This window comes from Cervus elaphus, chromosome 12, assembly GCF_910594005.1.
Source record: "Cervus elaphus chromosome 12, mCerEla1.1, whole genome shotgun sequence".
NCBI classification, from domain to species: domain Eukaryota; kingdom Metazoa; phylum Chordata; class Mammalia; order Artiodactyla; family Cervidae; genus Cervus; species Cervus elaphus.
Window position 1 is genome coordinate 70,385,011 of NC_057826.1, and position 131,469 is coordinate 70,516,479.

A 131,469-nucleotide genomic window follows, 5' to 3' on the forward strand; every position below is an offset into this window, starting at 1 on the left:
CAACTGAGTGACTGAGCATAAGGAAATTATTGTTTAAAATTGTAAGATAAGTGTAACAATAGGGATATATCAACTTGCGTTGCTAGCACTGAGAAAGAGTCTCTTTCTGGTGGTGGAAGGGGGGCTCTATGAGGTGTGTGTGCATGGATGTATGTTTGTGTATGCAGTTGGTGCATGAGTGTGCCGTATGTTTAAGTATCCACGTTTGTGGTATGGTGGGGGGTGTGTGTGTGAAGGCTTCACTCAAAGGTAACTCCTGAGCTGAGTCTTGAGGAATGAGTGTCCCAGGCGGATAGAAGGGTGAGGACCTTTAAATCAGAATAAACAGCACTGCAGCAGTAGAGAGGCAATGAAGAAACAGAAGCTAGATTCTACTAAAGTGGCGAGTGCAGGCTGGAAGATGAGACGGGATGAGTAGCTACACACCAGCTTACACACGCCTTGTCTGCCCATGTGCTGTGCTTGGTCGCTCAGTCGTGTCCGACTCTTTGCGACCCCGTGGACTGCAGCCCATCAGGCTCCTCTGTCCATGGGGATTCTTCAGGCAAGAATACTGGAGTAAGCTGCCATGCCCTCCGCCAGGGGATCTTCCTGACCCAGGATCGAACCCAGGTCTCCCACATTGCTGGGGGATTCTTTACCATCTGAGCCACCAGGGAAGCCCAAGAATATTGGAGTGGGTAGCCTAACCCTGGTCCAGGGGATCTTCCCCACCCACGAATCAAACCAGGGCCTTCTGAGTTACAGGCGGATTCTTTACCAGCTGTCATATTTGGCCTGAGTGTTAGCTCCGGCCTGAGGAGAGGGCAGCTAGTTTGATCATTGATCAGATAACTATTAAGCTGCCAGCATGGAGCTCACCCTTCTGTGCTGAGGCCTGGCCTCTCTGCTCCTCGGCCATCTCCTCAGGTTCCCTTGTCCTCAGGAGCTAACCTATGCCAATTTGTTTAGACTCACTGGATTCAAACTTTAGTCCACTCCCCGAGTCAGCCTGTTACTGCCTGTGTGGCAGACACTTTAGGCTTTGACTCCAGTTGCCAACTCTGAATCTGTTTCTTTTCAGCTGAAGGGCACATCCACATCCTTCCTTAAAATGGAGGTTCCAGATCATTCCTTTTGTACCTACCTCATTTCTGTACCTTTCATATCCACCTCCTCAGCCAAGTGTTTATTTTGTTTATTTATTTATGGCTGCACCTGAGTCTTTCACTGTTGCGTGCAGGCTTTCTCTAGTTGAGGGGAGGGGGCGCACTCTTCATTGTGGTGCCCAGGCTTCTCATCCCGGTGCTTTCTCTCGTTCAGGAGCATGGGCTCGAGAACTTCTGGACTCCAGTAGCTACAGCATGTGAGCTTAGTTGCCGCATGGTATGTGGGATCTTCCCAGACCAAGGATTGAGCCCATGTTCCCTACATTGGCAGGTGGATTATTAACCACTGGAAGTCCCCAAGTGTTTATTTTGAACATCCTTTTCAGTTCACAGCACAAACTTCAAATATCTCTTCTTACCTATTTGAACAAAAGATTTATTTTGTTTTGTTGTATCTTAAAACACCATTGACTGAAAAACTATATGCCATCCTTCCCCCAACTGTGGCACAATAGAAAATATATTTGGTCTTTGTCCTCAGCAACTTGGGATTTCCTGAGTAATAGGAATGTCTTTTGTCATTCATAAGGAGTGCGTTTTGAGCCTACCTGAGTTTATGTTAATGAAGTAACTTAGTTTTGATTCAAAGGACATGAGTTTGAGCAAACTCCCAGAGATAGTGAAGGACAGGGAAGCCTAGCACACTTCAGTCCACGGGGGTCACAAAGAGTCAGACACGACTGAGCGACTGAACAAGTGGCCCATAGGTAGCCTCAGGATGCTGCTGGTCACCAGAAAGCCTAAGAGATTAGAAAGCTGGAATTTTTAGTCCCACCTACTGACCACTATACCGAGTGGCTGCAGATTAAGTCCTATAAAAACTCTTGAACCACAAGAGCTGATGGGCCTCCTTGCTAGTAAGAGTGGTACACTTCAATTTTGTGAGAACAGAAACTTCTGTGCTCAGGGTGCTTCTGAACCTTACATTATGTACCTCTTTATCTGTAGCTTTTCTAATATACTTTATAATAAACTGATAAAAGTAAGAAAATGTTTGACTTCTGTAAACTGCTCTAGCAAAATGTTTTAATCCAAGGAGGAATCATGGGAACCACTAATTTAGAGCCAGTGGGTCAGAAACATAGGTAACAACTTGCACTTGTAAATGCCATGGGAAGTGGGACAGTCTTGTATGACTGAAGCCTCAACCTGTGGGGTCTGACTCTCTCCTGGTAGATAGTGTCAGAGTTGAGTTATATTTGCAGTACACCCAGTATGACCACTAAGAATTGGAGAATGGCTTGGTGATGTTAGAAAACATACACCAAATCCACTAATCAACCACATTTGGCCATTTAGGCCAAGAGGTCTCATTATCAGTGTTTCCCCCATCCTTCATCAGTCATGGTTTGGCACAATCCTTCTAGAAGATGGAAAAACAAATTTGGAATCTACCAAAGTTCTTCCAGTTCTCATTACTTCATGATTTTATCCCTAGGTTTAATTATTTGCAGCTCATAAACGCAAACAATGAAAGCTAAATAATACTTTTTGTATTATTTCTTTTTCAATTTCTCATTCCTGTATATCACTTTTCTGTGTCAGAGGAAAGCGTGTTGACACTCTGTCTCATAGAAAGAATGAAATGTCCCCAGGAACTCCCCAGTTGCCACTCCTGACGCCAGGATAAAGAATGCTGATACACTCACTAGTATCAAGGCATCATCAGCCTGGACTTTTTGCATGGGCTCCCTCATTCTGGGAGGGAAACATGATAATGTTTAATTAATAATGTTTAAACATATAATGAAAACAGACAGACTTCCTGATTTCAGTAGGCACTTGACATCCAAGAAACTTGATTGTAGCACTGTGAGATGATTTTAGCTCACATTTGATCATATCTCAGCACCTGGCTGAGTCTTGTGATGTCACCACTATCTCTGGAGGTCTGGCACACCTTGGCACCTCATCCAGGTTTCTTCGTAACTCCACATATTTTCAGTTTGCAAAATGATCAGATCTTGTCTTTGTCGTTTGGGCTACTATAACAGGAGTATTAATACCATTGACTGGGGCACCTAAACAACAAATATTTATTTCTCACAGTCTGGAAGCTGAGAAGTCCAAGACCGAGGTGCCAGCAGATTTGGGGTCTGGTGAGTCCTGTTCTGGTTTGTAAATAAATGTCTTACTGCTGTGTTCTCATGTGATGGAGAGCTAGACTGAGAAGAGACAAGAAGTATTGTGGACTAAAGCGCGTCCCCCCGCACCCAAATTCATGTTGAAGCCCTAACCCCAGTACCTCAGAATGTGTTTGGAGATAGGGCCTTTAAACAGTGATTAAGTTGAGGACTTAAGAGTTACCCCTAGTCCAGTCTGATCAATGTCCTTATAAGAAGAGGAGATTAGGATACACAGAGAGACACTATGGATGCACCAGGAATGACCATGTTAGGGCATGGAGAGAAGGTGGCCATCTGCAAACAAACAGGCCTCAGAAGAAACTAATCCTACCAACATCTTGATCTTGGACTTCTAGCCTCCAGAAATGTGAGGAAATTAATTTCTGTCTTTTAAACCACCCAGGCTGTGATATTTTGCTATGGCAGCCTGTGTGGTCAGGCCAGTCAAGATGGCTGTTCTCTTGCTCTTGGTGCATCCCCTTGCTCAACTAGCCCCTTCATTCACATGACTATTCAGTCCTCACTTGACCATCTAATTCTCTTAATTAGAGGGCGGCATCAGTAACTGCCTATGTACTTGCCCCCTGCCCCAGCCACTGGTTTCCCTGGTAACTGATGAGCCTACCTGACATTAATTCCCGCTGTAAACGGGAGCTTCCTTCTCTCCTGAGTAGCGTAGACTGCTGCCCAGGCCTGCCTGCTGTCTGTCCTTCACGGTGGGGTGTTGCTCCCGGACCTTGAGCTTCAGATTTGTAAGATTCCCTAGTCAACGAACCATTGATGTCTCTATTGCTGTCTCTGGGCTCTTTCCTTCATGGCTGGGCAACTGGAAGGCCTGCAAGGTGCAGCGAACACAGCCCTAGCCAATTAATGCATATCCTAACAGACAATTGTTAATAAGCATTTAAACAAATAAAATAAGAAACTTCTTTTTCGGTTATGATGTAAAGCAGAAATAGAATGACCTAGTGATTTTGCAGTCTTATCCTTGTTTGCGGGTGTTTGGAGGAAAGCAGTAGCGCCATAAGCCCACTGAGAACTGAACTGGGCTGATTCTGGGTCTGGATTACTGCTACTACTCAGGTGCCTGTGCGTGCATGCCCATGCTGTCACGTCTGACTCTTTGTGACCCTATGTACTATAGCCCACCAGGCTCCTCCGTCCATGGAATGTCCCAGGCAAGCATATTTGAGAGGGTTGCCATGTCCTCTTGCGGGAGATCTTCCTGACCCAGAGATCGAACCTGTATCTCTCGAGTATCCTGCATCAGCAGGCAGATTCTTTACCGCTGCACCACCTGGAAATCCCTCTTCAAGCACCTAGTGGTGGACTGTGGATCATGTTTTCACCTATTGCAGATCAGTTACTGCCTACTGCTTCTTTATAGGTAAGTTTGGGTAATGGGCTTTTCTACAAGATATCTCTTTTGAGCTGGGATCAGAAAATCAAGCAACAGTTTCCCTGAATGATTTGCTGAAGGAGAAAATGTGCCAAGCGTCAGTGGCAATGTGGCAAGCTCATACCACAAAACAAATGAGCAAGCTAACAAATAAAAAGCAAGGTTTGTTAATGGTACATTGTTATAGGCCTCAGTAACCGCCCTCCGCCCCCCACCCCATTCTTGCCTGGAGAATCCCAGGGACGGGGGAGCCTGGTGGGCTGCCATCTATGGGGTCGCACACAGTCAGACATGACTGAAGTGACTTAGCATCAGGAGCAGCAGAAACCGCCCCCCACCCCGCCATCAGCCTAGAAACCCTCCACCATCCGAGTCCAAGTGCATGCATGGGGTTGCATTTCACCTGACCTCTCTATCTCCATGTTTTTTCAAAGGGTTTCTAGAGGATTTTAGCTTTGATGATTTCTCCCATTAAGCCTGCTTTTTAAAGAAATTCAGGAACGTCCACTGGTGGTCCAGTCTAAGACTCTGCACTCACAGCGGCTCAGGTTTGATCTCTAGTCAGGGAGCTAGATCCCACATGCCACAACTAAGACCTGGCATAGCCAAATAAATAAAAATATCCTTTTTTAAAACTGACATATTTATTTAAAAAAAAAAAGGCATTCAATTTTACTTGCTCCAGATGCATAAATATATGTAGGCCTATGGAGGAAATCCCACAGTATAAAGGATCAGTTTCCCTAGATTTCCTGTCTCTGCGCAGAGAGCGGAAGGATATTTTCCCTTCCTGCAGGTAAATTTGCTTACAGGCAGAATGGATGCAAATAAAATTTTTAAAGAGTAGTTGTAAAGAAAGAAGATCCTAAGTGTTCTCAGTGCATACACACACACACACACAATTGTAATTATGTGAGGTGATGAATGTGTTAATTAACTTTAGTGTGGTAATCATTTCATAATATATACATGTATCAAATCATCCCCTTGTGTATCTTAAATTTACACAATGTTATATGTCAATTATACCTCAATAAAGCTGGAAAAATGAAAGAGCAGCTATAATGAGGAAGATGGCTAGCAAGTAACAGTAGCTTAAGGAAAAATAAAATCTTTATATGAAATAACAGAAAGCTCGGGAAGTGGCCTCCTAGATGTTATTTTTATTTTCAGAGTTTCAGGTTAACACAGATTGAGTTAATGATGTTTTCCTATAGCTCCCAGGCAGCTCAGCAAAGGCAGGGCTCAGACTAGCAGAGATGCACTTCATGCAGATTTGGAAGAGATGAGAAGTCAGGCCTAGGGGGTGTGCTGAGTCTCCAATCTGCAGATATAGAGGAAAGCAGTATTATGTCAGGGATTTCCTACTGCACCCTAGACACATGGCAATTTTCACAGGTCTTCTCATTGTCAGTTTAACCAGTTTGACTCAGCTACCCAATTTCAATGGCTAACAGGCTTTTTTATTAAAGTAACCCCAGAGGTTCAATGATGGAAAATGAGCCGTATTAGAGCAGAGGATCATTTAAGAATCCTGAATTCCATTTCACCCCCGGTGTTTATGTTTTCCAAGGGAGAGATAAAATTGTGTATGTTCAGAAAAAGGAAATTTCTGAAACCCTAATGGGAAAGTTTGAGATGCTTCCTGCTGCAAATGGATTGTTAAAGACTAAAGAATCATCTCAAACTGAGGTCCACTTTTTGGTTGACTGGTGATTGCTACTTAGAGACTTTATGTCAATCTGTTTAAGTCAATGAAGATTGGTTGAGACATTTTGAAGTTCCAGTTCCACTGTCTTTAGAAACATTTTCTCAATATATGCCTTTTATAGAATTATTTTCTCAACATTATTTAATTATTCAAAAACCTGACTCATGAATGCTTCATGAGTTTCAGCAAGTTGTGTATGTGTGTGTGAGTGCACACACATGCTCACATGCATGTGTATATTTTCATGTGTACTCTTCGGACAACTCTGTTAAATTTTCTGGACAATTGTCTGCATTGGGGTCATATTCTTTGAATCATAAGCTCCAATAGGGCTACTCCCAGATCACTGAGTATTGAATTCTATTATTGTGTGATGCTTAAAACATAAGCATAAGAGAGATGGTGTAAGATAGAGGATTTCCCTGAAAAGGGAATTGGAATTTTTTGGATATTCCTATCATATTATAATTCATATTATCAATGTGCATTGTCAAATTATGTTATTAAATTAAAATAGTATAGGTTTTGTATATCCTTTTTTGCCTTCCCTGCCCCCAAAATGCATTTAAGATAAATGAGATAAATCAGCCTGATGTGACCTATAAAAACAGAAGTCATAAATGTTTGGTCTTCCTATCAAACTCTTGGCCTTTAGGCAGCATATTTCATGTCAAATGCACTGTCTATTGTGTTTTTAATGACTTGTTTTATTGTGGCAAAGGCACATAACATAAAATTCACCATGTTAACCATCCTTAAGTATACAGTTTAGTAGGGTTAAGTATACTCTCATTATTGTGCAAAGGATCTACAGAACTTTTTAATCTTGTAGAACCGAAAGTCTATACCCATAAAACAACAACCCCACCTTTCCTCTTTTTCTCAGCCACAAGTAACAACCATTCTACTTTCCATTTCTAAGAATTCAACTACTCTCATGTAAGTGGAATAATAGGGATCTCATGTAAGTGGAATAATACAATATTCATCCTTTTTGTGATTAGCTTATTTCATTTAGCATAATGTTTTCAAAGTTCATCCATGTTGTAGCATCTGACAGGATGTCCTTCATTTTTAAAGGCTGAATAACATTCTATTGCATGTATATGTCACATTTTGTTTATCCATTCATTCATCAATGGGCGTTTGAGCTGCTTCTACCCCTTGGCTATTATAAATAGTGCTGCCATGACCATAGGTATGCAGATCTATTTGAGGTCCTGACATCAATTCTTTTGCTTGCATACCCGGAAGTAGGAATGCTAAATCATACTACAGATGTATTTTGAAATTTTTGAGAAACCACTGTCTGTTTCCATAGTGGTTGAATCTTTTTACAGTCCTACTGATAGTGCACAAGGGTTCTAGTTTCTCCTCATCCTCATCAACACTTGCTATTTTCTGTTTTTCTGATATTAGCCATCCCCCTGGGTGTGAGTCTTACTGACTTTTGATTAACAGGTTCCACAACTTCTCTTAGGTTCTATTTCAGTCTCCTATAATCCTCACTATTGAAATTTCTTGGTTTCTGTTTTTTCACTCAGCCTTTATTTAGCACCAACTTTGTGATAGAGATAAGGGGATACAAAGACTTTTTTAAAAGACACCTCACATGCCATCAGAGAGCTGACAGTCTCATCAGGGACAGACCTATAAATATATAATCATGTATTTACATGTGATAAACATGTTGCATGTACATCACATGAGCAATGTGTTAAGTGTCAAAATACACTCAGATACAGTGTTACATGGTAGTATTAAGAAGGGAGCACTTAACTGCTTGGGGAGAGAACCCCAAGGAAATAGTGGTTGAGCTGATTCTTGAAACATAAGACAGAGAAGGAGAAAGTAAAGGCTTAGGGATTTTGCAAGTGCAGAGGTACAAAAGAATGGAAGAACATTCAAGTTTAGGAAACCACCAGTTGCTTCTTCTGGATATGGTCAGAGCATAGCATATGGAGAGAAGTGTGAAAAGGCGCAAAGGAATGTGACAAACGAATTGGCAGAGTTGATGCTAAAATGTACGCAGGAGTCAGAAATGAAGAGTCTTGTGTGTCATGCTCTGGAAGAGGATGTCACTTTCATGGTTAGGGAAGTGACACGTTTGCAAAGTGTAATGGTGGCTGGAGGAGGATTGGGGAGGACAAGAATGAAGATAAGGAGGACACTTCAGAAATTTCAGTTGTCCTCTACAAGTTAAATTAAATAGAGATGTTGATGTTGGACCAGATTCAAAAGATGCTTAATGGTTGAATACATGGGCTCTGATGAGTCTTTTGAAGTGACACATAATGGAATATGAGGAATCTAGAATGGCTCGGATTTTTTATATTTCTCTTACTTCTGAAGGGCAATGGAATTACCTGAGAAGAGAAAATAGGAAGAAGGACAAGCAAGCTGTTGGTGTTTGTTGGGGTGAGACTCCAGGAAGATGACAAGGAGATAGAGAGGTAAGAAGCACCTGTGAGATATAGGAAGAAAGATGCTTAAAGACATAATTGGAAAAATTAGGCTGGAGTCCCAGAATGAGGTCTGAGCCAGAATAGCATAGATTTGGAAGTCACCATTGGTAAGTTAGTAAAGCCATGGGAGGGGATGACATTATTTAAGCAGACCATGCTGATCAGGAGAAGGTTGATCAAAGCTCCAGGAACCCCAGTATTCACAGGGTGAGGACTTTAGAAGAGCCAGAAGAAAAGGGTTCTCTGGTTAGCCAGAGAAGTGACATAATGACTGAAAATTGTCCGGTGAATTTGGTAACGAGGTTATTGTTACCTTAGCAAGAGCATGTTCACTGGATTAAAGGCTTCAGAACTCAGATTGCAGTGACCTGAAGGAGGTGAGGACTGAAAACCCTAAATGCAGAATACTCTTTCAGGGTTTTTTGTAAAAAAGAAGAGGAGAGGGTAGGAGAAATAGCTGGAGACCAGAAGAAAGTTTTTATTTTTCACGTTTTTTGGTTGTCAGACTTCCTGAGGTGCATATTCACTTCAGTTCAGTCGCTCAGTCATGTCTGACTCTTTGCGACCCCATGAATCACAGCACTCCAGGCCTCCCTGTCCATCACCAACTCCCAGAGTTTGCCCAAACTCATGTCCATCGAGTTGGTGATTCCATCCAGCCATCTCATCCTCTGTCATCCCCTTCTCCTCCTGCCCCCAGTCCCTCCCAGTATCAGGGTCTTTTCCAATGAGTCAACTCTTCACATGAGGTGGCCAAAGTATTGAAGTTTCAGCTTCAGCATCAGTCCTTCCAATGAACACCCAGGACTGATCTCCTTTAGGATGGACTGGTTGGATCTCCTTGCAGTCCAAGGGACTCTCAAGAGTCTTCTCCAACACCACAGTTCAAAAGCATCAATTCTTTGGCACTCAGCTTTCTTCACAGTCGAACTCTCACATCCATACATGACCACTGGAAAAACCATAGCCTTGACTAGATGGACCTTTGTTGGCAAAGTAATGTCTCTGCTTTTTAATATGCTATCTAGGTTGGTCATAACTTTCCTTCCAAGGAGTAAGCGTCTTTTAATTTCATGGCTGCAATCACCATCTGCAGTGATTTTGGAGCCCAAAAATATAAAGTCTGACACTGTTTCCAGTGTTTCCCCATCTATTTCCCATGAAGTGATGGGACCAGATGTCATGATTTTAGTTTTCTGAATGTTGAGCTTTAAGCCAACTTTTTCACTCTCCTCTTTCACTTTCATCAAGAAGCTTTTTAGTTCCTCTGCACTTTCTGCCATAACAGTGGTATCATCTGCATATCTGAGGTTATTGATACTTCTCCTGGCTATCTTGATTCCAGCTTGTGCTTCCTCCAGCCCAGCATTTCTCATGATGTACTCTTCATATAAGTTAAATAAGGAAGGTGACAATATATAGCCTTGACATACTCCTTTTCCTATTTTTAACCAGCCTATTGTTCCATGTCCAGTTCTAACTGTTGCTTCCTGGCCTGCATATAGGTTTCTCAAGAGGCAGGTCAGGTGGTCTCGTATTCCCATCTCCTTCAGAATTTTCCACAGTTTATTGTGATCCACACAGTCAAAGGCTTTGGCATAGTCAATAAAGCAGAAATAGATGTTTTTTTGGAACTCTCTTGTTTTTTCGGTGATCCAGCGAACGTTGGCAATTTGATCTCTGGTTCGTCTGCCTTTTCTAAAACTAGCTTGAACATCTGGAAGTTCACGGTTCACGTATTGCTGAAGCCTGGCTTGGAGAATTTTGAGCATTACTTTACTAGCGTGTGAGACGAGTGCAATTGTGCAGTAGTTTGAGCATTCTTTGGGATTGCCTTTCTTAAGGATTGGAATGAAAACTGACCTTTTCCAGTCCTGTGGCCACTGCTGAGTTTTCCAAATTTACTGGCATATTGAGTGCAGCACTTTCACGGCATCATCTTTCAGGATTTAAAATAGCTCAACTGGAATTCCATCACCTCCACTAGCTTTTAGTGCATATTAGGAACCAGTAAAGAAGAAAAAGTTGGCAATGGAAGAGAAGGGGGAAATGGATAAATTGAAAAATTGGATGGGTTCAAAATAATGAGTAAAGACAGCACAGTTGACCAAAGGTGAGTCGTTTCTTCTTCAAGAAGAGAAAAAAAAAAAAAGATATTCTGGGGTATACATCTGTATATGTAAGTGGTATCATTCCTATTTATAGCAAGTTTCTTAATTCTCAGCGAAGATAGAAAGTGGATCAACATTTTTCTCCATTATTAAAACAACAGAAATACAAATCCTTCTATCTAAATTTCTACTCCTCTTAGAACTCCAATGAAATCTTTTGTAAAAGTCGCCTTTGGTTTGCATGATTCAAAAACAAAAGGTTTCTCCTAGGCATTACTCTTTAGGATTTCCCAGCAAAAGAGGGATCCTGAGTTCATTAATGGTGAGGTTACTAAGCAACCACGGCAGTATCTAACAATGGCCCTTCAAGGCTTGTAAACCAGGTAAGTAACAGTGTGTACAGTATATTCATTAAAGAACAGGGGATGGTATTACTCCTAGATCCTATATAGAAAACTAATGAAATTGATGAGTAGATATATCTTGAAATGAAATCTAAAGTTAACACTTCTCTCACCTACCAGGTTAGAACTCTCTGGTAAGAGCACAAAACTCTGGTTACCACAGTTTAATTGATTAAACAAGGAGGCCATGAGACTGGGGTGGCTTTACTTCCATTGTGGCCCATGTAAGCAAAGCACAATCTCAGCCTATAAATGCCTCCAGGTTACAAAATTGAAGCCTGAGGACAACCAATCACAAACAGCCAACTTGCTTAAACTATACCTGATCAACAATTTCCTTGCTTTGTTCCACCCTTTCTCTAAAAGTCTTTCCCTGAGCTCCTGTTTGGAGAAAGAAATGGCAACCCACTCCAGTATTCTTACCTGGAAAATCCCGTGGACAGAGGAGTGTGGCAGGCTACTGTCCATGCGGTCGCAAAGAGTTGGACACGACTGAGCTACTTCACTTGAGCTCCTGCTAGTGGAGCACTCATCATCATTTCTAGTTTGGCACTATTTCAAATATATTTTTGCTCAGATATGCCTCAGTTTATCTGTTAACATCACTCAATGAAAACTATGGACTGAATGAATGAGGGAAAAATTTGGTGAATAATATCTGGATTTGATTTTGTAATTTGCACTTATTCATGCAAATGGTCTTCTCTTCCCTCTAAGGGCTATCTCACTGCAAAATATACTCTGGTCTGCCTCCTCGGTGAGATGTTCCCTCCCAAGGTAATGGCTTCTATAGCATTGCTATGTCTCTAATGCTTAGCATAGGAATCACTCAATATATATGTCAGGCTTCTGGCAATGATCCCTGCTATCTATTCCCTCTAGAAAGCACTTCAAACATCCTAATCTATAGTTGCCTTCCTTCAAGATCTGGAGAAAGAGATTTTGGAATATTAACTACCATCTACCTAGAAGAAAATAACTGGCTTTTCAAAGGGGTGTGTGTGTATGTGTGTGTTGCACACAATTCTGGTACATTTTGAACAGGCATCAGATTGTGTTACTACATTTGCTCTTCCTATGAATGAAGACTGTAGGTCTGAGATACAATCTGTGAGAGTCAAATTTCCAACCATAAGACAGAGATATCTTGAAAAATGCATTTCACTGAAATTGTATTCTAAATGAATATTCACAACTAGACATGCATGCCGGGAGCCATTATGTGAGATCCCACCCATGACAAGGTCATGAGGAGAAGACCTGAAACGCAAGGCTGTTCAGGCTACAAGGGACCCTCAGGTTGACCCCGGCCTCTACCCCACCCTGTAGCCTCTCCCTCTTGCTGTTGTCCTTGTTCGTCCCGTTGCGGATCTTTGCGTTGCCTGCCGAGAGCTCTTCTGCTCCTCTTTCACTAAATAAAGACCAACTTAGAACCCTAATTAATAAATCTCCTGGACGCTGGTTCCCTATGAAGGGGCCAGGGATGAAGGAAATGTTTCAAGTAAAAACCCTTTTGCTGGCACTCTGGTTTCTTTGGCAAATGCGTACTAATATACCTGACTGCTCACAACACCTTAATCATAAACAGCATAAAAAACCTGATCACAAAAGGCCCTAATGGTCACAGAACCCTTCAAGGGATGAGGAGGCCCTATTAGAGAACACAAAAATATTATTATAAAAGTGGTTATAGTTAAAGATTTATAAGAGTTTAGGATTGTTAATTTTAACCAGGAGTGCTAAACAGAGGCTGCCTCACCAGAGCCGCAGAGTCTTTGTGTGGTAAACTTTTTAGATAAATTTAGCTGAGAACTTTTGCAAAAAGACTGACCTTTGTGTTAACAGGATTGTATTTCTACTATGCTGCAACCTACTCTACCATGAGACTGCAACTTTTCTGTTTTCTGCTAAGCTCAAGGCAAAATAGAACAATAAAGAATAGACTACGAAAAACAGCTTTGCCTTCACCTAGGTCATAAAATGTTAATAGGCCCCAAGGCCAGAAGATAATGTACAAAGATCCACTATGAAAGAAGACTCTCATAAACAAAGAAGTATGCAGAAAACACCCTGGTTTCGTAAAGGACAAACTGACATAATATTAAACTAAACTTTGTATGCTTATCTTTCACCTCCCCTTAGAAATGTACTACTTAGGGTATAAAGGCTATGGTAAAAAATAAAACACTGCCAGACCCTGCTGCACACTCCAGTCTGGTCTCTCTCTCTCTCTCTCTCTCTCTCTCTCTCTCCCCCACACACACACACCGTTCATCCTGAGGGTACCCCTGGATCCTGCTGAGGCTGGACCTCGGCACATGCAAATTAAGAAATTGATTTAAATACAGTAAAATTGATTTCACCCTAGTTCCAAGAAACTTGGAAAATAGAACTTCACACTTGGCAAACATGGCTGTAAAAATGCACTAAGGTATTTCAGTCTTCTCATCAACCATAACTTTTGATCAAAAGTGAATGCCTTACCAGAAAAACAAACAACCCAATCAAAAATGGATAGAAGACCTAAACAGACATTTCTCCAAAGAAGACATACAGATGGCTAATAAACACATGGAAAGATGCTCAACATTACTCTCTTTTAGAAAAATGCAAATTGAAACTATAATTAAGTATCACCTCACACCAATCAGAATGTCCATCATCAAAAAAAATCCACAAACAACAAATGCTGGAGAGGGTATGGAGAAAAGGGAACCCTCCTGCATTGTTAGTGGGAATGTAAATTGATACAGCCACTATAGAGAACAGTAGAGAGATTCCTTTAAAAACTGAGAATAAAACTACCATATGACCCAACAAACCCATTATAGGGCATATACTTTGAGGAAGCCATAATTGAAGAATACTCATGTACCCCAGTGTTCATGGCAGCACTGTTTACAATAGCCAGGACATGGAAGTAACCTAGATGTCCATCTACAGGTGAATGGATAAGGATGCGGTACGTATATATGATGGACTATTACTCAGTCATGAAAAGGAACACATTTGAGTCAGTTCTAATGAGGTGGATGAACCTACAGCCTGTTATACACAGTGAGTTAGGTCAGAAAGAGGGGGAAAATCATATATATATTAACACATATATACAGACTCTAGAACGATGGTACTGATGGATCTATGTGCAGGGCAGCAGTGGAGACACAGACGTGCAGACACAGTGAGGGAAGGAAAGGGTGGAATGAACCGAGCAAGCAGCATTGAAACATATACATTACCACATGTAAAATAAGTAGTGGGAATTTGTTGTATGACATAGGAAGCTCAAACCCGGGGCTCTGTGATGACCTAGAGGGGTGAGGTAAAGTGGGACGTGGGAAGGAGGTTCAGGAGGAAGGGGACATAGGTATGTGTATGGATGATTCATGTTGATGAATGACACAAACTAACATAATATTATAAAGCAATTATCCTCCAATTAAAAATAAATTTTAAAAAGTAAATGCCTTTGTTACCTACAGATTTGTTTGTTTACCTCTGTCAGAGACTAAGCTGTTCATAAAATCTAATGGGTTCACGTGGCTCCATGTTGGCTAATTAAAAAAAAAAAAAAAGCATGGATTTGAGGACTTTTCTGCCCTGTTTATGTACAAAAATCACCCTAAACTGGAAGATGTTTTGTGTTCCTTTACTCCCCTCTGCTGGTAAGTTCTAATATAGTGCTTAACTATTGAAAAGTTGATAGAAAATGTTTGCTGTGTTCTTAAAACCATAAGAGAAAATAATGTTGAAAATCATGGGAAAAAATTTGCAGTTCTTTCAGTTTAATTTATTAAACATTATTTTCTAGAATAAATCATTGGCCTCAGTTCAGTCACTCAGTTGTGTTCAACTCTTTGTGACCACATGAACTGCAGCACGCCAGGCTTCCCTGTCCATCACCAACTTCCGGAGGTAGCTCAAATTTATGTCCATCGAGTTGTTGATGCTAGCCAACCATCTCATCCTCTGTTATCCCCTCTCCTCCTGTCTTCAATCTTTCCCAGCACCAGGGTCTTTTTCAATGAGTCAGTTCTCCTCATCAGGTGGCCAAGTATTGGAGTTTTAGCTTCAACATGAGTCCTTCCAATGAATATTCAGGACTGATTTCCTTTAGGATTGACTGGTTTGATCTCCTTGTATTCCAAGGGACTCCCAAGAGTCTTTTTCAACACAATTAAAAAACATCAATTCTTCAGCACTCATTGGCCTATATAATTTGTTTCTAGAGTCCACATATGGTTTTTCCCCATACTTACATTTAATACATGGTCAAGAGAATGGAGGACTTCCCAGGTGGCTCAGTGGTAAAAAATCTGCCAGCTAGTACAGAAACCACAGGAGAAATGAGCTCAATCCCTGGGTTAGGAAGATCCTCTGGAGTAGGAAACGGCAACCACTCCAGTATTCTTGCCTGGAAAATCCCATGGTCAGAGGAACCAGGATCCAGGATCCATGGGATCACAGCTGGGCATGACTGAGCAACTGTGCACGCATGAACCCAATAGGATAGAGCCACATGGAATAATAGAAAAAGGGCATTTAGCCATAAGACTGAGTGTGCATTTCCAAACTGAAATAGTACCATACCTTGTTCGTATAAGCCACTTAGTTTATAAAACTTCCTCACGTCAGTCTCATTTATTTCTTACAACAGTAGCATTTGATAGATATGCACATTCTAAAATATAGAACTTATTCTTCCTAAAAAGCAAAAAGGATCACTGGGTTGGCTACAGGTAAAATTCTGAAATAAACTCAAGTACTTGGCACCTCCAACTGTTCCTTTTTTTTTTTTTTTGCAATTTTTTCTAGAAAGTCCTCTTTCTCTTCCTCGGGTGACGCATGATCTAATATTATCAAGGTCTTCCTTTAGGAAATAAAGTGTGTCTCTCAGCATAATTTGAGTTTTTAAAAGAAAGTCAGAATGAAAGCTGAAGTGATCAGCCACTAACAGGAAATTACAGAGGATAGGAAGGTTTCTGTTGCTACTCAAATCAAGATACGTGATGGCTTTTGAATCAAAACCAAAATATATAAGCAGCTCATGCCACTCAATACCAGAAAAACAACCAAATCAAAAAATGGGCAGAAGATCTAAACAGACATTTCCTCAAAGAAGACATACAAATGGCTAATAAATACATGAGAAGATGCTCAACTTTGCTCATTACTAGAGAAATGAAAGTCAGAACTACCATAAGATAGCAGAATGACCATCATCAAAAAGACTACAAACAATAAATGCAGGAGAGGGTATGGAGAAAAGGGAATGATCTTGCACTGTTGATGGGAATGTAAATGATACAGCCACTGTGGAAGACAGTATGAAGATTCCTTTAAAAACTAGGAATAAAACCACCATATGACCCAGAAATCCCACTCCTAGGCATATACCCTGAGGAAACCAAAATTGAAAGAGACACATTGTTCTTTGCAGCACTATTTACAATAGCTAGAACATGGAAGCAAACTAGATGTCCATCGACAGATGAATGGATAAAGAAGTTGTGGTACATATACACAATGGAATATTATTCAGCCATAAAAAGGAACACACTTGAGTCAGTTCTGATGAGGTGGATGAACCTAGAATCTATTAGACAGAGTGAAGTGAGTCAGAAAGAGAAAGATAAATATCATATTCTAATGCATATATATGGAATCTAGAAAAATGGTACTGAAAAATTTATTTATAGGGCAGCAATGGAGAAACAGACATAGAGAATGGACTTATGGACATGGGGAGAGGGGAGGAGAGGGTGAGATGTATGGAAAGAGTGACATAGAAACTTACATTACCACATGTAAAATAGATAGCCAATGGGAATTTGCCATGTGGCCCAGGAAACTCAAACAGGGGTTCTGTGTCAGCCTGGAGGGGTGGGATGGGGAGGGAGGTTCAGGAGGGAGCGGATATATTTATACTTATGGCTGATTCATGTTGAGGCTTGAGAGAAAACAACAAAATTCTGTAAATCAATTATCCTTCAATAAAAAATAAATACATTTAAAAAACAAAACAAAATCTGTGAACAATAAAGACTGGAGAGGATGTGAAGAAATGGGAACTCTCCTGCACTGTTGGTGGGAATGTAAATTGAAACAGACACTATGGAGGACAGTATGGAGATTCCTTGAGACACCAGGAATAAAGCTATCATGTGTAAGTTGCTCAGTCGTGTCTGACTCTTTGCAATCCCATGGACTGTAACCTGCCCTGCTCCTCTGTTCATCGAATTTCCCAGGCAAGAATCCTGGAGTGGGTTGCCATTTCCTTCTCCAGGGGATCTTCCTGACCCAGGGATTGAACTCCGGTCTCCTGCATTGCAGGCGGACACTTTACCATCTGAGCCGCCAGGGAAGCCATATGACCCAGCAATTCCACTTCTGGGCATATATCCTGAGAATACCACAATTCAAAAAGACACACGCAGCCCAATGTTCATTGCAACACTATTTACAATAGCCAGGACATGGAGGCAAACTAATTGTCCTTCAACAGAAGAATGGATAAAGAAGTTGTGGTTCATATATACAATGGAATATTGTTGTTGTTCAGTCACTAGGTCGTGTCCGACTCTTTGCAACCTCATGAGCTGCAGCATGTCAGATCTCCCTGTCCTTTACTATCTCCCTGAGTTTGCTCAAATTCATGTCCATTGATTCGCTGATGCTATCTAACCACGGCATTCTCTGCCACCCTCTTTTCCTTTTGCCTTCAATCTTTCCCAGCATCAGGTCTTTTCCAATGAGTCATCTCTTTGCATCAGGTGGCCAAAGTATTGGAGCTTCAACTTCAGCATTGGTCCTTCCAATGAATATTCAGGGTTAGGTATAGTGAGGTGGATGAACCGAGAGCCTGTTGTACACAGTGAAGTAAGTCAGAAAGAGAAGAACAAATATTGTATACAACACAAGTGTGTGTGTCCTTAGCTGCTCAGTTATGTCCGACTTTTTGTGACCCCATGGAATGTAGCCTGCCAGGCTCCTCTGTCCTTGAGGATTCTCCAGGCAAGATCACTGGAGTGGGTTGCCATGCCCTCCTCCAGGGGATCTTTCTAATCCAGGGACTGAACCCAGGTTTCCCACACTTCTGGTGAATTCTGAGCCACCAGGGAATGGAATTTAGAAAAATAGTACAGATGAACCTGTGTGCATGGAAGGAATGGAGATACAGATGTAGAGAACAGACCTATGGACTCAGCAGGGGAAGGAGAGAGTGGGACGAATTGAAAAAGTAGCATCTACATACATATATATACTATCATGTGTAAAACAGATAGCTAGTGGGAAGCTGCTGCGTAAGACAGGGAGCCCAGCCATGTGCTCTGTGAGGACCTTGAGGGATGGATGCGAGAGAGCAGGGAGACTCAAGAGGGAGGGAATATATATATAATTATGGATGATTTGCATTGTTGTATGGCAGAAACCAATACAACATTGTCAAGCAATTATTCTCCAGTTAGAAACAAAATTTCTTTAAAAGTACCCAAAAAAAAGAGGCTGTTCTCAAGTTCACTGGCATTCCCTGCAGAAAAGGTGCTGCAGTCCTGTTGTGTATCTATCAGACCGAGCGTGTATTCTGGAGCCAGGCAGATACAGATTGGAACCTTAGCTCTGCCATCTAACAGTTTAGGACCTTGTACAGTTTTCTTAACCTTTCTAAGCCTCATTTCTCTCATTTGTAAAACAGGAATAGTACCTATTTCTGAGGGCTGCTATGAGGATTAATGCCTGACATGTTGCATACAATAAATACTAGTTCCTTCTGCCTCTCTGCTTGGTGAAACTTCTCAGATGGCAGAGTAATTAAGTTTTGCCAAAGGTTAGACAGGAACACCAATGATCATTTCAGTTATAAGTTTGTGAAGGTCAGTAAGCTCTTTCCGAGGAATTTTTCTTAAGAAACATTTCCTAGAAATATTTACCAACCAGGCCCCACAGCTGCTTCACCCAGAATTTCTGTAGGTATCAAGGATCCTCTTCTGAATGTGAGAGATCCATGGAGCTTCATCTTTGCTTCTGTATACTCTTTCTGGGCTGCAAGGCTACTATCTACATTGAACAACTGCTTTTACTTGTTACAATATTGCTTCCATTTTAAGTTTTTGGTTTTTTGGCCATGAGGCACATGAGATTTTAGCTCCCCGACCAGGGGTCGAACCCACACTCCCTGCATGCCACTTCTGCTTGGAGCAGTGCAGAGCGACAGATCCATGCAGGGCTGACCCTGCTGCATGGATAGTGGATAAAGAGGTCATGAATTTAGGCTGGTCAGCATCATAGACCCAGGAGGTCAGGTGCCCAGTATCCTTGAGAAACCACTAGCACTCCTTTAACCATCATCCTCATCTCAAATGTGTGAAGATGTCTCACCCACTGGTCCTGTGATCTATCACCTACTCTTGTCTCACCTTTCACCTTCAGGGAAAGTTCCAAAGCCATAAGAGTTCCCCATCACATTGAGTTCCATAGGGACAGAATCCTGTGGACACCGAAGGTGGTTCAATGAATTTAAGACTCCTGGCATGGGTTAAGAGAATACACTCATTTTAATTCTGGCCATAAAAATGTACTGAGGTAGTTCATTCTTCTCATCTCCAATAAATTTTGATCAAAAGTCAAGGCATTTGGATTTTAATGCCTCATATATTCTGTGGATTATAGTAATGTACTTTACTGCCATGACCTTTTCAATTTTCTGGAGTTTGCTTGACTCAGTCGGGAGCTCTTCTCTGTTTACAGTATTACTGACCTTTCTGCACGAGGCACACAGAAGACAGATAAACACACTAGATTCTTCGAGGGACACTTGCCATGGGGAAGTCTCACACCAGCTCTGTCAGTCTGACAGTGAAGTGGGGATACTGTCCTTTCCCCCTGTGTTCAACATTTGGGAGCGAACGCCTTTGCTCTAAGGAGTAGGGAGAAAGGATCACATTCAAAAGATCCTGGAGAAGAATTCTACACACAGTACGGCACACAGGATAAAACTTCTCCCATGGTTTGGCATTTCCTCCAGCTGTCAGAATTCCCCGACGGTTGAGACTTCTGAGTTTGTACCTGCTACAAATACCTGTAATACTTATTAACAGTTAACATTTATTGAGGTCTTCAGTGCACTGGGCAAGATACTAATAATTTCATGAGTCACGTAAGTCTTCTAAGAGGTGGATACTCTAATAATTTCCACTATAGGTGAGGAATCTGGGGCTCAGACAAGTTAGGTAACTTTTCCATAATTACATGGTAGAGCTGGAATTCAACCTCTGGTCACCTGACTTCACTGTCTCCGAAGGGTATTCTCAATGGGCTTACATGAACAGGGTGACCACTCCTCAAACACCAACCACCAAGCGCTTGGAAATAATGAGAGAAAAAATAATTTACCAGTCAAATACAGGAAGAGCAGCCCACTCCCTCCTCTTATTGGAAAGTCCCAGTGCACAATGGTGTATTAAAAGCCCTAGAGTCCCTATGGTAAAGAAACTGGTATATTTGTTTGACAGGAGACCTTTTTAACACTCTAAACAACTAGAGATCTGGAGTCTGTGCCCACAGACGTGTTGGCCTATCCTGCCTTCCTCTCCTCCCAAATCCAGAGTCTTTCAGTTTTCATCCTCCAGGAGTTCTGTTGCTTTTGTTTGTCTGATTATCCTATTCTGTAAGAGTGGGAGGGAAAGCTTTTCTTGCTAATAGGAATCCCTTATTTAATAATTCAAAAAGCATTCATTGAGATCTTTAGTCAAAAGTTTAGGGCTACATTTTATGGGATGTGAACATGGACCTGGCCCCTGCTCTCTCAAGGGAACTTAGACCTGGAGGAGTAAAGTGATATGTGCAACTAGCTGCTCCCACCAAGGACTCTAGTATCGCCTCTCTGAACCCTCAGGGAAGGTTTTGTGGGAGAAATCACCTGAAGGAAGATGATCTTCCTTCAGATCAATTACAGCTCCATTTAATTTTCAAAATGGCAATGACTATACTTTTTAATGATTGTCAGGTAACATCTGTATTAATTTCCTAGGGCTATCTTAAAGAAGTAGCACAAACTGGGTATCTTCAAACAACAGAAATTTATTTCCCACAATTCTGGAAACTAGAAGTCAAGGTTGGTGGGGCAGTGCTCCCTCTGAAAACTAGGGGAGAACCCTTCCTTACCTCTTCCTAGCTTCGGTGGGGACCACCAAACTGGTGTTTCTGGGCATGCAGATTCAGCACTTCAATTGCTTTCTCCATCATCACACAGCATTCTTACCTCACATGACTGTACCTCTCCTTTTATTATAAGTATAATAGTTGTATTGGATTAAGGGGCCACCCTACTTTGGTATGACCTTATTTTAACAAATAATGTCACATTTCGAGATGCTGGGGGTTAAGACATCAACATATCTTTTGGAGGGACATAATTCAACCCTCAACAATATACCCATTATAAATATTCAAGTGTACACATTATATCCATTATAAATATTTAAATATTATCACTTCTGTAAAAAGTGGTAATAGCAGAAAAGCACAAAGATGAATGTAAAAGTCACTTGGCTATGTTACCACTCGGATGTAACTACTGTTAACATCATTCCATTTTTCTTTGCATATACACATATAAAGCACAACAATCATACTATTCATATAACTTTGTGACTTGCTTTTTCTCAAATTATATCTTGAACACCCTCCAAATCAATAAATTTATTTCACTCGTGTGTGTATGTGTGTGTTAGTTGCTCAGTTGTGTCCGACTCTTTGCGACCCCATGGACTGTAGCCCACCAGGCTCCTTTGTCCATGGGATTCTCCAGGCAAGAATACTGGAGTGGGTTGCCATTTCCTTCTCCATGTAATGGTGCTCAGAAAACTTATTAAGCCTGTATTGTGGTTGAAGGCACTATTAAACTGTCTACTTTGTAGTTTTGTGAAAGACAGAAAAGTTCTTAAGCTTTTCTGTACTTATAGTTTTATGTAACCATTTTGGCTTCTCTATCATTGTCTTTTTCCATTCCATTTTTCCTACCTTCCCTCACAGCACTGTAAAAAAACCAGCTTGAATTTCTTGCTCTAGAACAGAACAGAAATTTGCAAGTGTCTCTTCCACTCACGAGTCTTGGAAGGCTATTATTCTATGTTTGACACCTTTTGTCTGTCAATTCAGAGTTGTCACAAGTCCTCGACTATTTTTTTGGATATCAGAACACCACAAAGAAACCCTGTGACCTGAGACTAAAAGACCTAAAACTGAGTAGTCAGATAACATTTACTCTCTATTCTATTTGCATGATATAAAATACAACAAAACATTTTGTTGGGTTTTCCCACCTAATAACTCACAGTAAGAAATATTTATGAGTTCAGACCATTGTCCTTTGAGCCTAGTCCAGAGTTTCTTAACCTTTAGTGTACAGATAACTCATCTGGAAATCTTATAAAAAGGCAGATTCTGATTCAGTAGATCTGGAGTGAGGCCTGAGTTACCTCTTTTCTAACTTTTCCACGGTGATAGCAGCGGTGCTGATTCATGGACTGCATTTTGATAGCAAGGCTCTAGCTGAGAGCGCTGATTAGGGAAAGCATCAACCCTATGCCCTAAGTTGGGCTGCCTGAATAACAGGCACTGAGAAGGTTTGTGAGCAGGAGGCTTACTGGGGCAAACTCTTGGAACAGCAAGAGCAAATGAGTTTGGAAAGTAGGACTGGGCAGATGGAAAGGCTGAGTTGTGATACAGTTGCCACATAGGCCTCAGCTCATCCTATAAGACTTTCTAGGGTTGGGAGGCCCTTCAGTTGTCCTGAACTGAGGTAAGGGACAGGTCTATGTCCCCCGACATGGACCAGATATGGCACACAGACTGCCCCCCGGAGGAGGCATCATCTGGGGTGAGGCAGCTCCCTTCTGTGAGAGCAATTCTCCACCCTCAGAGGGACTTGTCTGTGAGCCGTCTGTAGCCAATACTCCTGTAAGCAAAAAAGAGCAAGCACCTCAGCCTTGGAGGATGATGTAGGTGAAGCATCGCTGTGCCATTATTCTGCTGAGAACTCCAGTGACCTGAGAAAATCACTATATTATTTTCTGTTTTTCAAGCTAAATTTTAGACATCTCCCCAAATGTTTTGGTTTTATTAATCAGTGAAATCATGTCTGTGCAATGTGCCAGGCCTTGAAGACAATGATTTCAATGTCAATCACTTTGGCTTTACAGAGAATATCTCTGGATCTGATCTGGAAAGCTACTCAAGTCACCTTCTCCCAAGCAGGGATGCAAGAAGAAAATGTAGGGAAGAACTTTGGGAGATACTTGATTAATTTCATAGAAAAGAGAGCTAAGTGGGATAGCTAAAGAAAAAGATGTGTTCTGCCTGGTGGCGCTAACTAGAAGCAAAGTCTAGGGAATTCCCTTGCCACCTAGTGGTTAGGACTCTAGGGACCTGGGGTTCAATCCCTGTTTGGGGAATTAAGATCCCCACAAACTGCGGGGCACAGACAAAATTAAAAACAAATAGATAAAAATAAAGGTAAAGTCTAATGATCCAGTCAAGGTACTCTATGGGGCATTCAGTAGTAGTGTCTTGCTACTTCTAGAGGTAGGTGTGGGAGTTTGCTGAAGTGAGATAAAATGTCTAGGGCTGAGTAGCCATATAGAAAAAGATAAAGCTTGATCCATCCTTTATTCTCCAATGGATAAATTCCAAATGGATCAGAGATGTAAATTTTTTTAAAATGAAGCCATATTGATATATTTTCAAAAAGAATAAATGAATTCTTGTATAAGTTGGGAGTGGGAAAAACATTCCTACCTATCATTCAGAGTCTCATTAAGGGAAGAGGTTGATTATTTTAACTACAGTTTAAACAGACAACAGATAAGCAAAGCAAATAGTCCAATAAAGGTTAGTTTTTAAAAGTGCAACCCAGGACTTCCCTGGTGGCCTAGTGGTTAAAGATTCACCTGCTGATGCAGAGGACATGGGTTTGATCCCTGGTTGGGGAAGATCCCACATATTGCAGAGCAACTAAGCCCCTGCACCACAACTATGTGCATGCCCTAGAACCATTCTCTGTAACAAGAGAAGCCACCTCAATAAAGGTCTGGCTGAATCAACTATAGTACATTCATAATAACCAAAGAGAAGATGTATATCCAGCTCATTTAAAACACAGTTTTTTTCTGTACATTTCCAGTGGGACACTAATATGGAGGGAAAAAACACACATGCAAATTTAAACTTCATTCAGCAGTCTTATGTTAGCAATACTGCTATTCTTATTCTGTTAATATATATGTATTATTTATACATAAATATTTATGTGTGTATTTATAAATATGAATAAAGCAAGTAAATAATTGTGTCAATACACTAAGAACTAGTATTTTCATCTTAAGAGAAAGGACAAAACATAAAATCAAAGAGCTCAGCTTTAAAGAAAAAGCATTAAGATACAGTTAGAAAAATTAATATTCAAGAGATACAGTGGGTCCTAAAACCCAAAACAAAGGGAAGTTTGGGTAAAGGAGGAGGCTAGAAACCCTGTAAGTAATTTTTTATAGTTATGTCTGAAGCAAGAAAAGAGGAGAAATACGTTTAGTATAGCCTCTGATGTATTGGTCCTGTTAAAATTGATGGCTTTTTCTGTAGTGCTTTTGTCTCCTGAATGCTAGTCCCAGTCCACCATCCCACCTTCACTTTTTATTAAGTTAATTTCTGCTGATTCTTCAGATCAGTTCGTTGTTACATCGCTCCTCCCCCATCAAGGATCTTTCATTGTACCCTATCATAGAATATTCCTTTCCTTAGGGCATGTCTCCTAGTTAATAATTATGTCCCCGTTCATATAATTACTTGGTTGATAGTCTCCCCTGCTCCCTCCCTTGGAGGGCCAAAATCGTGTCTGGTTTCACTCATCCTGTATCAAACTGCTCCTGTATGCTCAGTCGCTTCAGTCCTGACTCTGTGACCCCATGGGCTGCAGCCCGCCGGGCTCTTCTTTCCATGGGATTCTCCAGGCAAGAATACTGCAGGGGGCTGCCATGTCTGTTTCCATTTCAGGGCATCCTCTTAGATGGGAAAGGGTAGACTATCTAAGCACCTGAACTCCAAAAGGAACAAAATGCTTCTAAGAAAAAACTGTTCCCCACTTAAACCCTTTCAAGTCGGGCAAATGACGCATTTGGCCTCTGGCAATAAGCACACAAATGGATAAGGCAGATAAAGTTTTGTTTGTGTGTGTGGTTTTTTTTTTTTTTGCTACTCTTGCCAAGTTTACATGGGAGGGAGGCATGGGTGGTAGTAAGCGTATGCTGTATTGTCTGTAGTATTTGAGTCCAAATCTCCAGCCCTAAGAATATTTAATCCCTGATGGGACTGCTGACGTTTGAGAATGGAAAAGCAGCCCGGGGACGAGGGCTGGGTATGTGCAGTCTTGTCTGTCAACAAGAGAAACCACGCTCTCTGCACCGTGAAGGCCGGGAACCAGTCTCCTTCGCGGTCTAAGTCCAGACCTCACCGAATGAAGCTTTTGCAGCGGCCGCCTCCCCTAGACTTTCCTCCCGCACTCCACTCTCTCTTGACAGGTCTTCTTTGTTGTATTTTAACTACCTAAACGCAAAGATCTGGGCGTCATCATCAGTCCCCTAAGTATGGACCAGTTCCCCAAAGCCGAAGTTTCCACCAAACAGTCCGGCTTAGGGTTACTAAAATCAGCGTTGATGAATCCCGACCAAATGGTCTCCCTTACGGGTCCGTAGAACCAGTTTCTTCGTAAAAGGGCCTTCAGCCTCCGCCGAGATCTTAAAAAAAAAAAAAAAAAAAAATGAGAATGAGGTGTCTACTACATTTCCCCAAATATATTATCTCAGGTTCAGGCCAGGTGTTTTAAAATATACAATAGACAGTATTTCTCTATAAATTATGGCTAAGAAGGAGCAAGTGGAACCCATTTTTCTTTCCGTGTTTCTCAGTTTTGCCCTCCGCACCCTTCGTGCCCCACCCCGCCGCCCGCCCCCGGCCGGTAACCCGGTAACGCCTGGACAGGCAGCTCCTGGCCACCCTCCGGGGTCCTGATTTTGAAAAGAGGAGCGGACCAATCAGAGTGCGGAGCGCTGTTTGGCGCTGCCATTTGAGCCTGGGCTGAAAGCGAGGGTGGGCCGGCCGCGGCGCCTTGGGTGTCTGCAGAGGCGGTGGGGGCGGAGGAATGAGGAGGGTCGCTCGACTTCAGTAAGCGCACCGGGATGTGCTGGCCGGGGCAGCCGGCAGGCTGATGGGGGAGGGAGGGAGCAGCCTGTGAAACGGGGTGACGGCGGCCACCAGCCCGGGCGGGGACCGGGACTGGGAGAGGCCCCTGAGCAGCCGGCTGGTCCGGGGGCTGGGCTAGGGTGGGGGGCGTGGGGTCGCAGGGACAGACGCTCAGCCGAGCCTGCGGGGGTAAGGAGGGCGAAAAGAAGGGTAGGCTTTACTGGTCGGAGAGAGACAGGACAAAGGGAGGTTTGGAAGAGAGTGGCTGGAAGTAGTGAGAAGCTGGTAACAGGCGTGCTGCAAGGATCTGAGAGAAAGAAGGGAAATCTGTGTAAGTAGCTGAAACGATTAAGTGACAAGAAAGAAGGCCAGTGAAAGTGAAGGAAAGGTGAGGGGTGGCAGAGGGCTAAGAGAAGGGTCGGTGAAAGTGTATAGGGGATCGAGGGAAAAGCCGTGGAAGTGGCTGGGGTCCGGGGCCGGAAGAGTACCAGACGTGGCCGGAAGGCAGGGGAGCTGAGCGCAACACTGAGAGTGTTTGGAAACTGGAAGACTTGGTGGCGAAAGAGGATCAGGACTCAGATCGCACCTCGGAGAGTGAGCGACATGTCCGGGATGTGGGATCAGAGGTTGGTGCGTTTGGCGGTTGTGCAGCAGCTTCGGGCTGCCTATGGAATTAAGGTCAAGGGTGGCCGGGCGCAGAGCGATCGCAGGAGACCGGAAACAGCAACCACGGAAATAGTGGTAAGTTCTGGGGAAAGAGGTTTAGATTTTAAAAGGGGGCGGGGGGCGCATTCTGGACCATCGCTTATTACCAGGTCATGCTAAAATGTTCTTTCTGTATGGATCCAAAAGAGTATGTTTAAGTGTATCAACCGCAGCAACATTGACATTTTGAACTAGATAATTCTTTGAGGGGCCTAGGGGTTAGCTGTCGTGTACATCAAAGGATCTTTAGCAGCATTGGCTTCTACACACGAGAGGCCGATAGCGTGTCCCAGTTGTGACAATTAAAAATGTCTCCAGAAACTGGCAACTTAGTATTTTGAACAAGTCGCACGTGGGGAGGGAGACACACTTTCACCACTGTTGAGTAATATTTGGAGAGGGACAAGGGATACCAGTACATTTTCTAAATGAATCAGTAAATGAGGAGATGTGATACCATTAGGAGTAGGCTTTAAATGAGTAAATTGAGAAACCACAGTGGAATAGTTCAGAAGCAGTTGATTTTTGGGTGGTTGAGGTAAGGGGATTTTGAATGAGATTTTAATATTTGTACAGAATCCTCAAGAATTTCATTGTGAAAAATAAGTTGCATATAAGGATTTTGTTTTATATTTATATATAAATATATACCTTATATATATATACACACCTAATTACATGGTACTTTCTTTTAAGATCTCAAATAAAGTAGGTTTGTAAGTGTGTGAAAGAATTTGTGTGCATATTTCTTTTTCTTACCTCTAAGGAAAGCTGGCACTTTGCTTTTAGAGTCAGATAGACTTTGATTTGTGTTTGATTCATGCTCTCCTCCTATTTGGGGTGTGATCTTGGGCTGCTTGTCCTAAGCCTCAGTTTCCTACTCTATAAAATTGGAATGGTATCGCTCCTTGAGTTGTTTGGGGGAGTTAAAAAATAAGATTTGTAGATAAGACTGGCACACAGTGCCTGTCACATGCCACTTATTTATTCATCCAGTTGTTATGATAATCAGAGGTCTACATTCAAATTAGTAGTCATGCTAGAAACCCTAATAAAGTAGAGAAATACAGAAGATCATTGTGTTATGAGATCTAACATGTTAGGTAATTATTTAAATACTAGATTTCTTTAGCTCTTTGGTGTTTATTTTCTAATGAGAGTTTTGAGCTCTTTATGAAAAGTGCTAGGCATCTTTTTAAAGATGATATTGTAAATGGTGTTCTATTAAATTTTAAAAGCATGTTATTAGTTTTATGAGATTAAATTATAGCACTTATTTGTGACGTCAGTTATTGTGTGTAATGAACAAAAAAAAACACCAACTCTGAATTCTAGGTATGTATGACATTTGTAAACTTCAGCTTCGGCATATGATTTATTTTTGCATTTTGTTTAATTGTGTAGTATCAAGAAAATTCTGATTTACCCAAATAAGGGGTTGCCTATACTAACATAATCTTTTTTTTTCCTTAAAATTTTTTTTGGCTGCACCTTGTAGCATGTGGGAAATTAGTCCCTGATCGGGGCCTTTTCCAATGAGTCAGCTCTTCCAAATCAGGTGGCCTAAGTATTGGAGCTTCAGCTTCAGCATCAGTCCTTCCAATGAATATTTAGTGTTGCTTTCCTTTGTGATTGACTGGTTTGATCTCCTTGCAGTCCAAGGGACTCTCAGGGGTCCTCTGTTAGCAGCACAACTTGAAAGCAACAATTCTTTGGCACTCTGCCTTCTTTGTGGATCAACTCTCACATCCGTACATGAATACTGGAAAAACCATAGCTTGACTAAACGGACCTTTGCTGGCAAAGTGATGTTGCTGCTTTTTAATACGTTGTCTGGGTTTGTCATAGCTTTCCTACCAAGGAGCAAGAGTCTTAATTTCATGGCTGCAATCATCATCAGCAGTGATTTTGTAGCCCAAGAAAATAAAATGTTACTGCTTCCCCTTTCCCCTTCCTATTTGTGATAAAGGGATGGGACCGGATGCCATGATCTTTCGGTTTTTAAAAGTTGAGTTTCAGGCCAGCTTTTTCACTCCTCTTTTCACACCCATCAAGAGGCTCTTTAGTTCCTCTTCACTTTGTGCCATCAGAGTGGTTGTTGTTACTGTTTAGTTGCCCACCCCTCTTCCATCTCCTCCATCATCGGCTCCCTTTTTCTTCTATTCCTTAAGTGTGGATCTTCCCCAGGGTTCAGATCTCTGTTCCTCTTTTCTGCTCTGCCCCTTTTGTTGTTGTTCCGTCGCTAAGTCATGTCCAGCTCTTTTTGACTCCATGAACTGCAGCACTCCAGTCCTCCCTGTCCTTGACTATCTCCTGGAATTTGCTCAAACTCATGTCCATTGAATCATTCTCTGTCACCCCCTTCTCCTCCTGCCCTCAGTCTTTCCCAGCATCAGGGTCTTTTCCAGTGAGTCAGGTGTCTAAAGTATTGGAGCTTCTTCAGCTTCAGCGTTAGAGTAGTATCATCTGCATATCTGAGGTTGTTGATATTTCTCCCAGCAATCTTGATTCCAGCTTGTGATTGATTCATCCAGCCTGGGATTTCGCATGATGTACTCTGCATAGAAGTTAAATAAGCAGATGACAAAATACTGCCTTGTCATATTCGTTTCCCAATTTTGAACCAGTTAGTTTTTCCATGTGCTGTTCTAACAGTTGCTTCTTGGCCCGATACAGGTTTCTCAGGAGACGGGTAAGGTGGTATGGTACTTCTAGCTCTTTAAGAATTTTCCATTTTGTTATGATCCACACAGTCAAAGGCTTTAGCATAGTCAATGAAGCAGAAGTAGATGTTTTTCTGGAACTCCGTTGCTCTCTTTTCTATATTCATCAATTAAATTGAACCAGATGCTTGAAAAAGGACTAGTAAGATTTTGTCAGATCATTAATGTGAATGGTTTTGCCATGTAATGCAGCTTGCAGGATCTTAGTTCCACCAGGGATGGAACCCTGACTCAAAGCAGTGAGTCCTAACCACTGGACTGCCAAGAAATTCCCTGAATGATTTATTATTGTTAATAAAAGTTAAATGTTAAAATATGCTTTAAAAATGTTAAGTGCTTCAAGAGCATTCAGGGAGAGCAGATGTATCTAAAATAAATTAACATATGTGATTAGGTGTGCCCACTTAATCTAATTTTATATAAGCAGACATGTACAGGCTTGAATTAAAAATAAATTCAAGTCCAAGGTATTGCTACAGGCTTCTTAAACAGTGACTCATTTTTAAAGTTTGAATATATGCCCAAAGATAGTGGTAGATTCTTTATTCAGAGGTACGCATACTCAATCAACATGTGGATATACTCTTGGGATCTTCAAATGAATTAAAGTTTGAATGTAATACATTCTATTGTGACTTAAAAATGGTTTTCAAAATGTGAAATAAAATTTTAATTGTTTACAAAATCCTTTCCTTCGATATCCAGAGCAGTTTGCTTAGTCCTCTCCGGTAATGTGGAAAGGGTTCCCAGGTGGCACAGTGTAAGGACTCTGCCTGCCAATGCAGGAGACGCCAGAGATGTGGGGGTTCAATCCCTGGGTCGGATCAGTCGATTTGGCCTTCTGTTCAAGTTAGGAAATGTTTATAAGGTGACCAATAGAAAGTTTAAGGTCAGATTTTATATGTAATTACTGAAGGAACTTGTAGTATTTTCCAAAAATGTTAGTATTTTGGGCCAAATTCTGTGTAAGAATTTCCTGACTGAACACTAACATGGATTGATTTTCCATTGTGGGACTGGAAACAGGGAATTTACTTCCTTGCTTAAGCACAAAGTGACTGTTTTTGTACTCCCAGCACCTAGTATCTTAGTATACAGTAGTTACTTTTTAACAAATCTTGATGTAATTGTTTTCTGTGTCTTGACTAATAGTTTATTTCTGCTATCTTGTTTTATTTTTTGAAATTTTTAATTTACCTAATATTTAAGAAAGCTTATATTGAGCCTAATATTTGTGTTAGAGTAACTGAATTTGTCATTCTAGGGTAAAATATTTGGAGTACCATTAAATGCATTGCCCCAGTCCGTTGTACCAGAATATGGACATATTCCAAGGTGAGCAAAGTTTGAAATGACAGTAAATATTTCAAACTACTATTTGAATGTATGAAAATAGTTAATTGAAGCACACAATTAGTTGGAACTAGCAAATGATTTTATTTCTCAACATTTACTCAGATTAAAAGTTGTTTTTTTTTAATTTTTGCATATTTTAACTTTTTAATTTGTATTCATTTTTAGGATTGAATTTTAAGGTTCAGTAATAAATAAATGTTAGAAACAAGAATTTTTGGTTCTCTATCAGTCTTTTCACTGCTGTTCTGATTATACTCAGTGATATACTAAACTATAAATTCTGTTATAATTTTTATTATTTTTTGTTTTAGACATGTTGGATAAAAGAATAAGCTTTTGGGAATATAAATTATGTAACCCTTGAACTTTTTTATGTCACTATTTGTAAATAACGTTTGGACTAACTGCATCAGAAATTACTAGGGAAGTTTACGTCTTAAGAAAATAGTTTAAAAGTGCGTAATATAAACAAACTAACTTAGCTCTTACTAATTCATTTCTCCTTTATCCAAAATAGGGTTTATTCTGGCTACTATTGTCCAATAACCTAAGTTTTTAGTTGATGCATTCTCCAAAAGCTTTTGAACACCTTTTTGCCTTAGGACAATTTTCCCTCACTCACACTGTAGATTCACAGTCTTCATGAGGTAGCCACTTAGTATTTTGCCTTTTAGATGGCCTATGAAAGGCTTTTTTGTGATGATATTTAGCATTTAGAATTGCAGTCATAACCCTAGTGTGTGTGTGCATGCTTAGTCACTTCAGACGTGTCCAACTTTGTGATCCCGTGGACTGTAGCCCGCTAGGCTCCTCTGCCCATGGGATTATACTGGCAGGAATACTGAAGTAGGTGGCCATGCCCTCTAGGGCATCTTCCCAACCCATGGATCAAACCCACCTCTCTTATGTTTCCTGCATTGGCAGGCGGGATCCTTACCACTAGTGCTACCTGTGAAGCCCCATGTCCCTAGTAATAATGACTAAATCTTTGTTGTAATTTGTTTGCCTGCTGTTTTTTTTTTTTTTTCTCATTTATTTTTATTAGTTGGAGGCTAATTACTTTACAGTATTGTAGTGGTTTTTGCCATACATTGACATAAATCAGCCATGGATTTACATATGTTCCCCATCCCCATCCCGCCTCCCTCTCCATCCCATCCCTCTGGGTCTTCCCAGTGCACCAGCCCTGAGCACTTGTCTCAGGCATCCAACCTGGGCTGGTGATCTGTTTCACCCTTGATAGTATACTTGTTTCAGTGCTATTCTCTCATAACATCCCACCCTCGCCTTCTCCCACAGAGTCCAAAAGTCTGTCTTGTATATCTGTGTCTCTTTTTCTGTTTTGCATATAGAGTTATCATTATCATCTTTTAAAATTCCATATATATTGCCTGCTTTTTTAAAAAGAAAACTTTTCTGTCAGTAACTCTCTGCAACATTCAGCCACTCTGCATCAGTAGAATGCCTTTATTTTCTTGCAGCTGACATCCATTCAAATTTGTGTTACCAGCTGTTAACTAAGCATATAAAGCCAATATTGATTGTTAAAAATTATTCAGTATAAAGAAATTGAGCACACACCTCTAAAAACATAAGAAGGGTTGTAAGGACTGGGATCAATTTATCCGACTTCCTGAGAGGTAATATTGATGAGGGGAAAAAAACCTTCCCTTATTTTTGGGCATATGTGCAGATGCTAGGTTTTTTAAGCTATGTGTGTTGTGCAAGATCACTTGTGGAAAGAGAATAGGTAAAGAAAAGAAGGCTTTGGAGCCCTGGGTGATCTTAGGATGGAGAAGTCTGGTAGAAAAAGAAGAACCAGAAAAGAAGTTTGAGAAGGGGCAGTCAGGCAGACAGCAGGAGTAAGTGTAGTGAAAAACAGTATTTTCAAGATCATCAGGAGTGGTCAAGTATTAAGCAAGATAAAGACAGTGACTTGACTCTGGATTTGGCAAGGCAGAGGCCATTAGTGACTTTGATGGAGTAATGGGGATGAGTTTGATTGCAGAGGTTTTGTGCATCTTGCCACCTGAAAAGAGTTCTGTCTTTCAGTTTTCTTGTTGATGCTTGCACGTCTTTAGAAGAGCATGTTCATACAGAAGGGCTTTTTAGGAAATCAGGATCTGTTATTCGTCTAAAAGCACTAAAGGTAAGCATATTCTTGAACTATATTTGTACCCCTCTTTGATTTGGTTTTTAGGATCGAAATATTTAGAATTAGTACATGAATTATTGACAGAAATTGAGTTTGCAAATAGCTTTTTTTCATGACAGAAGAACCTTTTTCCAAAGTGTGTATCGTTTATATAATCCTTTTTTTAAAAAATTGAGGTATAATTGACAAATATATTTAAGGCATACAACCTGATGTTTCGATATACCTATATGTTTTGAAATGATTTTCACAATCAAGCTATTTATATAATGCTTTAAAAATTTTCAGAGTACTTTCAAACTCATGGTCCTTATCCCTGTATACTATAGGAAATGAAAGTTCATTTAAAATTTTGTTTTTAGCCTTCTAAAAAGTAGTGATATATACTAAAACAAGAGTTAAGAGAAATTCATTAAAGAAAGCTCTTTAGAGTATAAGGAAGGATACTTTATTTGCGTTTAACCCTCAAGCCCCAGAGTGCTCAAAATGATTATATTTATTTTAGAATAAACTCGATCATGGTGAAAGATGCCTGTCTTCTGCACCTCCTTGTGATACCGCGGGACTTCTGAAGCAGTTTTTTAGAGAATTGCCAGAGCCCATTCTCCCAGCTGATTTGCATGAAGCACTTTTCAAAGCTCAACAATTAAAAACAGAGGAAAAGAATAAAGCTACGTTGTTGCTCTCCTGTCTTATGGCTGACCACACAATTGATATATTAAGATACTTCTTTAAGTTTCTCAGGAAAGTTTCTCTTAGGTAAGTAGTAAATAAAAGTTTTTGGGAGATGACAGTTTAATTTCTCAACTAGCTAGATTTACCCTTATGATAATAGATTTCATTTGGAATAGAAATTTTTCTTAAAAATATTATATTTTTCCTTACTATAAGAAGTTTATCCTGTACAATGAAAAATATGTAATATTTCCTTGCTGTCTTGGGGTTGCCATTGTGAATGCGTTAATGGCTTATTAGTGTTACAGGATTCTGAGGCCATTAAATGGCTTCTAATGATTACTATGTTTTTAAAATGTTTGTGGTTTGCTTTTCAATTTGTCCCTTCTCCTGGCTGTCATTGAGCCTGTTTGTTCTAGACATACTTACTGCCTTCAGTAACTTTGAATTTTCTGCATGTGAAAATCAAAGAAATGTGTTCAATTTGTGTGGGGAAAAAAAGTGTGGACTCTAGGGGTAGCAGTGTTTTCATGACATATATTTAAGCACACGGAGGCTGTGTATTTCTGATTCTGTCTTATTTAAAGTCAGTCATGTAGATGGGTAGGTGAGGGGTAACTGTATCTTGGTTTGTGTTTAACTGGTAAAGTGAGAGGTCTTCAGAATGTGCTCAGTGTTATTTTAACTCTGTATTTTTATCTTTGACTCCATCTTATAAAACTTTTTTCATTTAAGGTCCAGTGAGAATAAGATGGATAGCAGCAATCTTGCTGTAATATTTGCACCAAATCTTCTTCAGACAAGTGAAGGACATGAAAAGATGACTGCTAACACAGAAAAAAAGCTACGATTACAGGCTGCAGTAGTACAAACTTTTATTGATTATGCATCAGATATTGGTAAGATGTAGTTGCATTCTTAAGTAACAGAATTTGTTTAAATGAGGGAGATCCCAGCTTTTTCTAAGTGAGCCACCAAGACAACTGTTAGGAAGTGGTTATGTACTATTTAAACATTTTGAGGGGTGGGTAGAGGAAAAATCTTGATTGTGAGCATTTTTGTTTAGGGCATGTTCCAGATTTTATCCTAGAAAGGATACCAGCGATGTTGGGTATTGATGGTCTCTGTGCTACTCCATCGCTAGAAGGCTTTGAAGAAGGCGATTACGAAACTCCTGGTGACTGTAAGAGAAAACGAAGACAAAGTGTAGGAGGTAAGTGGTCATGGCAGTCCCATATGTGGAGGCACGGCAATTTGCGTTTGCCTGAAATGTGTTTCAACATAAAAAAAACATAAGCTATTAACTGTCCCATTGCTTTTTTGAATCTTTTGGCTTGTATGGCATTCCCACCTTTTCTTTCTTCTTGCCTTCCTTGTAGATTTTCCTTGTACCTTCTTTGTTCTATAACAAAATACTTATGATCCATCCCATATCAAGGTATTTATCCAAAGAATATGAAAACACTAATTTGAGAAGACATATGCACCCTTATGTTCATCACAGAATTATTTTCAATAACCAAGATAAGGAAATTACCTTAAGTATCCATCAATGGATGAATAATAAAGATGTAGTATGTACATATATAATGAATACCACTATTCTTAATTTTTTTTGAGGAGTCTCCGTAATGTTTTCCATAGTGGCTGCACCAATTTACATTCGCACCAACAGTATATGGGGCTCCTTTTTCTCCACATCCTCTCCAACACTTCTTCTTTCTCGCCTGTTTGATAACAACCATTTTAACAGTTGTAAGGTAGTGTCTCATGGTTTTGATTTGCATTTCCCTAATAGTTAATAATTTTGGACATCTTTTCATGTGCCTGGTGGCCATGTGTGTGTCTTTAGAGAGATGTCTATTGAGTTCCTCTGCCTATTTTTTGACTGGGTTGTTTTTTTTTTTGGTGGTTGTTGTTGAATTATATCAGTTCTTTATATATTTTGGATATTAACCACTTATCAGATATGTGATTTGCAGATATCTTCTCCTATTTAGTAGCTTGTTCTTTGATAAAACTGATGTCACATAGGCTACTGCCAATGTTTTCCTCTAGGAGTTTTATGGTTTCAGATCTTACATTCAGACCTTTAATCCATTTTGATAAGATTTTTGTCTGTAATGTAAGACGGTGGTTTAATTTCCTTCTTTTGCATGTGACTGGTTTTCCCAACACCATTTTTGAGAAGACTTTTCTCTCTCCATTTTATATTCCTTTGTCATAAGTTAATTTTTCATATATGTATATATGGGTTTATTTCTGGACTCCTTCTGGCTTCCCTGCTGGCTCATTGGTAAAGCATCTGCCTGCTAATGTAGGAGGTGTGGGTTTGAAACCTGGATCAGGAAGATTCCCCAGAGAAGGAAATGGCAACCCACTCTAGTATTCTAGTCTGGGAAATAACCATGGACAGAGGAGCCCGGTGGGCTACAGTCCATGGGGTTGCAAAGAGTCGGACACGGCATAGCAACTGAGCACGTACATACACCTCCATTTACCCACATTCTTTTGGCTGCCGTTTCCTTGGAGTATCACCTTCCATCCCTTCACTTTGAGCCTGTATCTATCTTTAGAGCCGGGGTAAGTCTCCTGGAGGCAGAGTTTTGTTTTTTAATCCATTCAGCCACTCTGTATCTTGATCAGTGAATTCAATCCATGTACATTGTGACTCAGATGGTAAAGAATCTGCCTGCAGTGCAAGAGACCTGGGTTTGGTCCCTGGGTCAGGAAGATCCCCTGGAGAAGGAATAGCTGCCCATCCCAGTAGTCTTGGGCTTCCCCGGTGACTCAGATGGTAAAGAATCTGCCTGCAGTGCAGGAGACCTGGGTTTGATCCCTGGGTCAGGAAGAGCCCCTGGAGAAGGGAATGGCAACCCACTCCAGTGTTCTGGCCTGGAGAATCCCAGGGACAGAGGAGCCTGGCGGGCTGCAGTTCATGGGGTAGAAAAGCCAGGCTTGACTGAGTGACTGGCCCTTTCACTTTCACATTTAGGATGATTATTAACAGGTGAAAACTTAGTACTGCCTAAACTAATACTGTTTTCTGGTTGTTCTATTTGTCCATTGTTTCTTTTTCTTTGTGTTTCTGTCTTCCATTTTGTTCTATGGTGTTTTTCTGTTTTCTCTTTCATGTTTTGTGTCTCTGCTCTAGATTTATGTTTTGTGGTTACTGTGAAGTTGGTACCAATTGTCTTGTAGATGAAATAGTCCTTTTTCTGCCAATAGCATCTTATTACCTTCACTTGCTTATATGAGTGTCATCCTCTTCCTCTTTTGTGTTTTTCTTGTCTCAAATTATGTCTTTATGTTGTGTGTTCACTACCAAATTGAAGTAGCTACAGTTTTACTGCTTTTTTCCCTTTAACCTTTAATATAGAATTGTTTGACAGCTTATTCTGATACAGAGTTGCAATTTTCTGATTCCGTTTATCCTCTTACTCAAAGCTTTGTTTACTTTTGCGTTTTGTTTCTGGTAGAAGAGTTCCTTTCAACATTTTTGTAAGGCAGATGTAGCACTGATGAACTCCCTCAGCTTCTGTTTGTCTGGGAAACTATTTCTCCTGCTAATCTGAATAATATAGCTGACAGTTTTTATCTTTCAATATTTTGAGTATGTCATGTCATTCCAATCTGTCCTGGCTTGTTGTCCTGGCTTGTCCTTAGTCATCAAAATTAGAATTCTACGTGTTCTTATCTGCTCTTTTCTCATTCCCATATCCTACTGTCTACCAAGTCTTATCACTCTGATCTCGTAAATACCTTTATTACTGTCTCTGTATCCACAGGACCTACCTCAGTTCAGAGCCTCATCTCTTGCCTGGCTAATTCCCATTTTTCCTTCAGGTCTCACCTGAAATACCACTTCCTCAAGGATACCTCCACGATTTAAATCTGTTGTTAATATTTGTACTTCACACTGTTTACCCATTTTTCGATAGGTATTTATTTGCTTATTATATTTAATGTTTGCTTCCTCCAATAGAAAGTTTCATAAAGGTCACTGTTTCATATTTTGGCTACTGTTGTATCGTCATTGTGTCTGACACATAATAGGTACAAAATATATATTTGTTGAATGACTGAATAAAATAGTTAGAAGAACCTTTAGCTAGTTTGCCTATCTCCAAGGAGGCTTACACACACACCCCCACACCCACACCCCCCACCCCAACACACACACATACACCCTACCCCCAACTAATCTATCATACTGCTGTCAAAGTGCAAAAATGATGGTTTTGTTCCTTTTTCCCTTTGGAGAAGTTCAGATTCTTAAAATTATATACAGCCTTGTTTTCCTTACAAGACTTATCTCTTAACCATATCCACAGTTCACTAGTTGCTCTAGCTGTATCAAACTCCTGGCTTCTAGTATACATAAATTCTGTTTTTTCTTACATGCCTTTGCATATGCTAGTCACCTAGCCTGAATTTTACCTTCTACCTAATCAACACCTACAAGGTTTTATTTCCCTTTCCAAGCTTTCTCTCTTGCTGCCATTTCTTCCCTTCCTCAAAACATAATGATACCCTCTTCTGTACTCTTTTATACATTGTATGCATTTTATACATTTTAGTTACTTGTTTTACAATTCATTCTGTATTTAATGTTTTCCTGTTTATTTATGAATTATTGATGAAAGATAGGTCAATGTTGTTATAATTGATTATATGATTATATATGCCTTGCATTTCAGATTTTGTTAGTGGAGCATTAAATAAATTTAAATCTAACAGGACACCTTCTATTACACCTCAACAGGAAAGAATTGGTAGGTATTATATATTTTTATTTACTTGGACATTTATATGTGTACATTATGGGCTTCCCTGTTGGCTCAGATGGTAAAGAATCTGCCTGTATTGCAGGAGACCCAGGTTCTATCCCTGGGTCTGGTAGACCCCCTGGAAAAGGGAATGGCACCCAACTCCAGTATTCTCGCCTGGAGAATCCCATGGACAAAGGAGCCTGGTGGGCCACAGTCCATGGGGTCACAAAGAGTCAAACATGACTGAATGACTAACAGTTTCACACTTTCATGTATATTATACAGAAATTAATTGTGATAATAATTACCTGATTTATTTTGTTTAACCAATTCCAAGTGTAAATTTTAGTGGAGATTTGTACTATAATACTGTATTATGACATTGGATATATATGTGATTACATGTATAATTACAGTGGATATGTTGAACCTAATATTATAGGTAAGAATTTATTTTAGTCTGTGTTTTTTTTGTTTCTTTTTTTTAAATTTTCTTTTTTTTTTTTTGAACTTTTAATTTGTTTTGGGGTACAGCCAATTAACAGTGTTGTGATAGTTTCAGGTGAACAGCTGAGGGACTCAGTCATACGTATACAATATTTTAGTCTGTTTTATATCTGTGATCTTCTAAGTCATGTTCTTCCATTTGCAAGTTGGATGCTACTGAGCATGTGAGACCGAAAAACTCAATCTCATTTTTATTTCAGAACCAGAAAATTATTACTGTTTGTTCCAGTTTTTTATTTTGATTTGCTTGTGGCTAAAATTATTTAACCTGGTAATAGAAAATTTGATTGTTTCATTTTCCAGATTGAAGACATTAATTGGTTAATAGTTATTATGAAAAGCAAAAATACTTAGATTAGTTTTTGTTTCAGCTGTTACTAAGAATCTTGCCTCTTTACAACTTGACTTTAAGTAATTGCATACTGTTAATTTAGTTATTAATGTATTTGTGATAATGCTAATGTAAACATCCCCCCATTTTTGGTTAGTTTTAAGTAATAGCTTTATAAGAAGAAGTTATATGAAGTGTTTGTATTTTATCAACTCTGGGAGAAAAAACAAATTGTTTTTTTTCAGCCCAGCTATCCATTTCACCAACAATTCTTACACCAAATGCTAAGCGTAAACTGCCGGTAGATTCTCATGGTTTCTCAAGTAAGAAAAGGAAGTCCATCAAGCACAATTTTAACTTTGAGTTGTTGCCAAGTAATCTCTTCAATAGCAGTTCTACACCAGTATCAGGTAACAAATAGAATTTGTATAACTGGATTATAAACATTAACATGGGTGCTTATCCTGGGCAAAGTGCTATTTCATAATAATTCCTTTAGGAGGCAGATTTTATTCTCTTTTTTATCAAATCTCTGGATTTTGTAAAGTCCTCTAACTTTTAAAATAGACAGTATGGTTCAGTATAATTAATGTGTATGTGTATGTGTGTATGTGTTTTACTGCCTTGCCTGTTGAAAGCTATGGGTCACTGTGAATAGGAATAGTACTGGCGCTCAGGTTTTACCTGATTGAATATCCTGAATTCTGCTTTAGTTACTTCTGGATCTATGGCTGTGAGTAGATTACTGCCTTGTGTTGAATTGAGGTCACCAGCATTTGAGTGTCTCCGAATTCAGAGTGGGGGTGTAACCATTAATGTAATCATTGTGGGTTAGTTGGGGACAGGTAGTATTTTTAGTTTTATACTCAAGTAGCTTTTTTAAAAGCCATAAGAGCTTTAACACCATTCCTTATGGCATGATTTCCACGTCCCTTTACCAGCTCTGTCATTTTATTCTGAATGAACTGCAAGCTCCTAATGTGGCCAGCCAGAGCCTCCAGAGAAAAATAAAATCACACTAATTTGAACACCAGGTTTTTGTTAGTGTGATCTTGGATTGGCTTGGCTCCTTTAGCATGTATGTGTAGAATACAAGTTGGCTCGTATTAAACTATGATCAACCCAAAATGAAATGAAGCTCTAAGCCCAGAGTCTTCCATCTCATATTTGTCTCACATTTAATCAAAATGTGAGTGGTCTCAGATTCTTTTAGATTTTCTTTGTTTTCAGACAATGTTAAGAGTTCTACTTTGAATTTGCTAGCTGGATTATGAGGTCTTCTTCCCAAAAGTCTCTGTTTTGTTTGTTATCCAAAAGCTTTACATTTTACTTGTCTGTTTTATTTTAAAAGGTGAACAGAATAGCAACTTGTTCTCTGTAGTCCTTCAGGTTCTCTATGGTTCATTAAAGTGTAATGATAAGAACTCTGAAGCTATGTCTGTAGTTCTTCTGGTATTTACAGGTTGGAGAAAAAAACTTTAACTTAGTATATTTTTAATGTTCAGAGAGTTTTCCACTTTGGAGGACTATTTCCAAATGGCAGATGTGCATTGGAGTTCTTCTTGCCTTTGTTTATTAGTAATACAATATCTTCCCCAGGAAACAAACCTCCTTCTCTCCAAGCTCCTGACCCTAGAATAAAGCTACCTGAGTCACATTTGATATATCATATTGCCTCAAGTTTTTTTTTTTTTTTTAAGGCAAATGCACCCCAAAAGTCATGGTAATGGATAATTCTGGGGACCTGTGTAAATTCTTCATTAATACCAGTGAGAAGTTTAGAGGGTTCATGTTCACTGAGTGTATCCTGGGCAATAGTCAAATACAAGTCAAATGTATATGGAGCCTTTGCACATAACTCATAATACTTTTCCCCTAATTTTTTTCATTATAGTTGGTTTCATGATATAGTGTTAAATAACTTTATCAAAATGAGCTTTTGTAACCTCCAGTTGTTAGCATGGAGCATGGCAGTAACCATGTGGTTAGATGTGTGTTATGGGTCAGTTTTTGTCAAAAATATTGGACAAAAAAAAAATTGGACAAAAATATTGGACAAATTACACTCTGGAGTCAGATAGACAGCAGGTTGGCTAGCAGATGCATACTGCATACTCAGACACTAAATTGCTTTTCAGTAGTTCATTTTTGATAATGGCATTAATTAATCTTATGCACCAGGTTCTGTGCTAGACATCTTATATACATTATAGCAATACTTATATTCACCATAAAAATCCAAATTTAGAGCCTAAAGCCATTTAGTAAGTGGTGGACAAACTCAGTCTGTCTCAAAAACTTATTTCTCTAAACTGCAGTAGTGCCCACCTCTCCGTTGTAAGTAAGTATTGAGTTTAAAGTAAAACTCTAATATAAAAATAATGTTTAATCTGACCTTTAATTGGCAACTAAGAAGAAATTAATGCTTTTTTTTTTTCTTTTTTAGTTAACTTGGGTTATTTGACCCTTGAGGATTCTAACCAGAGATTATGTGATTTGTTGTTGTTTAGCGATGGAAATTAAGACTTTAAATCTAATTGCTGTTAATATTTCATACTTTGAAAAGAAAATAAGTATGTATGGTCTATCACATGTGGTTGTTTTTATAGTTCACTGTGATACAAGCCCGGAAGTGTCGTCTCAGAGTTCATTCTCTCCTGTCGCCATCAGTGGAAACCATTTGATCAGTACAAATGTGCTAAGGCGAAGTAAAAGGCTTGCAAGCAAAAAAGTTTGCAGGTAAGTTATCCAGGTTGGGTAAAAATTTGATATATATACTTTAAAAATATTTTATCTTTCTATTGAGAATCATATTTGAATAATAATTTTTAAAAATCCCCTTTGCCTTTATAGTCTTATTAATCTAGGGCCTATCCTCCCGAGAAAGATTCCTAATTTGAGTCCATTTTGCCTGTTTAAAATCCTATTTTATGTTGATGTGGGTAATTTTTAAATTTCCTGTTAATATAAAAAGCTAGTCTAATGATTCTGGTTTATAAGTGACTCAACTCTTGTGATCAACAGGAAAAATCATTTTTTATGCAGATACAATGTGTTCATGTATGGTATCTTAAACCTAAAAAATTATTACTCTATTCAGTTATTAACAATGTGATTTGCTCTGGGCTTTCAAACTTTATTTTGTAGGAATTCCTCTAGTTCTTATGCTGTAAACTGATGTTTTTAATTTCACTCTTTCTAGGGTGGAATCAGGAAAAGCAGGCTGCTTCTCTCCTAAAATCAGCCGTAAAGATAAGGTTCGAAGATCTCTTCGTTTGAAATTTAATCTAGGGAAAAATAGCAAAGATGGAGTAAGTGTCTTTCACCATTTCACTGCTATTCATATTAGTGTAAAGCTGAAGATTGATGCTAAAAGGCCCTCTCAACCCTGTCTCTCTTCCATCTACTGCCCTGTTCTCAACTCGTCTTTATACCAAGCATTTACACTTGAGTAGTTATCTCCAGTTCCTCCTTTTCTATCCTCCTGAAATCAATTCCAGTGACGCTTTCATCCCCAACTCTCATTGAAATAGATCTCACAAGATTACTCGTGAATTCAGCACTGCTCAAACAGGTGGACAAATATGAGTCCTTATTGGACTCAATCCATCAGCAACATGTAACCCAGCTAATGACTTGCTCTTCTTTGGCATATTTTCTTTCCTTGCTTCAAGTATATTTTAGTCTTCTGATTTTCTTCCTTCTTTGCCAGTTAATTTTCTAATTCCTTTATACTGGAGAACCCAAAGCTTTGCCCTTGGATTTCTTTTCTCACTCCACTCACTCAAGGTGATCATCAGCTCTAACTAAATATCATGTATTTACTTAGGACTTTAAATTTGTATCTCTAGCCCAAATTGCTCTCCTGAACAACTTGACTGCTTAACATTTACCTATTTGACCTCCCAGTTGGGAGGTACTGACATCTTAATAGAGCTCCTGAGATGCGTTTCTTCACTGCTGTTACTTCTCCACTCCTCCCTCTCTCCCCAACCTATACTTCTACCTGTAGTCTTCACCATCTCAGTTATGGCAATTTATTCTTCCAAGCATTTAGGCCAAAAACCATGCAGACATTCTGGACCCCTCACTTTGTCTCACACGTACCATCTAAACCATTAGGGAATCCTATCTAACTTCTGCTTCCAGGGTCTATCCAGACTGACCACTTTTCACAGCACTTTATTTCTAACCTTTTGAGTTATGTCATTTAAAACTTGGATTACTACAGAAAGTTCCTACTACCTGCTCCTACTTTGCTGCAGTACTAGAGCCTAAATTATCCCCTAAAGAGCAGAGTTAAGTCATGTCACCCCTTTTCAGAACCCTCCAGTGGCTCCCCACTTCTCTGTCAGGAAAAAAAAAAGTCAAAGTTCTCACTGATTTGCAGTGCGCCACATGGTCTGTTCCTGGCCTCCCTCTTGGAGCTCTCCTCTACCACCCTCCCCTGCTCATCTGACTTCATTCACTTTTGCCTCTTTGTGATTTCTTGAATGTGCCAAAACTTGCTTCAGCATTAGAGGTTGAGGCATTTTCCTCTCCCTGGAATGTTCATTCCCCTTATACCTTCATGACTCACTCTGTTTTCTTTACTCACAAATCATCTTCAGATCAATGTGTTCAAAATTGTACCTCCCCCCGGCCACAAAAAAATTATACTCCCACCCTTCACCACTCCATATCCTTTTTACCCTGTTTTACTTTTCCTTCTAGCACTTTTCATTTTGTGTATTGTATATTATACATTATAATTTATTGTCTGCCTTACTCTGGTCTAAATCTCCCCATCAGAAATGTGAATTCCATAAGGGTAAGATTTTGGTCTGTTTTTGTTTTCTTTCACTCTGGTAAACAGTCCTGGGCACAGAATCACCACAAAAAAAATTTTTTTTAATTAATGTATGAGGCTGTTTTTATTTTATATAATCCACTAATAGCCAGTCAAATGCTTATAATTTCCATCAGCATGCATGCAAATATATTGTTTGCTATAAAATTATTCCTAAATTATATATATCTACCTTTTAAAATTAGCTATAGATGATTTTGATAACTACAAAACAATAGTTTGTCTTAATATTTTGAATTAACAAGGTTTATTTCTTAACCAAAACATTTTCAATTTTTTCTGTACAGAATGAGTGTTCTGGTGTCAAAAGATCTGAAAATGTTGGTCGACGACTTGCAAATCAACAAAGTTTAAAAACTAGGATTGAATCTGTAAAAACAGGTCTGCTTTTTAGCCCAGATACTGATGAAAGATTAACAAAGAAAGGTATGTTTCCATGATATTGGTAGAGTTTTACCCCAAAAACCTACTTTAAAATTTTTTTTTTTTTTTAGTTTTCTTTCCATTTTACTGAGATAATTGACATATAACCTTTAGTTGCTTTTTTAATGATAAAATGTACTAAGTACTTTACTGTTCTAGAAATTGAAAATTCATGTTTGAATAGTGAAAATATTTGAATTGGGGTGTATTTTTATATGAACAATTGGATCTTTACGATGTAAATACAAAAATGTTTACTATTTATACATTAAAAAATTACTTTTTGTATTGACTTGTCATTTTTTATCCACACTTTAAACTTTTTATTTTGTATTGGAGTTTAGTCAATTAACAATGTTGTGGCAGTTTCAGGTGAGCTGCAAAGGGACTCAGCCATACATATACATATATATCACAAACAATTATTTTTAATACAAATCTAATTTATCGGAATTAAATGCTTAGTATTTATCATGTATTTGATAACATTTCAAAAGTAAGTTAAATATAAGTTTTAAAACACTGAAATGCTTTATTTTAGGTTCGAAAAAGATCAGTAAGTCAGAGGAAAACTTAATAACTCCAGAGCGACTAAATGGAACAAATTACCGGATGTCTTGGATAGGACCTACTAATTCAGATTTTCAAGAAGTAGATGGAAATGAAGCTTCTCCAATAGAGGGAACTCTTGAGGTGGAGAACTCTTCTTCGGAGCCTGATATGATGGTTGAAAAGTCCCCTGTTGGCTCATACGAGCTTACCCCTCCTAATGTACACAGTATGCACAATAACAACCTAACTGGCAGCTCTCTTAGTGGTGATGAAAATAACTTGACCACAGAGACTGTGGTGAAAATTCAGAAAGCATTTTCTGAATCTGGAAGTAATCTTCACGCATTGATAAATCACAAGCAGTCACCATTAACTAATGTGGAGAAAGTAAAATTCAATGAAACATCTTCTACCAAAGGTAGCCCAGAGAAAAATCTCTTGAAAACTAATTTGACTGTGATAGAATCAAATGGACACCGTACCAGTAACGAGGAAAATAGCTTTTCAGAAAGTGACTTCTCACTACATCAGCCTCCAAAATCGGATAGAGAAGCCACTATAAAATGTTACTCAACTCAGATGAAGATACAACTGGAAAACAACATTCATTTGAATATACCAAAAGATTATTTAAGCAAGCAGGAGTTGCCCAGTGATGAACATGTAAGGAAACAAGAGTCCCCAGGGGATACCCTCAATACTAAATTAAAGGATAATGAAAATTTGATTGAAGAGAACTTACTGAAACACACAGCTTCTAGGGAGGTTGTGGCTAGCACCTCTTCCTCGGAACAGAGCATGTGCAGTAGCGCAGACCTGCCAAAACCGAGTCCTGCGGGGATCATTAAACAGCGGTCACTGGTGGAAACACGTGATGAAACGGTTTCTGAATGTTTACAAATGACAGAGCATGGAAGGGTTTCAGACCACATACAGTGGTTTAACAAACTTTCTTTAAATGAACCAAATAGGACAAAAGTTAAGTCACCTCTTAAGTTTCAGCGTACGCCTGTCCGTCAGTCAGTGAGAAGAATCAATTCTTTGTTGGAGTATGGTGGACCTCCTCCAAGGCATAAATTAGCAAGTCTTGGTGATACTGCTTCTCCTCTGGTTAAATCCGTGAGCTGTGAGAGTGCTCTTCCCTCTTGTATAGAAAGTATGACTATGACAAAAGATTCCTCCCTTCCATGTACCAGGTCAGGTCCTAAAGAACAGAAGTCTACATCTTGCAAGCAGTCAAATATTGATATGATTTCAAAAACAAGCATGGAGGTAACTTCTACATCTTTCTTACAAATGAAGAGGCACCCAAACTCTGTGAATGCGTCTCTTGGGTCCACCAGAGTTTGTAAACAAGAAGTGATATCTAATAATCAAATTAAGGTTCCCTTGGATGATCTAACAAACCATGATATAGTAAAATCTGTTGTAAGTAATGATAAGGTCATTCCCCCTAGCGTAAGCAACAGGGTCCTTAGAAAACCATCAGAAAAAGAGAGGATCTGGTATAAAGGTTCTCCAAAAAATCCTATTGGAAAAGTTCAACTACTACCAACAAGTAAACCTGTAGACTTGTAATTGGTAAATGTTGTTCTTGTCATTAATGTATATAAAATTATCAATTGGTGATATGACTTGCAAGGTAATATGATGTGTTTGTAGCTCAGGATGATTGTTATGTGATGAATTTAATTTCATTGCACAAGCAACTTGAATTCTTGTTTTTCTTAATTATGGCAATATTTAAGCTATCTTTAATTTTATTGTGATCTCTTAAAGCAGAGGTTACACTTTACTTTTTTAAAGAAATTGTTGACTGGGTTTATAAGAAGTTAATTTTTGAGAATTGGATGAATTTTATTTTTTAATGTGTGATAGAATGGAATGAGTTGTGCTGATTTCTTGTTACTCCTAAGTCAGATGAAGTTTCTCCAAGAAATCTCAACACACAAAGGGAGAGATAAGCCCTGCAGATCTTATTTCTCAAATTCCATTAATGTTCAGTGTCTTTAAAAATCCCTAGAAATTAATTTGCTTCAATAGCATTTTAATCCTTTGTTCCTTTTGGATGTAATTAGGTTTATATTGCCTATAGATGTGACAGTGTGGTCCCTAGAACTAAGAATAATGGCTGGTGCAGAATGACGATGACTCAAGTGTGCTCACATAGTATGAGGCTGCAGAAATAACAGATGACTTTTAAGCCATACTACATTTTTAAAGTTAATTTGCACAAATACATTTGTATCTGTTTTGTCCAATATAGAATTTAAAATTTTTTAAGAAGGGGTAATTAAGCTTGGAAGATTTTAATCAAAGTGATTGCTTGTATGCAGATGCTTGGTTTTAGACTTTGAAGTAATTGATGCGCCTCTGTACATTTACCTTGGATTCTTTCAAGAACCTGTGATGGTTTTGTCATGTGTGTAAATGTTATTTATTTAGCATAGACATTAAAGATAACTTTCTGGAAAATGACTTGCCTGAGACTCTAATGAAATTCAAAGTACCTTTTAGAATTTGATCCAAATTGTCAAGCTAATCTATCTAAATTGATATTTAAATTATTAGAAATAACAAAGTTTTAAGGACAGAATACTATCACCAGTAGAGTGTATTTAAGTTTTAGAAGAAGGAATATGCATGCAGAATCAATCACTAAAGATGGTTTTGCAGGTCAGGTGTTAGAATGCCACATTCAAAGGTGAGGGCGGAACAGAACCACACTGCACACCGCTCAGAACAACCAGGCAGTATGAATGTGTGGGAGGAATTTAAAGTCATCAGAGGTTTGCTTTACCAAGCCCTCCTTGATAGCAGTACATCTTATTCAAAAGCTATTTCCCATTTCTGTAATCACTACCTAGGAATTGACCCTATCTCAGAATTAGGAAGTATTACTTATTATATAAAGACTAAAGTCTGTAGATAGAAACATCATGTTTATCTGACATCAAAACAGGTTTTTAATACAGGTATGCATTTCTGTTGATGGTATTTCTAATAGTAAGTGGATATAGAAAATATTCTTAAATTCTAAGATGTTTGTTTTTGCAAGCAGTTCTTTTTAACTTTATTTTTTTAATGCATTAATGATTAATTAATGATTAATTAATGATTACTCCTTTGATTTCCATGGGAGTAGGTGAAATGTTGTATTGAAAGCCTAATTCAGTAAGAAGGCAAGAAATTAACTGTACAAATCACCTGAATCAGTGGATTTTCTGAGAGACTAATCATTAATAATAAAAGATATTTATAAAAAAAAAAAAACTACCCACATGTCACACCATTTTTTGTTAGCTGAAAGCTGCAGTACAGAGTAAAGGATTATGAAGGTGCAAAGCTTGGAGATGTAACTGGAGAGTTGGGAAAGTTGAGTTTTAGCCTTGATTTAGTATTCATGTTTTCATTTTTTCTTATACAATAGAATGTTTTTAATCTCATGGGGATATTTAATCAAATGATATACAAACATACATACTTAAAAGTCTGGGCATGTGCGGTAACTCCAAAAACTATTTTCATTTTATTCTTACAAGTAAATGAAACTCTGATATTAATTTGGTTATTATGGCAACAAACAATACAGTTATACATAGAACTTAATAGACCGCTTGACAACATTCTAAAATCACTAAAAATTTTTGATACAAGATTGTGAAAATCATCAAGCTCAGAACATACAAGGTTTTGTTTTTAGAATATAAAATTTCATATGAAGCATGAACAGTGTAGTTTGGTCAGATTTCCATTCAACACAAAGGCAGTCAATTATAGTGGCATTTCTGTTTTTCCAGGCACAAAATGAAGATAATAAACATTAAAATTTAGAATTGGAAAAAACCCTCATTATGTGTGAATAATAAATATTAAACTCCAGCATGGTCTTTAAGCCTAGAACCAATGGGCAATATATTTGTTATTTTGCACTGTTAGCATGCGCTGAAATAAAAAGCTGGAAGCATAAGACCATCCATGGAAGAAAAGGTGCTAGGAAGGAGGCTGGCTTCAAACCAAAAGGTCATGGATGAATTTTGCAGGCCCCCTCTTGATTGCATAAAGTTGCTGTTGATGATAATGGATTTGGGGACAGAACAAGGATACAGAATTCTGGATTCTAACCTCATCAAGGTATTTACTCTGGGATCTCCAAGTACTTAATCTTCAAGTACTTAACATCCCCAGTCTTGATGAAAGAAATTGAAATACTTATTCGTCGTATGGTTTTACATTTCAGTTCTTGTGTTTGAAAAGAATAAAAATGGATATGTTTTCCAGTGTGCAGAGTATGATTTCAGGCAAAAGAAATCTTACTTGATAGCTGGTGTGGAAGTTTAGAAATAACATTCAGAACTAATATTCCTAGAGGTTTTCATGTGGTTTTGGTTTATCACTTTAACAGAAATTTAGAGCATCTTGTATTAAATATCTCCATAATTTTCCTGCTCAATGAAAAGTCTTCTGAAAGCACTCAGTATATCTGATCACTGCCATCATTAAATATTCTTAAGGCCTCAACTTTTGTTTTTCTCTATCAGTGCCCCAGTACCTGTTTCCTCTTAAAGCTAAAAGATGTTTAAAAAGCTGAAAAGTGGCAAAATTAAAGGTGTGCTATTGCAAATGAAAGACAGAAGTGGGGAGGCAATCTAGCCCATTGTGTAGATAATTGCTTGAGAAGAGGTTCATTACTTCCATAGGGGTAGACGGAGGAAGAGGGCCTCGGGGAGATGTGTCTGTGGGATGCGTGGGCGAAAGGCCCCCAGCTTCTGGGTTGGCTTCTGGGGAGTCCTGGCCAGCAGCCTCCACCTGCTGGAGGAGGGACGGGGCGGGGCTAAGATGAGGAGGGAGGTGACGCACGAGAGACCCAGATCGCCCCGCTTCTCGCCCGACCCCCGCCGAGGCCCAGACCTCGGCAGGCTCCTCCGTCTGCAGCTCGGTGAGTCCTCGGCTGATGCCAGCCCAGACCTCGGCCTGACGCCCACCCCCGGCCAACGGGTTCTTCGCGATCGGGAGTGGGGGAGGGCGTCCCGCTGAAAGCCTTGAGCCAGAGGCTGGGGGCAGACAAAGGATGGGTGGGAAAATCGGAGGGTCGGCTCTAAATGAGAGGGAAAGAGTCGGGAGGAAGAAGGTTGGGTAGCTCATCAAATCTGAACGATGTTGGCTGCGGGTGTAAATGAAACAAAGACATCCTGCGTGCAGAGCCGGGGAGGGAAAGACGGAGATGGCCGGAGAGGCGGGTGCCTGCCTCTGGCCTTTTGGTCAGATTGCGGGCTCTGCTCTCTCAGCTCTTTGTAGAACAAGGTTTTCCATCTGAGAGTGGCTTCTTAAAAGCCTTTCCTTTACAGAACTAGAATTTGGGGGTTATGAATATTTCCGTTTCAGGGGAGAAATGCACGCCGCCACCATCTCTGCCGGCTCCCAGAGCAGGGTGGGCAGAAGAGGGTTTGCAGGGCCCCTGCCTGAGGTGTCCGCCCTAAGGTCCAGCAGCTGCAGACGGAATCTGTGTGAATATTTGTTCTCTTGTTCCGCAGGCTTGCGGTTGCATAGACAAAAGCCAACGTTCAGGACAGGTTGACTCCCCCGACTTTCACCTTCTCTTTCACTTGTTCTTTTCTCTCATCACCTTTAGATTCCCCCAATTCCAACCTCCAGAACAGTGCGGTGATATTGCCAACTTAATAACAGCAATCTGGGGGTCTCTGTGCCCGGCACTGTTCTCTGCGCTCTTGCATGTGCTCCCACACTTATCCTCACAGTGACCCTGAAAGACAGATGCTTTTCTTGTCCGTTTTAGCAGAGAAGGAAGCTGCGGCATTTGCCCACGACCCCCTGGTCTCATTTGGTGCAGCAAGCAGCCCTCCTCTTTCTTCCCAGATTGCAGGGCAGGCCTGAGCGGTGTATATCTTCATCCGCACTCAGGATCTCAGGTGTGTTCTGTGTTTGCTCAGCTAAGATGGTCTCTTCTGCCAGCCCCACGCTCTCTGTGCTTCTGTACGGTGTGCGTCTTCCAGCGCCTTCCCATGAGCCTGTTCTTCCCCAGGACGAGGAAAGCCAAGATGTCACTCTCCCTCTCCCTTTCTCAAGATGGAAGCAAAGTTTTGTTGTTTGTTTAAAAGCCGGAGAGAGTGGTGGAGGAGGAATGGTGCAGAACTTCCAGAGAGCTATGAGGACAATAAAAAATGAAAGAACTGCCATTATCGTCTAGTCTTTCCCAGGATGTGAGGACACAGGGAACTGGCCATCTCAAACAATTTTGTTTCTTTAACACCTTCTCACAGCTCATGTCCTGGTTAGTGTGGACACGTGAGGCCTAAGCAAACCCTTAAAAATTTTCATTGCAGTCTCTCCCTGGGCAGCCCTTGCATCACTCCCTGGAGTGATCACATGATCGCATCATCACAGTTGATGATTGTGGCCAGTCGATCTATGTGTGGTCTTTTTTCTGCAGGTTAAAAATGGTCTCCAGGATGGTTTCTACCATGCTGTCTGGCCTGGTGTTATGGCTGACGTTTGGATGGACTCCGACAGCTGCTTATAGCCCAAGAACCCCAGACCGGGTCTCAGAAACAGACATCCAGAGGCTGCTCCATGGCGTGATGGAGCAGCTGGGCATTGCCAGGCCTCGGGTAGAGTACCCAGCTCACCAGGCCATGAACCTTGTGGGCCCGCAGAGTATCGAAGGTATTTACTGTGTCCTGCCGGTTAGCGGTTTCTATCATTGCTGTTGTTCAGGTGCTAAGTTGTGTCTGACTGTTTGCAACTCCATGGGCTGTAGCGCACCAGGCTTCCCTGTCCTTCACTATTAGCAGTTTCTATTAGCAGTAAAATAATTAATACATATGGAAGAAACTCTACTTTCTCCCTGTTTTCCCTTTCTTCTTATACTATACAGCATATACATGCAGACACATAAGAATATAAGTCCTGTGATAACAGCGACCTTATCTAATTCACAGCTGTAGCCCTAGCATCTAACACAAAGTCTGATACGTTAGTATATATCAAGTGAATGAAGAAACATCTAGCGTTGTCACTAAAAAAAGATTAGAACCCGGATCCCACATCTTCTCCCAAACTGATCTTTGGGAAATTGTATCCCCAGCTGCCTACCTCTGAACCACTGCCAGCCAGTATTTAAAAAAGATCTTCAAAATATAGGACCTAAAGGATCTGATTTGATTCTTAAGGAGGACATCAGATAAACCCAGAAGGAGCCAATGACGTACTGGCATTAAGAGTTTAGGTCAAAAACTTAAAAAATATATCTTAAAGTGTAACGAATGTTAATTTAACTGTTTCATGGTGGTAAGACCATTGCCCCCTTGAGTTTCCCTGAGTTTCTGGCAATATAGTTTTAATACTTTTCTTAGAAAGTGGTACTTTTTTGCTTAGCGCTTTATTTATAGAGAATTGGAGTCTAGGTCTTGAGCAGCTCTTAAGAGCAGGTGCCTTATTTCCATGCCTGGCTTTATATCTCTGATTCTGAATGTTCTCTTTCTCCACTGAGGTGGAGCCCTAAAGCCGGAGGATGGTTAATTTTGTTTGAACACAAGAGAGCACTTCAGGTGCTTGGGCACAGGAGTGGGTCTGAAGAAAACATGTGAATTCTTTCTCTGAGTTTTGTCAAAACACACAACCAGCAAATGCTATTTCCCATGCATCAATTTGGTATAATTTTGCCTGAGTCTATAATTTCTTACAACAGCTATCTGCCTTGGGGGTCCAGGGAATGCCATGGATATTGTTGACATATGATTCTCATTTCTGTCGTTTTACCCATAGTTCTAAACCACTGAGTAAAACTAACTCCGTGGGATTGTTGTCTATGTGGCTGACATTTGATTTCAGGAGTGGATTAACGCAGATGACTTGAATCAAAAGCATGCCAGCCTAGCACGGGGCTTGAGGTGGGAACAAATCAGACAGAGCTTCACACCACCCCTTCTGGGGTGAATCTAAATCCTGCCCAGTACCTGCTGCCACCTCTGGCTTCAAACACACCTACCCATTTCAGACCAGCTCTTTCAAGACATGAATATGCCCCTTTAATCATAAGTGCTGTTTAGTCACCCAGCTGTTGTCATGGAGACAGTTTCCCAGGTTTCCGTTAATACTGGAAGCCTGATCATCTGTGCGGAAGAGAAACAGCAAATCCCTGGCCATCCGCAGCCTGTGTTTATCCAGAGCCTCCTTGTCTTTGCTCAGTAGCCAGCTGTTTGGCACCTGCTCTGTGCCAGCCACTGTGCAGGAGGCGCTGAGACCGCTCTGTTCTAGAGGATTCTTGTCTGGGAGTAGGGGCGAGGAGAGGTGATTACTGTGTCAGGGCCAGTGTTCTGACAGATATACAGGCAAGGTGCTACGTGGAAGTGAAGAACAAAGTATAACTTATTCTGCTTGGGGGTAGATGGAGGTGGTGGCTTTAAAGAAATGCTTCTTTGAAGGAGCAATGTTTGAACTGGGTTTTGAAGTTTGAGTAGGAATTCATCAGGGAATGGCAAGTGAAAAGGTATGGAGATACGAAAGCGTGGCTTAGAACAATTCAGAATCAAAAACTGTTTTTATTACCCTTGGGGTAATGTGATGGCATGAGCTTCCCAGGTGGCGCTAGTGGTAAAGACCCCAGCTGGTGCAAGGGATGGAAGAAATGTGGGTTCCATCCCTGGGTTGGGAAGACCCTCTGGAGGAGGGCATGGCAACCCTCTCAGTATTCTTTCCTGGAGAATCCCAAGGACAGAGAAGCCTGGTGGGCTACAGTCCACAGGGTCACACGGCGTCGAACACGAATGAAGCGCCTTAGCACGCGTGCAGTGTGATGTCATAGTCATGTTGGATCTCTTCTAACAGTGTCTGTGGAAGGTATGAATATCAGCTTGTGTTCTAGATTTGTTACTGTGTAAAATTTATCAGACATTCAGCAGCTTAATACAGTACTTACTTGTTACGTCAGAGTTTCCGTTAGTCAGGAGTCGGGCATGGGTTAGGCAGGGCCCTCGGCTCAGAGCCTCATCAGGCTGAAAATCTCAGTGTTGACAGGAGATGCAGTCCTGGCTGGAGCTTGGGGTTCTCTTCCGACGCATCTAGGTTGTTGGCAGAATTCAATTTTTTGCCCTTTTGGGACCAAGGCCCCTTTCTCTGGTTGGCTGTCAGTGGGGTTTGTAAGCCTCTCACAGCTTGGCAGCTTACTTTCTCAAAGCCAGAGGGAGAATGTCCCTTTAGTCTGCTAATCATCATACAGTATCATTGTAGGAGTGATGGTCCCTTTGTCTTCGTCATTTGTCAACGGAGTGATAGTCCACTGCGTTCCCAGGCCCCACCCACGCTCGAAGGCAGAGGATTCATGCAGGGCGTGTGCACCAGTAGGTGGGAATCTTGGGGGGGGGGGTCCTCATAGAATTCTGCCTATTACAGCTTGAATGCAAACTAACAGAGAAAATAGCCCAAAGACTTTGGAGGGAAGAGGAAACAAACTGGGAAGCCTGGCTTTTTTCCTGTTGTGGACTTTGGCATTTAAGTTATCGCATGGTCTAATATTTTCTCATGTGAGTGTATGATTGTTTCAGCTCCCTTGTTCATTTGCATTGTCTCTGCTCAGACAATCATTCCTGCTAATTCCCAGGGGTCTGACAGATGCCTGGGTTATCTTCCATATACCTTCAACATTTATTTTAGTATATTGTTACGAAGGACCAAGTTAGAAAGGCTTTCGAATTTTTATAGGAAGAATACCCAGAATATAAATGCAAAAACCTCAAGATGAGAGCAGGGAGGCTGATGTGGCTGCAGTTTCAAAGTCATCCGCTCAGAGAGGCCTGCCCAACTGCCCGGAGGAGCTCTCCCCATTCTCTGCCATGGTGCCCTTTTGTATTTTTTAAACTCTAGCGTTTAAAAACAATTTTTAATGAATGTCTATTTCCTTGCTTGTTTATTGTCTGTCTTCCCACTGGAATGTCAGTTCCACAAGGCCACATCTTTTGTTTACTGCTTTATACCCAGACACAGTGTAGGCAGTTGGTAAATATTTGAAGAATGAATGTGTATTTGAATAAATATTTTAAAATTAAATATATCTGGCAGTGGGCTGACCAGGTGGCTCAGAGGGTAAAGAATCCACCTACAATGAAAGAGACACGGTTCAGTCCCTGGGTTGGGAAGATCCCCTGGAGAAGGAAATGGCAACCCCCTCCAGTATTCTTGCCTGGAGAATTCCATGGACAGAGGAGCCTGGTGGGCTACAGTCCATGAGGTTGGAAAAGAACTGGATACAACTTTGAACAACAACATATCTGGCATCAGTAAGTATATGAGTATAGAATTTATATTCTATTTGACATCTGGGTCTCTTGAGACTTCTTCCCCTTAAGCTCAAGGAAAATATTCCACTTCTGTTCTCTCTTTTAAAAATCAGGACCTCGGTGATGTGCTTGTCCAAAGGTCTGTTTACTTTGATGACGACTGATCGACTGATCCCCAGGGTGCAAGTTTCCTACCTTCCCTCCAGGGGCGTATTGAGAAATGGGGACTTCTGCAGTTCTGGAACAAAACCAGCAGAGGGCCTACTAGACCTGAAGCATATAGATGTAAAAGGGTTCTTGAAGCCTGCTACCCAGCCTCCTGGTTGTTAAGCCAGCCTCCTTGTTGACCTACTGTAGATGGTCACTGGGGAGAAAGCGTTTACCCAAAGCATCAAGAGGTTGGAGGTTATTTTTCACTTCTCCATAGGTACCTTAATCATGACTTGGTAAGGAATATCTTTCAAATGTGTAAATTCGTAACCCAAAGCAAAACAAAAACAGAGTGAAGACAAACAGGCACCAACGTATTGTTTTATAGAGAAGAAAACATGCTTTAATGGAAACGAAAACCTGGCATGAGTCTTTTTCTTTTTTTTGGATGGTAGTTTATTTTTCCAGATTGAGTCTTAAGCATACTTTTTACAAGCTGTGTGTGATCTCAGTGACTTTCCTGAAACTTGGTTTTCTTATACACAAAGTGGGGCTCCAGCCTACTTACAATTGAAAAGTGGGTGCTGTTAGTAACTGAATCAGGCCAGCCTTTTCTCACTTTGTGGAGTATCAGGAGCATAGCTGCAGTCTTTAATGGCCTTCCCTGATATTATTGTGGGTGATTCACCCAGTTACCAGTACATCTCAGCCATGCTACCACGCACCTTGCATCTCAGCGGTGTCCCCAAGCTCAAATCGGCTCATTAGTCAAAATGACATAGATAACTGCTTACTGTTGTTATATTTTCCCCAGAAACAAGGAAAGTCACCAGCTGTCCAAGAGATTAGTTCAGAGAGCCATTAGCTATGAGGTAGAAATGCTTGGGAGTCAGAAGTGGCTCTGCCAACAGACACTAATGTTAGCTTTTGATGAATCCAATCAGAAAATGTGCTTCTGTTTTCAGGATAGCAGCCTCAGGTAGAAAGGGGTCTGCTCAATGCCACGGGTCCATTTCCCCCTACCCTCCTAGACCACCTGATAACACCAGATATCAAACCACTGAGGGATGTATATATACTGGCACTTAATGGATCCCAAATAAATTTAAACCGATATTGCCAAACATACAAATACCAAAATTCCTTTTTATAACGCTAAATTTGAGGCTTTAAAATTTCTTTTTACTTTAAACAAAAATTATTTACTTAATAAATGTCAGGTGGAGAAAGAATCTGTAAGATAAGGTCTGTTTAAAGGGGTGGATGCTAAGGAGCCTCTATTTCGTCCACCTCTGGCCTCGTAAAGGAACCGCAGTGCCTGCATTTGACCACCAGGGGGCACCAGTTACCTCCTATTTGAAGGTTGGTGGTGGTTTAGATGCTAAAGCATGTCTGACTCCAGACCTCCAGGACTGTAGCCCGCCAGGTTCCTCTGTCTGTGGGATTTCCCAGGCAAGAATACCGGAGTAGGTTGCCATTTCCTTCTCCAGGGGATCTTCCTGACCCAGGGATCAAACCTGAATCTCCTGCATTGCTGTGGTCTCCTGCGTTGTGGGCGGATTCTTTACCGACTGAGCCACTAAAGGTGCCAATTGAAGAGAAGAGTCTTAAACACTGATCAACTGACCTGAGCCTCTCAATTTCAGGCTAGCCTCTGTCTGCAGTTGGAGGAAGGGGTGGGGGCTGAGACAGATATCTTGACTAAAATCTGGTTCTAGGTTATCCTCATCCTGGGAGAGCCAATGAGAGCAATGGGCTGGAAGGGTTGTCTTTGAGTGCAGCAGGGCCTCCCTCCAGTTTGACTCATGTTCTTTGGGGTTCTGTTGAGCTCACCCTGAATTCTGGATGATTTCCAGTTTTTTGTCTTAGGCAATTACACCAATAGTGATAAGAAATTGAAAAGAAATGGGGGGAAATTTGGGTTTTTTTCTGGTGGTAGGGGAATAAGGAGATAAAAATGATGACTTAGTTTACTGTTGCTTAAGGTGTCCTGGGACATCCAGGTGTAGATGTCCGGAAGGCACTTGGATGTATATGACACAGGAGAGCTCTCTGGGTGAAGGAAGGGGTTTGATAGTCATCATCATATTAGTGGTGGCTGATGTCATAGAAATGGATGAAGTTTCCTGGTGAAGTATTAATTAAGAAGAGCAGATACCTGAGAAAAAGCCTGGAAGACTCCATTTATAGGGCCAGGTAAAAGAATCTGCAAAGGAAGCCCAGAAGGATTGGGCATTAAGGAGAAACTGACAGGTTCAGTGTAAACAAAGAATGAGAGTTTCAGGAAGGGGCCGTGGTCACTTTGTCAAAATTAGCAGAGAGTTTATATAAAATCAGGACCATTGGTGCGGAGTGTATGCTAAGTGTAACCTCACTGAAGTTCCTGGGACTTTGGGTAGAACAGGTTCTGCAGAATAGTGGGGTCCAGAAACCACAGTGCAGGAAATAGAAGACAAGATATAGAAGTCTGTTCCAGAATGTCAGGTTGTGGGAGAAGACTGTGAAACGGTTGTGGAAGGATGAGGGGGTTGGTGATGGAGAGATGAGGAAGGTTTTTGTGCAGGTTGTTGTTTTAGAGATTTGAACTTGTCGAAGTGCTAATTGGCAAGAGCTGCTGGATAGAGGGATTTCCCCGGTGGCTCAGACAGTAAAGAATCTGCCTACAATGCAGGAGATGCAGGTTTGATCCCTGAGTTGGGAAGATCCCCTGGAGAAGGAACTGGCAACCCACTCCAGTATTCTTGCCTGGAGAATCCTATGGGCAGAGGAGCCTGGTGGGTTACAGTTCATGAGCTTGCAAAAAAGTCAAACGTGGCTGAGCAACTGAGCATGCATGCATGCACGATGGAGAGAGAGTTAAAGTTATGGGATGAAGGGCAGATGCCTGATGGGTAAATGTTCCTGAGGATATGGGAGGAGATGAAACCAAGAGCTCAGGTGGAGGCTGGGCTTTAAGTCTTTCCTCAACTGGGAAAAAAGGGAAGAGATAGAAGTGTGTCAGGATGCAGTGAAGTTCAGGTTTTGTTGTTCTTATTGTTCAGTCGCCAAGTTGAGTCTGACTTTGCAACCCCATGGACCGCAACTCACCAGGCTTCCCTGCCCCTCACCATCTCCCGGAGTTTGCCCAAGTTCATGTCCGTTGAGTCAGTGATGCCATCCAACCGTCTCATCCTCTGTCTCCCTCTTCTCCTTCTCCCTTCAATCTTTCCCAGCATCAAGGTCTTTTCCAATGAGTCAGCTGTTCCTCCTCACCCCCCACAATCTCTTCCTTGATTCAGTCAAGGAGGGCAGGTATTCTTTGCCACATTGTACAGAGGTGGAAGGAGAAGGTCAGAGAAGTGACTTTTCTAGGGATGCAGTTTGTATTTGAACTTGGTTCAAACACACTAGACTCTGGTGTATCCTTCTTCTATCCTGGTCTGCTGTACACAGCATGCTGCTTCTTAGGCTAGTTGATTAATGGTATGGTAGAGCACAGGCTTGATCTTGGACCAAACTGGGAAACAGATTTATCTTTAGGGATGATCCTTGTTCCTGGGCTCATTGTTGACCTTTCTTTGAATTTGCTGCTCCATATAGACTGCCCATGAAGTGGCACTTATGATAAAGGGCTGTTTCCCTTCCCTGCCAAACTATGAGATCTGCAGGAGCAGACGCAGGGTCTGACCTGCTTTTTCTGTGTGCAGGGCCTAGACAGGGCCAGGCATGTAATGGATGCTCACGAAATGTTTTTTGAAAGACCCTCTCACAGTATGTGTCCTAGAAACACTGACCTCTGAGATGCCAGCAGGTGAAACTGGTGTTATTTTAGTTCAGATCATCCAGCCTGTAAGTTTGAGCATTTAACCCTGATAATCCAATACTCACTGGCTTCCCTCCTACCCTTTGAGGATCCCAGCTCCTCAAAGTGTCTTAAATCCATGCATGATCCAGAACACAGAGGACTGGTCCCTACCCTGGGGCACTTACCCATGTTCCCCTCTTTCCTCTCCTTGTCCCCGTTGCTGGGCACCCCCTCATCCTCCAGACTCCAGCCATGAGCAGTTGCAGCCTCAGGGAGTCTGTCATAAGTGTTGGGTGGCGAGGATAGGGGGGGACCCCTCTGGTACCTTGTGTCCCTAAACCCTAAAGAGGTTTAGGGACACAGAGCTTTCCCTTTTATTTCTCACTGTTCCCAACAACCCGCCGGCCCACCCACACACCATGCTTTCCATAGATTCACAGGAGAGGTTGCACGGGAGACACACCTCACTGGGCATCGGGCACCAAAGGGGTGAAAGTGGGTAAAGAATCCACCTGCAATGCAGGAGACCCCGGCTCAATGCCTGGGTCGGGAAGATCCGCTGGAGAAGGGGTAGCCCCATTTCCCTCCACACCCCCACTGCCCATGAAGGCAGAGCTTGTCCCTGCCTCTGGTTGGCCAGCCAGACTCCTTCTCCCTTTAGTTTGAGCTTCTCCCAAGGAGGTATCTCATTCTTGGTGCATACAGGCTTCTGGTGAGTGTCCTCCCAGACACACTGTCCCGTTTGAAGCCCAGAGCAGGTTCAAGCTGGGACCTCAACCTCGTCCCACATCACCTGAGACTCACCATCTGGAGAGAGGGTGTGACAACGGCAGCCGCTGAGTCACCGCAGAGCGTGATGTCCACAGATAATTGGCAAAGGGGATCACACACGTATGGGAAAATGGTAACCAAATCTTACATAATACTCTATGGTTTGCAAAAAACCCTTTCCTGAGCCCTGTCTTATTTGATCGAACCTTTCTAACCATTAAAAAAAGTGTGATGTTGCCTGCAGTCACATCGCTTGATCTTTTCAATTTAGCTGGCAAACCAGCTGTGTTAGGTTTGACTGCATTTCTCCAGCCAGCTGTCTTCCATCCCCATTGACTTGGCTAATCCTGTGATATTTAGCTGAGAAGCTGTAATGATGCTGGGAGTCGTGGTAAACCACAGGCGAATTGGGGCAGATGGTGATCCCAGGATAGGAAGCCTCAGAAAGCAAAGTGTCTGACAAAATTGCCCTCTTGGAACAAATTGGCACCGTGGTCGTAAAGAAAGCTATGGAAACCGGCTTGGGAAGGTTTAGCAGATCACAGCTTGGCACCACAGTTAAAAGTAAGCATGACTTTCAGCCGTGGCAGGCCGTGGGATTGGAGTAGCAGAAGGGGCATGTGGTGTGGATGGTGGGGGACGTGGTCTCCATGGAGCGGAGCAGGAAGAACGGTGAGTCTCGAAGCCCAGGGGTTTGGGTCCTGGCTCAGACCAGCTGCGTGGCACTCAGTCAGTCCCTTAAACACTATGAAGTTTAGTTTTCCAGTCTGAAGATGGAGGTGAGCTACCGAGACCATCTCTCGGGGTTGATATAGTCGTCATGTTAAATCATGTATGTAAAAGTGTTTGGGGCAATATGAAGTTTTACTCATAATGGGAAGTATCGCTGTCATGGTCATTACTGCTTTCATTCAACCGTATGTATTTCTAGGTTAAAGGTTCCAGGGCTGGAAAATGGTATGTCTGTGGTGGTATCCCAAGTTTCCTGTTCCCCGTGTCCTCCTAGACTTGGCCTGGGGGAAACTGCCTCCAATAGTTGCATGTTAGACTTGGAGGAACCAGTTGACCTCTGGCCTTAGGAATTGCTAAGCTTCCTGTTAGTGTTACCTTAGGAGTTAGGAACTGTGTCTGCACTGAGGATGGATGGTTCCTGAAAACCAGTAAAGAGTAACTTTTCCATACTCAACAGTGCTCTGTTCTACTTCTTTTCTGGGTGGCTGTATAAGTCTTGTGTTTGGCTGTGACATGGGTTATAGAAGCATCTTAAAAGTTAGGACGACTGGCTGTTTAGTCAACTGCCAAGCCAAGAGCTTGCTCATGTGCATGTTGGAGATGCTGGTGTGAGAATAGTGTGCAGATGGGTTGGAAAGCGTGTTCTCAGTGGCTTGAAAGGAGGCTGTCTACATGTCCGTGTTTCCATGGACGTGACTGGCAGGCCCTGATCGGTACACTTCCCCTGAACCATGCATTCTATCAAAATACCATTTAACATATTTCCATTTTTATTAACTTTCTAAGTAATTATTGAGTACCTACACATTTGGGCTTCCCTGGTGGTGCTAGTGATAAAGAACCTGTATGCCAATACAGGAGAGAGAGGAGATGAGGGTTCAATCCCTGGGTCGGGAAGATGCCCTGGAGGAGGGCATGGCAACCCACTACAGTATTCTTGCCAGGAGAATCCCATGGACAGAGGAGCCTGGCGGGCTGCAGTCCATGGGGTTGCAGAGTTGGACACAAGTGAAGTGACTGAGCAAGCATGTTACCACTTGCTAGGAACTGTGGCCTGGACATTTGCAAACCAACCCACATACGTCTAATGTATTTACAAAGGATCTTTGTGAACTAGGTAAGAGTCAGCCATTATCTTCTAACCTGTTAGTAAAGGTTCAACTCTGACCTGAGGCACTGAGGCGTTTTCCCGAGACCCGGGGCTGCAGCAGGCCTGGACGGCCTTTCCCCTCACTTTTGCATCCCTGGATGCGTTTTCCATCGGCGCTTCAGTCTCGAGGCCTCCAGAAGAATGCGTGTGTGCTAAGTCACTTAGTCGTGTATGTCTGCAGGCAAGAAGGCTGAAGTGGGTTGTCATTTCTACTTCAGGGGATCTTCCCGACCCAGGGATAGAACCCATGTCTCTTAGGTATCCTGCATTGGCAGGCAGGTTTAACACTAGCACCACCTAGGAAGCCCTCCTGAAGGATAAGAATCAGAAAACACAGGCAAGATCAGGAATGATGAGCTGTGGTTTCACACACCTGCTAGCTCCAGTGGGGTGGGCTGGCTAAATATAAACTGATCTCCAAGGAGCTGCTGGTTAGTAGCTGGGCCCGTGTTCTCTTATTGTAACCAGAAGCCCTTGTTTAAGCAGCTTGAAGTCTAGGTGAGGAAAAAGGACATAGAAATGGAAATGCACGCTTTCCACAGGCTGGGATAGGAGCTGAGAGTCCAGCATCTTGTTCTCATAGTCACCGTGACAGGAGCTCTGGGGGGAGTAAGGTGTTGTGCCCACAGCCTGCGCCCCACCAGTCGAAAAGATGTAGCAGGTCAGTTGAACTTGAGTTGGGCTTCCTTGAGGAGGGAACATGTGGATCAGGGGGACTCAGGTTCACGAAGGAAGAGATAGGAGGAAATAGACTTTTTTATCTAGAATGTGTTGAGTGCAGGATGGTTGGGGGTGGGGAGGAGGTGGCAGGAAGGCTGGACACTTTTAAGGTTGTCACTGAATTTCTCTCCTTAAGGGGGTCTGGGGGGACTTAACCTGATGGTCCAGTGGTTAAGACTCTCCGCTTCCACTGCAGGGGGCACGAGTTTGAGCCCTGTTTGGGGAACTAAGATCCCACATGCCAAGCAGTACAGCCAAATAAAGAAATAAAAGCTCTTAAAAAAAAAAAAAGAAAAGATTTATACAAAGAATGTTGCAAGCACCTCTGGGGACAGGGGCAGGTGGTCTGTGAGGCTCAGGGCCCTAAACTCCCCCAGGGCAGCACCTGCCTCCCCAGCCCGTCCCCTTGTCTGCAGAGTGTCCAATGAGCTCTCCGTCTGCTGGCAGATAAGGTCACCCAAGCCTGCAGGTGCCCTGGAGGCAGCAGTGGGCTGGTGGTACTGGGTGGGAGGTGGGGTGGGTACTGCGTTGTGTTTTGTCAAATACATGCACACTCAGCGCAGCACCGGTGGGGTCTCAGGGGCTGGAGGTGGGTGTCGCTTCCATCACTCAGCGCATGTGGGTGTCAGAGAATAGAGGGGGCCTGCCTTGCACCTCGCTCAGCACGGGCTGGATGATCTACCTGCACGCCGGCTCATTCCTCTAGCGGCTTAACTGTCCCGGGTTGTTCTTCCCTTGGACACCCTAGATTGTAAGCTCCCAGGGGAGCAGACACTGACCCTTCCCGGCACTTCAGAGGACACTGGTGCCCAGTGGGAGGTAACACTGTGCAGTGGAAAGAGAGCTTTGGCATGGCATCGGGCCTGAGCAAGGCAGAGTGATGCTCCCCCAGGGACCGTAACGACTGTGGTGATGGGCCCGTCGCCCGGGGCTCCCCGGCAGGCTCAGGACACCGCTGGCCCGCTCCCATGGAGGCCTGTCAGAATTTATCTTTGCGCGAGACATTGTGGCCAAGGAGACAGTCAGTCCAGGAGACTGGCTGGCCCTGCAGAGGCCCAGGGGACCTTCCTGGTACCATCCTCCCGCTCCAAGGATTCAGCAGGCCTGTTGTCAACCAGCCCAGCCCGGCTTGGATGAGATGCGGGTGACTAACGTTTTCCCCCCGGGCAGCAGGAGTGGACAGGCCTGCTGGGAGGAGTCCCTTTGCTGTAAAGTACGAGACGCCCGTCTCCCGAGCTGAACCAGCGGGTCTCTTGCTTTCTTCTTCTTTTTTCTTAATCCTTCAGCAGATGATGGGAGGGGTCATCTGTTGAGTTTGTCCAGACTCTGAATAGTCCTTGGTCGCTGGAGTGTGCAAAAATATGGCAACAACGCAGGTGCTCTTGCCTGAAAATGTTGCCAAAAGGATGGGAACAAGAGCGGTCCTTCTGACAGTAAATGATGCATTATGCTAATATCAGAAGGGCTTTTTTTTTTCCCCTCCCCACATGTGTGGTCAGTGAAGAGAATTTTGGCAGTTGGTTCTCATTGAACCGGGTCTGTATACAGCACTCTGGAGCCCGGTCATCGCCTCTGGCTTTTTTAAAGGCAGGGTTGTGGTGCCTAGGGGTCTGGGCTGTGACGGCAGGACGTGCCTGCAGCAGGCAGGGAGTGGTCAGCCCACTCTCAGCTCTCCAGATCCAGGCCTTGAGCAGAGTGAGCAATTGGTACCCACGCAGCCGTCTTCGCAGCCTGCCCGCCCACCCAGGCCTCCCAACCCTCCCGACCCTGCTTCAGGGCATTCCTTTGTGGTTAATGACGAGTCAAATCTCATCCCTTACCCTCAGTTACAGCACCGAGGCGAGCACATGGTGACCATCAGCCTCGCTCCAGTCTAAGCAGACAAGCTGAGAGGCAACTAGCAGCAAACATAATAGTGTTCTTTCTTTAAATGTTTTAGGGGAAGAGAACTAATATTGATTTTGTATCTACTATGTGCCAGACACTATATATATATGTATGTATATGTGGTGATGGTGGTGTGATGGTGGTGATGGTGATGATGGTGTTGCTAAGTTGTGTTCAACTCTTGCGACCCCGTGGACTGTAGCCCACCAGGCTCCTCTGTCCCTAGGATTTCCCTAGGCTAGAATACTGGAATGGGTTGCCATTTCCTTCTCCAGGGGATCTTCCCAACCCAGGGATCAAAACTGGGTCTCCTGCATTGCAGGTGGATATACATGTGTGTGTGTGTGTGTGTGTGTGTGTGTGTGTGTGTGTGTGTGTGTAGTGTATATATATATATGCATATACTTTTGTCCTCAGAATTCCTATGAGATGCTTTCCTCTTGCAAGGACAAGTTGAGGTGTAGAGTTGGTGAGTAATTAATTGGGCAGGACTGACTAGCTAAGGGGGATATGGATCTAGATTCAAATCATGTGAGTTTGACTCTAGAACAGAGTTTTCATCCTCAGGACCTGTGACATTGGCCAGAGACGACTCTTGTGGATGCTGGCAGAACGCCCTCGCTTTTGACAACCAGAAACGTCACCTGTGGATCATTATCGCCCCCTGTGGAGAACCAGTTTTCTACAGGCTCTATTATTCCTGCCACAGCACATTTCAAAAGGATATTTGGGGTACCTTTAAAGACTCTCTTGGGCTTCCCTGGTGCCTCAGAGGTTAAAGCGTCTGCCTGCAGTGCGGGAGACCTGGGTTTGATCCCTGGGTCGGGAAGATCCCCCGGAGAAGGAAATGGCAACCCACTCCAGTACTCTTGCCTGGAGAATCCCATGGACAGAGGAGTCTGGTGGGCTACAGTCCAGGGGGTCGCAAAGAGTCGGACACGACTGAGCGACTTCACTTCACTTAAAGACTCTCTAGATGGTATGGACTAATTATTTACAGTAATTTTTATTATAAAAGTAATAAAAGTCATTATGGATGATTTGGAAAATCGTATATAATTGCATATATTTCTATGAAAAGAAAAATTAGGTCAAACTCCATGCATATTTTTAGGCTCCATTTCCTACATAGTATCAGATTGATTTCTGTAAATGTTCAACTAATAAGGTTGTTCTCTCTGTCTCTCTGTGGGAATCTTATTTCACTTGTTAACTATGAGTATTACCTTACAAATCCTTGAATTTAACAGGCAAAAAAAGATGTCTCTTTGTTTCAGTTTGTATTTACTTGATTACTAACAAACCTGACCATCTTTCTATCTATTGTATAGCTATTTGCTTTTCTTATTCTCTGAAATATTTGTTAACAGGATGTGCTGGTGTTTAGTAGATCTAGTTGTGACTCCCCACTTTCAGATTTTGCCATCTTCAGAGTGCAGGCTCATAAATGAAGTTCCTTATGCTTTTTAGCAGTAATTGAGGGACTGGACTCTGGGAAAGGATTGGGAGAAGAGAGGAAGGGGATGCTTGTGTATAAATACTTGATTACCTAAATTAGAATGAATCGAACCCTGAAGCTGGAAGCAGAAAAGAGGAGAGAATGGCTTATGCCTGAGGTCCCCAGACTGTGAGAGAAGGTAGGGCACAAGGACCTGGGCAGAGATTTCCTGTGATGGCCACCAGGTGGTGCTATCAGCCTGGGACGATTTTGGTGTCTGATGGGGGAGAGAAAGGCAAGTATTAACAAGTGGTCACAGGTGAGTGAGGTGATAAGGAGGCTGAGTGTCCAACACAGAGGCTTGTTGGGTGTTTGGCGTTAACCTGCCAGTGATCACAAGTTGGCCTGGTGCGTGTATGTGTTTTTATATGTGTGTACAGAGGAGGAAGGGAAGGTTAGGACTGGTTATTTACTTATTTATTGATTGAGATATAATTCATATACCATAAAATGCACCCACTTCCAGCATACACTTTGATGGTTTTCAGCATATTCTCATCACCATAATCAACTTTAGAACATTTTTATCACCCCTAGAAGAAACCCCCTTCCTCTTAGCTATCACTCCCCCTCCATCTCTGCCGCCCGCCTCCTCCCTTCACTTCGTATTCCCCTTTCCCAGTCCCTGGCAACCACTAATCTACTTTCTGTCTGTCTGGATTTGTGTGCTCTGGACACCTCATGTAACTGGATAGTACAACGGGTGTTCTCTTGTGAAAGGGCTATTATCTGGTTGTTACTACTTGTCCCAGCTAAGGCTACCCCAGTTGACTTTGTAGCAAGAGGCATCAGAGTAGCTAGATAGACTATTTCAAGTGCTGTGGCATTTCCAGGCCTATTAGGATAGAGAAAGCTACAGAGAGCAGCAAGATTCTCATCTGATAGATAAACAGAATCACCTGGGAAGCTTATGGACTCTCTCTCCAGAGAGCTTCCCACGTGGTGCGGTGGTAAAGAATCCGCCTGCCAATGCAGGAGATGTGGTTCGATCCCTGGATCAGGAAGATCCACTGGAGAAGGAAAATAGCAACCCACTCCAATATGCTTGCCTGGGAAATCCCATGGGGCAGAGGAGCCTGGTGGACTACAGTCCATGGGATCGCAAGAGTTGGACACAACTTAGCAACTAACCAACAACTTCTCCAGGAATTTATATTTGGAAGTTCTAGGGAGTTGAGGCGGCTGAGGATTTTTTTTTTTTTTTTTTTTGGTGCCCCAGGTGATTCCAATGATTGTCTAGCCATAGGCAGTGGGCAGTCAAGTAGTGGAGAGTGGAGAAAAAGAAACCTGGTTGGCATGGAGGCAAGAGAACAAAATTACCTTTCCCTGCAGACTGTCTCAATCAGCTGCAGCTTCAAATCCAGCACCTCTCGTGGGAAGGGAGCTGCACGCTTATGGTCGCCACAACCACATGCTACAAGGCTGGTTCATGTCAGAGCGTCATCTTTGACTCAGCATGACAAGAGTGCATTTTTGAAGGCCATCAAAAACAATGACATCAGCCTTATTTAAATACTGCTAGGCTGGCAAATAGCTTTAATGGGGTATAGCAGAAAGAACACTGAATTAGAAGCTGGAAACTCGCCAGAATTCTCCACTGAATACTCCCTGCAGCTATTGTGAGCATCTGGTGAGAGTGGGTGAGAGGTGTGGCCCGTGGCTTAGGTTAGGGCAGCGCAGGACAAGACGGGTCTTCAGAGAGCATCTGGTCCACCTGTCCTGTTCCATGGAAGAGAGCACTGTGGTCCTGAAGTTCCTTGCTGAAGGTGACGGACGTATCAGCTACCAGCGGCGCAGCCAGGAGCGGAGCTGAGGGCTCACGTCCTTCGCCGCCTCCTCTGCCCCTGCATCTCACTTCTCCACATCTCTCTCTTTTGGGATCTGAGAAATCCTATTGAGTCACCTGTCACTTTCAGAAGTGAGGAAACCCAGGCCTAATTTGTCCAGGGTTCCAGAGCTAAATGATTTATATTTGCCTTTGGATAAGTAGGAGTTAAAATAATGGCAGATGAAAACGCCACAATGGCATTCATGGATGGCTTTTAAGAACAAGCCCAGAACAGATCCAAGCTTTGTGAGGCCTGAAGCTTATGTAATTTGGAAACCCTCTTTAAGACAAATAATACCAAATTACAAAATTAGGTCCAGGGCCTTGGAAGCAGTCTATGCAAACGAGAGACTTTGAATCCTCAGCTTCATTCACTTCACTGTCAGCTCACCTCTAGGAACAGTTATGGCAAGATCCCTGGTCATCTGTGTTCTGCTAGAATTTTTTTTATTTGTGTAAATAACACATATCCTGCTTCGAACCATTTAGTTACACCAGTCTTACCAAATGGAGGCCATTCTGTCAACAAATACGTCTTGAGTAGCTACTGTACATAAGGAATACTGAAGGAGGCAAGTTCCCTGGTGGCCTAGTGGTTGAGATTCTGGGCTTTTACTGCTGTGGTCTAGGTTCAATCCCTGGTCAGGGAACTGAGATCCTACAAGCTGTGTGGCCAAAACGAAAAAAAAAAAAAGAATACTGAAGGGGACAGAGGCGACAGTAAGGAGTAAGTACAATAAGTAAGGAATAAGTACAGTAACTATAGTAAGGAGGCCACAGTCTCAGGATATGCAGCTCCAAAGTATGTAATAATAAATCCCGAGACCATTCTTTCTTCCCACCCATGGGCTGGGCCAGGGGTGGATGCCTAAGGGGTCTCAGCCTCTATTTGTGTCTCCAATTTTGGTCTCAGAGAGCCTTCCTTTCGCAGTCATTCCTCTCCCTCCATCAGACGGGGAACGGACATCAACTTGAGGGAAACTCTTGGGGTTTTTGAATGAAAACCTTTTCATGGTTTAAATGACATCTCTGTGGTTGGGCACCCCTTCCCAACCCACTGCAAAGTCCCTTAAATCTAAAATCATTGCCTTCAAATGAATTAAAAGTACGTTCATCCATCAGGGTCCCTTTTCCCTAAAATGTGCCTGATGCCATTGAGATAGTTAGAATCACATGAGTATCCTGAAAAATCTCTATGAAGATTCTCAGGATATTTATTTCCACTTTGGTAAGAAGTGCATGCATGCTAAGTCACTTCAGTCCTGTCTGACTCTGCGTGATCCTATGGGTGGTAGCATGACAGACTTCTCTGTCCATGGGATTCTTCAGGCAAGAATACTGGAGTGGTTTGTTATGCCCTCCTCCAAGAGAATCTTCCCAATCCAGGGTTCAAACCAGTATCTCTTATGTCTCCTGCATTGGCAGATGGGTTCTTCACCTCTAGTGCCACCTGGGAAGCCCTTTGGTAAGACATCTGTACTCAATTCTGTTAATTGACCATATCAGCATTAACTCCTGTGTTTTTTTAAAGGTGTGGGTTTTGCCACTTTCTGAGAGAAAGAACATGGTGATCGAGATAAATCTGGGTCAAGAGGGGGCCTACGTCAGTGGAGGGTGTTTTGTGATTTTGTTTTATTTCATTTTTTAATTGATACCCTTAGTTTTATTGATTTCCCTGGAGAAATGGGGAGTCTGAGATGTGAGTCCCTTTATAAAATCAAGTACTGTTCATGTCTTACTGAAATTTCCCTTTCCGTTGGTGGGAGGGATGGCTGAGTCCTTGGTGTCATCTAAAGCTCAGTGATTCTTGTGGCAGTTTTATTATTCAAAAATGAGCCTTCTGGAACGTTAAAGCATGAAGGGACATTAAAACTTTGGGAGGGTTTACAACATTGTGAAGTGCAGGGTGGAAGGTTCTGAGCTCCTGGGTTGAGGAATGGCTGGATCCTTCTGGTGTCATAAGCAATCCCATCACTCTTGGGACCCTCCCTGTTTTGAATCATGGATTTCAAACATCCTCAAAAGCTCTTTGGTAATTCCAAAACTCTTAACAAATCAATCCTAAGAAAAAATAAACAAATACTCAGAGGAGCAGAAGGATATTTAGGATATGGTTCTAATTAAAATTTTTAAGTTTTCCTCCTCAAAATCTTGTATAAGCCATTAAATATGAAAAAAAAAAAAACCTCCAGAGTAGGAAAGCAGTCAAAGCCATTACCATTAGAGATTTTGAATTTTATAACACACAAATAGTTTATTTGTTTTTCTTCTTATTAACACCAAGAGAATCAAGTCACGGCTGTAGCTTTAAAACACTGAATGGCCGTCTATTGAATTGGGCATGCATAGGGACGTATCACAGAAGGTGAAACTCCATCTTCCATCAGCATATGAAACAGCGAGCCTGCTTGCTGTCAGATGGTTTCTGGTACAGGCACTACAAAAGAAACATGTCTTGCGGGCCTTCTCAAGCTGCCCGAGGTAGGCTGGAGCCATCTGGATGTTTGCCTGCAGTTCCCTTGTGACGATTGAGTCTGCCAGTTACCCAAGCCTATTTACCTCTGTGGCTGTTCTGTTGGTCTTTTGGCTATTTCTCTGTTTGGTGACACCTGAAGCCAAGGGGAAAGAAACGAACATTTATTAAGTCCTATGTTTGTACCAGTTAATCTTCTTAATGAAGCATTACTGTCACCCCTGTTTTACAGAAAAGGAAAATGAATATTGTAAAAGGTAAAGATATCTTGTCCAGGATCACATAAGTTTTAAAGCATGGAGTGCATGCATTGTAAAATGACAACCACTTAACATTTGCCAGGATCCTGCAAAAACTTTACAAGGTCTATTTTATTTTTATATTTTTTTACTTCATTATTTTATTTTGCTATTTTTAAAAAATATTTTTAATTTTTAAAATTTTTATTATTTTCATTTATTCATTTATATTATTTATGCATTTCATTATTCCATTATCTTATTTTTTTAACTTTTTATTTTGTATTGGGGTGTAGCTGATTGACAATGTTATGATAGTTTTAGGTGCACAGCAAAGAGACTCAGCCACATATACACATGTATCCATTCTCCCCTCGAATCCCCTCCCATCCAGGCTGCCACATAACATTGAGCAGAGTTCCATTCTAAATGTAACGGTGGGTACATATCCATCCCAAACTCCATGACTGTCCCTTCCCCCATCCTTTTTTATTTTATCCTCATACCAACCTCTTAAAATTGACATAATTTATATTTGCATTTTATAGATGAAGTCATACAGTAGTATGATGGAGCCAAGATTCAAACTCAGGTAGGCAGACTGCAGAGCCCCTACTTCTGCACAACATACCTCACCTCCTCTAATTTGAGCTGTCCGCATAGACCCCAGCCATGGGTAGCTACTTGACAGGTGCCTGGTTTGAATTGCAATGTACTCTACATATAAGCCACACACCAGATTTTGAAGGTAATACCATAAATAAATAAACAAAAGAATGCAAAATATCTCATCAGCCCTTCTTATTTATGAAATGATAGCAATTTGCATTTATTGGGATACATTTTTTAAAATTAAACTTCATCTGTTCTTTCTTTTTTTTGAAATAAGGCTACTAGACAATTTAAAATTAACTATGTAGCTTTCATCATATTTCTCTAGGATAGCACTGCTATCTACTGTTGCAAGTAAAGAAGGGGCTGTGAAATTTGTTTCTCATCAGCAGTTCTAGTTAAAATTTTGGTTAGTAGAGTGGGTGGGGAGGTTGAAGCTGTTTCAAAATTTTGTAAAGTATTTTTTAAGGCTATTTTAAACTGTAAGCCTGGATTTATGAATGAATTTGAATTATGCTTTCTTCACTCGATACCATGTGTGGGTAAGAAAGACTGCCATTTCTAAGGTTCAGAAGGAACTTGTGATTTATGATTTCAGTGTTGCGTGGCTGATGTCTTTCTTCTATCCTCTGTGGTGGGAGCTGCTTCCATTTCCACACACTTTGTGACAGCCAGCTTCGTGTCTCCTCCAGCATGCCAGGGGGCCCTAGCTCTGGGTATGGCACTTGGCACTTAGTTTATACTAAGTAATGAAGATAGAATAAGTAGTTAAGCACTTTTTATTGGTTTTGATGTTGTCGTAATATTTTTTAAATTGACACTTAGTTTAAATTTCTATTTTTTAGCTATTATGGTTTAACGTCTCTCTAAACATTGAGTACAGGTTTTTGTGGGGGGATATCTTTTCATTTCTCTTGGGTATATATCAATACCTAGACCTGGAACGGTTGGGTCGTAGGATAGCTCTGTGGAACTGAAGCTCTGTGAAGCTGCCAGATTGTTTCCCAAAGCAGCCACCTCCTGGTATTGATACATTCCCATCTGCAGTGTGTGAGGATGTGGTTTTCTTCTTAACTATTGCCAGGCAGAGATTACATGGATACAAAAGGAAGAAGTTGGGAATATTTATGTGAGATAGGCAGACTACAGACCAGAAACACTATATACCAAATGTTTGCAGGAGATTTAGTCCAAGTGCCCCTCCTTCCTCCAACACACATACCATCTGCCCTCTCCTCCTGAGGCTAGAATTCAGAAACAATAAAAAGAAAGAAAAAAGGTAATAGCTGCTTAGAAACTCAGAAAAGAATGTCCTGCAAAGAGATCACTGTTTGTCCAAAACAAATGCTTATGCTGCTGCTGCTAAGCTGCTAAGGCACTTCAGTCGTGTCCGACTCTGTGCGACCCCATAGACGGCAGCCCACCAGGCTCCCCCGTCCCTGGGATTCTCCAGGCAAGAATACTGGAGTGGGTTGCCATTTCCTTCTCCAATGCATGAAAGTGAAAAATGAAAGTGAAGTCATTCAGTCGTGTCCGACTCTTAGCGACCCCATGGACTGCAGCCTACCAGGCTCCTCCATCCATGGGATTTTCCAGGCAAGAGTGGGAGTGGGGTTCCTTCTCCGATGCTTATGCTAGCTCTTTGTAAAAGATGCTTAGCTACTTATGGCAGCTTTGGATGGAGAAAGGGAAATAGGGACTATATCATGCAGGTACCGATTAGTAAGACCAAGTGGGAGTGTTCTTTGTCATGGCCCAAAGGCCTTCTCTGACCCCAATTCAGTTCCTTTGTCTTAATCTACTGACAAGGGGGCTGACATATGAAATGATTGGATTTGAGAGCCAGGTTGCTGCTCCTCTGGCCAGTGCAGAACCTCAGAGAGGAGATGACTCCAAGCAAGTGGAGTGCCAAGCCCTATCACCTCTCCCATCTCCATCCCATTCAGAATGGACCCATTGTGGTCTCTGCTGCCCCTTATTCACACCTCCTTGTCAGTGTGTTCCCAGTGGCCTGCTTCCTCTGTAACACTCAAGCTTTACCAAAGAGCTTAAAGTCTGGTGCAGAGGACCACCTCCATGATCATAAGGACTTGCTGTTGATTTCACCTATTGGCTCATCCATTCAGTGCTTCCCTATTTTTTGCTTCTGCAGACATCCTTCCCTGGTGGCTCAGGCGGTAAAGAATTTGCCTTCAATCTAGGAGACCCAGGTTCGATCCCTGGGTGGGAAAGATTCCCTGGAGAAGGAAATGGCAACTCACTCCAGTATTCTTGCCTGGAGAATTCCATGGACAGAGGAGCCTGGTGGGCTACAGTTCATGGGGTTGCAAAGAGTTGGACATGACTGAATGAATAACACTTTCACTTCACTTTCAGACATCCCTTATTTTCTTATGTGTTGGAAGCTGTTTCCTTGGATGCTCGGTCTCTAACTGTGAATGTTGTAGCCATTTCCTTGGCTCTGGTTTGGCCTCTGAGGTCCTCCTCACGTTGATTTTTGCCTGCCAACCTGGATCATCACTGCCATTGCCCTTTCTCCTGACCTGAGAACCGGATGTAGCCTGCTTATTTCTTTGGCTGGTACACCAGGGGGCCAGGAACTCCTGTTAGTGAAGTCATGAACTTAAGTTAAAATAATTATCCCAGGAATTCTATAATGTGCAAAGATATTATACAGGAGCAGAGTAACATGTGTTAATTCATACTCAGAGACCCTCTCCCACAGGAATGACACCCAGGACTTGTCACATCATTGAGAACAAAGATGTGGAGTCTGGATTTTGGACAGAGGATGTCTTCAGTAAGTGATGTTTCAAAAAGGAAGATGTAGTTGGAAGCTTTGAGTAATTGGAGACAGCAGGACTCTAGATGGAACCAGGTTCTGGAGGCTCCAAATGCATAGTTTGCCTTTTTTTTTTTAAAGCAATATCCTCACCTAATACCCATCCCTACCACAAATTTGTGTTGTTGTTTTTCAGTTGCTAAGTCATGTCCAACTCTTTGCAACCCCATGGACTGCAGCACCCCAGGCTTCCCTGTTCTTCACTATTTCCCAGAGTTTGCTCAAACTCATGTCCATTGTGTCGATGATGTCATCCAGCCATCTCCTCCTCTTTCACCCCCTTCTTCTCCTGGCCTCAATCTTTCCCAGCGTCAGGGTCTTTTCCAATGCGTCAGCTCTTTGCATCAGGTGGCCAAAGTATTGTAGCGTCAGCTTCAGCATCAGTTTTTCCCAGTGAATATTCAGGGTTGATTTCCTTTAGGATTGTCTGGTTTGATCTCTTTGCAGTCCAAGGGACTCTTCGAGAGTCTTCAAGAGAACTATTTGAAAGCATCACTCAGCCTTCTTTATGGTCCAACTCTCACATCTGTACATAATTCCTGGAAAAATCATAGCTTTGCCTGTGTGGACCTTTGTCGGCAAAGTGACGTCTCTGCTTTGTAATACACTGTCTAGGTTTGTCATAGCTTTTCTTCCAAGGAGCAAGTATCTTAATTTCGTGGCCGCAGTCACCACCTGCTGTGATTTTGAATCCCGAGAAAATAAAATCTGTCACTATTTTGACTTTTTCTCCATCTATTTGCCATGAAGTGATGGGAGCAGCTTTGTTTATATGTCCCATTATTTTTTCAACATTAGTTGATACCTTAATTTGAGCTCCACTACCTCCTAGTCAAATCACATAATTTCAGCAAGAATCACAGACTACAGGTTTTAAATGACCCGAAATTGGCTCTGACCTCAGTACAAAAACATACCTGGTCTCCAAACCAATTGCCAAATAGAGACTTCATTTCAGGCAGCAAATAAATTTACATGAAGGGCCTGGAAATGCTACAATGTAAATTACCTGTTAAAACAATTTTTTCAAAACCCACAAAATTCACAGCTATCCTGAAAATGCCTCATTTTCAAATTAATGCATTTTACTTTAACTTGGGGTTTGGGGTGTACGTGTTGGGGAGGGGCGGGGCTTGTGGCGGCTGCAGGCAAATGAGTTAAATTCACAGAATAGAATTTGAACTTTTGCAAATGAGTAAACAGCCAAAACAAACACCGCTTTGGAAAAAAATACACATTTTCTCCTTTTGAAAAGCAAGCAATGCCTAAGCAAAATACCTTAAAAGTGAACTAAAAAGCTTTTCTAAAATAAACAACTCTGCTTGTGATCCTAAATTGGGACCATATGGACATGCGAAAGCTACAAACGCACTACATTTCGACTCCTAGTTTCTGCCTTCACTGTTTGCGTGCCTCCAAGTAGATGCTGATAAAGTTGCCTTTGGTCCCAAAGGAACCTGAGATTCTTAGATCCTAGGATGAGGGAGCAAGCAAAAGAAGAAAGAAAAGGAATGAAAACAAATGCCTTTCAAGACAAAATATCTGAACAGTGAGTTTTATTTTTGCTTCCTTGCCAGCAGGCACGACTCAATTTGAATCTCTCTGGCACATATAGGATGATGCCAGCGAAATGGAGTGCATTTACCAGGGATGCTAGCTATGTGGGGAAGTCCCTGTTGAGGAACCAGGCTCACACTCAGAGCATTAGGATAGCTTTAGCAAGCCGCCTGGACTAGCCCCCTGCCCTGGGGCAAATCAATGAATAAGCCAATTCAGCATAGATAGAATCATTCCTTTGTTTTTCTCAATTACCAAATGTTGTGTGCTTTGGGGTCACTTGTCATGAGTTTAGAGAATGTGAATATTGCAACATAAGTCCTCACCATTCTAAACAGCTTAAACTGAATTCCATTTCTAGGGAGGAGGAGAGCTGAAGACACAGCATCCATCGCTAATTGTATATAATTAGAGGCTATTTTCTCATCCTAGGGTACGTCTTTCTTTTCTCCCACAGTGCTCATGGTCTGTTCCATGAAACCGGCACTTATATCAGGTGTGAATTTATGTGGATATATTCTGTTTCCTATAACTGGATAGCAAATCCTTGAGAAAGAGATGATGCCACCTGGTTGGGGAGGGGGTGGTGTGCTTACCTTGAAAACAATGAGTGAAATGAGTTCAAGCATTAATTTTTTAGTTTTAAGTGAATGAGGATACACTGCTGTTAATGAAGAGTTCAGCTGTTTTTGAGCCCTTGTAGCTAACTGCCCCAGATACAGAACTGTGGGCATCAGAATGAAAAATATGTAGGATCATGAATCTGGGCTCTGTTAATTGTGCTATGAGGAAATATTGATTGGATAATGGAAGGAGTTTACATTTCTTGAGTGCTTATTACATTCCAGGCACTTAGTTATGCATTTAGCATCTTATGCCTAAGTTAAAAAGGGTTTGGGATATCCTCAGATGCCTGACAACATGTGGATTTGAACCTGAACAAAGGGAAGCTATCAAGTTTCTTCATATAAAAGGTGCTCTTTCTGTGTGCGTGTGTGCCTCATCGCTCAATCGTGTCCAACTCTTTGCGACCGCATGGACTGTAACCCACCAGTCCCCTCTGATTATGGGATCTTTCAGGCAAGAATACTGGATGGGGTTGTCATTTCCTTCTCCAGGGGATCTTTCCCACCCAGGGACTGAACCTGCATCTCCTCTGTCTCCTGCATTGCATGCATATTCTTTACCCAGGCTTGTCTGTGGATCCACAGTAAATGAAAATTAGTTGCTTTTCACAACTACATTTGACCTTTAGGACTCTCATGTCTCACCAGGAATCAAGGCAAAAAAGGCTCTAATGCACAGAGTTAATTTGGAGAGTGGATATATACAGAAACTACTTTTTAAAAAATTTATTGAAGTATAAATAAATACAGTAAATATTATAAATCAATACTGTATTAATTTTTGAACAGCAAAGTGATTCAGTTATACATATAAATATATTTTCTCTTCCATTTTGGTTTTGTCATAGGATGTTGAGTGTAGTTCCCTGTGGTGTACAGTAGGACCTTGTTGTTTATCCTTCCCATATATAATAGCTTGCATCTGCTAATCCCAGACTCCCAGTTCTTCGCTCCCCTACTGCTCTCCCCACTGGCAACCACAAGTCTCTTCTCTGTGTCTCTGTGTGAGTCTGCAGAAACTACTCTTAACTCTTTTCATTTCTCCCTTTGAGCCCACTGAAATTACTGGGTTTGAAGGAAGAAGAAACAAAGGTTAGACATTAAAAATTTTAAAAATCCCACCCCTTAAGTTGACCATTTCTTTCAGGTGTTTCTCCCTCATCAATAAGGCCCAAGTTGTTTCTTTCCAGCCCTTTCTCCTTGTTTCTACTCTCTGCTCCAGTGCAGACAATCATGTGCATTGAAACTGCCTGAATGCTATGCTGAGAAACCCAGGCATGATTGTATCGGAGGTGACAGATTACAGGCGTTCTCATTTTATTGCGCTGCACAAATGATGCAGGGTTTTGTTTCGCTTTTTTTTTTTTTTTTTAAACAAATCGAAGGTTTGTAGCAACCCTGCATTGAACAAGTCGATCAGCACCATTTTCCCAACAGCGTTTGCTCTTCTTGTCTCTGTCACATTTTGGTGACTCTCACACTGAAAGGGAAAGTGAAAGTCACTCAGTTGTGTCCGACTCTATAGTCCCTGGAATTCTCCAGGCCAGAATACTGGAGTGGGTAGCCTTTCCCTCCTCCAGGGGATCTTCCCAACCCAGGGATCGAACCCAGGTCTCCTGCATTGCAGGCTGATTCTTTACCAGCTGAGCCACAAGGAAAACCCAAGAATACTGGATTCACACTCCTGGAAGCTTTTTCATTATCATATTTGTTACAGTGATCTGTGATCAGTGATCTTTGTGACCACTACGACTTGCTGAAGGCTCTGGTGATGGTTGGCATTTTCTAATGTCTTTTTTTTTTTTTTTTCAAATATGCCCTGATATTAGTTTTATTTTTTTCTTTTTTTAAAAAAATTTTAATTTTGTGTTGGAGTATAGCTGGCTAACAATGTTGTGATAGTTTCAGGTACACAGCCGAGCAGCTCCGTGATACACAGTAAGAATATATGTATCTTCTTAATGAAGGTATGTACATTGTTTTCTTAGACATAATGCTCTGCACACCTAATAGACTACAGCACAGTGTGAACATCACTTTTATATGCGCTGGGAAACCAAAACATTGGTGTGACTGGCTTCATTGTGATATTTACTCATGGCAGTGGTCTGGAACCAAGCCCGCCACATCCCCAGGGCCTGCCTAGCGTCCTCCGAGTTGAGAAGTGATGGCTCTTGTTTTGTAAAAGTGTGTGTGTGTTTACAGGTTGTGAGGAAAAACACACAGCCCTTCAGGGCCAGCCAGCTGTCCCTCATGAAGGCCCCCTGGTCCCCCACGTCCAGCCGGTGCTGCCCCATCACAGGATCCACACCTGCTCTGTGGCCTCGGAAACCACTCTCAGGCGCCCTGCCTGCCTCACTTTACCTCCCTCCTCAACCCCTGGGGGAGAACGCCCAGGTGGTGCGGTGGTAAGGGGTCCACCTGCCACTGCAGGAGAGGTGGGTTCCATCCCTGGGAGGATCCCCTGGAGGAGAAAGTGGCAACCCACCTCAGTATTCCTGTCTGGGAAGTCCCGTGGACGGAGGGGCCTGGCGGGCTGCAGTCCATAGGGTTGCAGAGAGTCAGACACGACTGAGCATGCACACCGCAAAAATGTCAGCCCCAGCGGGGGCCTTTGCTGTCTCTCCACCTTCTTTCCTCTTGGCCTGCTGCCCTCTTTGCACCTTTGAAGGGAGAAACACAGCGGGGCTCCATTCATTGGCATCACCTATCTGACTGCTTCAGTCTCCCAGACTGTGAACAAAAGGAAAGCTGGTCATCGCTTTATAAATGATGTATGGAGACACGCGGAGGAATGAAGGCCCAGACCGCAGTGTATTTTTAGCGTCGGCTGTTTGTGGTAACATAAGTGAAAACTGCTGGATGCCTTCCCTTCAGCTGAATGGCTGGCATTCAGGCGAGTGTGCCCGCTGCCTGCCAGACTCTCCTCACGGAACTCCCTCTTTATGAGGTGGGTGACTGGCTCCTTGGCACCAGGCGGCCCCGCCACAATTCTCCTTTATTGCCCGGTCGCATGGATCCCCAGGGGCCCCAGCATGGGGCTGCGGGTGAGACTGCTGGCCGCGAGCTTGTCAGGGTGTTACCAGATTGCAAGGCAGAGTCTGCAGGGCAGGGACTGTGTCTGGATGCTCTAAATCTTCTGGCATGAAGCTGGCACCCAGACACGCAGGAACCACAGTGGTGAGGCCCGTGGCTGGCGCCCCATCTCAGAGTCATTCTTCTGGTGCCTGGCTTGACTAGGATGTCGACCCCCACTGGTCGCTGACACTCTGAAGCCTCAGAGTGAGATAGAAAATATGAGAGAGGCCTCTCTTATGCCGACAGGTCATTCTACCAATGGTTGCTCTCGAGCTAATCTTTGGAAAGGATCCGGGTGGGCTGCCTGAGGCCCCTTGGGGGCATGGAAGCAGCCCTGGGATCCCAGGCTGCAAATAGCACTGACTGGCTGAGCAGCTTTAGGCAAGTAAAGGTCTCCCAGGACTCACTTGCTCACAGTTATGAGTAGTAACTCTTGTCCTACTGACCTCACTAAACATTTTTAATAAAGATATTAAAATAGTCTGAAACAATTGAGACCATAATGTTACAAAAAGGCAGGGGAGTGGTGCAGTGCCTGTTTATTTTCTTCATTTCTGACCAACCTTGACTTCTACCAGAACCATCCCCCTCTGACCCCAGCCCTTGCATCATGGGGCGACCCGTGGGGCTCCGCTTAGTCCCTGAGAGGACGTTGCTTATTCCATGAGAACGTACCTTCATGCTTCATGAGCGGGGTCTTTGCTTCCAGTCCCTACAGGATTAGTTTGAATGAAAAAGGGTGCTGTGGGCTCCTTGTGAAATGTGTGAGAGTGCCTCTATAATTGGAATAAAACCTGTAAAGGGGCTTCAGCTAGCTATGGCTCCCTTATCTGAAACCTTAAGTGACTTTCAAAAAGTCACAAACTCCACGAACGAAGATGGTCACGCCAATGTTCTCAGTGCTAATTTACTCTTAGTTTGCATCTAATTTGAGTAAGTCCGGCTCTCGCCTTTTCTAGCCCTTGATAATGTATGGTTAATGGACCAATAGCATCAGCGTCAGCTGGGGGCTTGTTGAAACTGCGGTGTCAGGTCTATCCCTCACTTGATCAGAACGTAGACCAGAGTCTACGTTTTGACAGGACCCTCAAGTTATGCATATGTGTGTGGTAAAGCAAATTAGAAGACAAGACTTGCAGGACCTAGACCCACTATTTATTTATGCACTGTACTTTATTATGAAAAGGATTGAGGATGACCAGGATTAATAGCTTACAAAGAAGGAGGAGACAAAGAACTTTAAAAGCCCTAGCAGCTGGGACCACTTATTACAGTTGTATTACTGTATACATTTTAATGCTCTGAGAACACACTGCTACAGCACTATAGAGTCACGGATATTCCCAATAATAGTCCCAAAGTATCAAGAAGAGGTAAGGTCATATTCCGAAGTTACTGTTTATAGAAGCAAAAGGGCTTAACATTTATTGGGCAAGAATGAAATACTTTCTGTCTATTCTAGAGACATTTGTGGAGTGATATGGCCATGATGGAAACATAAATAAAGCATCATCACTAGATAGAATTAATTAATTAATTGCCTGAAATAATTTAAAAGCTGTAGTGAAAGATCCCATCTTTAACCAATGGCATTATTTTCCCAAATAAAGGGGCCTCTAGATTTGGGAAACTTCATGTGAAATGGAGCAGGACCCCCATGGTCCCTCCCCCAACCCCACCCCCACCACGTTCTCTGCCTGCCTTTTGTCTGTGGAAAACTTTAGTCAAAGGATAAGTTTAATCAGAGAAATGAGAACTTGCAGAAACAAAGGAAAACAGTCAATGGAGACCAAATGATAATAATGTAGTCATTCAGCATGGTCAAGGACCTTTATTTCTTTCTCACGGGCTGTAGATAATATTCTGAGCCATATCCTGTGAGCTGTCTTGTAGATACTAAAACATCAGGTGGAGAAGTTAACTACATGGTGACCAGACTATACCCAGGACATGAGCTGCTTCAATTCTAAGAACTGGCCTCAAAGAAACAGGGACAAATGGACCCTGGAACTGAAGGTTAACTGTCCCTGAAGCAATCGAGATGACACTGGTCAGAGCACCGATGACCAATTTGAAGAAGACTGTCAGATCAGAGATGACTGTGCTGTAGCCCCCTCCTTCTGTCTATAAAAGCTATTGCCCCGCTAGTTACCAGTTGTGGGGGGGGCGGGGAGTCGGCCTTTGGACAGCTGTCCGCCCCCCACCCCCACCCCTGGTTGCCAGCATCTGAAATGAAGCAAACTTTCCTTTCCACCAACCTCGCGTGTTTATTGGCTTTGGGGCAGTGAGCAGCCAGATCCCCCGCCTCACCTCTCAGTAACGCATGGACTCTTGACTCATCTCTCCCTTCTGCACTGTTTGAAATTTCTCTTACTTCTGCTCATGTTGTGGCTGCTCCAGCCCCAATCTTTATCACCTCTCCCCTGAGTTTCAGCAGTAGTGTTATATTAAGCCTTCTTAACTTCCCTCCGGTCTAGCTTTGTACAGTGGTCTGCAGAAAGATGCTTGAGTACAGTGGATCTGGAGTAGAGGGCTGGAATTTTTTAAAATTCCACAAGTGATTCTAATGTGCACCCTTGGTGGGAAAGAGGGTTTTAAACTATTGATAAATTAATGCTCTACACAACATCCAATTATTATATCACTGTTCTTCCCATAAAGCTTTGGTTGCTGTTTGTTATTATATCAGTTCATAATTTTCTCCTTGGTATTGGCTGTCTCCCCTTCTCTCTAGCTCCTCCCTTCCCAGCAGTGCTCCTCATTGATGCTCAAATATTGCTTGCTTTCACCTACCTCTGTGTCCTACGTGTGGCTTTTCCTTCACCACCAATAAGGATGGATCCTGCCTTTGCTGCTTCAACTCAAGTGTCACCTCTTCCATGGAAGTTTTCCTGGAAGGTTCCCTATTGCCTGAATTTCCACATCATTTATAATACCATAATGAGTTATATCAAGCAATGTATCTTATCAGGTACCACTGGCTTGTTGTGTTGTTGTGTTGGTGCTGAACAACCAGCTAGAATGAAGAACTAAGTAGGGAGCAGAAATCCTGTCTTTTACATTTGTATTTTCTGTGGCACAGAGCATAATCGTTGGCACATAGCTTCTTGCAGGCAATCCTTCATGTCTTAGATCTAGGTTAGATATTTCTTCTCTACATACCTATGACATTTCACTGTAACCCTGTCACATCATAACTCTGCATCTTAAATGTATTTCTTTTTACTGAGGTATAATTAATTTGCAATATTGAATTTACAATGTTGTGTTAGTTTCAAGTGTAGCGCAAAGTGATTCAGTTATATATATATATATATACATACTTTTATACATATATAAAAAGTATATATATATATATACTTTTTCAGATTCCTTTCTATCTCAGGTTATTATAAAATATTGAGTACAGTTTCTTGTGCTATAGAGTAGGTCCTTGTGGTTTACCTATTTTACATACTGTAGTGTGTATGTGTTAATCCCAAATTCCTCATTTATTTCTCCCCTCCTCCTGCTCTCCTTTTTGGTAACTATTAGTTTGTTTTCCATGTGTGTGAGTATATTTCTGTGTTGCAAATAACTTCACTTGCATCATTAAATGTGTGTTTCATTATGTCTCCCTTACAAAACTGTAAACTCTGTAAGATCGGGGGTCATTTTTATCTGGCTCATCACTGACCCTCTAGTCCATGTCTTGATGGTCATATATACTCAAGAAATATTTTTTAAGTTGACTGAATAATAACTTTAAAATATGTTTGGTTTTTAGAGACAAATAGACCAGATAGCATCCATGGCATCCTAACAGTTTGATTGACTTGGTTTCAGGTGCAAAATAGAGCAGCATAATCTAAACGTTATACTGAACCAGTTAACTAGCATTTGATTGTATACTCAAGTATATAATTTTCTAGTTATTTTCTATATGTGGTTACTTTTCTTGGCTGGCTTCCCTGATGGCTTAGGTGGTAAAGAATCTGCCTGTGAGATGTGGGAGACCTGGGTTTGATCCCTGGGTTGGGAAGATTTCTTGGACAAGGGAATGGTAACCAATTCTAGTATTCTTGCCTAGAGAATTCCATGGACAGAGGAGCCTGGCAGGCTACATACAGTCTGTGGGGTCACAAAGAGTCAGACACAGCTGAACCACTAACAGTTTCACTTTCTTATCTATAAAATTCAAGCTCTTGGAGAACAAAGGATAGCATTAAAAATAATTTTTTTTAAATTTTGTACTGTGGTATAGTCGATTAACAATGTTGTGATAGTTCCAGTTGAACAGCAAAGGGACTCAGCCATACATATATATGTATCCCTTCTTCCCTAAACTCCCCCCACCATCCAGGTGCAAAAGATAGATTTATTTTTTTTTTTAATTTCCATCGAACTCCCATAGTTCCTCAGTGAGTATTTCTTGATTTGATGTAATTAAATGTAGTTTTAAAAGAGCCTGTGTTATATCTGCCTGGTGCTAAACATCTGTTGCTTCCTAACAAGTGTACCATTCATTCTAATGGCACTGGTGCACAGAGGTAAACACAACCTTGGCAGGCCTTCCATAAAGGAAACTGTGTTTGCTTCCTTCATTAATTACTAGCGGAGCATTAAGACATGCATCTCCCTGAAGCCAAGTTGGATAATTCCTGGCACTTAAGCCTAGGGTGCTTTCAAAAGTTGAGACATGTATTGACGCACCAGAAGGCATGCCCTATAGCAATCACCAAGGTGGCTCTAATGCCAAGATGGTATAAAGCCTCAGATATACCAATACCAAGCATGCTGGTCTATCTCTCTAAACTTTTGTGGGTCTTGGGTTAATGTGAGATAATAAATGTGAATTTCTAGAATGTCTCTGAAGGCAGGCACCTCAGTATGAATTGGAAAAATCTTCAGAGAGATACGGAAAGTTTAAAAATAAAAGAATGATCAAAGGTTCACCAAACAAAACAACAGAATGAAAGTGGCAATGCTAATAGCAGAAATATGTGTCAAGATATGATTTGTCAATTGTTATTAATTTTGCCAGTTAATGGCAATTAAAATGAAGAATTTATACTCTTGGACATAGCAATTAGCAGAGCATCAAAATACTAAAGCAAAAACAATAAGAAATGAAAGATACTGACAGACACTTATTGGTAGTAATAGATTTTAACAAAGCCATCAGATTGTGATAAAATATGAATAAGGACATAAAAGAATATGATTAATAATGTTGGATAATTGGCTATATTTAGGTATTTATGGGTTATATAAAAATACATCTTAAATACTCACATGGAAAATTTATAAAAATAATACCTTTCTTTAAAAATGCAGAAATTCTGTGTGCTACTCACTCAGTGAACTATAATATAAAGGTAAACAAAAAAACCCAGTTACTTTATGATGTCTATATTTGGAAGCTAGAGGAATTTGGAATTAAAAGAGGTACAATTGTCCTTTTAAGAATTAAGACTCTACACTTCCACTGCAGGGGGCATGGGTTTGATCCCTGGTTGGGGAACTAAAATACCACAAGCTGTGCTATGTGGTCGAAACAAAAAAACAAACAAACCAAAGGAATAAATGTTAATCAAGCACAATAAATTAAGACAGAAAGATGCAATGTGACTTCAAAGAGACAATAGGATTCCCAGGACACTAGGAGCTAGCCATGATCCTACTGAATATATTAATATTTTCAAAGGAAAATTATGTGTTGATCTAAATGGGAGTTGATTCAACCAACAAAGAGGGGAAAAAGCAAGTGTCGGAGGTTTATGCCTTGGCACAACTTGTCCAGGGGAATAGGGAGATTCACCTAGTTCGACATAAGTAACACAACCCATTGGCAAGACCATGTTTCCTGTGATGGTGGAAGTATGGTTACTTTATGCTGTGCTGTGATTAGTCACTTCAGTCATGTCTGACTCTTTGTGACCCCCAGAGACTGCAACCTGCCGGGCTACTCTGTCCATGGGGATTCTCCAGGCAAGAATACTGGAGTGGGTTGCATGCCCTCCTCCAGGGGAACCTTCCAACCCAGGGATCGAACCCAGGTCTCCCACATTGCAGGCAGATTCTTTACTGTCTGAGCTACCAGGGAAGCCCAAGAATACGAGTGGATAGCCTATCCCTTCTCCACGGGATCTTCCCGACCCAGGAATAGAACCAGGGTCTCCGGCATTGCAGGCGAATTCTTTACCAGCTGAGCTACCTGATTTTGTTTCTAATTTCATGCACATCAAGCAAGCACATTTTGATCTGCCCTTTTGTGTGTAGGTCTATGTAAATAGTGATTATGCATCAAGGCAGCAGTGTCACGATACAGCTAATAAATAGGAATTCATTTCTGAAATGGCTGCTATAGTGTTGGAAGAGTAAGATTCCTGAGCCTTATGGGATATTAAAGCTGCAAGGGAAGAGTCTGGAAATTGACATGCATCCAGGTGGTGCAGAGGTAAAGAATCTGCCTGCCAATGCAAGAGATGCAGGAGACAGAGTTCGATCCCAGGGTCAGGAAGATCCCCTAGAGAAGGAAATGGCAACCCACTCCAGTATTCTTGCCTGGAGAATCCCATGCACTGAGGAGCCTAGCGGGCTACAGTCCATGGGGTTGCGAAGAGTCAGACATGACTGAGCGACGGAGCATGAGCAGGATGTTTAAGTAAAGCAAGTTATACAATGTGAACCTGCTTGTTCTTATTCACTGCTGTGCCTTGGTGTTCAGAGTAGGCTTGGTATCTATGGGGCAACTAAATATTTGTTGAAGGGATGAAATATGTAGAGAAGGACAGAATCACTCAGCAAGTGCCAATAGGATAATTATTTTACGTGCCCTAAAACATACAGTGTATATATAACAGAGTTAATTTTTTCTTTTTTTTTTTGGAAGTACAGTTGACTTGCAATATTATATTAGTTTCAGGTGCACAACATAGTGATCCCATATTTTTATAGATTACATACCATACAAATTTATTATAATACTATTGACTATATTCCTTGTGCTGTATATTGCTTGCCTTTGACTTATTTTATAACTGCAGTTTGTGTAATTCCCTTCCTCTACTTTCATTCAACCCCTTGCCACCCCCATTCCCCTCTGGCAACTACTAGTTTGCTCTCTGTATCTGAATCTGTTTCTATTTTGTTATTTTCTTCATTTGTTTTGTTTTTGAGATTTCATATACAGGTGAGAGCATATAGTATTTCACTTAGTTTAATACCCTCCAGGTCCATCCATGTTGTCATATGGCTGAGTAATATTCCACTGACTGACATTCTCTCTCTCTATATATATATGTATATATACATGCACGCACATGTCTTCTTTATCCATTCATCTGTTGATTCATTCAGTTGCTTTCATATCTTGGCTACTGTAAATAATGCTGCAATGAATATTGGACTGCATATATCTTTTTGAATTAGTGTTTTCATTTTGTTTGGATAAATACCCAGTTGCATTGCTCGATCACATGGCAGTTCTGTTTTTCATTTTTTCAGGAACCTCAACAGTGTTTCCATAGTGGCTGTACCAAAGAGTTAATTTTAAAAATAGAAAACTGAAATATCTAAATATTGAAAGTACCTTTGTGAAGGGCCAATAGTTTTGTAAGTTTAGAAGGTGAGAGGAGATCATGAAGGATAACAACAGCAAACCTATGTTAGCAAACTATTACAAATATAATGACCAGAAGTCAGTCAAACAACATGGAAAGTGTTTGCAGGAAATGTAATGGCCAAAGACTTGATACCTTTATTAGGTAAAATGTTCTTGCAAGTTGATAAGAGAAACACTAAAATTCCAAGAGCATAAACAGACAACTCACAGAAAAGAAATTAAATCGGGTAAATAAACATGGAAAAAATTCGACTGAGCTAGTAATCAAAGACATTCAAAACGAAACAGTAATTTTTCTAAAAGCCTTTAAAATTAGCAAAGAAAACATAAAACTTTATTTTGGTAAAACCCAATACTGGTTAAAATGTATAAATATGGAATTCTCAGATTTTGTTGATATTTTATAAATTGGTACCTCCTTTCTGGAAAACAGTTTGGCAATATAATATAAAGAGTCATAAAAATATTTATAGCCTTTGACCCAGTAATTTGACTTCTGGGAATCTTTCCTGAGGAAAACTAATCCAAAATATGGAAAAAATTAAATGCCTAAGAGCAAATTGGGAAACACTAAACATCCCACAATGGGGGAATGATTAATATGTTGTGGTAGAACCACTGGATTGAAGACTACATAGTCATTTATAATCATGGGGCTAGAGACCGTGCAGCCACATGCTTTAATAGTAAATGAAAAACGAACAAATGGATAGAAAAAGATGCACAGAGGAGAAAAGATTGAAATAAATACACCCAATTTTAAGTGGTTGATCTCGAATGGGAGAAGGTCAAATATTTTCTTCATCTCCCTTTTATGGGTAATTGGTTGTCATTCAGCCTGTCCTTTTATCTGGGTGCCAGTTGCATCTTTGTCTCTTCCCTGAGCCCCGTGTCCAACTTGCAAGGTCCAGCCCATCTGTGCCAGTGCCACTCAAGCTCCAGCTTGTCCAAAAGCCCTCCCATCCTATCAGCCTAATGAAGCCCCCCTCTACGCTGTTCCAAGTACTGCATTTTAACATGTCCACTATAGCACATACACAGTGTGCCCTAAGTGGAAATGGTATTTGTGCAGTTTGTGCCTGTTTCCACAATGAAAAGTTTAACCCCCTAAGGGCAGGAACTATTGTATTTCCTTTTCTCTCTCCACAGCATAGAACACAGTACTTTGCTTGTCTGGTGTACCTGAATAAATAGTAGTTGAAATGAATGGCATTGCCCCGAAATGATCTACTTCTGATTTCCTGGCAGGTGGAGCTCATGAAGGTCTGCAACACTTGGGTCCCTTTGGCAACATCCCAAACATCGTGGCAGAGTTGACCGGTGACAACATTCCTAAGGACTTCAGTGAGGACCAGGGCTACCCAGACCCTCCAAACCCCTGCCCCGTTGGAAAAACAGGTAGTGGGCATTAGTGGGCACGCTCCTGGGTTCCCATGAAAGGTAGGAGCTTTGGGAGGAAATTAAAAATGCTAACATTGGCATATGCTCAGAGAAAAAGTATTTCTAGTCCCATGAGCCCCTATGTATTTATTTGTAGGTGGATTGGAAAGGGAAGTTGATTCTAGAACTCCTGGTGAGTTCTGGTGTTTAGATATACCTACAGAGGCCTCTCTTGCCAAGGCTTCATCTTGTCACCCTCTTTGGGAAGTGATGCTCTTTTCTGCATGCGCTTCTTTTTTTAATAAAAGAGAGGGCTTTCTCTTTTTTGCCTCTTCTTTGGTACAGTTGCTGCCCACTTTGGAACTTGTTTCCTTTGTGGATGATCCATGCCCATTCGTTTTCCTCACTTCTCTTGACAATCGACACTTCAACTATGTTGTAACCAGTGAGCGTCTATCCTGAAATATTTCTTTGGGAGTTGGGAGGTGGCATGAGAGAGGGGACCCAGGAAGGTAAGTTGGTTAAGGAAGTAGGCTGAAACCTTCCTTGCTGTTCATGCATTGCTCCCAATTTTCTACCCTCCAGTGCCAAAGAGGATGAATAGTGAGTGAGCTTCACTTATGCTGGGCTTTGAGCAGCTTACTTTGTTGGTTCAGAGTAGTTGCTCTAGACAGAGGACTACCTGAATTCAAACCCCAGGTCAGGAGATGTGACCTCGAACAAGTTAATAAACTACTTGCATCTCAGCTTCCTTATTTGGGGAATTAAATGAAATTATCCATGTTAAGCACTTGGCACATCACCTCACACAGAGTAAGGACTCATTAAATATCATCCAGATTGTAAATAGCTTTGCCACTAGTAAGCAACCAGAGTAGTCTTTACCAATAATTATAATAATAATAATAATAATAATAATGTTAGTATTTATTGGGCTTCCCCCTGGTGGCTCAGATGGTAAAGAATCTACCTGCAATGCAGGAGTCCCAGGTTCGATCCCTAGGTCGGGAAGATCCCTGGAGAAGGAAACAGCAGCCCACTCCAGTATTCTTGCCTGGAGAGTTCCATGGACAGAGGAACCTGGCGGGCTACATGGGGTCACTAACAGTTGGACACGACTGAATGACTAACACTACACTTACATATAACGAACCTGAAGCTTCCAAAATAGCTTGCTCAAGGTTATTTATGTAACAAGTAGCTGAGCCAAGGCTCAAACTTGGGTCTATCTGATTCAGGACTGTGGAACCAACCACTAAGACATGCTGCCTTGCTCTGAAAATTCTGACAGTATGGTACCTCAGCTTTTCTTAAACACAATACAGGCTCTCTTTGAAAGAGGTTCCCTCTGAAAGATAGGTGAGGTCTCTGTTTCCCATGGGGGACAGAGCCTCCATCCTGGGATGGGACAACCGAAATAGTTAGACATGGCCAAGCCAGTGTGGGGATACTGGCCCAGGACTGTAGGAAAGTCTAACTCACTGCACAGAACCAGTGATTCAGCCACATTTCACTTGCCTGTGAGGCTTTGGATGAGCAGGAAGAAAGACCAGTTTGGAGTCTGAAGAGTAACAGTCTCCATGGGGATTTGGCTAAACTGAATCAATATCATATCGGACAATGGTTCTTAAAATGTAGTCCTGGCAGTATCAGCATTACCTGGAGACTTATTGGAAAGGCAGATCTTCACCCCTATTCCAGAGTTATTGAATTAGAAACCCTGGGGGTAAAAATAAAAAAGTAAAATGTTAGTTGCTTAGTCGTGTCCAACTCTTTGTGACCCCATGAACTGTATGTAGCCCACCAGGCTCTTCTGTCCAGTGAAACAGAAACCCTGGGGGTAGGATGCAGAAATCTGTATTTTAAGCTGCCTTTCCTGTGATTCTGGAGCATACTGAAGTTTGGAGAACTGCTGTTAGAGGAGAATGGAAGGAGAGCCAGAGTTTGAGTCAACAGATCTGCTATCTAGTCCTCATTACAGCGTGTCAGTTTACTTCCTCGGGCCTCAGTTTCTTCATCTGTAAAATGAATACATAGTCAGTGCCTTAAAAAAGCATTCAGTGTAGTCCTAGCTGATCCTTGAAACAAGTAGTATAGAGATCTATGTAATCAAGCCCTAATCAGTAGCACTTAGGAGATCTGAGATGGAGCAATCCTGGCTGGCGGATAGAGTTGGATAAAAACCCAGCTCCCAGGCCCTTTCTTGTCTGCCATTATCTGCCCCTTCCCTCCCTGCCTTTTCATTAAGCTAACATACTTCTCCCTCTTTGTTCTACCATAATCTGCATTCTAGAAAAAACTCACTTACTAAATTTAGCCATTATTTGTAAGAAATTGCTTGAGACATGCCTCATTGAGAATCATGACACCGCATAGTCCAGCCATCCAAGAATAACCTTCACTTCCCTCCCCAAGCCACACTCACCTCTGAATCATGGCTCACTCACCCTGGTAGAGCGGCAAACAGAACTCACAGCCTGTCCTGGGCCTCAGGGATGTGAATCCCTGGGAGCATTTTCAGGCTCCGGACACCTTCGGTTTCCAGAGCCACAGGCCTCTATCTCTACACCTCAGTTTGGGCCCACTCAGAGGTACTTGAGAAACAATTAGGAAGAGGTTGTAAAGCTGCCATGTGCAGACTGCCTGACCTCTTTTGCTCTGCTCTCCCCTTCCTTCATGTTAATTGCTCTAGATGAAGAAATCAGATAACCAGTTCAGTGAGAAGTGGGGAGCCATGTTAGAGTCACATTAGGGTTTTTTCCAAATGCGAGTGCTTTCCTCCCAAGCTTCCTGCTGCTGAGGGCTGAGACTGGATGCTGAAAGCTGCTGGTAGGCGTCAAAACAGTCTCAAGAGACCAGACTACCTGCCTCATTGTGTTAGACCCCTTTTAGCATTGACTTTGATGCTTCACTCTCCCTTTGAAAGGAAGCCTCTTTCATTTTCCTAGTCCTGCACAAACCACCCTCCCAACCTCCCCCAACCCCCTCCCCACCCCCGCCCTTTTAAAGCTGTTGTCTATAAAGCACATTAGAGACAGGAAAAAAAGGACTCAGTTTCAGAGCACTGTGTCTTGTAATGACAGGGCTTAGGTAAAAGCAGCAGCCGAGGGGGATAACCTTTTTCTGTGTTTGAATGGAAGACATGCTTTATTTCAAAGAGCATTGATAATAAGAACTGTCATTTAAAGAGAGATGGTGAGAAGGGAACTAAAACATAGAGGAAACCTATTATGTGCCAGATGCTCTCTATATGATCATCTCTATTCCCTATAGCTGCTCTGAAAGGTAGGGATTTGATTATTCTCATCTCATAGGTGAATGAATGAAATTAGACTAAGTTAACTCTCTGAAGGAATTAACCCTGTCTATCACTCATGAGCTAAGATTTGAACCCTGAGCTCGGGTCTATCTTTCTGACTCCAGGCTTACCCTGTTACCACTACAACACACACCATCAAGTTCTGTCTAATAATTATTTTTCTTATATACTGGATTTTCTCCAAGAAGCCAAAATCATTTCTAAAGAGCCACCCAAGAAAAAACAGAGTAAGTCATGTGGAATGGAAGTGTATCAGTAAAGGAAATAATTGCTGTCATGACAGATAAAAAATAGCACTGGCTTAACACAATAGAAGTTTATTTCTCATTTGTGTGAAGTCCTGCCAGAGATGGGTGAGGGTGTTGTGGAGGTGGATGGTTCAGCAACCCAGACTGCCATCTTTCATCTTTGCACTTGACATCCACAGTTGCCCTGGTCGGCAACATGTAGCAAGCAGACCAACAGATGCTGGGGGTGAGGGTGGGGTTGGGAGAGCAAGAGAGGGGGTCCTCTAGAGGGTTTTTACGGGCCAGGCTTGAAGGTGGAATACATCACTTCTGCCCACATTCCATCAGCACAAACCCAGGCATATGACTCCACCTGATTGCATAGCAAGGCTGGGAAATTAGCCATGTGCCGATGGGGAATGGGAAGTGGGTTTGGTGAGCAGCCAACCATTCTCTGCCATGGGTAGGAGAGGAATGGGAATCTGGGATGAGCAAATCCCAGAAGGATATTGATTTAGAATGACTGATGTGAATACATTCTGACCTTTGGATGTCTAGTTGTTTTTAATAAATTAGCTCTTAGAATAACAATCGATCCTTGGCTGTTCCTCAAAAACCTTTTGTTGTTTGCAGTAGATGATGGATGTCTAGAAAACACCCCTGACACAGCAGAGTTCAGTCGAGAATTCCAGTTACACCAGCACCTTTTTGATCCAGAACATGACTATCCAGGCGTGGGCAAGTGGGTAAGTCCAATCTTCATTGCTAGTAGGTCCTCTATTCTGGTACTTTGAAGGTACTGATGGCAGAGAGAAACAATATGGGTGGGGAGAGAGAAGGAAAATTGTTTAGACTCTGATTTTTTTTCCAGAAATCTCTAGTTGAGAGGGACTTTTAATTCCAAACCACACTCACTGCCTAGAGCACAATATACCAACCCACTTGAAGAGTCAGTGACCTGAACCAATCTCATCAGGTCTAATCTCAAGAGGGTTCTACTCTGGTCTGCTCCATAGTCTGTGTCATAATACGTCCTAAAATCTCACCAGTGTTTCATTCACCTCTTATAGGAAGTATATGAAACTTCTGTTTTAAAAAAAAAGGATACTAAGAAAATGTGCAGATTTTCCCCCTAGACTGAGGGAAGTGATCTCTGCAGAACTAAAGGAAAACCATGCCAGAAACTGAGAAACAGACATACAGTTCTGCTTTATGGAAAGAGAAGAAAAATTCCAAAATATGTGGCGGTGAACTTGCCATCAATGGCAAGAACCTATAACTGCCAGTTAAGGAAATTGTTTATACGCACTTGGAAAGCGAAATCATGACCACTTGGCACAGGTTTGCTAAAAACAAGTCTTGTCGATCTAATTATATTCTTCCACTTGCCAGCATTATTCATTTACTTTCCAGCTTGATGAGGGAAATGAAGTGAGCATGGTGCGTTTAGACTTTAGCAAAGTATTTGATGAGCTCTTTCATGATATCCTGTTGGAAGAGGTGGAGAGTTACAACCTAGGCAGGAAAACATCACCAAAAGGGAGCTTGTTAAAGAGTCCATGTCAAGAGGGAGAGCAATTTCACATGTATCCTCTGTGTCTTAGCGATATCCCACTCCACATGTTTATAAATGTTTGTAGTAAAAGCTATAGAGCATATGCTTATCAGATTCTCAAAGAAAGACACAAAGTTGGAAGGGAGAACCCTGAATGACAGAATTGGGATTCAAGAAGATCCCAACTAACTGGAATAATGAATTGAACAAGATCACAATTGAATGGAGATAGATCTGTTTTCCTGTGGTTTGGATGATGTAATCAAATGCAGAAGCCATGTGAGCAAAGTGGAAAACTACTAAGGAGGCTTAGTTCACATATACAGAGGTGGTCAATACACCTGTGGAAGGAGTGAGTGAATGAGGAATGAGCAGATACTCCTAACTGCCTAAACCTATCTACAGCTATAGGTCTCCATCACTGGCAGCCAACTTGCTACCTACTTTACTGGGAATACTGTGGTCTCAGAACTAAACTCTCTCTCTTCCTTTTTACATTGTTTTAGAGAGAGAGGTCCCTCCTCATTAATGACCACTTCCACTTTTTCTATCATCCAAGCATTGAGTTTGATTCCCTCTCTTGTCAACATGCACATGTTTCCTGTCTTAAAATGACAAAGCAACAATACCCTCTGTTAATTTTGCTTCCTCCAATATGCATTCTTCTATTTCTCTTCTTTTTCATAAGCAGTTAGGGAGAATTTGCAGAGCCATCCTGAAGCCTACTAGCAGGGTTTAAACATGTTGAATTACATAGGCAACCATCTGTAGGTTCTTGAATAGGAGGCTAAAATCATGAAAGTCTTCTATAAAAGTTATTCTGGTGGCATAGGGAAGGAGGAGATGTAGAGAGAAGAAACTAAAGGTGGGAAAAAAATAAAGGAGATAATTCTAGTTACAAAGGCTGTGAACACAGAGAATTTAAGTGAATCTCACTAAAGCAATAAGAATCCAAGACATTTCAAAGGGAGCTAGGAAACTGACTAGGTTTGGTATATGGCATAAACATAGCATGAGAAGGTAAAAATGTTAGGTTTGTAAGAAATTGATGGTATGAACTTTTCCTCTGAGGAAACTTTTTTAAAGAGAAAGGAAGAAGAGAGGGAGGTAGGAGGGGAAGAAAGGAGCAGAGGAAGAGTAGGAAAGAGTAGATCATAGAGGAGCACTAGGAAGGAATCTACAAGAGATGGGCAGAGGTGCGACCTAACAGAAGCGAGGGACCAGACAGAGCCTGCTGTGTTCCAGGCACTGGGCTAGGTGCTCGATATACAACAGTCATTGACATGATATTGGTCTCAATGAGCTTACCAACTTGGGATACATTGCATGTAATTAAAATGAACCTATCTCAGCACGGATCAGCTTCCTGATCAAGCTCTGCCAGGTGCAGTTACTGGGGGAGATGAAAGAACATAGTCAAGGAAGGCTTCCAGGACTGAGGACTCTCACATGGCCAGTTGTATAGTAACCATTGAGGATGCCGAAGGTGCCAAAAAGGGGCAGCACTGGATTCTAGGGTGACCCATCTACCGTGCATGACTGCTAGTCTGGAAATGAGGGGCAGGTGCAAGGGGAAGATGGAGGACAGTCTGAGTGGGGGCAGAGAACCCAACTGAGGATGTGAGAGAGATGGAAACTTCTCTCTTGCCAACTTTCCTCTCCTCTTCTAGAAGATCTTTACAGACTTCTCTCATCGTGTTCCACTCACTCCCAGCACTCCGGTGTGAAGCCAGCCACCATCTCGTTGTTTTTGCCTCCTTTCAATACTGACTTCTTTCCTTTGAGTCACTGCCGTTCATTGTCTACATCGGAGCTAAAGACTAGAAGTTTAGGACTATGACAGATCAATGAGCAGGAAGAATGCTTACACACCTTCCTCACCTGTAATTATGTGTCTGTTTAAACTTGTTTCCTTCATTTATTTTCTCATTACCACCTAGCAGGCAAGCATGAGTTCCACTTCATGTGGAAGTATGAATTGAGTCTGTCTTGCTTTTCTAAGCTGGGGTCCCCAAGCTTTCCTCAGCGTTTATAAAGAATGATGGTCTCAAGCTCCACTGTCTTTTAAGTTAGCAAAGGGATCATCTTTCACAAGAGAGCTACACACAAGATCCTGATTCTTTTTTTTTTTTTTTTTGCTAGTAATGTTTCCCTGTGTTTGACATTAGCTGGAGCTCAGTTGAGTCTTGAGTAGTGATTCACATAAGTATCAGCGTCTGTCTAATTTCCTGCATTTCTCTGTCTTTGTTAATGCATCAAGACACATTTATTAAATGCATATCATATACCTTCCAGGCCCTGCATTAAGTGATGGGAATACAAAGATGATAATAGTCATTGTATTTTATAAGACAGTAAGTAGTCATATTTGTTGAGCACATACTGTGTGCCAGACACTGTGCTAAATATGTGAATTAATTTCATTCAGTCTGCCTTCCCTATCATGCTCTTTTTACAGATGAGAAAATACAGGCTTAGAGAGTTTAAGGGCTTCCCGGGTGGCACTAGTGGAAAGGAACTCACCTGCCAATGCAGGAGATGTAAGAAATGCAGGTTTGATCCCTGGGTTGTAAAATTCCCTGGAAGAGGGCACGGCAGCTCACTCCAGTATTCTTGCCTGGAGAATCCCATGGGCAGAGGAGCCTGGTGGGCTCTAGTCCATAGGGTTGCAAAGAGTCAGACAGGACTGAAGCGACTAAGCAGGGATGCATGAAGAGGGAGTTTAAAAGGCCTGCCTAACCCCACGGAGCTGATCATTGACAGAACTGGGATTTGAACCAGAACACTGGACTCTAGGAGTTCTCTAAAAACTGGATAAATTCCTTTTCTTTCCATGGCTCAGCACTCATCATGTGTCCTGTACAGTGGTTCTGTCCAGTCCTGTCTACAACTGGTTGTCTTTCAGATGATATGTCACCTGGAGCTGTCATAGACAAAGGCTGGCAACCATGGATGTCAGCCAACCCCTCCTTCACACATTCGTTACTGAGGGTTACTCACTTGGGACGAAGTTGCCTTGAAAAGCAAATGTTTCTCCTTTCCAAGTGCTTTTCACATCTTTTCACCAGCAGCTTGGGTGACTAGAGGCTCCCTCCTTAACCGGATGCAGCTGAACTGAGCCTTGAACCTGAGCCATGGGAGAAATGAGGCACAGGACCCTCTGCCTTTCCCTGTCTTTCTCGCCCTCATTGTGTCTGAAGAGTCAGATGCTCTTCAGTTTGGGTTTCTCTCATGTTTCCATGTCCTTAGTCATGAGCTGTGCCTTTCTGATATGTTCTTAGTGTTCCCCTCAGGAAATGCCTGAGCCCAGTTTATCCCAGAGTTGGTGGTGACTTGGGCAAAGTGGTGTCTGCCAGTTTTCTCCAGTATAAAGTTACTATTTTTCCCTTTGAAATTAATAATTAATCTGTGGGGATTTACTTCAGTTCAGTTCAGTTCAGTCACTCAGTCGTGTCCGACTCTTTGCGACCCCATGAATCCCAGCACGCCAGGCCTCCCTGTCCATCACCAACTCCCGGAGTTTGCTCAGACTCATGTCCATTGAGTCGGTGATGCCATCCAGCCATCTCATCCTCTGTTGTCCCCTTCTCCTCCTGCCCCCAATCCCTCCCAGCATCAGGGTCTTTTCCAATAAGTCAACTCTTCACAAGAGGTGGCCAAAGTATTGGAGTTTCAGCTTCAGCATCAGTCCTTCCAGTGAACACCCAGGACTAATCTCCTTTAGGATGGACTGGTTGGATCTCCTTGCAGTCCAAGGGACTCTCAAGAGTCTTCTCCAACACCACAGTTCAAAAGCATCGATTTTTCGGCCCTCAGCTTTCTTCACAGTCCAACTCTCACATCCATACATGACCACTAGAAAAACCATAGCCTTGACTAGATGGACCTTTGTTGGCAAAGTAATGTCTCTGCTTTTTAATATGCTATCTAGGTTGGGGATTTACTTCAAGACTGTATAAGTATTCTGTCCCTGTTACACTTTCAACTAACAATTTTAATATCTACTTATGGCACTCACCAGAATAATGATAACTATGGTAGTTTTAAAATGGTGATTTATTTAAAAACGTTACTATTCTTTCAGCATTTCTTGGTTGGCATTCTATTCTAAGCAAGAGTTTCCCCTGTTCCCCCATGTTTAAAAAAATTTTTATATCAGTATAGATTCATTGTTTCCTACTATTTTTTTTTTCCTACTATTATTTATTTTGCTGTTCAAACTGTCCTAGATTCAGCCAGTGGGAGTCTCTGTAGGCTGGCTTTTCTTTCCTTTCACCATGTCTCATCACTTTTTGAGCACTTCCTTACTTTCTGGCCCAATTAGATATCCCAACTTCATTCATCATTATACTTTCCCTGCCCTAGCTCTGGAATCAGACATTTCTCCAAGAAGCCTCCCTGGTTCCATTTAGGAATGGAATTTGAAACCAAGATCTGGGCAGTTGTCCAAAATCTTGATGGCACAATGGAAAGCCCTCTTTGTGAACTCAGACCTGCTACTCACATGGAAAACAGGCTCACTGCTCCCCCTCCCCACCCTATCTACAGGGAATGGGTGTCAGGAGGGGAGCTGGTCTCTTCTCATCGGCTTTCTGTACTTCTTTCACCCACAGGAGACCTGTCAATCCCTGCCTTCAAATCCATACAATAGCAGGGCTAATCAGGAATGCCAAGGTCACTGGCAGGCAGGGGTGGGAAAGCATCTGGCTCATCCTTACCTGCACTCTTAGGGAAACACAGGGACCATCTTTGAGAGGAAGGCTTCAGTACCTTTCCTTTTCTCTTTGAATGAAGGCTCTTATGAGTATAACCCTGGCCTTCTAAAGGGGAGTAACTAAGATGCTGCTGTCTTTACCCTGCTGGTGGCACAGTGGACCTCAACCATGGCTGGCTGGCTGTCCCACCCCATGGTACCAGCTCGAGGGCCCTGTGCCCTCCCTCCCGCTCAGGCAGCTGATCCCAGTGATTCACAGAAGCCTCTTTCATGGCCCCCTATCTCCCAACCCCTGTCCCCAGCTTTGGCATGAATTCCCAGGACCTTCTCTTTCACCAGGAATTGTTCCATCTACAGAAAGGCAGGCACAGAGAGCAGGAATGAGCCTTACAGCAGTACCCTCATTCCTCGAGTGAATGATCTGCACTTTTCTCCCTTCTGAGATGAAACTCATCAATTCTCCAAGTGAGCATGAGCTTCAGGCTGTGGCCAGGACCGATCCTTGGGGCTGTGGAGGCTCCTTGACACTCTGGCACGGCCTCAGTGCATAGTTGAGGTTGGGCAAGAGATACACATTGTAAATTGTGGGTGGAGTAGATTTTAATGAACATGAAAATTCTGACCTCGTTCTTGGTATTTGTCATTTTCATTTCCAAATCTACCATGAAAAAAAGAACTTGATATCCAAACAGCTCAGAAGATACAGGGTTGTATAAACTTGTTCCTTACCAGAACTCTGTCATCTTCTTCTTTTAAAAAATCAATGTCAGGGTATTTTAGAGTAAGATGAATCACCTCTTTTATATATTATCTACCTTCTGATAAAAAATTTTTTTAAAAAGTGAACAACTTGAGAACGCCCCCAATTCCCCATTTCCTCTCTTCAGGTTAAGTGTCCTGTCTCTTATAATCCCAATAGAAGGGAAATATATTCAACATGCATGTGATATTCTAGAGCTCATTTAAATCCACTATGTGTTTAAAATCCAGAAATATGTGGAAACACTTATACAAACTGTGTTAACGGTGCCTGTCCTGCACCCCCCTCAGCAACATAGCTTTTCTTCTGCCAAGAAGATTTTTGGCAGTTTTTAAAAGGTTCACTCTATTAAAAATGTTATAGACCAAATGGTTTTCTGATTGTCTTGACTGGGGACACTGACTCAAGCCACAAGGGGAAGGGTTGCAGAAGTCGGATGTTTCGTTTATTTACATAGAGGATTGCTGCTAATAGTCAGACACTCCTCTAGAGAACAGTTTATGTGTACAGCTCATAAAAAGGGAGTTAGATACTAAAGTAAAATAAGATAAAACTGTTTGCTTTAAACAAAGGCTGTTCAAAGTGAGGAGATGGGTCTCCAGTGCCCCTTGTGTGTTAGAATGTCGTATTTTCTGATTTATATGATTGTTGATGACATGGGTGTGCCTTGGGGCATCGCAGAGAACTTTATTAAAAGCTGGACAACACCAGCTTTTCTCTTGTGGTCTATCTTTCTGACACGACACTCCTTTCATCTGGTTTTGTTTCCAAAATATGTGTATGCAAATATCCAGGGGGACACACCAAGGATATAATAGCCCATTGACCAAATGTGATCCATACTTCTGCATTTGTGTTTTCTTTTCTCTCGACTCCAGAACAAGAAGCTCCTTTATGAGAAGATGAAGGGAGGACAGAGACGCAAGCGGAGGGTAACGTCTGACTGGCTGTGAGGCTGGGGGATGCCGAGAGCTTTCTGAGTGGGGCAGTTGACAGGCTGTTACCCTTGGGAGGTCAGAAAGTAGCAGAGTCCTTACACGTACAGTCCTGCATGGGGGCGAGGCTGAACAGTGGTCCCTGGTGACAGGAACCGTGCCTAGAAAGTCTGCCCTTGGTTTCTGTTGTGTCTTCTCTAGACTTTAGCATGTAATTTTTAGTGGCACACCAAGTTCTTTTTTAATCTTTTTATTTTGTATCAGAGTATAGCCATTACTGTACCATGTTGTGATAGTGCCGGGCAGACAGCAGAGGGACTCAGCCATAGGTATACATGTATCCATTCTGCCCGAAACTCCCCTCCCATCCAGGCTGCCACATAACACTGAGCAGAGTTCCATGTGCTATACAGTAGGTCCTTGTTGGTTATTCATTTTAAATATAGCAGTGTGTACATGACCTTCCCAAACTCCCTAACTATCCCTTCCTCCCATTTCTTCCCCCATCTTTTCCCACTGGACAAGCTTAATTTTTTTAACTTTGATTTTTATTTTGTATTGGAGTACAGGCGTTACTATACAATGTTGTGATTGTTTCAGATGGACAGCAAAGGGACTCAGCCATACATATGCATGTATCCATTCTTCCCCAAACTCCCCTCCCATCTAGGCTGCCACGTAACACTGAACAGACTTCCCTGTGCTATACAGTAGGTCCTTTTTGGTTATTCATCTGGCACAGTAAGTTTTGTGGCAAATCCACCACCATCATTGCACTCACAAAAAGCCAATTGCATCTCACCCGTGGGTGTAGATAGGGATGTGGGGAGCACAGGAGTGTATGTCCTTCCTCCAAGGGTCTATAGGCCACATATCCATCTGCATCAATTACATAAAAACTCGAACCAAGCAGGAAGTGTTGAACTGCCTGCTCCAGGCAATAATTTTGAAGAAGTGTAGGGGCAAAAGATGACATGAACAAATCTCATTCCTTCTGCATACTTTTTTTCTTGGTTCGGCCAGATGGATGTAAAAATCTACTAGATCCATTTTATTTGTTTACTGACTGGCATTTGCAGGGCTAGCTATTCACCATCCCAGGGCTGCCCTAGGCGCTGTTCATTTAGCCACTATAGTGATTCCTCTTTCAAAGCTGATGTCACTTGACTCTGGGCTTCCAATGTGTTTGATGGTGTTGAGACTGAACAAGTGGCTGGTGGTTGGTGCCTTTTTAGACAAAACTGCCTGGCCACCTGCCATTTAAAAGCAAAATTTTGGCAGCACTGAACAGCGTGTGGGATCTTAGTTCCCCCTCCAGGCATCGAACCTGTGCCCCTCCCACAACCCGCTTCTGCCTACAACATTGGCAGCATGGAGTCTCAATCACCAGACCACCAGAGAAGTCCCACCTGCCTTTTTTCTTTTTTTAAATCATATTTTAAAAGTTAAAGTCTGCTTATTCCATAGTCAAGTGCTGCCAGATAGTAACCATCTTAGTTAAAATATACAAACCAAACCATACACGCAAGGCCCCTGACTATGTATTTAGAATAGGAAGTACCTGGATCCAGACAAAATTGGGGAGTTTGGACAGTGGTCATTGTGGCCTTTCTGAATAGTTTTGCCAAATCTAGTCAGAATGCTTGAAGAGGTGTAGGTTTTCTGGACTCAGCATTGATTCCTCAGGCCCCCAAAACAGAAAGGCAGCCCCTGTGCTGCCTGACAAAATACAGAAGACCCATGGCCAGTTTTCTATTCAAGAAGCAAAGCTTTGCTTTGGAAACAGATGTTCAGAGAGTTAATCGGGTTATTCAGAGATTTCTCTTGGATGATTACAGTCTCCAGTGGTAGATGGTGGCAGGGAAGGTCTGAAGGGTGTAATGTGGTCTTGAGAGAACATCAAGAAATTCTATTCCAGGAGCTCAGAATACATATAATTTACCAGTAAGATGGGCTTGAATGTCTCCCCATAGTACAATAAGGGCATTTCCAAATAAGAACAACGACCATACTGAAATGGGTATCTTAGCATGAAGCTTTAATTGTCTCTACTTCCTGGCTCACTATTCCTCCTGGCCTGCCTTGGTTAATGACTGCAGGTCATGATTTAGGTCATTTTTGTATGAGGCCGGTGATGACCAAAACTCAGTTTGGCTAGGACACATGTTATAAAGGATTTTGCTTTGGCTTCATCTTACTCCACATAGGAAAGGCTGAGAATTTATGAAAATAGGGTCACTTTGACCCAGAGGTATCAAGTTCTTCCTATTCTCAGATATCTACAAAGATCCATGCCCATGTCATAAACCAGGGCCCTCTCAGGTCTGGAGGAGAAACAGAACTTACCTCCCTTGTCTTCAGACCTCAGATCATGTTCCCATCTTGATTGATGACTTTGACCACTCCTTCCGGTATGCAAATCAACATGAAGAAATTATGGGCTTGCTGTTATGAAAAATCAGGGCTTTCTCCAGTGAAGCTCAGCATCTGCTTTGGGTTTCCAAAGGTCATCAGAGGCAGGGGTCCAATCCCAATGGTTCTATCAGTTGTGAAATAGCAACTGTGTAACCTACCCAGTCTCTCACCCAAGGGAGAAGGTAAATATCTAAGTGCCTTGAGTTCTTCAGAAGGTATTTAAAACTAAGTATCATCACTATTGGGCTTCCCTGGTGGCTCAGTGGTAAAAAATATGCCTGCTGATGCAGGAGATGAGGATTCAATCCCTGGGTCAGGAAGATCCCCTGAAGGAGGAAATGGCAACCCACTCCAGTATTCTTGCCTGGGAAATCCCATGAACAGAGGAGCCTTGCAGGCTACAGTCCATGGGATCACCAAAAAGTCAGACACAACTGAGAAACGGAGTATGCACACACGTCATCATTATTATTAACCTTGTATGTAGGATTCAGTACTCAGACATTTATCAAAGAAGTTCAAGTGATTGCTCCTCTTACTTCCTCATTAATTCAGTTCCTTCATTGCCTGCTTCATTTGTTATGGCCTAGGTCTGGGCAGAAGGACTTGATCTCATGACAGTCCCTTACCAGGATGGCTTCTCCCCAGAATTACAACAGAGCCTTGGGTGGTTTTATGTAGCTTTCTAAATTTGCTCAAATCCAGTTGAATTCCTAGTTGCTTCAAGAAGGAAAGGTCAATAAATGACCTTTTAAATGGCTTCAAATTTTTAATTCTTAGGAGATACCTTGTTAATATTTGAGATCTGCTATTTATCTTATTTAAAGAGTTTGTCAGCCCTTTATTCCTGTATTTGATAAACATGACTATCATGAAGGGATACATGTATATGTATGACTGAGTCCCTTTGCTCACCGCCTGAAATACTATCACATCATTGTTAATCAGCTATATGTCAATATCAATTTTTTTTAAATGCTCCAAAATCACATTAAAGAACATAGCTTAGAAAAAATATTTTTAAATGAATATCTCATATCCTTTTAAATATGTTAGAAATTTCAGAATATATTTTTACTAAGAAAAAAATAAAAAATACTTATAGTACTGATTATACTTTTTCAGTCCATATGTGCTCCACCTAGCCAGAGATTCTGAAATGATTCTCTGGGTTAAGCCAGGCCATTCTAGTTGACAATTCCTAATATAAAAAAAGTAGTTATTCGATAACCCTATATGCAAAACAGAAAAAGAGACACAGAAGTACAGAACAGACTTTTGAACTTTGTGGGAGAAGGTGAGGGTGGGATATTTCAAAAGAACAGCATGTATACTATCTATGGTGAAACAGATCACCAGCCCAGGTGGGATGCATGAGACAAGTGCTCCGGCCTGGTGCACTGGGAAGACCCAGAGGAATCGGGTGGAGAGGGAGGTGGGAGGGGGGATCGGGATTGGGAATACATGTAAATCCATGGCTGATTCATATCAATGAAAGAATAAAAAAAAAAAAAAAGTAGTTATTTAAAATATTTTAAAGATGCTTTCCAGCAAAGTACTGTTATTTGGTAACATACCACTTTTCAGATCAATGAGAACATTGCATACTTTGTAATTCTCAGCTTGTTTATGATGCATTTTTGCAGGATAAGTTGGGCCTTTCATCATTCATAGTTTTACCTATCAGAATGTGGAAGTACATTTTTAAATACTAAACTCAGATTCCAGGCCTTCTGTTTAGGAGAATGTCTGCTCAAAAGTCATAGCAGGCAATGTCCCATGGGCAAGAGAGACCCCCTGTGAAATGCCTCCATTCATCCGTGGGGCTTAGAGGTGCCATGGGATTGCAGATATGTTGTAACTACAGTTCTTTCTTATATTTGTGTTTAGTTGTTGGAAGACAACGTCAATAAACAAATACCTTTCAAAACTTGAATTTTTGTCTGCTTGCTAAATACTCTTATAAAACTCCAATTCCTAGTTCAAATCCAAACCTCAGAAAATAGATATAAAATAAAGAAGGAATGGAAAAACATTGACTCATTCAGAATACCAACAGCTGAAAAGAATTTCAGGCAGTGGAGTCTTGAGTCAAAAATAAAGGAGTTATGTAAATAAGTTCATCTGCACTCTTTTTTTTGATTCCACATATAAGCGACATCATGTGTCATTTGTCTTTATGTGTCTGACTTGCTTCACTCAGTATGACAATCTCTAGGTTCATCCATGTTGCTGCAAATGGCATTATTTTGTTCTTTTTTTATAGCTAAATAATATTCCATTGTATGTATGTACCACATCTTTATCCATTCCTCTGTTGATGGATGTTTAGGTTGCTTCCATGTCCTGCTATTGTAAATAGTGCTGCAATGAACTTTGGAGTGCATGTATCTATTCAAATTATGCTTTTCTCTGGGTATATGCCCAACAGTAGATTGCTGGATCATATGATAGTTCTATTTTTAGTTTTTTTAAGGACCCTCCATACTGTTCTCCATAGTGGATGTACCAATTTACATTCCTATCAACAGTGTAGGAGGGTTCCCTTTTTTCCACACCCTCTCCAGCATTTAGTGTTTGTAGATTTTTGATGACCATTCTGACCGATGAGGTAATACCTCTGTAGTTTGGAGTCACAGATGTAGATAACAAACTTACAGTTACCAGGGACTAAGGGGGAGACAGAATAAATTGGGACTGACATATACACATGATGCTTCCCTGCTGGCTCAGCTGGTAAAGAATCCACCTGCAATGTGGGAGACCTGGGTTCAGGAGGATCCCCTGGAGAAGGGAATGGCTACCCACTCCAGTATTCTGGCCTGGAGAATTCCATGGTTGTATAGTCTATGGGGTCACAAAGAATCGGACATGACTGAGCAATTTTCACTATACACATTAGTATATATAAAATAAGTAACTAGTAAGAACCTGCTCTATAGCACAGGAAGCTCCACTCAGTACTCTGTAATGGCCTATATGGGAAGAGAATCTTTAAAAAAAAAAAGAGTGGATATATGTATTTGCCGTACACCTGAAGCTAAATTGTTAATTAGCTATACTACAGTAAAAAAATTTAAAAACAAAATATCACCATTTTATACATCCTAAAAAATAATAATAAATACAGAAGCTTTCTGTATAATTTCCTTTCCTTCGGCTTTTGAATTTGACTGAGAGAAGGTGACGGTGAAAACTAGAGCCCTTGAGGAGTCCTCTTTAAGTGGAAGGCTGCTTTGGAAGAGTCAGTCACAGCAGCAGGTAATCTCGGACCACTCTTCCCATTTGGCTCCATTCCGTCCTCTTCTTGAGAACATTCTTCTTGTCAAATGATTTAATTCTGTTTCATGTGAGGCTTTGTATCTGTTAATAGTGAGGGTTTATTAGCTGGTTCACTTCAAATCTTTATTCCAAAAAAGGGAGTGGGACCAAGCTGCACCTGATAATGAGTTGTGTGAAACAGTTGTGTGAAAGACATAATTAGACACATCTGTCAGTCAGTGTTTCTCTGGCCACTGAGGCATTAATGCATGCACCGAAGCCATCATTTGGTAGGTGGCAGGCTCCACTGTTACCTAGTTAACCCAACAGGTGAGAAAGAGTTCTGTTCACCTCTTCTGTGAGATGTCTGTATCTGGTATTCACATGTGATTCTAAACCATTATATATTTTTCAGAGTGTCAATCCATATCTACAAGGACAGAGACTGGACAATGTTGTTGCAAAGAAGTCAGTCCCCCATTTTTCAGATGAAGATAAGGAAGCAGAGTAAAGTGACGACGCAGTGTGGAAATTCATGTGACCTGCTAGACCGCCTTGGTACTGCTTCTGCCCGTGTGTTGTTAGAGCCCCTGTGAAGGGAAGCATGTTTCTAATTTAGATAAGTATGGACGAAAAGCAAATGTATTTTAGTATTGTGTTGTCCTTCATGCCAATAGCTCTGCTTTCTGCTAAATTAGGGTAAGAGCCTTTTTTCCCCCTTTAAATGTGGATCTGCAGTGAGCATTAAAATTGAAGTGTATGTGTCAACAACAATAAAAAGCAAATGAATGAAATGTCCTCTGATTTCTTGCAATTTAAAATGGTGTTTTGGGTAGCACTATTTTGGCCAGGACTATAAAAAGCTGGCATTTGATTTTTATTATGCAGTTCAGTCAGCCCTTATGCATTGTTACACACCAGTAAAGGAGACGGTATCCAGGAGGAGGAGCCGACACTTTTCACTTGGGTACATCTTAATAAATGTGCAAGCACAGGTATGTGAATTTTTTTAAATTTGAGGCTCTAAATTTTTAAAATTAAAAAAAATTAATTAAAAAATTAAATTTAGAGCATTATAAGAATGATTTCTTTGCTTACTAGGACAAACTCTCAAATATGATCTTATTTTAACAACAATACTGTGAAGTAAATATGGAGTCAGTATTATCATTCCCATTTGACAGATGGTGGGACTGAGACTCAGCTTCCATGAAAAGCTGAAAGTGGCACAGTCAACAAATAGGGACTAAGGTCAACTGACTCTGAGTTGTTTGATTGATTCAGCAGACTTTGGGTTTCTACGCTGTGTCAGGCACAGAGCTGGGCTCTGGGCCGGGGGGGTGGGGTGGGGGGTGCACTGGGGACTCACACTGATACCAGCAAGGTCCTCAGGCAGCAAAGCATTCAATCCGTGAGCTCTAGGTAGGTCAGTCAGCTCCATGCTACTTTTAAATCTTGGAATGCAGTTGCAGACGTGCTTTCCTGCATGTTTCTGAAGAGTCGTGCCGTCTTCTTTCAGCTGAGTCCTCCCAAGTCAGAAAATCAATTCAGAGGAAGGTTGGTGGGAATTCACTGGTGAGATTATTTTTGTGCTCTTTATACCTCCTCACTGTACAACTGTAAAGAAGATGATAGTTTCAGACTTTGATATCATTGGCCTCAATTTCCTTTTCTATAAAAGGGAGATGACAGTGAGGAAGCACTCAGGGAAAAAGATCATTCTTTTTTCTTTTTAAAACATTTTTTTGACTGCACAACACAGCATGTGAGATCTTAGCTCCATGATTAGGGATTGATCCTGGGTCCCCTGCATCAGAAGCACAGAGTCTTAACCACTGGACCACCAGGGAAGTCTAGAATGATCATTTTTCATTTTAATAAGTGAATGTGTGCTACATGCTGAGTGGCTTCAGTCGTATGTTACTCTCTGTGACCCTGTGGACTTTAGCCCACCAGGCTCCTCTGTCCATGGAATTCTCCAAGTCAGAATACTGGAGTAGGTTTGCCATGCCCTCCTCCAGGGGACCTTCCCAACCCCGGGGTCAAACCCATGCCTCCTGTATTGGCAGGCAGGTTCTTTACCACTAGCGCCACCTGGGAAGCTCTAATAAGTGATTATTAAATCTAAATGTCAATGACTTGTGTAATAGAAATAGCTTGCCCATATTTAGTTAGTGCAGGAGTCTGTTATTATCACTTATACGAACTAGGAGAGGTATTGACACCTGTTTCAGGATGCATTTTTCCTAGAGAGTTTCAGCAGGCAATTTCTCCAGAATCCATAGCATCATTTCAGAAGAATCATTAACACCTGATTTTAAAAGAAAATTCACTCACATTCTAGAGACGTTCAGAGCTGGGAGGGTCTACCCCAGGGATTCTGTGTTTCATAAGCCTTTTAATTACAATTTATACCAGTTTCAGCTCTCTTAGAAAAAGTAAGACACCTTTTTTCCAAGATTGACCAGAAGGAAGGAAAGATGGCTAAAGACATATTCTGAGGTCCGGAGGAAGGAAGTATATGCGAAGCAGGAGGAGGAGGTGGCTGTTTGACTCATTTGCCTTTCAATGCCTTTTTTTTTTTTTTTTGGCCTTTCCCTATTTCCCAGGCTCCCTTGTCAGCTGACATCTGGCTGGGTCTAACGTGAGGTGGCTGAGGGCAGAGTAGAAGGAGAGAAAATGGAAGAAAACAAGGTCATTCATTTTTGCTCCCAGTAGCTGCGTCTTCTCTAAGGCTCCATCTCCTGCCAGGTAAGCCTGGCCCCCCAGGGCACCAGTCACGTCACCTCTTCCCCTGGTCCCTGCAGCCTAAGGAGGTTACAGCTTCTGTCATATTGTTAATCTCTGGTTTATTTCACCAACTCCTGTTTGGCTTCCTGGCCCTTCTATCACCTGTATAAACCATTTTCTATATTGAATTATTTCTGTGTGAAATCCTTAGGATATTTTCTATTTTCCCACCTGGTCCCTGACTGATACACTCATCCATAAGGGAATCAAGAATGAAGTATTATGAAAAAAAATTTAGAAAAACTCATGTGGGGAACAGACAGGAGGGTGTTTCTTGATCGTTAATGATTCACTTAGGGATATTGTTAAAACCACACATTCTGATACAGTAGTTCCAGGAAGGGCCTTCTATTTTGCATTTGTTTAAGTTCATAGGCAGTGCTGTTGCTGCTGGCCCTTGAACAACATCTTGAGTAGCACAGAAATAGGGAATTAGAAAAAGGTGAAAGTGTGTGAACTTCTCTGAGAGCCCAGTTTAGTAACTTACTCTGAATTTGTAAGGACCCTGCCAACATGGTCTATAACCTTATCCAGTCACTCTCAGCACCTTGAGGGGAAGAGCTGATAGAGGAGACATGAAAGTGAGCCCTCCTCAACTGACACATGTACAACATTAAGGTGTCAAGATTCTAAGACACGAGGAAAAGCAATCCTGAGATGCCCCATTGTAGACATGAGGCTCTGTGAAGGGTCAGGTTGGCTCAACTGATCTGAGAAATGTCAGAAGAATTATGGAAATGATGTGACCCAAAATAAGCTTTGTATCAATAGATACAAAGGGGAATGAGAGGGAAAGGGAAAAGAGTTAGCAGCCTGGGAGAAGCTGAGTTTGGATTCTCTGCAAAGGAAAAATCTCAAGTAACAATGAATGACGTCTCTGTTGTGACAGCTACAGCAAGTAGAATTGAGTGGAGCTGACGACCAATGGGCTTGAAGTAGAAGAACCATAAGGTCAGGGGAACCAAAGACAGAATCAGTAATGCAAGCGGTAAAGTGTTAGAGGGAAAGTCAAGGGAGCAAGTTTCTGTACAAGGTCAAAGTTGTACACAAGTTTGTAGGTTGCAGGCTGAATCTGAGGTCGAAGAACCTCTGACACTCACTGGAATTCTGTGCACCTGTGCATATCTGGAGAGGTGCTTTTCCTCTTATGAAGGAGTTACATATTCTCAAAGGGATCTGTGACCCCCAAAACCTTAGAAATCAATGCTAAAAGTAGTACTGTGAGCAATGTTGGTTGTCGCTGTGGAGTAGAAAAGTCTGTTGAGGAACCCTTGAAAAAGGCAAGAGGGTGGAGTAAAACTTATGGGGATTTCAAAAGGAAATGTCATGGCCAATAATCATCAATGCCCTCTAACCACCAGGTGAAAGACCAAAGAGTTAATTGCTAGTAGATCCATCAGGCCAGCAGCTCCTGAACCCACTGGTCAATCAGATCAAACGAGACAGATATTATGGGCCTCGAGACCTTAGTAATCTCACAACTGCCATAAAATTAAAGTAGACCAATACAAAATAGATACTGCACTTCCTCTGACACTTAAGAATTGTATCCTGTTTAGCCAAACTCATTGGGAGCCCTTTGGGCATCATCAAGCACCTATTTAAGAGGGAAAGATGCTCCATCAGAGCATCAGAACTGCAAGGGGCACCTGGTGGGCTACTGGGCTCCTCACCACTTTGCAATCAACACTACTCTTCATCAATGGCAGTGTTCCATGTTCAATAATCATTCAAGCACATGCCAGGCAGGTGGTCCAGAATCTCTTTTCTTAGGGCCCCTTCAAGCAACAGTTTAAGAAGCCCAGGGCACTCCATCTGCTGAAGTCGGGTGGGAAGAGATTATTACATCCTTGTAGGTGCCTGTGTCGTCTTGCTACCACACAGCCTTGTTGGTAAAGCTTAGTCTTGCCCGGTGCGTAGACACTTGCCTAGTTGGGTGGCTGATGTGGGGCTCCATGATTGGGATATGATGTTAACATTCTCTCAATTCACAGTCACGGCTGCTTTCTAGAGCACCATCTAGCTCTCGGAGCACGTGGAGTTGCTCCAACACTCGTCACGCTCTCCCCTGCCCTCTCTCCAAAGGACCACAGTAACACAGAGTAGGTCCAGTCACACCCTTTCCCAGGACACCTCGATACCCAAGAAGAGCCAGCGGCCCTTCTCCCTCTCACTTTTGTCTCTGCTGCAGATGGTATTCACACTCTGCCCCTAAACGCAGAAGAGGCTGGCATCTGAAGCATGTGTGTGTGACTCCTCTGGCTCTTTATGACAGTCTCTGCCTCCCTCACTGGACTCCTCTTTCAGCTCTCTTCTCCATGTTACCCCTAAAACTATCACCAGACGGGGCTCCCCCATGCACTGTTGCCTCTCTCTCCTCTGCACTTTCAGCAGGCACTTCATTTATAGTCTCTAGGGAGGGCATTCCTGCCTCTCCACGTGTGAGGATGGCTGAGATTCTCTCCAAGGTTCTGTGATTCCATCCAAGCATTTCAAGAGTTGGGACTGAGCCAGGTGGGGAAACAGAAAGGATTTCTGAGCCCAAGGAACTCACCATGAAGAGGGGCTGCTAGGAGGAGAGGAGTCATGGCAGAGTCCACGTAGGTATAATGAGGACCCAGAATAGGGGCAGCTGACCCAGAGGGAAAGGGTCAGGAAAGGAAATCAGAAGGTCACACCCAGGCTGAGGCTCAAAAGAGTTTTTCAGGGCTTCCCTGGTGGTCCAGTGGTTAGGGATCCACCTGCCAATGCAGGAGACTCAGGTTTGATCCCTGGTGTGGGAAGATTCCACATGCCACAGGGCAGCTAAGCTTGCAGACCTCAGCTACTGAAGCCTGCGCACCTAGAGTCCATGCTCTACAATAAGAGAAGCCACCACAAAGAGAAGTCCACTGCGACTGGAGAGTAGCCCCCACTATCCGCAACTAGAGGAAAGCTGCACACAGCAATGAAGACCCAGCAGAGCCATAAATAAATAAGTAGAATTTTTTTAAAGGAATATTTTTTAATAAATTAAATTTAAAAAAAAAAAAGAGTTCTTCAAAATCAAGAAGGAGAATGGAAGGGAGAACGTTTCAGGCACAGGAGTATATGTTCAAAACTACAGAGGAGAGTGAGGCAGCGGTGCATGGGAGAGCCCTGTCTGATGATAGTTTTAGGGGTAACACAGAAGAGCTGAGAGAGGAGCCCAGTGAGGGAGGCAGAGACTGTCAAAAAGAGCCAGAGGGGTCACACTAGAGAGGATGGATTTTATCTTGAAGGGTAAAAAAATCTCAAAAGGATTTCATCAGAGGTGGGAACATTATAATTTCTTGCTTTAGAAAGGTCACTGGCAGTAGTATATAGACCAGGCCAAAGGCTGTTCAAGTTTCTAATCTACACAAGAAAAAAAAAAATGAGATGGTGGTAAGGGAGCTAAAAATACTGAAATGTCAAGGCATATAGAAAATCCAGGTCTTGTGAGCCCTGGGAGAGATTTGTAAAGCTAGGTAGACTCAGGGCTGGGTGAGTATACTATCTCCACCTCATTATGTCAGAATAGTCAAGGCTCACTCATAAAGAATATGAACTCCCACATATGGGGTAGATCTTCCTAGCAACTTTCACCTGGAAATACAGCCAGGTGGGAGGTCACTCTTTCCCCCAACATCAAGTAGTGTTGACTCTTTTATCACCCTTCGTAGGAGTGTGTCTCTAGGAGACTGCCACATATTTCCATTCAGTCCCTGTAACCGGGTATAATAATAATGAGTTACTATGTATGCAGAGCCGACAAAGGTCCATCTGTCAAAGCTATGGTTTTTCCAGTAGTCATGTATGGATGTGAGAGTTGGACCATAAAGAAATCTGAGCGCCGAAGAATTGATGCTTTTGAACTGTGGTGGTGGTGAAGACTCCTGAGAGTCCCTTGGACTGCAAGGAGATCAAACCAGTCAATCCTAAAGGAAATCAGTCCTGAATATTCATTGGAAAGACTGATGCTGAAGCTGAATACTTTGACCACCTGATGCAGAGAGCCAACTCACTGGAAAAAGACCCTGATGCTGGGAAAGATTGAAGGCAGGAGGAGAAGGGGATGACAGAGGATGAGATGGCTGGATGGCATCACCAACTCAATGGACGTAAGTTTGGGCAAGCTTCGGGAGATGGTGATGAACAGGGAAGCCTGGCGTGCTGTAGTCCAAAGAGTCGCAAGGAGTCGGACACAACTGAGCAACTGAACTGAACTATGTATGCAGAGCAGGTTATGTATATGTGGATCATTTAATTCTCCCTCACGTTTTCTAGATGAAATAATTAAGGCAGAGACATTACATAACTTAACCAAGACTCTGTGACTCTGGCAGAGTTGGAAATTGAATTTTGGTCTCTTGATCTCCACAGTTAATACTTGTCTTTGTACCACACTGCTAGCCAATACTTATTGTTTTATGATGTGTCTGCCTCACTCCACTAGGTTATAAACTCTTTGAGGTCATGGACTGTGTCTCATTTTGCATTCTATCCTGGTATTTACATAGGGCCTGATAAACACAGTAACTGCTGAATGAATGACCATTATGAAGTATTTTAAAGAAGTCATATGAGTTTGAATATCTTAGAGTATGTGTAAAGAAGGAAGAATGAAAGAATTCCCTGGCAGTCCAATGCTTAGGTCTTAGAGCTTCCATTGCCGGGGCCCAGGTTCAATCTTTGGTCTGGGAACTAAGATCCTGCAAGCTGCATGGTGCAGCCAGGAAAAGAAAAAAAGAGATTACCATTATTACCCCTTACTTTATGTTGAGTTGACAGATTGACAATAAGTTGTGTATATGATTGTCAAGTTCTTTTAAATATCAGAAATAGAACCCCACCTTACTTTCCTGAATCATCGTCCAGATATTGGCAGCTAAGGCATTCCAGCCACATATCTCCATTTGCTGTACTCAAACGATGGCTGTGCATGACTTAATCATCAAGGAAATGAACCAGACTAGGGGAGTGGTCCCTGCTTACCATGAAGACAGATCTGTGGGCAGCCTCAGCATTGGGTTACACTATGGCCTTTCATCTTTGGGTGTTCCTCTGACCAGGGGAACATCCAGTAGCCATGTGGGAAGCACACAGGGCATATGTGAGTCTTTAACTGTATTGTGCTGTGGCAACTGCTTTGGGAATTAGAGCAGTGAGACCTTGGGAAACATTGCCCGATCCATGGGGACTTGCTTAGTGCACAGAGGAGGCCCAAGGAGAAGTCAGAAGGGTGGGTCAGTTCTATCACTACCCCTCAAAAGCAACTCCCAGGACATTCATCAGGAGAACTATTGAAAGCCAGACCTACTTAAAGAAGTGTGTATTTTGAGAAAGTAGCATTTCCTGAAGCCCCTCGAAGCCTGTTTTGTGAATAGCCTGAGTACAGCAGGATTCAGAATGTTTGTTCTTCACATCCATGACTTCCTGTTTCTAAAGGATAAAAGAGCCTCTACCAGGACTCTGTGGCTGTCAGGCTGCTCCTCAGTTTGGTGACTTCATTGTAGATGAATCAGAAGCAGATGGATCAAATTTCCTCCTAAACTACACATGGCAACTGAAAAAAAATATGTAGAATGTAGCAGATCTGGTGGGCTTCCCAGGTGGCGCTAGTGGTAAAGAACCCCCCTGCCAATGCTGGAGACACAAGAGACTCTGGTTCGATCCCTGGGTCAGGAAGATCCCCTGGAGGAGGGTATGGCAACCCACTTTAGTATTCTTGCTTGGAGAATCCCATGGACAGAGAAGCCTGGCAAGCTACGGTCCGGTCCAAAGGGTTGCAAACAGTTGGACACCACAGAAGCGGCTTAGCAAGCAAGCAAGGATAGCAAATCTGGTAGCTCCCAGCCCTTTGAGAAAGCAGGGGCCACTGAAAATTATCATAACTATTTAGAGTGCAAAATGGGTTGCTGTTGGTGCAGAGGAAACCCCTGAAAGAACTAGCAAGAGCTTTGTGGCTGTCTTACCTTGGCTTCTGAGGTTTGTAAGCAAAGGCAAGGTGTTTGCAAAGGTTCTACTAGGGACATGTCCTTGAATGTGGGTTCAGAAACCTTACTTGTGAATTATAAAGAAAGAAATTTTTAGAAAAGAGATGCTCCAAGATGGGGTGAAATATATAGATCTAAAAGTCCACCCTAAGAGACTGCACTTTCTATTGTTTGATGACTTTGATGTGGCAGTAGAACTTGTTGATAATCTATTCCTCCCAACAGAAACAGAAAAATACTTGTAATCACTCTTAGTGGAGGCATGGGCTTCCCCAGTGGTTCAATCCATAAGGAATCCAGCTATGTAGTGCAGGAAACCAGGGTTCAATCCCTGGATCAGGAAGATCCCCTGGAGAAGGAAATGGAAACCCACTCCAGTATTCTTGCTTGGGAAATCCCATGCATAGAGGAGCCTGGCAGTCTCCACTCCATGGGGCCACAAGGGTTGGACATGAATTAGTGACTCAACCACCGCAACGTTAGCGGAAGCAACTGAACACATGAGGAGTGAGAAATATATTAATAAAACCAGTTTGACAACTTTAATAAAACCACAAGCAGGCCATCATATAAATCGTTGTCTTTGGATGTCACTTTCCTTGGTCAGAACTCATCACAATGCCATCCATTTATTCATTTATTCTTTCAGCAGTCATTTATAAAGGACCTAACCTAGGCATCAAATACTGAGCAATGCTCTGGGATTTGAGAACCTCATAAAAGCTATGTAACATGTAGACTCTTCCTTCATGTGCTGTACAGAAAAGCAAATAAAAAAATCTTTGGCTCTTTGTACGTAATTACTCTGTATTGATCACGTACCATCAGAGTAGTTAGGCAAAAAAACTTTGTGATTAGATTTGCATTTGACCTTGGATTCTGCTACTAACAAATTGAGTGACCTTGAATGTTATTCTGCCTCTATGAATTTTAATTCTTTCATCTGTCAAGTGGCAAAGGTAATACTTAGTTCATTAAATTGATGTAAGGACAAAGTCCCTGCACTACCACACCTGTATTCAACCTTGATGTAGGTGCCAGATTCAGAATTAGTCAGATTATAGTGCACAAAACAAATTCTTTACTCTGGATATTTCCAGATGAAAGTGATTTAATGCAAAGAATTGGGTGCTTAGAAATTTATTTGAAGATGTGGAGGAGCAGGCAGGAACCCACGGCTGGGCTTAACCAATTGAAAGTCACCAGCATAACAGGAATCCAGATATCAGGAAGTGGTGACTGATGTCACTTCCACCACCGCCCTGCTATGACAGATGATGATACCCCCAAAGCCACTGTCTTGACACAAGTGTGCAGCTACTGTCTCTCATAGCAGAAACAGCAGCAGAAAAATACTCTCCTCTTCCAAAGCGTATGGGAGTGCATCTATCTGATGTTGTATTTTCTTCCAGAATCCTTGCTGGCCTCAGATTAGCAAAGGATTCAGTTAGCAAAGGATGCAGTTTTTAGTTTTCCAGTCCTTCTGTGCAGGAAGGCACATAGAAGGTGATGGGAGTAAGTATTGTGCACCAGTTGACCATATCCAGTGTTTCAGCCACTTAGCACAGTATAAACATCAGTTCAGTTCAGTTCAGTCACTCAGTCATGTCTGACTCTTTGCGACCCCATGAATTGCAGCATGCCAGGCCTCCCTGTCCATCACCGACTCCCGGAGTCTACCCAAACTCATGTCCATCGAGTCAGTGATGGCATCCAACCATCTCATCCTCTGTCATCCCCTTCTCCTCCTGCCCCCAATCCCTCCCAGCATCAGGGTCTTTTCCAGTGAGTCAACTCTTCACATGAGGTGACCAAATTACTGGAGTTTCAGCTTCAGTATCAGTCCTTCCAATGAACACCCAGAACTAATCTCCTTTAGGATGGACTGGTTGGATCTCCTTGCAGTCCAAGGGACTCTCAAGAGTCTTCTCCAACACCACAGTTCAAAAGCATCAATTTTTTGGCATTCAACTTTCTTCACAGTCCAACTCTCACATCCATACATGACCAATGGAAAAACCATAGCCTTGACCAGACAGACCTTTGTTGGCAAAGTAATGTCTCTGCTTTTTAATATGCTATCTAGGTTGGTCATAACTTTCCTTCCAAGGAGTAAGCGTCTTTTAATTTCATGGCTGCAGTCACCATCTGCAGTGATTTTGGAGCCCAAAAAAATAAAGTCTGACACTGGTTCCACTGTCTCCCCATCTATTTCCCATGAAGTGATGGGACAAGATGCCATGATCTTAGTTTTCTGAATGTTAAGCTTTAAGCCAACTTTTTCACTCTCCTCTTTCACTTTCATCAAGAGGCTTTTTAGTTCATCTTCACTTTCTGCCATAAGGGTGGTGTCATCTACATATCTGAGGTTATTGATATTTCTCCTGGCTATCTTGATTCCAGTTTGTGCTTCTTCCAGCCCAGCGTTTCTCATGATGTACTCTGCATATAAGTTAAATATGAAGGGTGACAGTATACAGCCTTGATGTACTCCTTTTCCTATTTGGAACCAGTGTGTTGTTCCATGTCCAGTTCTAACTGTTGCTTCCTGGCCTGCATACAGGTTTCTCAAGAGGCAGGTCAGGTGGTCTGGTATTCCCATCTGTTTCAGAATTTTCCACAGTTTATTGTGATCCACACAGTCAAAGGCTTTGGCGTAGTCAATAAGGCAGAGATAGATGTTTTTCTGGAAATCTCTTGCTTTTTCAATGATCTAGTGGATTTTGGCAATTTGATCTCTGGGTCCTCTGCCTTTTCTAAAACCAGCTTGAACATCTGGAAGTTCACAGTTCACGTATTGCTGAAGCCTGGCTTGGAAAATTTTGAGCATTACTTTACTAGCATGTGAGATGAGTGCAATTGTGTGGTAGTTTGAGCATTCTTTGGGATTGCCTTTCTTAGGGATTGGAATGAAAACTGACCTTTTCCAGTCCTGTGGCCGCTGCTGAGTTTTCCAAATTTGCTAGCATATTGAGTGCAGCACTTTAACAGCATCATCTTTCAGGATTTGAAATAGCTCAACTGGAATTCCATCGCCTCCACTAGCTTTGTTCATAGTGATGCTTTCTAAGCCCCACCTGACTTCACATTCCAGGACGTCTGGCTCTAGGTGAGTGCTCACACCATTGTCATTATCTGGGTCATGAAGATCTTTTTTGTACAGTTCTTCTGTGTATTCTTGCCACCTCTTCTTTATATCTTCTGCTTCTGTTAGTTCCATACCATTTCTGTCCTTCATCGAACCCATCTTTGCATGAAATGTTCCCTTGGTAACTCTAATTTTCTTGAAGAGATCTCTAGTCTTTCCCATTCTGTTGTTTTCCTCTATTTCTTTGCCTTGATTGCTGAGGAAGGCTTTCTTATCTCTCCTGGCTATTCTTTGGAACTCTGCGTTCAAATGGTCCACTGGAGAAGGGAATGGCAAACCACTTCAGTATTCTTGCCTTGAGAACCCCATGAACAGTATGAAAAGGCAAAATGATAGGATAGTGAAAGAGGAACTCCCCAGGTCGGTAGGTGCCCAATATGCTACTGGAGATCAGTGGAGAAATAACTCCAGAAAGAATGAAGGGATGGAGCCAAAGCAAAAGCAATACCCCGTTGTTGATGTGACTGGTGATAGAAGCAAGATCTGATGCTGTAAAGAGCAATATTGCATAGGAACCTGGAATGTTAGGTCCATGAATCAAGGCAAATTGGAAGTGGTCAAACAGGAGATGGCAAGAGTGAACATTGACATTCTAGGAATCAGCGAACTAAGATGGACTGGAATAGGTGAATTTAACTCAGATGACCATTATATCTACTACTGTGGGCAGGAATCCCTTAGAAGAAATGGAGTAGCCATCATAGTCAACAAAAGAGTCTGAAATGCAGTACTTGGATGCAATCTCAAAAACGACAGAATGATGTCTGTTCATTTCAAAGGCACACCATTCAATACCACAGTAATCCAAGCCTATGTCCCAAGCAGTAATGCTGAAGAAGCTGAAGTTGAATGGTTCTATGAAGACCTGCAAGACCTTTTAGAACTAACACCGAAAAAAGATGTCCTTTTCATTATAGGGGACTGGAATGCAAAAGTAGGAAGTCAAGAAACACCTGGAGTAACAGGCAAATTTGGCCTTGGAGTATGGAATGAAGCAGGGCAAAGGCTAATAGAGTTTTGCTGAGAGAACGCACTGGTCATAGCAAACACCCTCTTCCAACAACACAAAAGAAGACTCTACACATGGACATCACCAGATGGTCAACACTGAAATCAGATTGATTATATTCTTTGCAGCCAAAGATGGAGAAGCTCTATACAGTCAGCAAAAACAAGACCAGGAGCTGACTATGGCTCAGATCATGAACTCCTTATTGCCCAATTCAGGCTTAAACTGAAGAAAGTAGGGAAAACCACTAGACCATTCAGGTATGACCTAAATCAAATCCCTTATGACTATACAGGGGAAATGAGAAATAGTTTTAAGGGACGAGATCTGATAGACAGAGAGCCTGATGAACTATGGAAAGAGGTTCTTGACATTGTACAGGAGACAGGGATCGAGACCATCCCCATGGAAAAGAAATGCAAAAAGGCAAATTGGTTGTCTGAGGAGGCCTTACAAAGAGCTGTGAAAAGAGGAGAAGCGAAAAGCAAAGGAGAAAAGGAAAGAGATTCCCATTTGAATGCAGTGTCAACATAGAAGATCCTAAATGTTAATCATCATTACTAATAGATTTACAAATTTAAGCCAGCATTCATAAGCTATTCTTCTTAGACATGACGGTAGTCCATATCATATCTTCCTGCTCAACTCTATCAAGTTAAATCATCAGGAAATCTCTCTTTTCCATCTAGGAGTGGTTGAAGCACAGGTCAGTTGAATGCTCTGTCAAAGGTCAAAGTAGGGCCCGTTGACCTGATCTCAGTTTAGCAATTATTCACCATTTTATAGTAGCTCTACAGGAGAAAGTACGGCCAAACTGTAGACTGGAATTTCAGTCTCCTTTTTAAATGAAAATATTCATGTTGAGTAATTGCAGCAAAGGTGTAATCATACTCAAGCTTTATCATTGGCATTGGCATAGGAACCATTTCCCCCTGCCCCATTTGTACAGTGGCATGAATGAAGAAGGTGAAAATGGAGGTTTTTTCTTTTTCATTTTTCACTATACTTTCATCTTTTTGGTTGAGGTTTGAACTGGGCTGTTACCTAATTTATCCTCTGTGGATTTTGGAAGCTTTCAGATTGGATGATGCTATTTTGGAGTGTCTGGTGGGGAATCATCATCATATCCAGGTGGCACCCATTATCCAAAATGGTCAGATTACTTTTCAACCCTGAATATTCGTTGGAAGGACTGATGCTGAAGCTGAAGTTCCAATACTTTGGCTACCTGATGCAAAGAGCCAACACATTGGAAAAGACCCTGATGCTGGGAAAGATTGAAGGCGGGAGGAGAAGGTGACAACGGAGGACAAGATGGTTGGATGGCTTCACCAACTCAGTGGACATAAGTCTGAGCAAGCTCTGGGAGATGGTGAAGGACAGGGAAGCCTGGCGTGCTGCAGTCCATGGGGTCACAAAGAGTTGGGCATGACTGAGTGGCTGACAATAGCAACAACTTTTGAATTAGGCAACCATACCCCCAGAAAACTCTGAGACAGTTTGGCATCAGAGGGAGGGAGTTATTTTTATTGTGACAGTAGATAAACTTAGAGAGTGAAAGGGGCCAATGGAAAAGCAAGAAAGAGTATGGAGAGAAGCCCCTACACACCCCCTCATAACCCAGAAGAAATTTTCCAAATCACTTTTTACACATGCCCTGAGTGTTGGTTCATCAAAGCTGTCTTCAATAGATTCACAACTCAAACCACATTGCAGTAGTTTTTTGAATAAAGCAGAGAATTGAAAATGTGAATAGAGTATTTCTTTTATTTTTACAAATGGATGCGTTCACTGCAAAACACTGTCAGCAGCTAATACTATGCTTGTTAATATGCTCAGATCAAGTGGGTACACATTCCCAAATGAAGTATGTATGATCAGATGCTCTCACATGCAGTTTGTCTTCTTCCTCCACATCATAAGAGGAAAGGGCTTTTTTTGGCCAGATTTTGTCAACGCTAAACAGCGTAACAGCTTTTCTCAAGACGCTAGAGTGTTTTCCTCCTGATTCACTGTGGATGTCTACACAAGTATTTCCTTTTAAGTTAAAGCATTTTACACATTCTTTCTCCTGAATCAATTTACATACTTTTCTCATCACTATTTTTAATGAGTAACTTTTCTTACTAAAAATGCATTTCATTTTGTCCCAACCTTTCTGTGATGCTTGGAAGAAAAGAAACAGAGTTCATTTAAAACACTCTTGTTTATGATGGAAGAAACCACAAACTTTTTGTGATGTTGACCCACTCACAGACAGAGAATCTGAACTTTAGAATATTTTGTGTTAGGAGAGAAGGCACACCAAGGAGAATGGGCTCACTTCAATTCAATATATTACAGGAAGGAAAAGATCAAGGAAGAGCTGGTCTTAAAACTGTCAAAATATGAAAATTTGATGGGAAGAAAGAAGGAAAACAGAGCAGTTGGAAATGTAAAGATAAAAGAGTTGGATCCAGACATGTCTATGTAATTTCCCAGAAATGGAAACTGTACTGGCAATTTGGAAAGAGATAGCGAGAAACAATATGCATTAAACGTTCAGCATTTCTTACAGAAATGAACTTGGAAGGCTCTTAGAACACATGGCATGATGGTCTTATGATTCATCTACATATGGCCTTGTTCTTAGCGACTGAGAAAGGGAGAAATGAACTTTCATAAGGAATTAAACATAGAAGAAGAAGCTAAACACTTTCAGAAAAAAGATTCTGGGAAGCCTCTAGGTCACATGAGGGTATTAACTAACTTGGCCTGTTAAATACTCACAGGGATTGATCATATATGTAATGTCCTTTATATTTGCCACATCCTTGTTATGTAGGTGTCACTTATTCTGTTTTCCTCATAGTCCAAGAGGTGACTTGTCTAGAGTTGTTTAGGCAGTTGCTGGTTGAGCTTAGGTGCAAATAGAATTCTTTCCTCTACCCCAGTGATTTCCAAACCTGGTTACTTATGAGAATCATCTGAAGAGTGCTGTAAAAATACAGATTCTTGGGCTCTAGCCCAGGAAATTTTGATTCAGCATTCTAGAGCAAGCTCTAAGAATCAAAAAAAAGTTTAAGTCCCTCCAGTGACTCTGATGCCTGGTCCATTTGGGAAAACAATTGTGGGTCTTGTTGTGCGTATTGTGGGTATAGTTACAACCGGAGACAGTGTGAGAACAGGTAACGATAAGAGGTCAGGAGAGAGTGGGTGGGATGCACTCCACTGGCCTCTGCTGTTGCTATTGTTTAGTCACTCAGTTGTGTCCAACTCTTTGCAACCCCACAGACTACAGCATGCCAGGCTTCCCTCGACAGTGGACAGAACTACACCTGACCACAGTCAGTCTCACAAAATTCTACCAGATCTGAAAAACATGACTTGGCATCACCTGAATTGATTCCTGAGACCCCAGACCTTTCTAACCAGCCTACTTCCTGCCAAATGATGATCAGATACTCCTGTGGTTTGGAACCGGGCTTTCAGAAGCCACAACAACCATGATAAAAATGCTGTCACTATACCCTGTCTCCTCAAGATGAATTCGGATGAGATACGCAAGCATCCATCAATAAATAGTAAAGCGAAAGGCGTCAGGAACTATGGATGCCCTGAAAGTGTACGTTGACCCTGCTTCAAAGAAAAAGAGTAAAAAGTAAAATCAGTTGACAAAATGTGCATCATTCCTGGGCACGTACGCATATGTTCCTTCTCTCATTTAATATCGCTTTCTTCTTTTGTGCCCTATTTCATCAGGTTAAGAAAATGAAAATATCTGCTTACTGCACATCTTTAAGTTCTCCCCCAAAGACAAGAGAAACAATGCATTATTGATTTCTCATGAAACTTTACTGTGATATTTTTAATGGAGTGGATGCTATCCTATCTGGCAGGCAGTGAAACTTCCTCACTTCTCTGGGGTCTTTGGAATGTTGTTTCCTGATTGGTTTTACAAGGGAAGTTGGGATGCGGTTGAAGTTCCCAGAGTGAGTCTGTGCCATCATTTCTGGCTGGTCTTCAATGGGTGGGGCCCACAGAGCACAGAGATGTGCTCTCTGATTCCACTAAGAAATAACTAAGAATTGAGGTTCTACCGGAAGGCTCAGCTCCAGGGCCATTCCATGCTCATTTGTCCAGCAAGTTCTAAGCAAAGTGCAAAAGCCAGGAAAACTGGAGTTAGAGTAAGGCTTCTAATGCAAAGGAGGATGATAACAACTCTGCACTTTTATCTATTCACTTAACAAACGTCTGTGAGCATCTACTATATTCTAGGTACTCTGCTAGAGCCTGAGGAGACAGGGAACCAGGCAGAGGCAATCCATGCCCCACAGAGTGGAGGAGACAGACGAAAATGAGCTAAGTTAAACTGAATAATATGACTGGTAAGAGCTAGGAAGAGTGGGTCTTAGGTAAGGGAAGGACATTATCTAGTATGTGATTTAAGAAGCTGACTCCAGCAGCTGCATGTCCATGTCAATGGAATTGAGGAGAGCAGTCGGTAGAGAGATACTACATCCATCCAGATGAGAAATGACTGTGACCTGGACTGGGGTGCTGGCAGCAAAGAGATGGGGTGGACTCGAACTCAGCACCTGAATGGCCAACACCAGCATCTAGCTGAAGGGTCAACACTAGTGCTTAGTACGTCTGATACAGTTTCCACAGGTGATAAGATAAAACAGTAGGCTAAAGCAATAAGATTTGGGACAGTTTTGAAAGAAAAAAAAAAAGATTTGGGACAGTTTTGTTACCATTTGATTCAGCCTCCTTTATTTTAAGTGAAATCCAGTTCAACAAACATTTACTGAGTGAGCATCTTCTTTGCTCAGGACATAACCCTAGACCCACAGTGAACTCAAGGATGAAGAATGAAATGATGCCAGATCTCAAAGTCTACGTTCCATAGACAAAGATACATCAAGTTGACGTGCGACTAAAACAAAGTAAAATATACTCCTAGAATCACAGAAAATGCTCAACGATCTGAAAGGAAGCCTTGAGGTATAAGCAACAATTTAAAAGAAAGAGCTGAGGGTGGGAAATTCTAAGTGGAAGGAGCGGCAGGAGCAAAAGCCTGAAAGTGGGGCTCTGGGGATATGCTTATGGACCAGCCGTGTTCCAGTTTGGCTGGAGCATTGGATTTGCAGAAAGTGAGACTAAGAGTGTCCCCAGGGGTAGGAGCAACCACTTGTAGCTCCTTTCCCATCTTCCTCCAGCTGTATTTGTGCAACTTTATATCAAATGTTTTTATCAAAAGCAAACTCTAATTCTTCTTCCTAGTGGCAAGATTCTTTTCCCTAGATTGACAGCACAGAGCTCACATAGCAATCATGACTATTAAAATAGACACTTAGAGAGACAAAGCCAAAGTTTAGGTACCAGTTAAGGGAAGCTGTTCTTTTCTGAAATAATTTGTCTTTCTTATTTAAAAGGTATGATCCCTTTCTTCCTTCTCCCTCTCCCTCCCACCCTTTCATCCTTTCAAGGAATATTGGAAACATAACAAGGGGCTCAGGCTAGTGTCCTGAGGTTTTGGCTAGGCAGGCTTTTTGAGGCTGCCCAGGTAGCGCAATTGTTAAAGAATCTGCCTGCCAATGCAGGAAGCGCAAGAGATGTGGGTTCCATCCCTGGGTTGGGAAGATCCCCTGGAGAAGGAAATGGCAACCCACTTCAGTATTCTTGCCTGGAAAATTCCATGGACAGAGGATCCTGGTGGGCTACAGTCCACAGGGTTGCAAAGAGTTGGACAAAACTGAATGACTAAGCATGGTGTTGAGAGGTGGCCACAGAGATTTGTCAAAGGAAAGTATACCCTAATCTGCCCATGGATGTTCATGAATCTCTCTGGCTAGCAGAGTAGCTGCTGCAGGGAATCATTGTGATTTATTTCAGAAAGTTTTTCTTCTTTGGCTCTATGTGACAGTGACTAAGAGCCATGCTTGACAGTATTTATTTATTTTTATTGAAGTATATTTACAGTTATTATAAAATATTGACTGTATTCCTTGTGTTGTACAATTTATCTCTCTAGCTTATTTTATACCTAATAGATTGTACCTCTTACTCTCCTGCCCCTATATTGCCCCTCCCCGCTTCCTTCTTCCCACCGATGTTAGTGGTTAGTTGCTCAGTCCTGTCTGACTCTTCGCAACCCCATGGACTGTAGCCCGCCAGGCTCCCCACTGGTAACCACTAATTTATTCTCTATATCTGGAGTCTGCTTCTTTTTTTGTTATGTTCACTAGTTTGTTGTCCACACATTACAGTCTTTAAGAGCCTATGCTCAGTCCTGCATTTCCCTACACCATGGTGGGTGTGTAGGCAGGTAGACACATGCCCCTAGGAGATCCCAAGACCCCCTCACCACTCAGGCTGATGGGGTAACCAGTCATCAGGAACCCCCTGGGAGATCATCTGAAAGCTAGTATGTGAGGATCCACTATCATACTGTCCAGTCTGAAGTATGTCCTCTGTACTTTTCTCTCTCTTGTCACACAGACAACTAACATAGGATCTAAAAACCAACATTAAAGGCCAGGCTACCTAATCTCCTTGGAAGCTCCCACCTAGTGCCATGGCCTTCAACACAGTGGGAAATGCAATTTGCTGCTCATCTTAGCGATTTCCTTTCACATTCTGGGTGTGAGCAAAAAGGGATTTCTCTTTACATTGGTTTCATCCTTCTCTGATCCTCTTTGCAAAGGCACCACATTTCTCTAGAGAGTGTGTCCCAAATGCCTTCTGTCTACGAAGCTCTTTACAAACATTAATAGACAAATGGTTAGTTTATATAAAGCACACATGTATTGCTCTGACATAAGCAGTGAGGAGCCCACAGTTTACATTTTTTGTCTTTCTTTTAAAAAGGAATGAGAAATCATATTCCAGATGATCCAACCTTTTAAGCCAGGGAGGGAACGAGTGAAGAAGGAACCAAGACTTAAAAGAGATTTAAATTTGAACCCTTTGTGAGCCCAGTGCAAATTGACATATGAGCGCCTGTTCTTTAGATGCGAAAGTAGGTCTTGAATTTACTTTCCCACCTTCAGCTCTGCACTTCTCTCCCCTGAGCAGATCCCGAACACGGAGCTTATTAATGAGCACCTAATTTTAAAAACAGACTGATACTGTCTCTCACTAATAACAATTGTAATAGCAATAAAGCAGTTTTTACAGGAAACCCCAACAAAACAGCATACCTGAGTTTTCAGAGTTCACATGTTCAGAATTTTTTACATGTAAAGTCATGTAGAATCTAAACTTGTATTTCTCATACATATGTTCACATCTTATACAATGTCTTGACAATAGCAGCTACTGAATTATTTAAATTACTTGGCATTTAAGGTGCTTTTTTGTGGTGCAATCATGGTGTTTGAATACGAGCTCTAACACAGTATGCAGTATAGACTCAACTACACAGTGTATGGTGTGGAAGGGGTGTAGATATCAACCGACTGTGAATATTTCCTCTGTCTCATATAGCTGTGTGCTCTTGAGACAGTTACACAGCCTCTCTGGATATCCATTTCCTCACCTTCAAAGAGAGCAAATAATAGCAGCAACTTCACAGGATTGTTATAAAAATTAAATTAAATGTAAAGCCTAGGGTTTGGTACAAGTTAAGCAGTTAATAAAAGTCAACTTTAAGATATACATACACACTTTATATCACTGAAAGTAAATCCATATATGTATATATAGATATTGTGTGTGTCTGTGTATGTGTTGGGTATGTGTAAACAGTGGTTTGGTGGGATGAGATTATGGAAATTTTCATTGTATTTTCTCTATTTCCCAAGTTTTCTTGGATGAATTAATATTTTTGTAATGTTATAAGCTCTTTTTAAAAAAGGTAATGAGGCAGAACAAGTTACTTATTAGGACAGTTATAGCAAGAGCAAAATCAGATATAGTTGTCCATGCCTTAAAAAAAGATAGAGCCGTAAAATACAGCTCCTAGTAAACAGCAAATGTCTCAAAGGAACAAAGGCTATAAGTGAGTTAAATTGAGCCAAAAGTGAAAGAAGAAGGAACGGGGCAGTGAAAGACAATGGGGGTAAAACCAAGAGACCTTCAGTTTAATAAGCACCTTCAGCAGATCTTCTCCAAGGTGCCGACATTTAAAATTTGCAGTAGGATGAGACTTTTTGGGGGGGAATTGTCCCCCCCAAAAAAGATTTGGAAAATGAAGACCCACAGCAGTTCAAATACTAAGGGAAAGCAGGAAATCAATGACTGATGCAAATCCCATCCAAGTTTTTCTAAGAGTGAGTGAGGTCACATCAAAGAGCTCAAAACAAATGGAAACTTTTCAGACTGAACAAGAGTCACTGAGTCTGCACACAAGGATGGGATCTTCACATCCATCAGGTTCTGTTATATTCTGGCACTGGGGATGCGAATTTTTGCCGAGTGATACGTTTCTGTCTCTGTCTTGGTCTTGTTTCAGGCCCATGTCTCTGCCAGTAGACCTCGGCCGGCAGAGCGTCAGCCTGTCTTGTTATGTGTTCAGGTATCTTCTGGTCTCTTTTTCTCAAGTTTTGTCACTGCAGTGAAAACATCCTGAGGATTTTAAGTTTGGGTTAAAGTGATTCTTACGACGCAGACAGAAGAGAGCCAGAAGGGTTTGCTCTTTTGCTCTGCCCCTCCGTGGGGTATTTATACTCCTCACTGGGTTTACCAAAAATAGAAGTTGCTGTGCCATTTACTGAAACAGGACTGCTTCTTTTCATTTCTTTTTCTTCTTTCCCTTTCTTCTCCTTTCCCTCCTCCCTCTTTCCCCTTCCCTCTCTTCCTTCCTCTCTTTCTTCTTTTCCCCCTGCAAGTACTCATTGAGCTTTATTAAACACCTACTATGTGGCATCCATTGCATTACACACTATGAAATTAAGAGCCGAAGACATGACTGATGCTGATATTATAGTTTCATTGTCTTGTTTCAGCTACCAATTGAACTCTAGTGTGCATGCAGATACCATTGTTTATTACATGTCTCTTATGAGCCTGGCACTTTGACGGAGCTTATGTTACTTAGTTCTATCATCCACCTAGAGGTTGGTATTATTACCATTCCTATAATACTGATGATTGAATTCAGGCTTAGAAGGTTTAAATATCTAACCCAGGAGCACCTGGTTCCTATGCTGCATCAGAAAACTGAATTTCTGACTCCCAGTTCATGTTTTCCACCATGTCCACATATCTATTAGGAAGGACTTTCACACTTTGGTCCATACTTTTATGCTTTCGCTTTTTATATATTGCACTGTACATGTAAGGTGAACAGTAAATACTTATATAGAATTAAGTCCCAAGTGTATTAAAATTTGCATGATTCAGCCTTTCATTTGGCAGCATTGTTCAGAATTTTCACATGAATGTGCATTTTTGAATATATAGAAAACCAGTGAACAATTGACTGCTTATGTGTGAAGAGCAAGGTAACTCGGCAGGAGTTGACTCTCAGACAGATCTGCAGACAGACAGATACGAGTAAGGGCTTGGATGTGTTCTGAAAGCCTGCCTACCTTGATTAGAGCTTGTTACAGAGGACACTTAGAAAGGAAAAGTCTTCGGGGCCCACATAAGGATCAAAATCACTCTTGAAATCATGACAGATCAAACCCCCCTTTTTTTTTAATTTGGAGAAATTTGAAAAAAATAACCAGAACATGAAGAGAATAATCTAACAGATATCCATGTGCCCACACCCAGAGATGAAAACTGTCAACATTTTTGTCATATTAATTTTAATATTTTTTTAAAAGGAAAACTTTCAAAAGCATTATAAAGTTGAAATCTCTTTTGTCTTCTACTGCCAGTTCAACCCCCTCCCCAACTCCATTCTGGTGGGCACCATCAAGGGTCTGGTTTCCAAGTCGCTATTTATATATTTACATGAACACATATGTTTCCGTAAACAATTTATACTATTGTTTTATATGTTTATTATAAAATATACGTAATGGTGTCATACTGCTTGTATCATTTTACAACTTGCTTTTTTTCAGACATCTCTAGGTTTTGGAGCTGTTGTGTTGAAATAGAAAAATCTAGTCCCTTCTCTTTAGTAACTGTAAAGCATTTTGTTATATGGATAAAATAATTTATTATGCCTCCTCCTACTCTTGTTAATAGGCACTAAGATTGTTATAAACAAACCACAATTGAAGTACTCATGTAAGTTTCTCTTCCATATACATGCACTCAAGTTCTTCTAAGGTGTCTGCCTAGAAGTGGAATGGCTGGGTGGTACACTAGGTCTGTGCTTTCCTGGTGGCTCAGACGGTAAAGAATCTGCTTGCATGTGGGAGATCTGGGTTTGATCCCTGGGTTAGGAAGATCCCCTGGAGGAGGGAACAGCTACCTATTCCAGTATTCTTGCCTGGATAATCTCCATGGAAAGAGGAGCCTGGTAGGCTACAGTCCATAAGGTCGCAGAGTCGGACATGACCGAGTAACTAAGCACAGCCCAGCATACAAGGTGCATGTTTAATTTTATCACGATTTAATAAATTATTCTCTGAGATGGTTGTACCAATTTACAGTCTCATTGGCAATACATGTAATTACCTGCTTCTCCATACTCTTCAATTCTGGATACTGACAGACTTAAATCTTTGCTAATCTGCTTGATAAGCAAGGGTGCCTTCTTATTTCTGTTTGCATTTCACAATTTACTAGTATAACCTGCTAGTTTTCATGTTTATTGGCTGTTCAGTTTCCTTCTTTTGTGAAATGCCTGGTCATGTGCTTTGTCAACTCCTATTGAGCTATTTGTGGAATTTTTTTGTTAATTTATTTTTATAATAAAAGGAATCTATTCTGAATGTAAATCATTTAACTGTTATTTGACAATTGCGAATATTTTTCTCTGTAATCATTGTCAAGTTCACGATCACATTTTTTTAAGGACTACATAAGGTCAACATATCTCTGAGGCTCAGTTGGTAAAGACTCTGCCTGCAGTGTAGGAGACCCAGGTTCGATACCTGGGTTAGGAAGATCCCCTGGAAAAGGAAATGGCAACCCACTCCAGTATTCTTGCCTGGACAATCCCATGGACAGAAGAGCCTAGCGGGCTACAGTCCATGGGATATAAGAGTCAGACACAACTTAGTGACTAAACCATCACCACATAAGATCAGTTCCAAATGGACAAAGGGCTTTATTCTTTTTTAAGCCAATGCAAGATGGCATACACAGTCTCTGAAATTAAGGAAACAGACATAAATAGCTTTAGCAGACCTAAGCAAAAACTTCCTTGCAAAGGTCTTCAAATTTTTTCTCCAGATTGGGAGAGTAGCCTCCTCTTAGCATCTTGTGAGTTAAATGGAGAGAAACACGTTTTATAGATAGGTGAGCAAAATAAGAGAAATGGACTTTCCTTTTATAAACCAGTAGCTGAGCAGCACTGACACTTCTCATAACAGCCTCAAATTAATTTGAGAGTGATTTCTGTAAGTGAAATTTGTCATTGAGTGATTATTGTTTAGGCATCTCAGATTTCAAATTTTAAGTTTGCCTACATGGAGTCTTTCTACTCCTTCCCTCTCTCAGTAAGAGCAGGTTTCAATTATGTAATTATGGTTAAAGAGGTCTGAAGAATTTTTACTCTTATGCCTTCATCTAGATTGGATAATGGTTTGCAATGACTGGTTGGGAGCTGTGGAAACACAAATGTGAGGCAGAAAGCTTAACTCTCTATATAAATATTTACCAACAGAGTAGACTATAAACTCTGCAAGGGGAGGGCCTGTCTTTACCAAATGCATGATGGGTATATCCTCAGCATTGGTTCAGCTGATAATCATACCTAGTGGGCATATGCTGAATATTCCCAATCCACAGCTACTTATTGAACCCCAAGTCTGTGTTAGACACTCTGTATTCTACGTACTTCGTGGAACCAAAGTGACCAAGACAGACAAAGTGCCCACTCTCATGAAGCTTACATTCAAGGGGCATGGAGAGAAAATGGCAAAGAAGAAAAATGACGCAGTGAAATGAGGCAGAGAGCTGTGGGGTAGTGGGGTGGGGTGGGGGTGTTTCTACTGTAGGGAGTGTGGTCTGAGAAGCCTCCTGAGGAGGAATCCTAGAGATCAACATTTACTAGATAGAGACAGTGATGGAGATAGATTGAGATATACAAAACCAGAGTGTTGGGGCTCTAAAACAATTACTTCCAATGTAGGAGGTAAACTCTGTCCCTGTAGTTTTATTCGGAGCAATTTATATGAATCTTGAGAAAAAAAAACCACGACTAAAGCGTTGATTTTAGATTAGGAGTTTATGAATCTGTAAAATATGCTTCCTTTTCTTTGGTGAAATAGTTTACACACAGAGAGAGCAGCTGGCTCCTACAGCTTGGTGGGCTTTGGCTGGGCTGTTAATTGCCTAAATATTTTGTATATTTCTGTGTATCTCTCCTGCAGTCCACTTGACCAAGATAAGTCTTTGAGCCCTGTTGAATGTTTGA

General features: G+C 41.8%; 2 protein-coding genes across 8 annotated transcripts; both read left to right on the plus strand.

Moving 5' to 3' along the window:
* Positions 1–26,551: 26,551 nt before the first annotated feature.
* ARHGAP11A (Rho GTPase activating protein 11A) lies at positions 26,552–47,283 on the plus strand. The gene is made up of 12 exons (XM_043920361.1): positions 26,552–27,339; positions 31,291–31,361; positions 33,435–33,531; positions 34,043–34,296; positions 34,948–35,111; positions 35,279–35,425; positions 38,913–38,987; positions 40,068–40,232; positions 42,432–42,561; positions 43,025–43,133; positions 44,959–45,097; positions 45,636–47,283. The coding sequence occupies exons 1-12, from the start codon at positions 27,202–27,204 to the stop codon at positions 47,222–47,224; spliced, it is 3,078 nt and encodes a 1,025-aa protein (XP_043776296.1). The 5' UTR covers positions 26,552–27,201; the 3' UTR covers positions 47,225–47,283.
* Positions 47,284–50,430: 3,147 nt separating this feature from the next.
* LOC122705149 (neuroendocrine protein 7B2) lies at positions 50,431–106,854 on the plus strand. 7 transcript variants are annotated; one of them, XM_043920362.1, is made up of 7 exons: positions 50,431–50,585; positions 52,098–52,330; positions 88,743–88,892; positions 93,054–93,166; positions 100,328–100,381; positions 105,983–106,060; positions 106,476–106,854. In XM_043920362.1, the coding sequence occupies exons 2-7, from the start codon at positions 52,105–52,107 to the stop codon at positions 106,569–106,571; spliced, it is 717 nt and encodes a 238-aa protein (XP_043776297.1). In that variant the 5' UTR covers positions 50,431–50,585; positions 52,098–52,104; the 3' UTR covers positions 106,572–106,854. The 7 variants fall into 7 exon arrangements, with proteins under 7 accessions (XP_043776297.1, XP_043776298.1, XP_043776299.1 ...); XM_043920363.1 differs by having other exon boundaries at positions 93,057–93,166; XM_043920364.1 differs by lacking the exon at positions 105,983–106,060.
* The last annotated feature ends 24,615 nt before the right edge of the window (positions 106,855–131,469 follow it).

What these genes read in the sequence shown, in the direction of transcription:
- ARHGAP11A (XM_043920361.1), top strand. Translation starts at nt 27,202, where the DNA reads ATGTCCGGGATGTGGGATCAGAGGTTGGTGCGTTTGGCGGTTGTGCAG. An exon ending in TTCGTCTAAAAGCACTAAAG is followed by an intron (nt 33,532 to 34,042) that starts GTAAGCATATTC and finishes TATTTATTTTAG; the next exon opens with AATAAACTCGATCATGGTGA. An exon ending in TGAAAGATTAACAAAGAAAG is followed by an intron (nt 45,098 to 45,635) that starts GTATGTTTCCAT and finishes GCTTTATTTTAG; the next exon opens with GTTCGAAAAAGATCAGTAAG.
- LOC122705149 (XM_043920362.1), top strand. Translation starts at nt 52,105, where the DNA reads ATGGTCTCCAGGATGGTTTCTACCATGCTGTCTGGCCTGGTGTTATGG. An exon ending in GGGCCCGCAGAGTATCGAAG is followed by an intron (nt 52,331 to 88,742) that starts GTATTTACTGTG and finishes ATTTCCTGGCAG; the next exon opens with GTGGAGCTCATGAAGGTCTG. An exon ending in ATCCAGGCGTGGGCAAGTGG is followed by an intron (nt 93,167 to 100,327) that starts GTAAGTCCAATC and finishes TCTCGACTCCAG; the next exon opens with AACAAGAAGCTCCTTTATGA.